The 121896-nt window shown below is 42.7% G+C and overlaps 5 protein-coding genes across 6 annotated transcripts in view; 2 read left to right on the top strand and 3 right to left on the bottom strand.

Annotated features, from left to right (window-relative positions):
* Positions 1-427: 427 nt before the first annotated feature.
* TMEM14A (transmembrane protein 14A) lies at positions 428-14396 on the top strand. Its single transcript, XM_087718978.1, has 5 exons — positions 428-551; positions 5036-5121; positions 9811-9912; positions 12023-12110; positions 13689-14396. The coding sequence occupies exons 2-5, from the start codon at positions 5046-5048 to the stop codon at positions 13726-13728; spliced, it is 306 nt and encodes a 101-aa protein (XP_087575104.1). The 5' UTR covers positions 428-551; positions 5036-5045; the 3' UTR covers positions 13729-14396.
* A 2058-nt stretch (positions 14397-16454) lies between these two features.
* On the bottom strand, positions 16455-35615 carry LOC106545397 (glutathione S-transferase). Of its 2 annotated transcripts, none has more exons than XM_087718977.1 (7): positions 35481-35615; positions 25461-25610; positions 23636-23687; positions 22938-23070; positions 20826-20967; positions 19219-19350; positions 16455-16967 (listed from the first exon to the last, which is right to left on the bottom strand). In XM_087718977.1, the coding sequence occupies exons 2-7, from the start codon at positions 25545-25547 to the stop codon at positions 16845-16847; spliced, it is 669 nt and encodes a 222-aa protein (XP_087575103.1). In that variant the 5' UTR covers positions 25548-25610; positions 35481-35615; the 3' UTR covers positions 16455-16844. The 2 variants fall into 2 exon arrangements, with proteins under 2 accessions (XP_087575103.1, XP_087575102.1); XM_087718976.1 differs by lacking the exon at positions 35481-35615 and adding an exon at positions 27840-27950.
* Positions 35616-40766: 5151 nt separating this feature from the next.
* LOC106545435 (glutathione S-transferase) lies at positions 40767-51998 on the bottom strand. The gene is made up of 7 exons (XM_087718975.1): positions 51843-51998; positions 50429-50554; positions 49474-49525; positions 48627-48759; positions 46391-46529; positions 43312-43446; positions 40767-41098 (listed from the first exon to the last, which is right to left on the bottom strand). Exons 2-7 carry the CDS (start codon positions 50513-50515, stop codon positions 40979-40981), a joined length of 666 nt encoding a protein of 221 aa, XP_087575101.1. The 5' UTR covers positions 50516-50554; positions 51843-51998; the 3' UTR covers positions 40767-40978.
* A 4811-nt stretch (positions 51999-56809) lies between these two features.
* LOC106545437 (glutathione S-transferase 3) lies at positions 56810-73900 on the bottom strand. The gene is made up of 6 exons (XM_087718973.1): positions 73795-73900; positions 72534-72585; positions 66490-66622; positions 60147-60288; positions 59180-59311; positions 56810-57005 (listed from the first exon to the last, which is right to left on the bottom strand). The coding sequence occupies exons 1-6, from the start codon at positions 73879-73881 to the stop codon at positions 56874-56876; spliced, it is 678 nt and encodes a 225-aa protein (XP_087575099.1). The 5' UTR covers positions 73882-73900; the 3' UTR covers positions 56810-56873.
* Positions 73901-103541: 29641 nt separating this feature from the next.
* Positions 103542-121896, top strand: part of LOC106550389 (1-acyl-sn-glycerol-3-phosphate acyltransferase epsilon) — a 20785-nt gene continuing 2430 nt past the window's right edge. The window contains exons 1-7 of the mRNA XM_087718974.1: positions 103542-103835; positions 109073-109142; positions 112185-112300; positions 114943-115032; positions 117862-117952; positions 118970-119131; positions 121187-121310. Of these exons, the coding sequence (XP_087575100.1) occupies positions 103617-103835; positions 109073-109142; positions 112185-112300; positions 114943-115032; positions 117862-117952; positions 118970-119131; positions 121187-121310 (872 nt within the window). The 5' untranslated portion in view covers positions 103542-103616. The remainder of the gene's footprint in view (positions 103836-109072; positions 109143-112184; positions 112301-114942; positions 115033-117861; positions 117953-118969; positions 119132-121186; positions 121311-121896) is intronic.

Genomic DNA, 121896 nt, shown 5'->3' with positions numbered 1-121896 from the left:
TCTCTCTCTCTCTCTCTATCCCAGTGGTCTCCAACTTTGGCAACTTTAAGACCTTGTGGACTCCAACTCCCAGAGTTCCTCAGCCAGTCTCCAACCTTGGCCACTTTAAGACCTGCGGACTTCAACTCCCAGAGTTCCTCAGCCAGTCTCCAACCTTGGCCACTTTAAGACCTGCGGACTTCAACTCCCAGAATTCCTCAGCCAGTCTCCAACCTTAGCACTTTAAGACCTGTGGACTCCAACTCCCAGAGTTCCTCAGCCAGTCTCCAACCTTAGCACTTTAAGACCTGTGGACTTCAACTCCCAGAGTTGAACTCTGGGAGTTGGAGTCCACAGGTCTTAAAGCGGCCAAGGTTGGAGACCACTGACGTCAGAAACTAAGCCAAAGGAGGAGAAAAGCGGAGCCGTCCACTCTGGGGAAAGGAAAACACCGCCTCCCGCTGGGCGGCAGGGGGCGCCCGCGAGACTCCCTCCCCGTGGATGGAAGGGAGCGAGAGTTTTTTTTAAAGCGGGAGGGGCTGCCTTGCCCTGCGCTCGTCCCGGAGCTCAAGGTAGGCGGAGGGGAGGGGGATGCAGTCCTTAAGCCCCTCTGGGTGGAGGGGGGGGGGAAATGCACCCTCGGGGTTCAGCCCAGGGAGGCGGCGGGGGCGGCGGCCGCTGCTGATCGCTTCCTTCCTTGCTGCATTAACGCCCAGCCTAGACTGACATGGGGGGGGGGAGAGACTGGGGGGTCCCCTTGCTCGGCGCTTTCTTTCCCGTTGCAAAAATGAAGCATGGGTTTTGTAGTCTTGGCTTGCTTGGAAGCCAGTGGGGGCTGGGAATCAATTGCACGCGTTTAGCCAAGATTGCAAGCCCGGAGTTTCTGCGTGGGAAGTAGGCGGCTATATACATTGTTCTATGCGTGTGTGTCTGTGATACATACGTATTTAATGTGTCTGCACATGCATGCCTAAGCACGGACTCAAAACGTTGAAGCCGCCAGTGGGGGGCGCTCTCTAAATTGGTTTTTATGTGTATATATATGTACATAAGGCGCGCCTATGCACCTACATAAAAACACAGGCATAAAACATTTTATGTGTTGGGTGGCTGTAAATTCTGCTTTATATGCGTCTTTTGTGGGTGCGCACACACAACCCTTGTTAACTTTACATCTGCTTAACTCTTTTATTATTTGGCCATGCATTGCATTGTGTACAATTGATCTTCCTGGTTCCTGTTGAGTTGGTTGGTAGATCATTGCTGATCTCCTGAAGCCACATTCCTGATCTTTGGGGATGTCATCAATAAGTAGCAATAGCAGTTGGACTTATATACCGCTTCATAGGGCTTTCAGCCCTCTCTAAGCGGTTTACAGAGTCAGCATATCGCCCCCAACAATCCGATAGATAGATAGATAGATGATAGATAGATAGATAGATAGATAGATAGATAGATAGATAGATAGATAGATAGATAGATAGATAGATAGATGATAGATAGATAGCAATAGCAGTTAGACTTATATACCGCTTCATAGGGCTTTCAGCCCTCTCTAAGCGGTTTACAGAGTCAGCATATCGCCCCCAACAATCCGATAGATAGATAGATAGATAGATAGATAGATAGATAGATAGATAGATAGATAGATAGATAGATGATAGATAGATAGATAGCAATAGCAGTTAGACTTATATACCGCTTCATAGGGCTTTCAGCCCTCTCTAAGCGGTTAGACTTATATACCGCTTCATAGGGCTTCCAGCCCTCTCTAAGCGGTTTACAGAGTCAGCATATTGCCCCCAACAACAATCTGGGTCCTCATTTTACCCACCTCGGAAGGATGGAAGGCTGAGTCAACCCTGATCTGGTGAGATTTGAACAGCCGAACTGCAGAACTGCAGTCAGCTGAAGTAGCCTGCAGTGCTGCATTTAACCACTGCACCACCTCGGCTCTAGATCATTGCTGATCTCCTGAAGCCACATTCCTGATCTTTGGGGATGTCATCAGTAAGTCTTGCCTGCGTATAAGGAGTTTGCAGGCTCCATAGCAGTGGTGGGTTTCAAAAATTGTTCGAACTTACTCTGTGGGTGTGGCCTCCTTTGTGGGAGTGGCTTGCCGCCCATGTGACTGAATGGGAGTGGCTTGCCGCCCATGTGACCGGATATGAAGATGCCGACGACACTTGTCAGAACCACCTTAAATTACCTCCCACACAGCACTGGCATGCATAAGAATAGGATGTCAACTTCTTTTTTAAAAGGCATCTTTGGTTTGCGTTAAAACAACTTCAACACACGCAATGTTCTGATTGCACCACAAACGCAGTAGTCATCCTTACCTTTCACAGAGTTTTATAAATAGGAGCATGATAGTGTAGAATAATCATATCCAAGGACCAGTGGTGGGTTTCAAAAAACTTTGGAACCTCTTCTGAAGGTGTGGCCTGCTTTCCGGGTCCACTGGTGGAACCTCTTCTAACCGGTTCGGTAGATTTGACGAACCGGTTCCACCGAATAGGTGCGAACCGGTAGGAACCCACCTCTGCTCCATAGAAACGATCCAACTGCATTTCTAAGGAAAGGATCCAGCCCTCATGAAAGAGGCCACCAAGTTTACACCAAGGATACTCCCCAAAGACAAAACCATACAATAGAGGAAGCGATCAGTACAAGTGTACATCAGTCTCATAGAGTTGCCTGAAATGTGAGCTGTCTAGTTTGTGCCCAGTACAGAAATGGCAAATATTCGGAAAGTAGGGTATTTGGGCCTAACTTGTAATTAGTAAGTCAAGATTCAACCATGGCTTATTAATAATTGACTGAGTCTGTACAGCCCAAATGATGAGTATCCATCAGCAGCACGGAAGCTATTGGGATTAGCCCTGCAGTAAATGCTGTGGGGAATAAAATAGGGCAGCCCAAACCTCATTTAACCTCCCTGGTTTATTGCAGTGTCACCTGTTCACTATACCTTAACAGGGAAGAACCTGTCACCTTTCAATGTTGGCATTGAAAGTTAATGTTCCTGGGACCTCCAAAAGGAGCTTGCCAATCCCACCTCTGAAGAGCACTCATTGATTTTGCCATAGGTAATGAAGGACGGAGGAATGCACTATGAAGAGCCGAGGTGGCGCAGTGGTTAGGGTTCAGTACTGCAGGCCACTTCAGCGGACTGTTACCTGCAGTTCAGCGGTTCAAATCTCACAGGCTCAGGGTTGACTCAGCCTTCCATCCTTCCGAGGTGGGTGAAATGAGGACCCAGACTGTGGGGGTGATATGCTGACTCTGTAAACCGCTTAGAGAGGCTGAAAGCCCTATGAAGCGGTATATAAGTCTAACTGCTATTGCTATTGCTACTATGGCCACTCCCATTATGTAACAGCGGAAACTTGCGAAAGTTTGTAAAAGACTACCCAGCACCCCTTATATTCCAAGGCTTGGAATCAGATACGCAAAAATCAAAGTGAAAAGGAAGTCAGTGAACAGATGCCAAAGGGAAAAGGTTTACTTAGCTTGAAGAAGGGATGCCATGTGTATTTAAATATCGATACCCTTATATCGTTCCTTAATTGTAGTGTACTACAATTACAGGTGCGTTTAACTTTATTCATAAAATTTATATGTTGCCCATTCGACTACCGAAGTGACTCAGGCATCTTACAAAATGATATGGAGAAATCCAAGGGATCTGGTTTTGTAGGTATTGCCTTGGTCCAAGAGAAGAAATAGGCCATAAGAAAGAACCTAGGGAATTAGAACCACTGGGAAGAAGATCAGCTTGATCCCAATACTGGATTCAATCCTTGTGCTGTCCCAACAGTATATAGCTAATATAGGAATTAAGAGCTGTCTCCTTTAAGAAAGAGGGAAATGGGAAATGTATCTACCTTATGGGAAATGTAGTCCCATAACATATGACCACATCTGTGCCCCCTGATTGGGCAGTGGGGTACTCTGCCTGGGAAATTGATTTATTACTGGGCACTCACTGAATCGCCATCGGCACTACCAGAAGCAGCTTTGCACCAGCAGCATGGGTTAGAGGAATTAATGTATTTTTACGCTACGTGATGGGAAAGATCATGGAAAGTCAGAAGAATCTTAACACTGAACTGTAAGCTTTGCTATGAAGGATGCCTGATAATAAACGTGATCTGAAAGATATTCCTAAGCGTGGAGTTAACTGGCTGCCCGAGCAGAACCTCATTGCAGAACAATCCTGCTAACAGCAGCTTTGTGACATGATCGCCTGGAATTTGGAATAAGTCCTAAGGAACTAAGGGAACAAGGAACAAAAGAAGTTTATGGAACTCTTGGGGCATCAAATAATAATTTTGCCTGGACCCAGGCTGAATGCACTCCCAAGCGCAGTAAGAATTTGCAGTGCCCTTTGGATATAAAGCAGGCATATCCAATTCATGCGACAGTAAAGGAAGTTTGTTAATTGTGAACTTTAACTATATTTTATATGCGGCCCAAGACAATTCCTCTTCACTCAGTGGGATCCAGGCAAGCCAAAAGCTTGGACGTTTCTGGTATAAATGAGCTTTGCACGTGAGCTGGCATTAAGCCAGGAAAGGATTGCCCCATCTTCCGTTGCAAAATTGGGCACAGGGTAAGGCTATCTATTTACAGTCCTCTAATCCTTACACAAACCGGCGACTTAATTAATACCTCCCACAACTCCGATCGGTTTTTTCTCAGAAGATCTGGTTTCATTTTTACTGCTGGATGATTGTTGGGGCATTCCTAAAAATCTTTCTCTGGTTTCCCTCCTGTTGAGTTGAATTCCTCCTAACTACATCGCCACAATTCACACTGTTTTGTTGGTGACGGTGTGAATTCCCATCACCTTTTTTCCTGCTGTTTAAAAAATAAATAATAATCCAGCTAGCCTTGGGAAACACTAAATGTATTCGTGCTGACCTTTCTGAGATCGCCGTGGTTAATTACAAGTTGCTGCTTTCTGTGACACAATCATCCTCTCCTCCCTCCCTCCCTCTTAAATATCGTTTTAGCATGTCCATTTTGCCATTCTGTTTTTGTTTTTCAGGCTATTCACCATGAGTGTGGATTGGATTGGATTTGGTTACGGGCTGGTCGTGGCTCTTGGCGGTATCGTAGGATATATTCGCAAAGGTAACCGCGGACCTGTATGATGGAGAAAATGATGTCATTGTTTTCTGCTGGTTTTTTTTTCCCTGCATTTTCTCAAATAGTTTCGTTAAGTCAGTGTTTTTCAACCTTGGCGACTTGAAGATGTCTGGCTGGCTGGGGAATTCTGGGAGTTGAAGTCCAGACATCTTCAAGTTGCCAAGGTTGAAAAACACTGCGTTAAGTTACGCTTTGCTTTTGCAATGTGTTAAGCTTAGAAGAGGAATATGTGTAAAAAGATTAAAATACCAAGATGGATCAAACTGAATCTATATACCGCTAAACCTCTTGGCCTAGTGGCTAATATAACTGCCTAATATGTAATGCAGCCCAGGTTCGAATCCCAGTAAGGGTATGGCTAGCTGATGAGAGCTAAATAGCTTGAAATAGATCTATACTAGTCTCCCTTTATTTATTTATCAGCACAAATGCAACACAAATGTAACAAAGGCAACAGTAAAAATAATGGCTTTCTGTTGTTGTGATGGTCTCTTGTGACGAGCCGATAGGCAGAGAAAGGAAGCAGTATGCTTCCTCCATGTTTGGGCATACTAGGGGTTGTGGCATGGTGCATCACTAAACCTCTTGTGTCTATTTGATACTCAAGAGCCAAGGTGGCGCAGTGGTTAAATGCAGCACTGCAGGCTACTGCTAGATCAGCAGGTCAGCGGTTCAAATCTCACCGGCTCAGGGTTGACTCAGCCTTCCATCCTTCCGAGGTGGGTAAAATGAGGACCCAGATTGTTGGGGGCAATATGCTGACTCTCTGTAAACCGCTTAGAGAGGCCTGAAAGGCCTATGAAGCGGTATATAAGTCTACTGCTATTGCTATTGCTATTTTTAACCTTCGTCACAGAGCAACAGTTTTTGAATCAATGTATCTCAAATGGGCTTATTTACAGAATGCGCCAAAAATTGGGAACCCATGCGTTGAAAGTTGCCAAAGTTGTGGCTGCTTCAATGGCACCATGCCATCCAACTACATTTCCCAGCAACCTGTAGGCTGTGTGACACAAGAGAACGGGTGCCCTCACTCTCTTTCCCGCCCCCCCCCTCTGGCCCCTGCTCCCAATTGGCTGGTAGCAAGGTCCGACAGGTGAGCAGCCATTGGCTACTTTGGTACCAATTGAAAGTAGAAATCTCTTAATGGTGGGTGACCAGTAAGGGGAGAACAAGGGAGTAACTTGGAAGCTTGCTGGCAAAGTAGGTTTGCTTGTGGCATATTGGCAGTTGATGAGTGAGCCATTCCCCCCCCTCCCCCCAAAAAAGAAAGGGACGAGGCCTTTGGGGAATAAAACTTTGACTTTAACTTTTAATAAATTTATATGGTTCCCCCACAAAACTGCGGTAGACTAAAGCGCGCTCGACAAAAGCGCATACCTGACGTCATCACAGCGCGACGAAAACATCACGCTGTGAGCGGTAAAGTTAAAATTAACGCGAAAACCTTACCCTAACCCCCCCAAACCTAACCCCAAACCTAACCCTAAACCTAACCCTAAACCTAACCCTTAACCTAACCCTAAACCTAACCCTAAACCTAACCCTTAACCTAACCCTAAACCTAACCCTTAACCTAACCCTAAACCTAACCCTAAACCTAACCCTTAACCTAACCCTAAACCTAACCCTAAACCTAACCCTTAACCTAACCCTAAACCTAACCCTAAACCTAACCCTTAACCTAACGCTAAACCTAACGCTAACCCTTAACCTAACCCTAACGCTTAATGTAACCCTAAACCTAACCCTAACCCTTAACCTAACCCTAAACCTAACCCTTACCTTTACGTGAATCGGCTTGCTTTAAAAGCGCTTTTTAAAGCGCCCTTTTTTCTCCGCGGTCGTATTTGTCGCGCTGCTGATGACGTCAGGTACGCGCTTTAATCGGGCGCGCTTTAGTGGACCGCGGTTTTGTCGTGCCACAAATTTATATGCCACCCAATCGCGTAGGACTCCGGGCGGCTTACAGAAACAGGTTAAAATAAGGAGTTAAAAATAAAAAGAAACAATTTAAAAGAAACAATTTAAAAAGCAACGCACCATACACTCGATCTGGGTGGGGCTGGACCTCATTCCTGAAGTCAACAGCCCCAGGCCTGCCGGAATAGCCAGATTTTAGTGGCTTTTCGGAAGGCCGAGAGAGTGGGAAGGGTCCGGAATCGGAGCAGCTACAGAGAAGGCCCTCCTCCGAGGAGCCGCCAGCCGGCATTGTCCGGTCGACAGCACCCGGAGAAGGCCCAGCCTGTGAGTTCTTATCGGCATTGTTTCAGAGATCTTTTTCTGGAATCTTAAAAGGCCAGGTGAGGAGAGGTAGATTCCTTTTTCTCTTTTTGTCTCTGCAAAACAGAAAAAAAATGTATTTAACTTTGATTTCTAAAACTTCCCCCTTTCCAAAAGATACAATTCATCATAGTTTAACATATTCTTAGCGCAACCGCGTTATTTTTTCCCGTTGAAAAGTAGTAGTATCTAATTCCTTCCTCTCACTGACAAGAGTGTCTCTATCAGCAGAATTGGAATAAATTTGGAAAGAATCAGAAATCACACGGTGGGAGAAACATGTGGCATGCAATATTAGATTACAGAAATGCCATCTACGTGTTAGATTGGCTGCATGAAACACATATGCTCTACCTCTGCTAAACACTTAATTCCCACAGCACTGTCTTGTATCTAAAGATATTTTCCCCATGTAGTAGAGCTCTATTACTGGTATCTTATGATTATATTACTTTGTTGTTTGTGCATACAGTGAGACAAATTCCTTGTGTGTCCAGTTACACTTGGCACTAAAGAATACTCCATTCTATTCTTTTGTAAACCTAAAAATATCCTGCTTGAATTCCCATGGAGCAGATATCAATAGTAGAACCTTGGAACAGAATGGGGGCTATCCCCACGGTTCCACCACAAAACCGCGTTCGACTAAAGCGCGCTCGATGAAACCGCGTAGCTGACGTCATCACAGCGCGACAACAGCGCGGAGAAAAAAGCACGCTGTAAACACTAAACCTAAAATTAACCCCTAAACCTAAACCTATCCCCCCTAAACCTAATCCTAAACCTAACCCTAAGCCTAACCCTAACCCTAACCCTTAACCTAACCCTAAACCTAACCCTTACCTTAACTTGAATCGGCTTGCTTTCAAAGCGCTATTTAAAGCGCCCTTCTTTCTCCGCGCTCGCTGTTGTCGCCCTGCTGATGACGTCAGCAACGCGGTTTAATCGGGCGCGCTTTAGTCGAGCGCGGTTTTGTCATGCCACGATCCCCACAGCCTTCTGATCAGATACTGTTCTGAAGAACCTTCAGAAATAAATTACTAGTTCATGATTTCCTAACTGCATTTGCACAATGCTCTCCGGGATCATTCCTCTCCTGTAGTGGAATAGTTACAGTGGTGGGATTCAGCCGGTTCGCATCTATTCGGGAGAACCGGTTCGTAACTTTCTAAGCAGTTCGGAGAACCGGTTGTTGGAAGAAATCTTATTTTATTTTTTTCCCCACTTTACAGGGCTAATCCTGTAAGGAAGGCAGGAAGGAAACATTCTGGTGTTGTTTCTAGCCTAATCTTTATTGCCCTGCTTACAGAAACTGCCTCTCCGGTTAACCCTTATTACCATTGTAACAGCTAAGGCAAGCGCCCATCGACGTGAGTTGGCCACAGCCACATTGTCACATGACCACCGAGCTATTCCTACCCAGATGGTCATTATGGCAGAGAACTGGTTGTTAAATTATTTGAAACCCACCACTGAATAGTTACTATACATAGAGTGGTTGCTATAATTGCAACTTATCTACCCCAGAGTTACTAATGGGTTCAGAACAGATCCTGAAAACCCCAGGAAACCCGAATACGCCATTTCTGCAGCGTCAGTAATAATTTAGATTAGTCTCTCCTGCTGAACCACCAGTGTGAACACAGGACTATCAAGTCACTCTCTTGTAACAAAAGAATGCAGAAAAGAAAAGGATTGGAATACAAGGGCACAGAAGCTTCCGAATGAATTTATCCCTTGTTCAGCTTCTGACTGCACACTTATGGGTTTCGTCCCTGGATAGATATAGATATATATCGTCCCTGGATAGATAGATAGATAGATAGATAGATAGATAGATAGATAGATAGATAGATAGATAGATAGATAGATAGATAGATAGATAGATAGATAGATATATATATATATATATATATATATATATATATATATATATATATATATATATATATATATATATATATATATATATATATATATTCCCCAATAAATTGGAGTATTGTTCAAAATAGTGCCAACTGGCAACAATTGACATAGCCAGAGATCTCAAGAGCCTAAGCCTGCCCCCCTCTCTCTCTCTCCCTGTCCCCCCTCTCCCGCCACCTCTATATATGCCATGTTATTCTTGCTTCCTAGCCATACATGTATAAGAAATAAAACTCTTGTTTCTGTGTAACTTTTTCAGAAAAAGAGTCTTTGTCAAATGGAGTCACTTGGCATCATTTGTTATCCCTTTTTTGTTCTTATTATCTGTCTTCAGAAGAACAGGGTTGAAATACGTCAAATAATCAAATACATTTTTCAGCTTCCAGAAATCAAAGACGCGTCTTTCAAAAACAGAAGTACATGTTCTTAAAAGAGTACAATGAGACATTTATTTATTTATTACAGGAAGTAAAATCTCATTGGTGGCTGGGCTTTTCTTTGGCCTGCTGGCTTGTTATGGAGCATATTGGGTAACCCACGATCCCAAAGATGTAAAGATATCATTGTGTGAGTATCCTACTTTGTGAAAAGAGAGGGCATGAAAGAGTTTTAAATGTACTTTCATTGGATTTGGATTGGATTTGGATTTATTTCATTTATATGCCGCCCTTTTCCCCGAAGGGGACTCAGGGCGGCTCACAATTCGGTCAGGGAGAGGGGTACAGATAAGGGGATAAAAAAGACGAACATAACAATACACAATTTAAAAACACACAACAACCATACCATTCGAGAAGTGGGGCAGAAGCTCTTTAGCCCCAGGCCTGTCGGAACAGCCAGGTTTTAAGGGCTTTGCGGAAGGCCTGGAGGGTGGTGAGGGTTCAAATCTCCACGGGGAGTTCGTTCCAGAGGGTCGGAGCAGCCACAGAGAAGGCTCTCCTCCGGGTAGTCGCCAGTCGGCACTGGCCGGCGGATGGAATTCAGAGGAGGCCTAATCTGTGGGATCTGATCGGTCTATTGGAGGTGATTGGCAGCAGGCGGTCTCTCAAGTACCCAGGTCCAATACCATGAAGGGCTTTATAAGTGACGACTAGCGCCTTGAAGTGTATCCGAAGACCAATAGGCAGCCAGTGCAGCTCGCGGAGGATAGGTGTTACATGGGTGAACCGAGGTGCACCCACGATCGCTCGCGTGGCTGCATTCTGGACAAGCTGAAGTCTCCAAATGCTCTTCAAGGGCTGCCCCATGTAGAGCACGTCATTATATACTGGAGTTATCAGAATAATCAGAAACTGAAAACTAGTTGCTATCATATGCACTATTTGTAAGCTCATAACATGCAGGGTAAAAGCTTATAGCTGTCTTTAAATAGCATTGGTGTTGCATGCAAACCTTGAGGGTTGAGGGCATTCCCTCTGCCTTGTTAACTTCTTGTCTTCTGAATTATTATTTTTTGGACTTTGATTTCCATTTTTAGCTTACGCATTTTAACAAGTCTCCTTAATTCTGTTTTTAACTCTGCTTTTAAGTCATGCGTTGATAACCAGAGTCCCTGGATAGGAAGCTATGGAAACTGAGCAAATAAATAAATCATTTTTTTACTTCGTTGTTGCAAACCGCCCAGCTTCACTCACATCTGGTGAGATGGGCAGTGTAAAAATTAAAACGAATGAATACATTTAGTTTCAAAGGGTAAGATTTGAGATGGAGTGGTTGATTCAGGTTCCTTAAGGATGAAGAAATAATAATTGGCTTAACTTGTGCAAGCCTGCATGTATTGGGACGTTGAGAATTTTTCCATCCCGTGGATGGAGCAAGCTTTTTAAAATATGGAATTACGTAAGCGCTTTATTGTTTTCACCAAGCCTTGTTATTGGCTAGATCAGTGTTTCTCAACCTTGGCAATTTGAAGATGTCCGGACTTCAACTCCCGGAATTCCCCAGCCAGCGAATGCTGGCTGGGGAACTCCGGGAGTTGAAGTCCGGACATCTTCAAGTTGCCAAGGTTGAGAAACACTGCTTTAGGAGCTTTTTGGAATCCATTAAAGTATTATCTGCTACAAATTGAAGTCCGGACATCTTCAAGTTGCCAAAGTTGAGAAACACTGGGCTAGATTATCTGGGATGATGGAATTTATAGATCCACATTTCTGAAGGCTCCCAGGTTGGAAACCAGGTTGGTGCACTTCATGGATTCACATTCGACACTGAGTTGCCATTTAATTGAAGTCCAAATTTGCACATGACTTGGCCAAAACGTGTCTGGACCACACAACAAGACGCTTTAATTTAAACAAAACATATTCTTTGAAAGGTACCCAAGCTTATTTCTTGTTTCATTCGTGAAATTTATAGTTGGGGAAAATAGTTATGGAAAAAGGACTCTGTTGCCGAGATGGAAAGATAAGAACAGTTCAGAACAGGCACAAAGACACCATTTTTGTATGGACCTCAGTAGAAAGAATTCTAATTATAAGTTGGTGAAGATGTAGAAAAAAAAACTTAGTTTTTGTTTTTGGAATATTATGGCATTTGAGTGATTTTTTTTTCTTTTGTTTTAATAGCTGTCTACTTAATTTGGAATAATTTTAATTTGTTGACATAAATAATTATGAGACTATAGTTAAAGCACAGCATAACATTTGCTAAAATAAACATCCTGTATTTTTGCCTGCAGTCACAGCCTTTATACTGACCACTATAATGGGGGTGAGATTTAAGAGGACGAAGAAACTCATGCCGGCTGGAATTATAGCAGGCCTCAGGTAAACCGTTTCTGCTTTATGACACAATCCAAAGTTTACTTATCTAGCCCCCAGTGACTACAGTGGGTCATTGTGCGATTGCACTTGTATGCTAGTACACAACGTGTGATTTTAAATGCTGTAAAAGAGTTCCTGGATGTAAATGGGACTGATTAACATAGAATCGGTTTATGGATGACTGGATACTTGTCATCCGGTTCTAATTATGCTATTTCTGAAATTTACATTCTAGAATATTCTATGATTTTACAGTCACACTAAAATAGGTCCGTGTGTGTTGTGTGTGTTTAGAGAGAAAGAGAGAAGAGATTAGATTAGATTTAGTTTATTTGTATGCCGCCCTTCTCCGGGAGGGACTCAGGGCGGCGAACAACTCGAAAGGGGGAAAAGGGGATACAAACACAATACACATAATTAAAATACACAAGGGTCATACAAGTCGAGAGGGGAGGGGAACTCATTAACCCCAGGCCTGCCGGCACAGCCAGGTTTTGACAGCTTTCTGGAAGGCCTGGAGAGAGGTGAGGGTCCGAGTCTTCGCGCGGAGTTCATTCCAAAGGGCCGGAGCTGCTACAGAGAAGGCCCTCCCCCGGGTAGTAGCCAGATGGCATTGGCTGGTAGACGGAACCCGGAGGAGGCCCACCCTGTGCGATCTAACGGGTCTGTGGGAGGTAATTGGCAGCAGGCGGTCTCTCAAGTACCCAGGTCCAATACCATGAAGGGCTTTATAAGTTACGACTAGCACTTTGAAGCGTATCCGGAGACCGATCGGTAGCCAGTGCAGCTCGCGGAGGATAGGTGTAACGTGGGTGTACCGAGGTGCGCCCACAATCGCTCGCGCGGCTGCATTCTGGACGAGTTGTAGTCTCCGAATACTCTTCAAAGGCTGCCCCATGTAGAGCGCATTGCAGAGGAAAGGTTGATTAGTTGATTGCGGAATCCATTCTCCTGATTTCCAAAGGAACTGTTTACGTAAGAACATTATTCTTAAGAGGTGAGGATTTGCTTCCCGGTATTCAAAATCAAAGACTTCAGATGCCGTCACTCCCACGAAGAGTCCACGCAACCTTAAATTATAGCGGTTGAGGCCCAACATACATGTGAACGGCACCAAATGGGGAAGCCTGTTTTAAGGCATATCTGCATATGCAACTTCCAACCGTTTTTGAGGTTGAAATTTCACACAGGTCCCCGTTCCTGTTGGAGCTCTCCATTCCGAGCTCCCTCTCCTCCTCTCCGTATACTACTCTGAATATAAAAAATGGAAATTGTTCATGTCTTAACTGATCGCTCATTATTGAGCCGAGGTGGCGGAGTGGGTAGAGTGCAGTACTGCAGGCCACTTCAGTTGACTGCTATCAGCAGTTCGGCGGTTCAAATCTCACCGGCTCAAGGTTGACTCAGCCTTCCATCCTTCCGAGGTTGGTAAAATGAGGACCCGGATTGTTGTTGGGGGCGATATGTTGACTCTGTAAACCGCTTAGAGAGGGCTGAAAGCCCTATGAAGCGGTACATAAGTCTAACTGCTATTGCTATATTGCTATTTCTTTATTATTATTATTATTATTTTTAATACAGCCTGGTGATGGTTGTGAGACTTGTCTTCCGGCTCATATGAGAAAAGAGGCACTTCCAGATTTCCACGCAATCAGACAAAGTACTCATTGAATTACGGATATCCCTTCCGAAAGATCAGCCATTTTTGTTGTGATTACGATGACATAAAGGCAGCGTTATTCCTCCTGGACTCAGAAATCCATTCATTCCTTGTGTACGCGGGGTCACATTCTTTAATGTTTTAAGTAACATTTTGTTGATTTATGTCTTATTCAGACCAATGACTAACTTGGCCTTCTAATTACTCTTTTAATTTGTGGGACGAAGATTCAATTTACGCTTTATTCTTCCTGGAATGAATAGAAGTCACAGGATTTTTAAAACTCAGGTTTTGTCATATATGGTGGCATCTAATAAAGTTTATACCCAGACCTCCTAAATGAAGATAGTTTCATAGATCAAGATACAAATAATACAAATTTATGTATGGATTATATTGGGTTTTTATCTTTGTAAGCCACCCAGAGTCACCGAGAGTGAGTTGGGCGGCCATATAGTTCCATAAAAAAATAAATATTGTCTTTCAGTTCCGTTAAAATATTAATGAATGCTGTATTAATTTCTTATAATGCTAAAAAAATCTATTCCAAAAGAGGTATGGCTTTATGTCTTGAAATGCAAACAAATAACATATTAAGAATAAAAACACTTTAATATTTTGAATACAAACTCTCTTGTAAGTTGTTGACTTTCAGTATTTCTTAAAGTGGTTTGAATGAGGTGATTGACTGAAAAAAAATATAGATTGGGTGGGACAGGGTATTTATATATATATATGGGAGGAAGATCACTACTTCCTCCGGCTCGTCACAAGAGACCATCCAGACAGAACCCAATATTTTTTGGGTTAACACATCTGCCTTAAAGGCAATACAGCACAGGCTCGATTCCCAGTAAGGGTATGGCTAGCTGATGAGAGCTAAATAGCTTGAAATAGATCTATACTAGTCTCCCTTTATTTATTTATCAGCACAAATATAACGTATATATATGTGTGTGTGTGTGTGTGTGTGTGTTTTATTTGTGCTGATAAATAAAGGGAGCATCAGCACAAATTATCAGCACAAATAAAACACAAATATAACAAAGGCAACAGTAAAAAAATATTGGGTTTCTGTCGTGATGGACTCTTGTGACGAGCCGATTGACAGAGAATGGAAGCAGTTAGCTTCCTCACATAATTGGGGCATACCAGGGGTTGTGATTTTATATATATATTATATTATATTATATTATATTATATTATATTATATTATATTATATTATATTATATTATATTATATTATATTATATTATATTATATTATATTATATTATATTATATTATATTATATACCGTATTTTTCGGAGTATAAGATACACCTTCCCCCCCCCCCCAAAGGGTGAACATCTGGGCGCATCTTATACCCTGAATACAGCTTTTTTGGCTTTCCGAAACCCCACCCACCTTTACAAAAATGGCTGTGCATATCCTTTAGGAGGCTTGTAAAGTGCTCCTGGGGGCTGGGGAGGGCAAAAACGAGCAAAAAATGGGCCGCTTTTTGCTCATCCCCCCCCCCAGCCCCTAAGAGCACTCTACAAGCCTCCTAAAGACTATGTGTGCCCCCTTTTTTTGGCAAAAGGGTCGTTTTTTGCTCCTTTTTGCCCCCGTCCGGATCACACTCCCTTGTCACCTCCCCACTGCTCCAATGCTCAGGCGCCCTGCTCAGAGTCGGAACCCTGTCCAGGGTCCTCCACATCCTCCAGAGCCGACTCATAGGGCCCCTCGCTGTCGGAGTCTGGTGGCAGCTCCAACGGCTCCTGCTGGGCCACAACAGGTAGCAGTCTGGGGCTTTGGGTGGTAACCGGAGAGGCGTGGAGGGAATGGAGACCTGGAAATGGAGATTTCTGGCATGCCTCATATGTATAGTAATAGTACTAAAACTTATATACCACTCCATAGTGCTTTACAGCACTATCTGAGCAGTATACAGAGCCAGCATGTTCCTCCCAACAACCTGGGTCCTCATTTTACAGAACTCAGAAGGATGAAAGATAGAGTCAACCCTTGAGTAAGTCAGGATCGAACTCTTGGCAGTGGGCAGAATCAGCCTGCAGTACTGCATTCTAAGCACTGCGCCATCGTGGCTCTTAATGTATGTGGCGCACTAAGAGCTGGCCCTTTCCTGTCTTCCCACCACTGCTGCCCAAGTCAGATTCTTCTTCCACAGCTCCATCCTAGAGGGTCCCAGGCAGGGGTGGGTTTCAACCGGTTCGTGGCGGTCCCTGCGAACCGGTTGGTCGGTGAATGCGGAAGTAAGTAACTTCCGGGAATGGCGAAGGGCCCGCCCGCCCGCCCGCGGTCCTTACCCAGTTTTGACGGGTTCTGCACTTCCACGCATGCGCAGGACGCATACAGTTCCTGCGTGATCCTCCAGGAGCAGCTGGAGCGTCGTGCAGACGCTAGTACGCATGCGTGCTAGCGGTTGGAACGGGGCGAGAAACCCACCCCTGGTCCCAGGGATCAGGAGGGGGATGGGTTTCCAGTGTACTATATGTGTTTTGCCACTTTCCAACTCTCAGCTGCGGACTAGTTTGTTCACATAAGCAAAAGTTTGCAATTTGAAGATTCATTAGTAGTCAAAGTAGATGTCTGTAGACTAGAATGCATTGCTATGATTAAAAAAAATAGAATGTATTGCTGTAAATTGAAAGGATTAAGGTCTGCATAGACTTGCGCAGAATTACATTTTACGTGGTAACAAAAGAGAAATTTATTGAGTTCTTTTTCTTAAGTTATTACTACATAATAACAACTATAGAGATGGTAGTTAATGACATTCCAAATAAGACATCACTGGGTTTCTTTTAAGGTATAAACAGCAATAACAATAAAATCATATGGGGAAAAAAAAGTATTATACGCAATAATTTTAGATACAAGTCCTTCAAAAATATTTTTCATCTAAATTACTGATTTTTTTTTCACTGTTTCCAAAGGCTTGTGATTATAAAACTAAAAGGAATTGCAATTTTACTTAGTTTATCTTTCTAATGATAGAGGCAGTTAAAAGCAGCAATATATTGGGCGGTGGGAGGTGGGGAGAAACATGTTAGTAGAAATATTTGGAAAGCCCCTTTAGAAATTGAATATTTTTTTAATTTGTGCCAGCATGTTGTCATCCAATGGAGGTTTCCTTTGACTTCCAGGCTGCAAGAATTTCTTTATTGTAGGTATATTGCTTATTCTTGTTTTGAAAGCCTAGGAAAGATAGAAAAAAAAATCCTCTTAAAAAACAATGAAAAATAAGATATGAGTTTACCGCCTGAAAATGCTATCTATTTCTAGATGCAAAATGAAAATGTGAGGCTAGTTCAAAATGTTGAAGTACTAAAAGTTTTAAATGCTAATATTATTAAAGTACTGCAAGTAAACACGACAACGGGTGAGGTCAGAAATCTTAATTTCAAAGCATTCTTCTGAAAAGTAAATTGGAGATTAGCAGAAAAACGCACACTCCATAGAAGCTTGAGGAACTGGCTGTCATCGCAGAACGATTGTGAGATTTCCTTTTCCTTCATCCTTCAAATTTATACAATAAAATTGTTAGGTTATTATTGGCATTCATATAATTCCTCTACAGCAGGGCGTGGCCTGGATGCGTCACACACTGGCCACGCCCGGTTTAGCTACGGGGGGGGGGAAGTCGTGATATGTCACGTGATGACGCTATGACAATGCAATTTTGACTCTCCTGCTCTACAGAAGCAAGATTCTTCAAATAAAGCTCAGCCCTCACTAATTAAGCGAGTGTATATTGACTAAGAATCATATTTGACAGATAATATGTAAGTTTGTGGTTCTCGATAGTAGCTTTGTAATTTGTGTTAGATGTTCTTGGTGGAAGACTCACAAATCCTTTCCAGTATTTAGACTGCTAAGAAATCATTGGGGGAAAAAACCTACAAAGGTATTTCTATCCTCCCCTCCTCTCTCCCTCCCTCCTCTAGTCTTCCCTCTACATTCCTTTTTGCCCAATAAATCACCTGATGGTTGAGCAATTATTGGAAACAGTGCTTAAATACGGAGCAATCCGTACAGGTTCAAACTGCAATCCGGTCAAAGCTGCAATGAAAGAATCTGGCAATGTATCAAAGACCTGTGAGGCTTCGTGGTGTGTGTGGTTTTTAAACTTTGCCTTCTCGGCTCTTTTTGATCTACACCCAAAAATCAACTTCAAAGGAACATCAACTAGAGATGGTATTGATGAAAAGTGCCACAAGATTCTTCTGCAGCTAAACCGGAGGAAATCTACCAGTGCGGAGTCTGGCGAATCAGGAAATACGCGCATTTAAGTAAGAAAAAAGAAAGCACACTTAAGTTCTGGGACCTCATGAAATTGAGATTCAAAATCCTGATTGCACTTGGAAGAGGTGGTGGGTTTTTTCCTAAGCATGTGCCATGTATCAGCATAGGCCCCATGATGGTGAACTTATGGCACACATGCCCGAAGTGGCAAGCGGAGCCATGTCTCCTGGCACATCTGGCATCGCCTGTTCCTCTTCCAGGTTTCTGGTGCAACAATAAGCTGGCCTTCGCGCGTGCAGGAGTGCCAGAAACCGGAAGAACTAGTCTTCCAGTTTCTGGCGTGTGCATGCCCGCTGGCCAGCTGATCATTGCATGCCCATGTGTGCCAGAAACTAGAATACCAGCTGTCATGCGTATGTGGTGAGTTTCAAAATTTTTTAGACCCTCTTCTGTAGGTGTGGCCTGCTTTGTGGGAGTGGCTTGCTGGCCATGTGACCAGGTGGGGGTGGCCAACTTGTAAAATGTGGTGAGACTTAATTAACAATGGTCTTGCTTAGCAACCAAAATGTTGGCTCAGAAACTCTGGCATTATAGGAGGCTTTATAGGAGCCTGGGGAGGGAGAAAAGAGCCTCCCGCCCTCCCCCAGCGGATTCATGAGCTTCCCTGAAGCCCCTGGAGCGCAAAAAAACGGCCCTATGGGCAAACCGGAAGTTCGGGAACGGACTCCCGGTTTGCTCGGAGGGTCGTTTTGAGCACTCCAGAGGCTTCAGGGACCTTCAGGAAGCTTCCCTGAAGTCTTCGGCGCTTAAAACGACCCTCCGAGCAAACTGGAAGTGACTTCTGGTTTGCTTGGAGGGTTGTTTTGATTCATCCGGAGGCTTCCCTGAAGCCTCCGGGGAGCCTCCAGGGGGGCACGGGAGGCTGTTTTCGCCCTCCCCAGGCTCCTATAAAGCCTCTGGAGCCTGGGGATGGTGAAAAAAGCATGCAAAAAATGGGGTCGCGCCTGTAGTGCGTGCATGCGCACTGGAGGGGTGTCGCGCATTGCATTATGGGTGCGGCACGCCCGGACACGACCCCTCCTGCACTCCCCCTACTTATGGCACGTGAAAAAGGTTCGCCATCACTGATCTAGTCTCTGTATTTGCCTTATATACTGCAGTCACATGGCTTGCCAATTCCCACATGTTTTAATAGTGTCCTTACCTGCAGGAGAGGAAATTTAGTGAGAGCATCAGACTTGAATTCTTCAACCATTAAGATAGCTTCCAAGAGCTGAACATCTGCCCAACTAAACTGGTTACCAACCAGAAAATTTTGCCCATGATCTTTCAAAACCTGTAACATGAAGAAACCCAAGATAAGATGAAGGCATCTGTCTGCTAAGATTGCAAAAGGCAAATATATTATTTTAGACAGATAAGCTTCCCTGGTGCATTTCTAACAGATGCAATATTTGCAACAGGAGCAAAATAATTGCTTTGGCTGCTGGTGCTATAAAATGGATGGTTCTATACTCTTCTTTTTTTACTTTTCTTGTTTGGAGAGTATTCTGATTGCAAGATATAGATTTAATAAATAAATGCATTCTGCCGCATCACATATTTACATCTTGGGAAACCTACACTGGGGGGGATATAGATTCTGAGTCAACCTTTCCAAGCTTGTAGGTTTCAGACAGACTTGACTGCAACCCCCATCATCCTCAGCCAGTACAACCACGGGAATTACAAACGCTTTAGTTGAAGGGTGACAAACTCAAGGCCCGCGGGCCGGATCCAGCCGGTGGGACGCTTAGATTTGAGCCATGGGGCTGGCCTGGAAATATCAAAGGACCGGTCTGTGGTGCCTTTGCTGGCCAAAATGACAGAGGCCCCCCTATTGCTATTGCTATTGCTACAGTTTAATGCCAGATTTTACATACTGCATGTCCATTTAATCTACAATCAACAATATATTTTGTATTCTATATTCTATTCTGTATCTATAATTGACAGGCATTTCTATTTACTCTCCTGGAAATTTACCTCCCCTGTTAGATCTTGCATTATCATGCTATTTAGCAATAGCAATAGCAGTTAGACTTATATACCGCTTCATAGGGCTTTCAGCCCTCTCTAAGCGGTTTACAGAGTCAGCATATCACCCCCACAGTCTGGGTCCTCATTTTACCCACCTCGGAAGGATGGAAGGCTGAGTCAACCTATTTATGCTATTGTATTTTTATTATAAGTTGAATAATAAATATACAATAGTATAAATAGTTTTTCTAACAGGAAAAGCAATTTACTATTAATCAATGGGGTATACATTTAGAAATAAAAGGTTTAGTGGAATATGAAGAATAAGGAACAAATGTTTGCCGGTAGTAGTTGGTAGAAGAGATAGGAAAATTGTTATAATAAAAAACTGTGGAAAGAAAGAAGAGAAATGAAAAAAATGCATATTGAACTTGTGTCAATTACCCACACGCATACACCCACACACCCACATACACAAACACGTCCCTCCAAAGTCAAACACATCCCTGATGCGGCTCTCAATGAAATCGAGTTTGACACCCTTGCTTTAATTCAACCCAACTAGAAGGAAATACATGGGGAACAGAGGTTGGTTTCTGTCAGTTCGCCCCGGATCGGGCAAACCTGTAATGGTGTCGGTAGGCTCCGCCCATCCACCCAGATGTTTCTGTGCATGCACAGAACTGCCGCACGAGTGAAATGCCGCATGAGTGAACCGGTAATAAAATAAATTGAAACCCACCACTGATGGGGAAGACGAGTTTTAAAGCCCCTGCCTCATTATCAACTTACCTTCTCGTAGACTGGAAAATATCTGGTTGCAGCTCTTTCAATAATTAAGTCGTTTTGCTTTTCTTTATTTTCCGCAGGCTGGAAAGGGAGCATCATTATCATTCCCATCAGATCCGTGGTTCCTTCCACATACATGTCAATCCTGAAAGACACGGTCAAAGGGGAGAGAGAAAATATTTTTAAAATTAGGTGCCCCTCAATTGGGCCCCAAGTGAGTGTAGAAACATGTATCCATTAGCTTGACCTGTATAAAAATTATTTAAAATTAGCAAGTTAGACTTTTTTGGCGGGGGAGGCCATTTAAGAAATTTAAACCTGATAGAAGTGTTGCAGCAGATTGAGGTTTGCAATCTACTTACGAAAGACCAGGACTCGAGACCACGAAGGTGCGAGAGAAACAGGTTTATTTGATGCATCGAGTTCAGCGTGTTCACACACCAAAATCTGAACTGCCTGGGCTCTGCCCAGGATGCTACTTTTATGCTGTGTTCCACACTGTGCATTCTCAAGGCGTTTCCATACACGAGACATTTCGAAAAGGAGAAGTTCATTTGGAATGTTAGCTGTTTCACCTCTGTTCTATCTCTCACCCACGCCTGGCTTCCTGTGCCCCTCCTTTACAGGGTCTTGCCACACTGTTCAACACCATTTTTAATACTTATGAGGAAGTCAGAAGTCAAAGTTGGAAGCTAAAAGTCAAAGTTAGAGAGAAAGTTCACTCAAGCTAAAGATCAAGCTAATATGAATTTATAAGGTCCATTCTATTAAGACCACCTAACCTGGCCAGCCACTGGTGGGTTTACCTGTGCACCCCCTCCTGCATCAGAAGCATTTCTACATCCTTCTTAGTTCACGTGTGCAACTTGAGGCCTGATTCCACTTTGCATAGCAATAGCAATAGCAGTTAGACTTATATACCGCTTCATAGGGCTTTCAGCCCTCTCTCAGCGGTTTACAGAGTCAGCATATCGCCCCCACAGTCCGGGTCCTCATTTCACCCACCTCGGAAGGATGGAAGGCTGAGTCAACCTTGAGCCGGTGAGATTTGAACCGCTGAACTGCAGATAACAGTCAGCTGAAGTGGCCTGCAGTACTGCACTCTAACCACTGCGCCACCTCAACTCTTACATGCATTAAATGCATTAAAGATTAGTCAGTTCAGTTAGTTAAAGATAGTCGGTTCCTTTCCATAGATTGCCATTTATTAATGCATATTAAAGGTGCGTTAATAATTGGCAATCTATGAAAGGGGAACTGACTGTTTTGGCAAAAAAAAGGGATTTAAAAACATCTTCCACAGCTGCTATCCTATAAAACATATTTTTCTAAGATCACTGTGCATGAGGAGAACTCCCAGTGCTGGCCTTCAAATGAAACACTTCAAGCAACATGGCCGATATTGAAAGAAGCTGAACCGAGGTGGCGCAGTGGTTAGAGTGCAGCACTGCAGGCTACTTCAGCTGACTGCAGTTCTGTAGTTCGGCTGTTCAAATCTCACCGGCTCAAGGTTAACTCAGCCTTCCATCCTTCCGAGGTGGGTGAAATGAGGACCCGGATTGTTGTTGGGGGCAATATGCTGACTCTGTAAACCTCTTAGAGAGGGCTGAAAGCCCTGTGAAGCGGTATATAAGTCTAACTGCTATTGCTATTGCTATTGAAAATTTAACTCATTAATCGCAGGAAGACCATAAGTTCCTCATTCCTGCTTCAGAGGAATGCTTTCAAAAAAATAAAGTTTTGCTACATACACTTTACAATCTTGCCGTTCAAATCATTGTTTTCCTACTCATTTCCGCATTGCTAAAAAGCTACTCGCCCCAATCATTTGAAGCCCAAATGAAAGATTTTACCAGGCAGGGAAAATAATAATACCGTATTACTGAATCTGTATTGCAAAAACTGGAGTGACCAGCAGATGGGAGAAAAGAGCTACAAAAAGATCCATCTCTTTGTCACCATCTAGTGGTTGTTTGCAACACTGCAGTCTATACTGTATTCTTGAATGCTAATATAAAGCTACACCTCAAAATACATCGGTATTGCATGTTATATTTCCGTTACAAGTTTGTAATAAATTCTAGATTTTAATCAAGATAGTCATAACCCCCGTACAGTGCTCTTTCTTTCAAATCCTTTCCATAGAGATTGTATTTTGCTGCAATATAGCAGAGAATGGCTCGTGTTTGCACCAGCTTCATCCCATCTATTTCCACCATGGGCACTTGCTGGAAAAGCAGGCATCCATCTGGTGAAAGACAAACAAGAAAAAAAAAATTCAGAAAATAGAAATTCAATTTAAATGAAAATAAAAAATGTTAATTGAATATTTCAAATTGATTCGATGTGCCTATTTAATATGCTTTACTATTTTTTAAAAAAAACATGTGCAAGGATTACAGACTTAGGCTAGATAGAGCAACATCCACATATAACCAGGATATTTAATTAATATGTATTAATTTCTGGGCTTCAACTCCCAGCAATTTTAGGAACAATTTTGCTGGTTGCGGAAATCAAATGAAGCTCATCATAGGAAGGGCTCTTTTCCGAGCGCCAAGTCATTCACATTGTGGGGACAATTCTACTCATGATCCAAATGTACAGATAAGATACATGGAGCTAAGTAGTATAAGGAATAATTAAAAAAAATTCCCTGTTTAGGATTGGCTCCAAAAACAAGCTATCAACAGCCCAAGCTCCCAATACATCTTTGCAATTGAGATGATGCCATTCAATTCACCTCAAACTCTCGCCCTGATCTCATGATAAAGTGGATAATAAGTTTTATTTAAAATTTGCACCCAACTCACCACTGCGCAACTTCTCCAGATCTTTATTCGTTTCCAAAAATTGTTCTTCAAACTGCAATGCAGAAATAAAATGAAATGCTTTCCCCTTGTTTTAGAAGATCGTTTTGGAGAAAAACCAGTAGCTCACGCTTGGCTTTTTTTGGGAGGGGGGGGGGGAAACAAGTTGTGTTTTTTAAAATAACCACTCCAATATAACAGAGGTTTCCTATTCACGAGTAAAGGCTGGTTCAGGTTTTTATGAAGAAGTAATAGCAATAGCAATAGCAGTTAGACTTATATACCGCTTCATAGGGCTTTCAGCCCTCTCTAAGCGGTTTACAGAGTCAGCATATCGCCCCCACAGTCTGGGTACTCATTTCACCCACCTCGGAAGGATGGAAGGCTGAGTCAACCTTGAGCCGGTGAGATTAGAACCGCTGAACTGCAGATAGCAGTCAGCTGAAGTGGCCTGCAGTACTGCACCCTAACCACTGCGCCACCTCGGCTCTTCAAGTAATAGGTGCCTTTGCAAAATGGCAGTGGAAAGAACCTGTTGCATTTGCAAAGAGGCTGCCATAACTACAGCACCAGTTTAAAAGGTCCCAAATCAAGGGTGGAATTCAGTAGGTTCTGACAGGTTCTGGAGAACCAGTAATGGAAATTTTGAGTAGTTTAGAGAACCGGCAAATACCACTTCTGGCTGGCCCCTGAGTGGGGAGGGAATGGAAATTTTGCCCTGCCAAGCCCACCACGCCATGCCCACAGAACCGGTAGTAAGCAAATTTGAATTTCACCACTGTCCCCAAATCCTTCAAGGTGGCCTGTAATTTCAGCCTCGCAGTTTTCATGCCCTTGTTCTGGAATATTTCCTTCAATTTCCTCACCTAGCACACGAACATTGCTAGTGCCCTTTGATCCAAATTCTAATCAAATTCGACTCTGCCCGAGCTTGTTACAATCAACCAAGGTCAGCTTTACAGAAAGCAAAAGGCTTTACAAGCGTATCGCCTAAAAAGGAAACCAGCTCCGCTGATTTTAATTGCATTGTAAAACATGGCTTTGATCTGGAACTCTCATCCCCTTTCCCGATTCTGATTTCATTGTCCAAACAGGTATATTAACCCTCCCCAAACTTGCATTGATTATCATCTCTCTCTCTCTTTTTTGTTTTTTTGCACCCCAGATGCTTTAAATTCACCGATCCAGAGCCTCTCTCTAAGATTTTGAAAAATCCGTTTCACAAGAGAAAAGAAAGGGGAGCCCAAGGCAGAAAATATCTTAGGAATGCTTTGATTCTTGCACCTGTGGATGTGTCAACCCATCCATTTGATGAAGAATCTGTTGCAAGGGTGAATCATTGGTTAGTCTCTGATGTTGAATGTTGAATGTTGATTTTATTTATATGCCGCCCTTTTCCCCCGAGGGGGACTCAGGGCGGCTCACAACTCAACCAGGGAAGGGGGATACAACCAGAAAATTAAAAACAACACAAAAACAATACATAATTTAAAACGCACAACAGTCATACCAATTCGAGACGGGGGCAATAGTTCTTCAGCCCCAGGCCTGTCTGAACAGCCAGGTTTTAAGGGCTTTGCGGAAGGCCTGGAGGGTGGTGAGGGTTCGAATCTCCATGGGGAGTTCGTTCCAGAGGGCTGGAGCAGCCACAGAGAAGGCTCTCCTCCGGGTAGTCGCCAGTTGACACTGGCCGGCGGATGGAATTCGGAGGAGGCCTAATCTGTGGGATCTAATCGGTCTAGTGTAGGTGATTGGCCTTTTGAGATGCCAGCCAAAGCACTGGCTGAATCCTGTGCCGTATGCCTGCAAAAAGCATGATAAAACAGACCTCAACTCCGGCTGCCGCGAGTAGCCAGCGGATAGATTCCATTTTCCCTCTTCCTCGAGTGTAGTGCAGTTTCGGTTTCCCTGCCATCTTTCTGGAAATTCTTCAGACTCTCAAACTCAGTTCAGTAGGAAGATGGGCTTTGTGGATGTCCTAAAAGAGAAGTGGAAGAGGAGCCATTATGAACCCAGAAGTCACTGCTTTTGCCACCAAAACTCATGAAATACAGTCCACGTAGCATACCCCCCCCTGAGATCCGGACCCTCCCCACTCTCTCGGCCTTCCGAAAGTCTATTAAGACCTGGCTGTTCCAGCAGGCCCGAGGCTGCTGATCCTTGATTGATCTCCAGCCCCACTAAGATTGAGTGCATGTTGTGTTTTTAATTTACTTTGTCTTGTATTTTAAATCCTTTTAATATTTTTTTAAATTGTTTTTATGTAAGCTGCCCGGAGTCCCTCGGGACTGGGCGGCATACAAATACATTAAAACCTAAACCTACCCTGAGCTGAACTTCTGGACTGATCTTCTAAAGAGCCAAGGTGGCGCAGTGGTTAAATGCAGCACTGCAGGCTACTGCTAGATCAGCAGGTCAGCGGTTCAAATCTCACCGGCTCAGGGTTGACTCAGCCTTCCATCCTTCCGAGGTGGGTAAAATGAGGACCCAGATTGTTGGGGGCAATATGCTGACTCTCTGTAAACCACTTAGAGAGGCCTGAAAGGCCTATGAAGCGGTATATAAGTCTACTGCTATTGCTATTCTTCAAGAAGACCAGGCTGCCACTTAATGGTTGGGTTCAGAGGTGGTATTCTACCGGTTTGGACCGGATCGCCCGAACCCGTAGCGGAAATCATGGGTGGCTTTGCCTACCCGCACCCAGCTCTATGGCATCCCACTTAGGCCCTTTTTTTGCCAAAAGCACATGCACGACCGCGAACAGGTAGGGAAGTTACGTGTAAACCACCCCTGGTTGGGTTCCCACCTTAAACAGAATTCAACAGATCTAATTTTCCTCAACGGCACCACCAGCAGTTGGAAAACCTGGCATTCTTAAATTTCTACTTGCCAGCCCTTCTTCAACAATGGAAAAGCCTTGCTAAAAACCCATTTGAGAAGTTGACTTTAGAAAATCTAAAACTACACTTTGAAGTATCAACATCTAGCTTGAAAGTTAAGAAACCTACAACGGAACAGAATAACCAAGTTGGAAGGGACCTTGTAGGTCATCTAGTTGAACCCCCCCCCCGCCCAAGCAGGAGACCCTACACCATCAAGAGCCGAGGTGGCGCAGTGGTTAAATGCAGCACTGCAGGCTACTTCAGCTGACTGCAGTTCAGCAGTTCGGCTGTTCAAATCCCACCAGGCTCAGGGTTGACTCAGCCTTCCATCCTTCCGAGGTGGGTGAAATGAGGACCCGGATTGTTGTTGGGGGCGATATGCTGACTCTGTAAACCGCTTAGAGAGGGCTGAAAGCCCTATGAAGCGGTATATAAGTCTAACTATTGCTAAGTCTAACTATTGCATTGCTGACAGATGGCAGTCCAGTCTCTTCTTGAAAGCTTTCAGGGATGAAGCTCCCACAATTTCTGAAGGCAACTTCTGTTCCATTGGTTGATTGCTCTCACTGTCAGAAAATTTTCTCCTTATTTCTAGGTTGAATCTCTCCTTGATCAGTTTCCATCCATTATTCCTTGTCTGGCCTTCAGGTGCTTTGGGAAAAAGGTTGGACCCCCCCCCCTTCTCTTTGTGACAGCCCCTCAAATATTGGACCACTGCTATCAGGTCTCCCCTGATCTAATTAAGGCTCCATTGTGGCTCAATTTTAAGCCAGCATATCTCTTCTGTCTCAAAGCAATTTGTTTCAGCTTAGATACATCTCCCCCAAATCTACCAACTCCAGACAGCTTCAAGTTACCTATGCAATCCCAGAAGTATCTAATATAATAATAATATACATTGCAGGGTCTGAATCAGGGGTGGGTTTCAACCGGTTCGCGGCAGTCCCTGCGAACTGGTTGGTCGCCGAACCCGGAAGTAAGTAACTTCCGGGAACAGCGAAGGGTGCGCCCGCCCGCCCGCGGTCCTTACCCGGTTTTGACGAGTTCTGCGCTTCCACGCATGCGCAGGACGCATACAGCGCCTGTGCAAACGTCCAGGAGCAGCTGGAGCGTCGCGCAGACGCTAGTACGCATGCGTGCACCGCGCGCGTGCACGAGGATGCCGCCGCCCCCGTTCCAACCGAACCGGTTGGAACAGGGTGAGAAACCCACCCCTGGTCTGAATGTATCTGTAATCTGAAATCTAGCATAAACGTCCGTGTAGATCACACTGCTTATCGTAGCAGGCACTGTAACTGCCAGAAGAAGCAATTAAAAGCACTCACCGGGTGTAACTTCTCTGCTGGGTAATTATTGTTGTGAGAAACGACTCCCGAATCAGCAAAGAGCCTGAAATTCTGCCCGCTTTTGTACAATAGCACCTTTGGGGAGGAGGGAATTGGACAGGGGGACATAACCCAGTTTTAAAAAAAAAAACGCTTAGTCATACCATATCTGCTTTCAAGGATGAAGGGGTTCGGATTAATTTGTGAGCTAAATTTTGCAACAATTAAAAAAAAAAAACCTTGACAGAGCAGATGATTAACTTGGGTTTAGAGCTGGTGAAGGAAGTTCACTTATCAGGGTCATTCGTCAGCTATGCAACAGAGAGACCATTCAGCAGGAATACTGTAGTTTCTTTCACACAAGGGGGGAAAAAATGTATCAGTTGAATTTCATGCTGTCATGCAGCTGATAGAGGGAGAGAAAAAAAATATATATTCACCAGCCTTTGGGGCCCAGTTTAGCTCCAGTCCTGACAAATTATATTCACACAGTTGTCTTGGTTACAAATTGGCTCTGCCAAATTGACTTGGGGCCCTTTCTGGAATAGCGAGTAGATTCGATAAAATCCTCCCTCGAGCCCCTTTATATGGACTGGGATCTTTTTGTCTAGTCGATTAATCATATTAATGTTTTAATGCTGAATGCTTTAACATTTATAACTTTTCATTGTCTTTATTGCGTGACCCGACAAAAGCGCGCACGACAAAACCGTGGCGCGAAAACCGTGACGTCATCAATGTGCCGACAACACCGCGCTGACAGAAGCGCGATTTAAGTTAAGGTTAGGGTTAGGGTTAGGGTTAGGGTAAGGTTTAGGTTTAGGGTAAGGGTTAGGGTTAGGGTTAGGGTTAGGGTTAGGGTTAGGGTTAGGGTAAGGGTTAGGGTTAGGGTTAGGGTTAGGGTTAGGGTTAGGGTTAGGGTTAGGGTTAGGGTTAGCTCTGGGCAGCTGATATAGTAGAGCCGAGGTGGCGCAGTGGTTAGAGTGCAGTACTGCAGGCTACTTCAGCTGACTGCAGTTCTGCAGTTCGGCTGTTCAAATCTCACCGGCTCACGGTTGACTCAGCCTTCCATCCTTCCGAGGTGGGTGAAATGAGGACCCGGATTGTTGTTGGGGGCGATATGCTGACTCTGTAAACCGCTTAGAGAGGGCTGAAAGACCTATGAAGCGGTATATAAATCTAACTGCTATTGCTATTGCTATTGCTAATGGGGCCTATTGAGACCAAAGCAAAATTATGAAGGGCTGACAGTTCATCGGGTTCTAAGAAAAACCGAGTTCCAAGTTATCCCTTGTGAATGTTTGGTCTTTAAATGTTTGATAATACATGGCGGAGTAAACATCTTCGAAGGAGTGGAGGCACGTGGTCAGTGACTGGATGTTGTTTTCTGACTGGCCAATCCAGATAATGGAGATTATCCAGAAAATCCACTTGCATTCTGGACAGCTGCTCACGAATGAGCAGCAGGAATTGAGGTTTCTGCAGTCAGATTGTGAATCGAACACCTCAGGGTTGAACAAATTCCAGGAAGCTCGAAACAGCAATGTAATCCTTATTAGGTACACTGCCAAAATTGGGTCTTAGCAGTTTTTCAGCTATTAAGAATCTTAAAATGTCTGATAACATACACTGGGTGACTTCACTGCAATTCTTAGCAGAAAATAAATGTTCTAAAGAGTTTAAGTAGGAAAAAAAGACAAAGAAACCCTCCCTCCTCTCTTTTTTTTAATAAACAGCAACTAAAATGTTGATTTTGGAAATTTAGAAACAGACTAATAGGATTTGAAATAATATTTTGAAATTAATTATAAATATCCTACCCCTGTAAAAATTCTGTTTGAATTCTTTTTTTAAAAAATAGCCGAGGTGGCGCAGTGGTTAGGGTGCAGTACTGCAGGCCGCTTCAGCTGACTGCTATCTGCAGTTCAGCGGTTCTAATCTCACCGGCTCAAGATTGACTCAGCCTTCCATCCTTCCGAGGTGGGTGAAATGAGGACCCAGACTGTGGGGGCGATATGCTGACTCTGTAAACCGCTTAGAGAGGGCTGAAAGCCCTATGAAGCGGTATATAAGTCTAACTGCTATTGCTATTTAAAAATATTAGTATGGGAATTCGAACACTGGACACTAGAGGGAACCAGAAGGAATGGAACATTACAATTAAAGTGGAAAAACACTTTTTGGCTCACTAATACAAAATGAAGCGAAATATTCTAATATTTGAAGAATGATATTTGAACAACGTAACAATGAAAGGACATTTTTGAAGAATGGACCCAAAAGTTAATTTTTAACTGCCCTTGTAGACAGACCGTGTTTAAAAGAAGTTTTGAAAGAGAGAACAAGTTTTACCTAACTGGACTGAGGCTGATTTGACTTTTATTCATATTGTAAAACTCTTGTGTCGTTTTGTATAAATAGTTTTTATTCACATTGTAAAACTTGAATAGGTTTGTATAGTTTTTATTCATATTGTAAAACTCTTGTAACAAAATCTAGTTTTGTGTACCTCTTCTTCTTATTTAAGTATTAAATGCATAAAATAAAATACCATATTTTTTGGAGTATAAGATGCACCTTTTTCCCTCAAAAAAGAGGGTGAAAATCTGGGTGCATCTTATACATGAATACAGAATTGTTTGCCTCCCGAAACCCCACCCCTTTGCCAAAATGGCCTTGCATAGCTTTTAGGAGCCTTGCAAAGTGATCCTGGGGGCTAGGGAGGGCAGAAATGAGCAAAAAATGGGCCTTTTTTTCTCAGTTTTGCCCCCCCCCCAACCGCCAGGAGCACTCTATAAGACTATGTGTGTCCCTTATTTGAGAAAAAACGGACCCGTTTTTGGAAGGTCTGCAGAGTGCAAAAACTTTTTTTTTAATTTTCCTCTTCAAAATCTTGGTGCATCTTATACTCTGGTGCATCTTATACTCCAAAAAATACAGTAACTTTTGGTATATCTTTTTTTATTCTTAAAACAGTAATTAGGGCAAAGAAATGATGTTGATTTGGCCCCACCCACCCAGTCATATGACCACATAGCCACACCCACCCAGTCAGATGACCACATAATCCACACCCACCCAGTCAGATGATGACCCAGCCACGCTGACCCAGTCACATGACTACCTAGCCACATCCTCCCAGTCACATGACCACCTAGTCATGCCCACCAAGTCACATGACACCCAGCCATGACCCCTCAGTCACATGACCACCTAGCCACACCCACAGAACCTATTGTTAAATTATTTCAACCCCACCACTGATTGTTTCCCTATTTGCAAAGTGAGGTGCTAAAAGGGAAAGTGTAACCAATATAATTTTTGGAAATTGTCCCCTCTGGAACTGACTTGGTTCAAAAAAACCCAAAGCTTTCAAAATCAGTCCTGAGAAAATGAAGGCCTAAAAGTGTGGCTTTAACACAGAGGTGTCAAACTCACATCATCACAGCGGCATCATGTGACATATGGTAACTTTTTTCCCCTTCGCTAAACTAGGTGCAGGCATGGCCAGCACATGATGCACCCAGCCCATGGGCTGCAAGTTTGACACATGAATTCAGCTGTTTTCTCATTTGGAAAAAAAAATCCTACTATCAAATCACCATTACTTTCCAGAATGCTTTCTCCCTCTGCATAAATTGAATACTGTCAATCTATCAACAAAAGAAAGGATTTCCCACACCCTGAATAGCTGAGGGACGTCTACAATGGGAGCTCTTTAAAGGAGCTTAAATGCCAGCAGAGTATTTCTTCATATTTTATTTATTTATTCATTACAAATTTATATGGCTGCCCATTTCAGATCTGGTGAGTAATCAAATTCTGCTGAATGAGTTTATGTAACTATGAAAAACCGATGTTTGGTGAAACTAATTACTGTAACTGTGACAAAAGTCAAAGCCAGTAGAATTTTTTTTAACTGAATTAAGACAGCACAAATACATGTGTCTCTTGTTTCAAACACAGCAGCAACAATAGCAATAGCAATAGCAGTTAGACTTATATACCGCTTCATAGGGCTTTCAGCCCTCTCTAAGCGGTTTACAGAGTCAGCATATTGCCCCCAACAACAATCCGGGTCCTCATTTCACCCACCTCGGAAGGATGGAAGGCTGAGTCAACCCTGAGCCGGTGAGATTTGAACAGCCGAACTGCAGAACTGCAGTCAGCTGAAGTAGCCTGCAGTAGCCTGCATTTAACCACTGCGCCACCTCGGCTCTTGACCATGAGTTCAAGTTCGGGTTTAGGCATAAATCCAGCTGGGTGACCATGGGCCAGTCAATTTCTCTCAGCACTACTGTGTTTTCCCCAAAATAAGACAGGGTCTTATTTTCTTTTGACGCCTGAAATAAGTGCTTGGCCTTATTTTAGGGGAGGTCTTATTATTTTTGACGTGCAGGAGGCGGCGAGCATGGTCACCTCATGGCTGCAGCTGTGTTGCAATATTTTTGGGGAGGGGTTATTTTTGGGGAGGGCTTATTTTAGCACATGCGCTCAAAAGCCCGATTGGGCTTATTATCCGGGGAGATTTTATTTTCGGGGAAACAGAGTAGGAAGGAGACAAGAGTAAGTAAGCCACTTCTGAAAATCTTGCCAAGGAAATTGCAAGGATTAATCCATGCAATTTTCATGAGTCAGCACTGACTCAAAGGCTCCAAACCAATGACCCCCCCCCCCCAAAATATACTGTAACACCACCGAAGTAATGGCTTGATAACCATTTACGCATTGATTTCAGAAAGTTGATTCCTGAAGAGGCCTGAAGTAGCTTCAGGGGAACAGAGGAAATCTAACCTTGGTCTCCGCAGTACTGCCAAGAAAAGTTCCACATGTGGTTAACAGTGTAAAAATTAGATTCATACATAACTGCCCTATGCAACTGGCCTGTGTGTGTGTGTGTGTGTGTGTGTGTGTGTGTGTGTGTGTTGTCTTTTACAGGTAGTCCACGACTTATAATAGTTCATTCAGCGACCATTCCATGCTACAACAGCACTGAAAGTGATTATGACCTTTTTTCATAAGCTGCAAAACCGTTGTAGAATCACCATAATCCTGTGGTCAAAATTAAGGTGCTTGGTTCCTTCAATTCATAATTATCTATCAAGTAACAATAAGTCTTTAAAGTATAATAATACCACCTATCTCCAAGGAGAAAAAGCCGAAATTGGATCAAAGAATTCCCATTAATTTGTAATTCATAAGGATTGTTACAAATGAAAGAATATTAATGGTAATTTGAACACATTATGCTCAACGACAGCAAAATATTCAGTTATGTTTAATGCAAAACCAGTGATGTTATTCTTAACCTTAAGAATCGATGCACAAAAACTTGTAACCAAACGACATGCTTCATGAAATGGAGGAAAGGTTTTTTTTCTTGCTCTTGTTTTGTATGTGTTGTTTTGATTTTTTTTTAAAGAAAAAGAATAAAAATATATAATAAAAAAAATTAAGGTGCTTGGCAACTCATATTTTTGATAGTTGCTGTGTCCTGGGGTCATATGATCACCTTTTGCGAGCTTTTGCCAAGCAAAAATCAATGGGGAAACCAGATTCACTTAACAATCTTATTACTAACTTCAGTGATTCGCTCAAGAAAAGATCGTAAAACGAGGCAAAACTCACTTAACAACCGTCTCACTTAACAACATAATGTTTGTGCTTTGTGATCATAAGTTGAGGGCTACCTATATAGGGCAGTTTAGGAGCATTAAGAAACCACTATTAATGGCTAATAAGAATGGAATCGATAAATAGAAAGGAAAGGTTTAAAAGATTTGTACGTCTGTCCTGCAGTTCCTTGGAGTGTCTTTTTTAAAAGAATGGAGGGAAAGAGATGAGCCAAGAGTTAAATTCTCTTGCTGGCTAAATGAGCACTACAAATGGAAATCCCTCCCAAGCCAATATTTAAAGTATTGCATTTGCAAATATTGGGTTTAATTTGCAAATATTGGGTTTAATTTGCAAATATTGGGTTTAACCTACAGCTTCCCACCCTCTTCCAAAGGACAATCCTGCTATTTCTGGTTGACGTTTTGCAATCAGTTAACCAATTAACCAGCCTGAAAACGCACCTTGAACAGTTCATTGCACACCCTACTGCAAACGGCAAGACTTGTCTTTAATATATCAGTATGAAGAAGGCCTGCCTTCTGCATATTGACTCAGAAGAACGCGGCTCCACGGTGTTTAAGGCCCTTCTCAGTTTGAAAAGAGTTTTCAACAGAGGTTAGCAGCCTGCCAGAACGGAGGCATCCAAAGCTTTCCCTTAGATCTGCCAGAGCTTCATCTGTTGAATTGATAGCTGCCACAAAATACAATTCAGCCACTCTTCCCGAAAATAAGAATCCAAACTTCTGCTCTTTTGATGCTTATTTAGTTGTTTCTAAAATCCACATGGCTGCTTACAGAGTCTGGGCAGCGAACAGCAATGGCCACAAATCAGTGGTGGGTTTCAAAAAATTTTGGAACCTCTTCTGTAGGTGTGGCCTGCTTTCCGGGTCCACTGGTGGAACCTCTTCTAAGCGGTTCGGTAGATTTGACGAACCGGTTCTACCGAATAGGTGCGAAACCACCTCTGGTATCGGAACCCACCTCTACCACAAATATAACTCAGGTAAATTTGTGTTGTGCCAGTAAGCTCCTTCGTCAGATAGGTGTTTTTTTGTTTTTTTTTTACAATTCTCAATGAATTAATATTTTGTGTCACTTCTCCTACAGCTTGTCTACCTCGTTTCCCTGAAAATAAGACCTCCCTGGATAATAAGCCCAATCGGTCTTTTGAGTGCATGCGCTAAAATAAGCCCGCCCTCGAAAATAAGCCCTCCCTGAAAATATTGCAACACAGCAGCAGCCATGAGGTGATCACGCTCGCTGCCTCCTGCACAGGGGTGGGTTTCAACCAGTTCGCAGCAGTCCCTGCGAACCGGTTGGTCGGCGAACCCGGAAGTAAGTAACTTCCGGGAACGGTGAAGGGCCCACCCGCCCGCCCGCGCTCCTTACCCAGTTTTGATGAATTCTGCGCTTCCACGCATGCGCAGGATGCATACAGCGCCTGCGCAATCCTCCAGGAGCAGCTGGAGCATCGCACAGACGCTAGTACGCATGCGTGCACCGCGCGCGTGCACGAGGACGCTGCTGGCCCCGTTCCAACCGAACCGGTTGGAATGGGGTGAGAAACCCACCCCTGCTCCTGCACCTCAAAAATAATAAGACTTCCCCGAAAATAAGGCCAAGTGCTTATTTTGGGGTCAAATGAAAGACAGTAGTAGAATTCTTTTATTTTAAAAAATCCCAAAATAGCTTGCCAAATGTATTTCACACAGCCATTTCCTCTTCCTCCTCCCAACCAATGTTCAGATACTGAGAAAATAAAGCGTTAATGCCTTTCAGATCTGTCCTTTGTCCCCTCCTCCCTCTCTCTCTCTCTCTCTCTCTTTTCTTTCCTGCTCTCTGAAATCCATGTCCCACTTTCTCTAACCAATATTGCCAACTTTATAAAATATAAAAAAATGAGGGTTTAAGCTGAGACTATAGCATTTGCCTTACTTCCACATGCAGTTTGGATTTTAAAATCAGGCAAAGTAAAGCGAAAGTGATAAACTAGCTTCTTAATTCAGCCTAGATTTCTTTACTAACCTCCAAATCTCGCGTCCAGCTGAAAATTCTTGGCTGAGAACTTTAGGACGGTGTCTGCCACGTTGTTCAGTGCATTTACACAATGCCTGCTCCTGAACAAGTCAGGCACTTTTGTCTCAGGGGCCCAGCAAAACTTGAAATCCAATCTCTCTCTCAATCTCTCTCTCTCTCTCTCTCTCTCTCTCTCTCTCTCTCTCTCTCTCTCTCTCTCTCTCTTCTCTCTCTCTCTCCCTCCCTCCCTCCCTCTCTCTCTCTCTCTCTCTCTCTCTCTCTCTCTCTCTCTCTCTCTCTCTCTCTCTCTCTCTACCCTCCTCATGCTCAGTTGGAGCCTTCTCAGATTTCAAGAGGATAATTCTTAGAAAATGAGCTTCATGGCTTCTTAAATGACATTCAGATTTATTCCCTGCAGGCATTTTTGTAGGGTGGATCTCAACGATGAGACGCATTTGCTTTTAATTCTCAGTAGCAGTGAGAGGAGAGAGAAAGAGGCTTATACGCTCACACATTGTACCTACTACATGTATATTTCACGAGCCTGTATCTCCATTTTTTGTACACCCATGTCCTTAGTCATGTGTAGATGGGTGTATGCAGATTTAATAAAGCCGGGCCAATATAATTCTCGTCTCCCTACGAAAAGACGTTAAAACCTTAGACTCGATGCTCAGCATAATCTGTTTCATAACCAGATTGACATATCAAGTTGAAGCAGACTAATCACGAATTATCTGCTTAATCCACCTTAAACTATTGTGATGCGAATAAAATAACACAAAGCTTGCTTCCTTGAAATGAAGGCCAGAATGATAGTCAACCGATAAATAAACGATGCTGTGCCCTCAGGTCTTTCTGAAGTTTAGGCATCTCCTGTATATTATACATTCCCTTATATATTAGGATCTAGTTCACGCTGTTTGTTCCAGAGGTGGGTTCCTACCAGTTCGCACCTATTCAGTAGAACCGGTTCATCAAATCTACCAAACCAGTTAGAAGAGGTTCCACCAGTGGACCCGGAAAGCAGGCCACACCTACAGAAGAGGCTCCAAAAATTTTTGAAACCCACCACTGGTCCTTGGATATGATTATTCTACACTATCATGCTCCTATTTATAAAACTCGGTGCCTCTGTGAAAGGTAAGGATGACTACTGCGTTTGTGGTGCAATCAGAACATTGCGTGTGTTGAAGTTGTTTTAACGCAAACCAAAGATGCCCTTTGAAAAACAAGTTTACATCATATTCTTATGCATGCCAGTGCTGGGTGTGAGGTAATTTAAGGTGGTTCTGACAAGTGTCGTCGGCATCTTCATATCCGGTCACATGGGCGACAAGCCACTCCCATACGGGCACATGGGCGGCAAGCCACTCCCACAAAGGAGGCCACACCCACAGAGTAGGTTCGAACAATTTTTGAAACCCACCACTGCCACAAAGCATGAGCTTTCTTCAGTGCCCCTTAAACCCCAGTTCACATTTCTCTTGAGGAAGCTCCGTCTTTTAAAAGGCTATTTTGCATCTGGGAGAAGCGCCCAGATATTACATAATGTGTTTCTTGACAATGATGCGGTGCATGAAAACAGACCTGCGTGCGTAAATATTGAAGTGATCGGGTGGCCTTAGAAATGGAATAAATAAATAAATCTATGCATGCCTGGGCATGTCTCCTTTAATACAGGATATGTGTATATGACATAATTTATTGTTTGTCAATCACAGTTATGACATGAGAAACGCTGGTGCTTTTCAGTGAGCGGCTCTTGAGTGTGTGGGATAATGTCCAAGTAACACAAATCATTTGGCAATGACTAACTGTCCAGATAAGGCATTCACAACCTCTGCAAGAGCCAGGTCCATGGAACAGCATGGGTCCCTTGCAGACAAATTAGTAAAGAATTGTGGTGCATTATAAAGAGGAAGATCTTTTCCACACTTCAGTCTTAAGTATAATGTCAGCCCTGAAGTGGTTCCTTTAAGAATCTTTGGCCTGCCACATTCTAGTTAAGGGACAGGGAAAATAGCAAGGGGTAGTTTATAGTTTATAGTTTATTTATTTGTATGCCGCCCTTTTCCCTGAGGGGACTCAGGGCGGCTCACAAGTTAGGGGAAGGGGAGGACAAAACAAGTTATGAACATAAAACAATACATTGTTAAAAGAGAACACAACAATCATACCATTCAGGTGGGGTTAGGGTCTTTAGCCCCAGGCCTGCTGGGACAGCCAGATTTTAAGGGCAGTGCGGAAGGTCTGGAGGGTGGTGAGGGTACGAATCTCCACGGGGAGTTCGTTCCAGAGGGTCGGAGCAGCCACCGAGAAGGCTCTCCTCCGGGTAGTTGCCAGATGACATTGGCTCGTTGATGGAATTCGGAGGAGGCCTAATCTGTGGGATCTGATCGGTCTAGTGGAGGTAATTGGCAGTAGGCGGTCTCTGAAGTAGAATGTGTTGTTTTCAAAATAAAAAATTCCTTTCCAAGGAGGGAAGGAAGGAAGTAGAGAATGGAGGGACGAAGGAAAGGAAAGGAGTGGAGGGTAGAAGAGAGAGGAAGAGAAGGAGAGAAAGTAGGAGAAGAAGTGTGGTGGAGAGGTAAGGGAAGAAGAAAGAGGTAAGGGAAGGTGGGTAGAGGGGAGAGAAAAAGAAGAGGAGGGAGGAAGAGAAAGAAAGAGAAGGAGAGAAGGTAGGAAGGAGAAGAAAAAGGGTAGGAGTAAGAGGTAAGGGAAGGAAGAAGGGGATGGAGATGAGGAAGGAAGGAAGTAGAGAAGGAAGGGAGGGAGAAAAGAAAAGAAAGAGAAAACAAGGTGGTGTCTTAGCAGGTGCGAAGGATGGTAAAAAAAGCATTCTAAATTATACCTTACAACCTTCCAAATGGAATAATAATAATATAAGAATGGCAAAGAAAAAGAATAATTATGTGAATGTATATCTATAATCTGTATGTAAGAGAACAAATGACAGTAAAAATATATAGCATAATATAGGTAAATAATATTTGGTCATAAGTAGCTAAGTTTAAATAAATAAAGAATTGTACATACAAATGGATAACGAATAAGGAGATTATGAATGAAAGATGGAAATGTATAGTAGGGAAAACACTAACTGCAAAGAAACCGATTCGGAACTGCTGTATGATATACGATGGAACTTATTGTTCCTATGTTGTTTTTAAGTTATGTGTTTGTTTTTGTTGATGTGCTTATGTGTTTAAAATAAAATAAAAATTATCATATAAAAAATTCCTTTCCAGAAGTTCAAGGTCATCTTTTGTCTCCGCACTTTTACACCTGACCGGAAGCAGCTGGGTGTGGATGTCAGCGTGGAAGAAAAAGATTGGACCGTGTGATGGATTGTGGGTGAGGGGACCAGATCATGAACTTTTAACTGGGTGGGTGTCAGCGTTCCAAGTATCATGTAGAATTAAATCAGAGTCCAAGGCAAAACGATCCTTAAAGTTCCAATTTAATAAATCAGACATCTTAGGCACATCTGTGAAAAATCCCAATTCTGGAAATGACATCAGAATCCCACCCAGTTGAAAGTTCATGATCTACACTGGAGTAAAGGCCCTCCAGGCAATATCCATGTGAGATTTCCAAGAGGACCTGAAAACTAGTGTGATCATCCCAAGCTTTGCTAAAAGTAAATAGTTACTGGAGTAAACACACAGTGCTCCTGGTGATGGGCAACGGGTTTAGGCAGTATGCTGTTTTCTGCCACGGCATGCCCTTGCCAAGGGCCCGGTTTGTAAAGTTTTATAACCGTTGTGCCGAGCAGGTGCAAAGCACATTGGGGTGAGAAACTGATCTACCGGTTGAGAAAAGCCTTTGTTATTCTGCATCTGCATTTCCAGCTGTAGCTTCTACTATGCGTCATACTAATTTTTATATTAAAAGTTCACGCAGTGGTTAAACCAGTGGTGGGATTCAGCCAGTTCGCACCTATTTGGGAGAACCGGTTGGTAACTTTCTAAGCAGTTCAGAGGACCGAATGTTGGAAGAAATCTCCTTTTGTTTTTTCCCCACTTTACAGGGCTAATCCTGTAAGGAAGGCAGGAAGGAAACATTCTGGTGTTGTTTCTAGCTTAATCTTTATTGGCCTACTTACAGAAACTGCCCCTCCGGTTAACCCTTAGTACATTGTAACAGCTAAGGCGAAGCGCCCATCGACCTGAGTGACCTTGAGTTGGCCAAGCCCACCCAGTCACATGACCACCAAGCCCCACCTACCCAGATGGTCATTAGGGCAGAGAACCAGTTGTTAAATTATTTGAATCCCACCACTGGGTTAAACATGGTATTAGCTTCAGGATACACAATGAAGGACGGTTCTGTCATCTTGTTCAGAAGCAATCTTTTAATGTGCTCTTAATGCTCTCTTCTTAAGAACTCGGGCACACGACTTTTATATTTAAGCTGTATGTAAATGTATGCAAAAAACGTATGGCAAATATATTGGTTGCTGTTGGGAGCCGAGGTGGCGCAGTGGTTAGAGTGCAGCACTGCAGGCTACTTCAGCTGACTGCTATCTGCAGTTCAGCGGTTCAAATCTCACCGGCTCAGGGTTGACTCAGCCTTCCATCCTTCCGAGGTGGGTAAAATGAGGACCCGGATTGTTGTTGGGGGCGATATGCTGACTCTGTAAACCGCTTAGAGAGGGCTGAAAGCCCTATGAAGCGGTATATAAGTCTAACTGCTATTGCTATATGTTCTTAAGGTGTTAATGGAAGATCAGACACATTGTTATTCGCTTGCTAAGCCATGTCTGACTCTTTGTGACCCCATAGCATGCCAGGACCCCACATCAGGAGTGAAATGCTACTGGTTTGGACCGGTTCACCTAAACAGGTAGTAAAAAATGCTACTGGTTCTGGTGACCCAGTATTTCCGACGATCAGCTGTGATGCACGATTTATATTAACTAGAATCGTTGGATTTCCGCTCTTTCTAGCTAATCTAAACCGCGTGGCGCAGGAGATTCTTCCCCTTCGTGTTCTTACCTTTGCAGGGGCGCTCGGTAGTAGGCTCCGCCCACCCTCCCATACATCATCGCGTCCCGTTTTTGATGCTCTGCGCATGCACGGAGGTGGCGCGTGCGTGCGAAGCCAACATGCATGCGTGCTCACATTTGCAAAACATTAAGCAAGGTAAGTTGATGTCACCCCTGCCCCATATCCTCCACTGTCTCCCAGAGTTTCCCAAATTCATGTTCAATGTGTCAAATGTGGCAATTCAGGTATGTCACTGACTGCGTAATTCGGAAGGGATGTGCCCACAATTAAATACTCAAATATGGAATGTTTTATTTCAGGTTAGTTTAATGGCAAAGTTTTATCTTTACACATCTTGATCTTTCTGCTGTAATTGATCGTTGATTCATCCTAAAGCAGAGGCCTGCCAAGTAAGTTACAGTCCCTTACAATCACTTGATGTACAGTTACCGCCCCATCTAAAGTCAGCATTTCTATCTACACCAGTTAATGACCCCCCAGATTCCCAGCCAAAATTTAGTGAAAAATTTTTATTGCTTCAGCTGCCGCCTTCTCGTTTAGTGGAGGTTTTCGTGCACTGCCAGGCTGCAAGAATTTCTTAATTGTGGGGATGCTACTTATCCTCTCTTTAAAAGCCTGAAAAAAGAATAAAAAAAGGAGAGAAAAAGTTTAGAAAGGGAAAAAAAGGAATTTTTAGGTTTTTTGTTTTTTTAATGACATTGCGGAGTATAAACATTTGTCATCTGAATAACCCAAATACTATATTTTGAAGGCTCGTTTAATTCTGCTATTTGATTCCAGTTGCAAATTGTACAAGTCAAGTGAAGTTTACCTGTCAACGCAGGCGTGCACAATAAAATTGGTTAAAAGATTTGCTCTGTCTGTATGTTTTTGAATAAGGGTTGATTCCTGGACAAATATATTTGCAGGAGGTTTTTTTGCCAGTGTTTTCAGAAATGGTTTTGCCTTGACCTGTTTCTTAGGGCCGAGGGACACTGATGGGCTCAAGGTTACCCAGCTGGTTTTGTACCTAAAGCAGAACAGAACGCATGATCTCCTGGTTTCTAGCCTGATGCTTTAACCACTGCACCCACCTGCCTCTCAAGATTTGCTTTACAGTCCAAAAGCTGTACTCAGTAAGTCAACATTGAAGGAAGATGAACATTATACTTCATAAGACCTAGAGAATCTAGGTACATTTGCCTAATAATAGCCTTTTGCATATAGTTTATCATACATGTTGCCTATGCCTATTAAGGTTGAAGATACGCATTAAAATATTAGTAAATAATATAAAGAAAAAGAATTCCATATACTGTATGCTGAAATGTAAGTATCCTGAGCAATTATGTACGTACATTAATGATTTTGTGTACATGCGATATTAGCAAATTTATTATTATTATTTACAGCCATATGCCACATTCTAAAGTTGATAGAAACAGACCAGAGATTAAAGTAAAGTTAAAGGTTCCCCTCGCATATATGTGCTAGTCATTCCCGACTCTAGGGGGCGGTGCTCATCTCCGTTTCAAAGCCGAAGAGCCAGTGCTGTCTGAAGACGTCTCTGTGGTCATGTGGCCAACATGACTAAATACTGAAGGCACACAGAACACTGTTATCTTCCCACCAAAGATGGTGCCTATTTTTCTACTTGCATTTTTACATGCTTTCGAACTGCTAGGTTGGCACAAGCTGGGACAAGTCACGGGAGCTCACGCAGTTACGCGGTGCTAGAGAGCCGAGGTGGCGCAGTGGTTAAATGCAGCACTGCAGGCTACTTCAGCTGACTGCAGTTCTGCAGTTCGGCTGTTCAAATCTTACCAGCTCAAGGTTGACTCAGCCTTCCATCCTTCCGAGGTGGGTAAAATGAGGACCCGGATTGTTGTTGGGGGCGATATGCTGACTCTGTAAACCGCTTAGAGAGGGCTGAAAGCCCTATGAAGCGGTATATAAAGTCTAACTGCTATTGCTAGGGAATCAAACCGCCGAACTGCTGACCTTTCTGATCGAGAAGCTCAGCGCCTTAGCCACTGAGCCACCAGAGATTACAATGGTTTTAATGAAAATGTAAATTTAGTTAACATGATTATATCTCGTATACTTAACCACCATTGTTTTCTGTCACAGACATATGAGTATGTTTATAGGGAAGGTTATCTAAAAGTTTTGTGGGTGCTTTAAACCTTGGTTTCCAGGCTGTATACTTATGATGTAAGTGAAGTAGTAGATACTTATGCATATTGCATACAAATGTTTCAGCTGAACCATTAGAAAGCAATTTACTAATTTGTTGTAGCTGCTGTAACTGGGGAAAAAGACCCAGATTCGAATTAAAGTCTAGTACCAGAATAACTGCATGTTATCTTTCATTATCAGCCTGAAGTGTGTGAATATACCAGGGGAATTAACTATGGGATATAATTATTACAGGCAGATTGATTTTGAATGGCAGCTGAAATGACCATCACCGAGCCGAGGTGGTGCAGTGGTTAAATGCAGCACTGCAGGCTACTTCAGCTGACTGCAGTTCTGCAGTTCGGCTGTTCAAATCTCATCGGCTCAGGGTTGACTCAGCCTTCCATCCTTCCGAGGTGGGTAAAATGAGGACCCGGATTGTTGTTGGGGGCAATATGCTGACTCTGTAAACCGCTTAGAGAGGGCTGAAAGCCCTATGAAGCGGTATATAAGTCTAACTGCTAACTGCTATCACTTATTATGCGTGGTACATGAAACTGCCTTGCACTTCTGTCATCACCATCTGGAGAACTTGGATCCAGGACCTGATGGGGTTTTGATTCAATGCTGTCCTGCATGCTTCTATGGCTTGCCCAAGAGAAGTTGCTTACCTTTAATAGAGGAAAGCCGGAGAGAATGTCTGCCTTCAACTCTTCCACCGTCAAAATGCTTTCAAGCAGTTGAACATCTGCTCTGCTGAGCTGTTTCCCCACAAGGAATTCTTTTCCATGATCCTTGAGCACCTTCAGAGCATAATACAGAGCATAATCAAGGTTCGTTATGTTCTAGATACATATTCAGTATTGGAAAGGACTGTTTGGAGGTCCTGGAAGTCAGCCAACTGGAGAAGCTTTCATCCTTTCACAGGGAATGGAATGTTTCCCCTTTAATGTTAACTGACAAAGCGAGCTTTAATTTGAAGAGACACATCAAAAGGGTTTCTTTAGGGGGAAAAAAAACTAAAATGCAACTCTATGCAAAGAGAAGGAACAGAATCGCCCTCACTAGCCCACTTTTCAATTTGGGAAAATATCCAGTGAGGCCCAGTTCTTCGTTTGTCCTTATCCTCTTAGCTTAGAGAGATTCCACTAGTCTTTATGGCTTCCAGGAACTCAAAAGCATTGTGTATTTAAAAAAAAAAGAAAAGGCAGACTGGAAGAAAAGCAAATCGTAACTTCCTTGTTCTATATCCATAAAATAAACTCTTTTTTACAACTTATAAAAGTTGTATAAAAGAGTTTGAAATTTTTCAGCTCTACATGGCATCGGACCTGGGTACCTGAGAGACCGCCTCCTGCCGATTATCTCCCAGAGACCGATTAGATCTCACAGGTTAGGTCTCCTCCGGATTCCATCTGCCAGCCAATGCCGGCTGGCAACCCCCCCCCCCGGGGGGGAGAGCCTTCTCTGTTGCAGCTCCAGCCCTCTGGAACGACCTCCCCGTGGAGATCCCCTGAAAATAAACCCTCCCCCCAAAATATTGCAACACAGCAGCAGTCATGAGGAGAGCATGCTCCCCGCTTCCTGCGCCTCAAAAATAATAAGACCTCCCCCAAAATAAGGCCAAGCACTTATTTTTTGGGGGGGGTTCAAAAGAAAATAAGACCCTGTCTTATTTTTGGGGAAACACAGTAGCACATGGAAGCGACATTGAGTAGTGGTGGCCTAGAGGTGGAGTTCTCGCTGTGAGATCGATCCTAGGTAGCGGCAGATACTTCTCTCCCTGGCCATGTTTGGTTTGGTTTTATTAGTTTTGTATGCCGCCCACTCTCGAAGGACTCCGGGCGGCTTACAATAAAACAGGGAAAGGGGATAAATAAGACGATACAACAAATTAAAAATACACAGCATTCACAATTGAAGCGGGGCTGGGTATTTCAACAGAATTTGTTGAGAATATATCTGTTGAATGTAACTCCGCATTGGTGACAGGAAGAGCATCCAGCCAGTAAACACTCCAGACTCCACAAGGGATTACGGGGTTGTTAAAAGGAGATGATAACATGGAAGTGATATGACACGGGCAATTGGACATATGACATTACAGTATTTCAATAGTGAACAAAATTATGCTTTGGAACAATGCAGGATTTTGTACTTCCTGCTCCAAACCCTTATTGTAAACCTTCCTGATCAGGAGAAAGATATCTTGCAATAGGTTGAATAGTATTCATTACTATTCTGATAGAACGTTTCACAAACGCCTCTTCTCCATCGACCAGGCAGTTAAACACATAGAATTGTAAAATAAAACCCAACACTGAGCACGGGGTGTCTCTCATAAAATTCAGCAGCTGTTGCTAAGAGAAGTGTCCTTTCTGCCTGATGGTCTGGTCAGATAAACTCCTATCCTGAATAGGCATTTCTGCCAGGCCTTCGGAGGAGAGTATTGAATGAAGATATGAAGTTGGCAGGTTGTACTCTCGCCAATTTCCAATTGGGCTACGCCGGGAGTGTTGTAGTTGATTTCATTGAGGGTCGCATCAGGGTTGTGTTCGACTCCAGGAGACCAGATTGGGCATGGACAGGGGCCGAGGTGGGTCACATGGGTGGCAAGCCACTCCCACAAAGGAGGCCACACCCACAGAGTAGGTTCCAACAATTTTTGAAACCCACCACTGCTATGGAGCCTCCAAACCCCTTATATGCAGGCATAAGAGCCGAGGTGGCGCAGTGGTTAGGGTGCAGTACTGCAGGCCACTTCAGCTGACTGTTATCTGCAGTTCAGCGGTTCTAATCTCACCGGCTCAAGGTTGACTCAGCCTTCCATCCTTCCGAGGTGGATGAAATGAGGACCCAGACTGTGGGGGCGATATGCTGACTCTCTAAACCCCTTAGAGAGGGCTGAAAGCCCTATGAAGCGGTATATAAGTCTAACTGCTATTGCTATTGCTAACTGCTATCATGTCCTCCTGCCAAGATCCATTTTTACTGGAAAAGAGTTGCAGGAGGCCATGGCAGCCAAAAATGGAGCTTGGGAGCCTGTTTTTGTTGGCAGAAGCACCATGAGGCCAGTCCTTCACTGTTTCCAGGGCAGCCCTATAGGCCAGATGTAAGTACCCCATGGGCCGCATCCAGCCCACGGGTCTTGAGTTTGACACCACTGGTCTACACCCGTGGCACGACAAAACCGCGCTCGACTAAGCCGCGCCCGATTAAACCGCGTCGCTGATGTTATCAACAGGGCGACAACAGCCAGCGCGGAGAAAGAAGGGCGCTTTAAATAGCGCTTTGAAAGCAAGCCGATTCAACTTAAGGTAAGGGTTAGGTTTAGGGTTAGGTTTAGGGTTAGGGTTAGGTTTAGGGTTAGGGTTAGGGTTAGGTTTAGGGTTAGGTTAAGGGTTAGGGTTAGGGTTAGGTTAAGGGTTAGGGTTAGGTTAAGAGTTAGGGTTAGGTTTAGGGTTAAGTTAAGAGTTAGGATTAGGGTTAGGTTTAGGATTAGGTTTAGGGGGGTTAGGTTTAGGTTTAGGTGTTAATTTTAGGTTTAGCGTTTACAGCGTGCTTCTGTCTCCGCGCTGTTGTCACCCTGTTGATGACGTCAGCTACGCGGTTTCGTCGAGCGCGCTTTAGTCGAACGCGGTTTTGTGGTGGAACCGCCTACACCAAGTTGAAAAAGAAATATTAGGGTTCTGCTGTTTGTTGTGCTCTGTTTATGGAATCACAACGTCCATCACTTTAGCTTCCCTACCTTTCAAAGACTGGGAAATATCTGGTGGAGGCTTTTTCCAGGATTGTCTGTGTCTCCTTCGCCCGGGTGTCGGCTGGCTTGAAAGGAAGCAGCATAATCCCCTCGTTGAGATCTACAGTAGCTTCACAGTACATGTCAATTCTGAAATTGAAAAAAAAAGTTCCCTGTGAGTTTAGAGAGCTGTGAATGTAGAGCTTCCCCCCACTCAATTCCAGATGCAGAGATGTTGGAATGACACGGTTCATTCTTCCAATACAAAATAGTTCTTTCTTTCAATCATGCAACCATCAATTAATAGCATCAATAGAACTTTGTATTTCGGTTTCAAGTAATCGTAACGCTCCACATGCATTGGATCTTCTGCATTATACTGACAATAAGCCTGTATGACATTCATTCATTCCTTAATAGGATGGATGTACTGTATTTTTTGCAGTATAAGATGCACCTTTTCCTCCCTAAAAAGAGTGTGAAAATCTGGGTGTGTCTTATACACTTAATATAGTATTTTTGGCCTCCTGAAACCATGCCCCCCCTTCCCAAAAATGGACGTGCAGAGGATTTGGGAGGCCTGCTAAGTGCTCCTGGGGGCTGGGGAGGGCAAAAATGAGCGAAAAACGGGCCATTTTTTGCTCGTTTTTGCCCCCCCCCCCAGTTCCCAGGAACAGTTTTCAGGCCTCACAAATTCTCTGCATGCCCCGTTTTTCACAAAAAATGAGACGTGCAGAGGGTTTGGGAGGTCTGCAGAGTGCAAAACCTTTTTTTTTTTAGTTTACCTCTTCAAAATCTTGGTGCGTCTTATACTCCGAAAAATACGGTAGCTTAAAATCAGTCATGGTAGTCCTCGATTTATTACGGCAATTGGCTAAAATTTATGTTGCTAAGCAAAACTATTGTTAAGTGAACTTTACTCCATTTTACTTTTCTTGCCACAGTTGTTAAGGGAATCATTGCAATTGTCAAGTTAGTGACAGGATGGCTCCCCCATTGATGTTGATGTTGCTTGTCAGAAGATCTCAAAAAATGATCCCATGACTGGGACGCTGCAACCATCATAAATACGGGCCCATTGTCAGGTGCTTGAATTTTGATCATGTGACCATGGGAATGCTGCACCAGTCATCAGTGTGAAAAAAGAGACATAAGTCACTTTTTTTTAGTGCCTTAACTTAACAAACTGTTGTAAGTCAAGGATTATCTGCATCTGAAGTATACTTGCAATGTGTTTCGCCTGAATTTTCCAGGTGAAACTTCCCTTCCTGTAAGTTTTGATGTTCCTTTAGGTAAAAGTAAAGGTTCCCCTTGCACATATGTGCTATTCATTCCCGACTCTAAGGGGCGGTGCTCATCTCCATTTCAAAGCTGAAGAGCCAGCACTGTCCGAAGACGTCTCCGTGGTCATGTGGCCGGCATGACTCAATGCCAAAGGCACACGGAATGCTGTTACCTTCCCACCAAAAGTGGCTTCTATTTTTCTACTTGCATTTTTATATGCTTTCGGACTTCTAGGTTGGCAGAAGCTGGGACAAGTAACGGGAGCTCACTCCGTTACGTGGCGCTCGGGATTCGAACCGCCAAACTGCCAACCTTTCTGATCAACAAGCTCAGCATCTTAGCAAGTGATTCCTTTCCAGACAAAGAAAGGAAAGAGGGGGGGGGGGCAGGGGCTAGGATATCCCTTTAACGCCATAGGAGTAGTTTACAACCATACTCCTTGACATAAAAAGATTGGCATGCTATTTAAAAGTCATATTTTCAGTGAAGAACAACTCAAGGGAGGGAGGGGGGAGAGAGGGAGAGAGGGAGAGAGAGAAAGAGGGAGAGAGGGAGAGAGAGATAGAGAGAGAGGGAGAGAGGGAGAGAGAGAGAGAGAGAGGGGGAGAGAGAGAGAGAGAGAGAGAGAGAGAGAGAGAGAGAGAGAGAGAGGAAAACAACTATTTTAAGGTGATATTAGAAGCAAATAAATACATTAAACATAAGAAGGGAGCACTGACCTAGTTTACCAGGCTTAAATAGTGCCAAGGAATGCCCTGACTCCTAATGATCTTGTTTAAATGAACTTCATTCTAACTTAAGAGGATATATTGCTTTTTGTAGAAGGTCTCTGTCCTACTTGGAAGTGAAATTTGCTGACTCATAGTATGTCAGCAGAACACATGCCAGCTCTGATCATTTGCCAGGAACTCCCTGTTCCTCCTCATACGATGTGTAGGAAACAGTTATAAAATGTTACATTACAATGCTTTCTCCTTCAAGTCCTTCCCGTAGAGGTTGTATTTTGCTGCGATGTAATTGAGAATGGCTCGCGACTGCACCAGCTTCATCCCATCAATTTCCACCATGGGCACCTGTTCAAAAAGCAGGTATCCATCTGGTAAAACGGAAAAAGGAGACATATTAATGGAAGGGTTCGTCACCCGTTTAGCATGGCAGATGATCTAGAGATGCATTTCATGTGTAATCTTCAGCAGAATCGTCTTAAAGAGTTTTGCCGAGGTGGCGCAGTGGTTAAATGCAGCACTGCAGGCCACTTCAGCTGACTGCAGTTCTGCAGTTCGGCTGTTCAAATCTCACTGGCTCAAGGGTTGACTCAGCCTTCCATCCTTCCGAGGTGGGTGAAATGAGGACCCAGATTGTTGTTGGGGGCGATATGCTGACTCTGTAAACCGCTTAGAGAGGGCTGAAAGCTCTATGAAGCGGTATATAAGTCTAACTGCTATTGCTATTGCTATTGATCTAAATATTAAGCCAGTGACACTCAGAAATATAGGGAAAATATTGAAATTCCGAGCACGCCTTATAAGAGAAGTGGAGAATGACAGCCCTTTTATAACTTTTGGGCTTCAAGTCCCAAAATTCCATGCTGGCTTGAAGTCCACAAGTAATAAAGAGCCCATCGTTCCCCACTTCTCTTATAAGGCATGCTCGCAATTTCAATATTTTCCCTATATCTCTGAATGTCACTGGCTTAATATTTAGATCAAAAGTCTTAAGACGATCCCGCTGAAGATTACACATAAAATGCATCTCTAGATCATCTGCTGAATGTTACACACAAACACACACAGAGTAATGTTTTGCTCACCTTTTTTTAACTTCTGTAGATCTTCTTTTGAGTCAATGAATTGCTCTTCAAACTAGTAAACGGAAAAGACAAAAAGATTTCCAAAATGATTTCTATGTCTCAAATTCATTCCCAGGTCCGTCATCCCTGGCAGAGATTTGGTAAAAAAAATAAAATAAAATAAAAAGTAAATCTACTCCAAGGAGAAATTGGAGAGCTGGATTCACTGAGTTGAGTTGTGACAATTGTGGCTAAAACCAGCCATGGCTAAGAGAAGCATAGGTTAACATGAGTTAGGAACCCAACAAATACGCCACAAACATAATGATGATAAACTAGTGGAAGTTAATCACTTAGTACATTTTAGGGGAGAAATATATGGGTTTCCATAATGCCTTTATCAGGATGTTTGTAGCTTATTTGCCCATTACAGATTTGTATCTAAAATAGTGAAATAGTATATGTCAGAATTAATCAGCTGTTGTATCTCCATCACATTAATTCATAATATTTAAGACTAGACAAGTTATTTTGACAATGAAGTTAAAAAAAAATCCCTCAAGTGGCTCTTCCTGAGAGTAAAAAATACAATTTGTTTTCCAAAGGTATTTAAAGTCTATTACCCTTGTTCCCCCATTTTCTTGGGGGGGGGGTGCATACAGTTCTCCGTTTGATCATCATAAATTCCTCCTAAACATTGACAGGCTCAGAGACCAAATCTGGACTCTTATCTTATTTTCCTCACATTAAATCATAAATCTGCTGACATCTAATTTGCCTAGGGCAGCTGTTTTAATAATAACAATAATAACTTAATGGCAGGGCAGCCCCTAATGTAGGGGGTCTTACAAGTGTAGATGTGTTGGTTGAAAACGGTAACATTCATCTTCAAAACTGAGAGAAACAGATTGTCCACATTGGCAGCAACAGATTCCAAAACAAACATTATTAAGTAAGAGATGCTTCGAGGACTCACCTCAATCCCAGCGGCAGCCAAAATCCACCTTATGGTTTCCATTCTCCCTCTTCCATTGAAGTAGTGAAGCTTGGGTTTCCCAGCCATGGTCTTACTAAACTGTTATCTTGTGTGGTGGAATGTGGTCTGGATTCCCAGGAGTGACGGAATGCATTCCCGAGGAATAAGAGACAATGAAGTTTAGATCGTTGGGCTATTGAAGTGTGAGTGTTAAGACGCCTCCTAGCGATTCTCAGAGGGTCCCGTTAATAGCAATAGCAGTTAGACTTATATACCGCTTCATAGGGCTTTCAGCCCTCTCTAAGCGGTTTACAGAGTCAACATATATTGCCCCCAACAACAATCCGGGTCCTCATTTTACCCACCTCGGAAGGATGGAAGGCTGAGTCAACCCTGAGCCGGTGAGATTTGAACAGCCGAACTGCAGAACTGCAGTCAGCTGAAGTAGCCTGCAGTGCTGCATTTAACCACTGCGCCACCCCGGCTCTTAATGATGCAAGTACTGTAGTTGCTTTAATTTAGCAACATTTCTGTCTACAGGTGAGGAACAATCAAGGAAATTGCGTTGGCAATAACTCTATTTGTCTTATTTGGTTTTGGGAACCTGGCACCTGCTACATTAAATATGTAAAGTAAATCTTTTGAGGATACAGATACCCTCAGGCAGAGGAATCTACATTTTGAAATGCTCCTTTATACATCGGTTTTAGCAGGAAACAATTTCATAGCAGCATCTTTTTTTAAAAAAAAAAATCTATATTATCCTGAGCAGGTGTATGTGCAACCTGCCCCTGTAGGAATAAAAAAATATAGTCATTCCTTCCACCTCCCTCCCAAAGTTGTAAAGCTTTGTCACCTGCAACAATTTAAGACCAATCCAGCGTAGCTACTTGAGAAGCATTTTCTTTCTAAAATTTCAAATCATGATTTATTCCCCCCCCCCTTCTTTTCCACTGGGAACAGCTGCTTATCTTTTGTAAATGTTAGCACTATAAAATATATGTTTGCTCCAAAAGAAATTCTATTGAATTCAAAGTCCCTACCTCATAGATAAGCAGGCATAGGATTGCAACATCGATTTAGTAGTGCAATTCTACTAAAAAGAATTAACAGAATAAGAGTTTGTTCACCTAATCTGAAGGACATGTGACTTTCAAAGACTCACAAACCCATGAGAGTTTTTATTTCTTACAAAACTTTTCTTCAGCTCCACATAATTCTTCTTTATCCCCCCCACCCCCCTCCCCAACACTTCTTTTGGACTTTCGGAGAAGAATCTTGCAATCGTTTTCCATCCTGATTTGTTAGTCACACTCAATAATGTTTTGCTGATAAGCAATAAGCAAGCAGAAGACAAACTTTTAAGGATCACAGGATTGCCCACTTTCTCAAGTTTCTACTTTTGAATACTGACCTGCTGAAAAGCCTCGGGAAGTGTAGGTTCTTCTTAACGCAAGTGATGTATTCCATGCACCCTCAATATATATATATATATATATAGCTCCACCTTCTGACAGAAGAGAAATTAGGAGCAGCCCAGATGGAGGAGGAACTTCACTGGTGGCCAACCAAAGAATTTCTGGGCTTTTTTCCCAGAACAAGAGCTGCCTTTCAAGTCAATCCATATGGGGGGAAATTGGCCCTCACACAAAGCAGGATGCAGCATTGGTTATGCAACTGTCTTTATTTAAGGCATGTAGCGTTTGGGATTATTATTTTTTGGGTATAATCTCCTTTAAACCTCCTTCAGTCAATAGGCAGGTAAATGGAGATACATAAAAGGATCCTTTTGCTGGCAGTCAGTTTGGTAAATAGTTTGCTTAACATGTTTGCCTAGCGTAGAAACCTTTGTTGTTTTATTGTTCAGTTGCTAAGTCATGTGCAGTTCTTCACAACCGCATGGACTACAGCACACCAGGGCTCCCCTGTCTTTTCCCCGGCTACAGTTTGCCTAAGTTCATGATCATTGCATCAACTACACTATCTAATCACCTAATCATCTCCATGCTCTTCTCTTTCCCCACCCACCTCGCCTCAATCTTTCCCAACATCAGGGTCTTTTCTAAGGAGTCTTAGCCCCTGAAAAGTGTTCGGAGACTACAATTAGTCCAGAATGCAGCCGCGCGAGCGATATTGGGTGTACCAAGGTACACCCATACTACACCTATCCTCCACGAACTGCACTGGCTTCCCATTGGTCTCCGAGCACGATTCAAGGTGCTGGTTATCACCTTTAAAGCCCCACATGGCCTAGGACCTGATACCTGCGAGACCGTCTTCTGCCAAATACCTCCCTTAGACCAATAAGATTGCACAGGATGAGCCTTCTCCGGGTGCCTTCAGCGGGACAATGCCGGCTGGCAACACCTAGGAGTAGGGCCTTCTCTGTGTCTGCTCCGGCCCTATGGAATGAGCTGCCCCCAGAGATCTGGGCCCTACCCACTCTCATGGCCTTCCACAAAGCTGTTAAAACCTGGCTTTTCCGGCAGTCCTGGGGCCGTTGACCTCTTGATTGAGGTCCGGCCCCTTTCTGATTGGGTGTATGTTGTGCTTTTTCTTAACTTTGTTGTGTCTCATTGTTTTAATTCTTTTAAAATAATTTTTCATTTCTGTAAGCTGCCCGGAGTCCTTCGGGATTGGGCGGCCTAGAAATTCAATAAATGAAATGAAAATGAAATGAGTCTTCTCTTCTCATTAGGTGGCCAAAGTATTTAAAAAAAAAAAAAAACAAGTAAAAGGTATAAAAAAGTAACCAGGAATGTTAAGGCTGGTTACTCCATTCCTCAAATGCCTGCTTGTTTCACCAGCCACAATAAAGCAATTTGACAGGACAGCCACCTCCTCACTCAACGAAAATGGCATGGGGTAGGTCCTAGGCTGGTTGGTCTTTGGCACGGATGGGAAGGCTCTCAAAATCCCGAAGATGCCCCTTTTCTTTTTACTTTGATTTTCAGTTTACCAATAAACTTATCAGGAGGGACAATGTCAAAGTATTAGAAGGAACCAGTGGTGGGATTCAACCAGTTCACAGCACTTCAGGAGAACCGGTTGTTAACTTTCTGTGCAGTTTGGTGAACTGGTTGTTGGAAGGAACATCTTTGGCACGGATGGACAGGCTCTCAAAATCCCGAAGATGCCCCTTTTCTTTTTACTTTGATTTTCAGTTTACCAATAAACTTATCAGGAGGGACAATGTCAAAGTATTAGAAGGAACCAGTGGTGGGATTCAACCAGTTCGCAGCACTTCAGGAGAACCGGTTGTTAACTTTCTGCGCAGTTTGGTGAACTGGTTGTTGGAAGGAACATCTTTGGCACGGATGGGCAGGCTCTCAAAATCCTGAAGATGCCCCTTTTCTTTTTACTTTGATTTTCAGTTTACCAATAAACGTATCAGGAGGGACAATGTCAAAGTATTAGAAGGAACCAGTGGTGGGATTCAACCAGTTCGCAGCACTTCAGGAGAACCGGTTGTTAACTTTCTGTGCAGTTTGGTGAACTGGTTGTTGGAAGGAATCATCGGGGCAGAAAACTGGTTGTTAAGATTATTTGAATCCCACCCCTGGAGGGAACCAATGAAAAAGCATCATACAAAACGCCTATCAATGGGAACCATGTGTCCTGAAAGACATGCCTATGAAAAAGAAAGCAATTGGTGCTTCCTTTCACAGAAATGGGGCAGAGAGGTGAAGAAGAGGAAACCAGCAATCAGGCAAATAATGTCCTCAGATTTTCACTACAGCAGAAGCAGAGAAGGGGGTTTAAATTGTGAACAGGGTTTCTTAAGCTGTCTTCATCCTTTATGCACAGGAGCAATTTAAAATTGCAGTGTGGAAAATTTCCCCATTGGACAACACGGGAAATTAAAATTGTGATGAACGTTGTCTGGATTCCAGGGAGGGCATTCTAGAGGTCTAAGAGACAGCGCAGTTTTTTAGATAGTTTGTGTGGGAAAAAGAGAGTGAAGACGGTTCCTCCCTAATAGTTCCCAGGGTATGTGTTTTATGGTGCAAGTCATCGGTTTAGCTGGGCAAGATTGTTATCTATAGGTGAGTAACAATAAAGGGAATTGTTTAAAAGAGTCTCAACATGTCTTCCTTGGATTTTGGAGATAGATATTTATCCAGCCCTTGAAGCCCTGCATAGAATATTGGAAGGCCTCCATGCAAATTTTTCCATGAAAATACCTGGCAGGTATCCAGGAATGCCTCCTGGTGATATCAATCTGCCATAGGCATCTAACAGCCTCCCAAATATTTGAAAGGATTAGTTACAAACAGGTTTGAATCACAATGTTAAACACAAATTAATTTTGTGGTCGATATTTGGTTTGGGAAACACTCATTTTTAAGCTAGTAATGGATGATAATCAATGTCCCTTAGACTTATCATATTTAAGATCAAGACGAACTTGCTCTAAGTTTGGGAGCAGCAGAAAGAGTAACTTTGAACAGACAAGATCTTTGCTTTAAGAGTCAAATTGGGATGAAACCTTTTCAAAGCGATGATGGATAACCCATGGCCCTTCATAGAGGAAGCAAAGCTCCCATTCAAGCCTAATTACTATTTATGTCAACTGGGCTGATGAGCTTTGGATTCAAATAACTTTTTGTTGTTTAGTATATTTTATTTTCATTTTCATTTTCATACACTCACATGTATACCCCATACAGTATTAAACAGTAATTGCATCAATTCCTCTTGTCGACAATGCCCCAGAAAATAAAAGCCCAATATACCTCTTCCATTCTCCATACACCTCTTTCTTCCACCACCACCCAACTTTCTATCTTCCCTCCATCATCCCCCTCTACCCTACTTCCCCTCGCCCACTACCACTCCTCTCTCCAGATCCACTCCCCCCCTTCCTTTTCGCCTTCCCCCCCACACCCTCTGTCCCATCCCTCTCTACCCATCTTTCTTCTTTCCTACCCCTCCTCCCCTCGGTGTATTTCCCCTATATGTTAATGTATTTGGCTTATCCTATTTTTAAAGAAAAATTAGAGAAAAACAGTATACATGTGAAGTCACATTGCACTGAGATCTAACACATCGATGCAAATAACTTTATACACACCCACACCCACATTTATCTTCAGGAAGAAGATTCTAGTTGAAGGGCCAAAAAAAAAGTTTCTAAAAATAATCATTCCCTCTTTTCTAGGTATGTCTATGCAGAGATCCCGTAGCAGAGGTGGGTTCCTACCAGTTCGCACCTATTCGGTAGAACCGGTTCGTCAAATCTACCGAACCGGTTAGAAGAGGTTCCACCAGTGGACCCGGAAAGCAGGCCACTCCTACAGAAGAGGTTCCAAAAGTTTATGAAACCCACCACTGCTCCTTGGATATGATTATTCTACACTATCAAGCTCATATTTATAAAACTCAGTGCCTCTGTGAAAGGTAAGGATGACTCCTGCGTTTGTGGTGCAATCAGAACATTGCGTGTGTTGAAGTTGTTTTAACGCAAACCAAAGATGCCTTTTAAAAAACAAGTTGACATCATATTCTTATGCATGCCAGTGCTGTGTGCGAGGTAATTTAAGGTGGTTCTGACAAGTGTTGTCGGCATCTTCATATCCAGTCACATGGGCGGCAAGCCACTCCCATCCGGTCACATGGGTGGCAAGCCACTCCCACAAAGGAGGCCACACCCACAGAGTAGGTTCAAACAATTTTTGAAACCCACCACTGTCCCGTAGCCATCTGTCAAGAAAGTGTGAACTCCAGAATCCACCGGAGTTGGGTGATGGATGAATTTAAACAAACAATTTGTATTATAGTACTGAACATAATTGGTTCTTCCAGTCCTATGAATCTATGTCTGTAAGCAACATGAATGAATGAATGAATGAATGAATGATCATTTTCCAGGTGAAAGAAAACATTTATGTCAAATTGTCTGACTGCAAGAACTTAATACACTTTAACTATGTGCACCAAAGAGTAAGTCATTTATTATTTTTGATCCCAGCAGATAATCTTTTGCTTTTAGGTAACAAAAAGAAGAGCTAGGCAAGCTCCATGATTTTAGCACATCTGGCAGCACTGTGCCATGATAAACAACTGCGGGGATGCTCGGTGGGAGATGCACCATTATCTGAGGTTAAGTAATAAAAGGAACCCTTTGGGGATTGGGGTGCATCCCTTGTAGCAATAGCAGTAGACTTATATACCGCTTCATAGGCCTATCAGGCCTCTCTAAGCGGTTTACAGAGAGTCAGCATATTGCCCCCAACAATCTGGGTCCTCATTTTACCCACCTCGGAAGGATGGAAGGCTGAGTCAACCCTGAGCCGGTGAGATTTGAACCGCTGACCTGCTGATCTAGCAGTAGCCTGCAGTGCTGCTCTTTAACCACTGCGCCACCTTGGCTCATAGCCAGATGGAATTCTTGTTGGCTTGTGCTGGGTCTGATTATCTGATGCTCTGGCAAGCAGATATGATGTTATGAGAACGTCAACTGGAGAACCTTCAGCACAGTAGCCACATAAGCATCATCAGCGATGGGTTTCCTTTGACTTCCAGGTTCTAGGAATTTCTTAATGGTGGGGAAAGCGCTTATCCTTGCTTTGAAAGCCTAAAGCAATAAATAAACAATGTTTACCATATTGAATTTATAACCCACACATCCGCTAGCCAAGACAGCTCATGGTGGTTGACAATATAAATCAAACGCATTGATAAAACCCACCCATCATAAAACACAGTCAAACTTGAGAACGCAATAGAAATCTGTAAATAAAATTAATGTCCAAAAACATGTACAAATATAAATATATCACCTCTGTTTACACCTAGGAAATGCAAATTCCATGACCCGTCAAAACCGCAGAGGACAATATCGCGCTCGACGAAAGCGCGCATGTGACGTCATCACAGCGCGACGAAAAAAAATTAAAAATTGAAATAAAATTAAAATTAAAGCAAGCGGATTCACATAAAGGTAAGGGTTAGGTTTAGGGTTAGGGTTAGGTTAAGGGTTAGGGTTAGGTTTAAAGCGTTAGGGTTAGGTTTAGCGTTAGGTTAAGCGTTAGCGTTAGGTTTAGCGTTACGTTAACGGTTAGGTTTAGGGTTAGATTTAGGGTTAGGTTTAGGGTTAGGTTTGGGGGGGTTAGGGTAAGGTTTTCGCTTTATTTTTACATTTTTCGATCACAGCGTGATGTTTTCGTTGCGCTGTGATGATGTCAAATGCGCGCTTTCGTCGAGCGCGATTTTGTCCTCCGCGGTTTTGTGGTGGAACCGCAAATTCCTGGGACAAAAAGGCTTGAGCCTTTTCTTTGAACAAACTAGGGAAAGAACATCCTCGATTTACAATATTTCATTTAGTAACTGCTCAAAGTTACGACAGCACTGAAAAAAGTGACTTACGAGTCTACTGTTTTTCACACTTACGACCATTGCAGCATCCCTATGATCACATGATCAAACTTTGGATGCTTAGCAACGGGCATTTAATTATGATGGTTCCTGGGGTCATGTGATCAACTTTTGCAGCCTTCTGACGTGGAAAGTCAATGAGGAAGCCAGATGAGATTTACAGCCATGTAAATTTCTAACTTAACAAACTGCAGTGGGATGCATTTAACAACTCTGCCGAGAGAGCCCTAAATGGGGCAAAACTCATTTAGCAACTGACTTGCTGTCTTGACACAAATCATGGGTTCAATTGTGGTCGTAAATCAAGGACTACCTGTACAGCTGATGTCACCACTAAGCGATTCCAACCCAGCTTCCTCTCTTTGGGATTGGTAATGATTTTTTTTCAATGGAGGTAGAATTGCCTCCATCAAAGATGGTGCCATGCTTTGGTTGAGAAACGCATTAAAGAAGCATAATTTATTGCCTTCAAAAAATCTCTTCCAGACTTGACTTGACTTGACTTGACGCCTCTTCACCCATCGTGGGTATAGGTGACTTCCATGGAGATTTGACGCCACTGCCTTCGGTCCTGGGCTAGGGTTGTCAGGTGGTGCAGCCAGTCGCTATCATATGATTTTCGGCTAAGATTGAATGGGCGCATGACCACATCTTCGGCTTTCCGTTTGAAGTGACGCAAAGTGGTTAGACGAACACCTCCTTTTGGCCGTTTCCAGGTCGGACCAGGCTGTTTGGAATGGATACGGCGATCCATGGTAGCTGTTTCGGCTGGATATACACAAGGGGATGCCAGTCCCAAGGGTCGACAGAGCCCGATTGGTGGGAACGGGGGGCACCACGTGAAGGCCGGGTTGTCGTTTGATAGCTGAGAGGCTTTGCAATAAGCGTTGCAATGTATATTGCGCATCAACTATCCTTGCCCACCCTAGACACTATTACCAATAATCACAAGAGAACTGTATCTAAAAGTCATGTGATGATCCAAGCTTACTTAAACACCTTGTTCCCATCTTCAAGGTGCACGGGAGAAAACCAAGGAAGATGAGATACATTAAGCCCTTCCCTTCTATCTTCCTAAACAATCCTGTGAATCCACTGGGTGATATGAAGAATTTTAGGGGGAAAAAATCATAAATCCTTCAATCAATCACAGATGGTTCAAGTAGGCCTTCCAGAGCCTTCTGGCACAAGTTCTTGAACCATCCGGAAAGTTCCTTCCGGTGGGCAAAATGGAGACCAAAAAAAATTCCCCATTGCTGAACTTCAGTACCTATGATCTCCCTTTTGTGGCTTAAGTGGCAGCATAAGTCAGAACCAGCATGTTCATTTATATTATGCGAGTAAAAGCTGGAGTGATAATCACTACTAGGTTACCTTTAGTTGAGGGAACGGTGTAAGAATATCAGCTTTTCTCTCTTCCAACATTAAAATTGCTTCAAGCAATTGTATATCTGCCAGGCTGAGGTGATTACCAACTAGGAATTCTTGGTTATGATGTTTCAGAGCCTATAAAATATTTTTTTTAAAAAACTTACAGTTGATAATAAATAAATAAATAAATAAATAAATAAATAAATAAATAAATAAATAAATTAGCAAGCATTATTTTATATATACTGTCTGTTTCTTATACTCTTCCACTTCAAGGAGGAATCCAAGAAACTATAGGTCAGCTTATTTAACAAGTAAAACCTTAGAACGTTTTTTCCTTACTCAAGGTCAGAAGGTCAGAAGCCTGTCCCGTAAATTAGGCAACTACTTGGTGGCTAAATCCATTTCTCAAATTACTTAATACGGTAGCTGAATGGTAAAAGCCCCAACCACTTTTCATCAGTTAATGTAGTATTTCCAAGCACTGTGTTTGTAAAAACAAACAACTAATCCTAGTCTATTTGGACATTCTTGTTTAATTTCCCAGTCCTGAAGTGTATTGTTGTGCACACCAAAATATTTGGAGTTTATCACCGGTTGCTACACGAACCGTTTCGGGTGGTGACAAGGACAGGATCATAGCGAGCACTGATTGGAGGGTTTTGTCCAGTTACGGCATCAGGAGAGAACTTCATCCTGTCGTAATTTAGGCTGGGTTCACAAAATACATGGTTGAACAATCTATTTGGCTGCTTCAAATAACAGCTAAATCTAAATCTAAGGAAATACCAAGGATACTGTGTGAACGTGGCTTAGATTTCAAAGGGAGAAAGATAAAAACAGTCTGATATTTTAAAGACAAATGCCGGAAAAATCTGCCTTCTGTGCATGCATGAATGCCCCGAATCCAATGCCATTTGCCCCTAAATGAAAGGGTAACTGCTAGAAGAAATGTTAAGTATGGGCCCACCTTTTCATAGACTGGGAGGTACCTGGTCTCGGACTTTTCGATAAATGCAGCAAGTTGCTTCTCCTTTTCCTCGGGTGAAGAAAAAGGGTAGTACAAAATAAGTCCCATCAGGTCCATGGTCCCTTCCGCGTACATGTCAATTCTGTGAAGATAGACAGGAGAAATGTTACGTCACACTTCAAGAAGCATTAAATTTTACTTAGCTTACTGTTCTGGCCAAAGATACTTCAAGGATTTATTAACACACACACTAGAACTTGGCAGCAATCCAGCACAGACTAGACTTTGGCAGCAATCCAGCACAGACTAAACTTGGCAGCAATCCAGCCTGCCAAGCTAGCCACGATAGCTTCTCCAGCTCTAGTGAATACGTTGATTCCTGCAACGAGCGTGTGAACAATCATTCCTTTTATAGTCTTGAGAGGAGCCTAATTACCACCAGCTGAGTTCAATTATCTCCTGTAACTGCGTAACTGTTCTTTACGCCTATTAGCCCTCCGTTGCCGGGCATCCAGGACCAACTCCCTTGTCACCTCCCCTCTGCTCCAATGCATGACATCAGGATCACACTCCCTTGTCTCCTCCCCACTGCTCCAAGGCTCAGGCGCCTCCTGGTGGCCAACCAGCCTCTCTGCGCCCTGTTCGGAGTCGGAACCCTATCCAGGGTCCTCCACATCCTCCAGAGCCGACTCATAGGGCCCCTCACTGTCAGAGTCTGGTGGCAGCTCCACCAGCTCCTGCTGGGCACAACAGCTTATTATTGTTTACATACTTGTGTCAGAAATTGGGACTCTGAAATACCTGATGGGAAGATTTGTGTCACAATGTCACCGGCAATATTGTTCTGATGTCATCTTGGCTTGCTGCAGAGATCTTGCCTTGGCTATAGCAGTTGATCCAGTGGTGGGATTCAAACTTTTTTCCTACCGGTTCTGTGGGTGTGGCTTGGTGGGCGTGGCAGGGGAAGGATACTGTAAAATCCCCATTTCCTCCCAATCAGCTGGGACTCGGGAGGCAGAGAATAGATGTTGGCGGGGCCAGTCAGAGGTGGTATTTACCGGTTCTCCGAACTACTCAAAATTTCCGCTACCGGTTCTCCAGAACTGGTCAGAACCTGCCGAATACCACCCTCTGAGCTGATTCCCCAGCTTCAATAGTCACATGTGAAATGCCTATTTTCCTGAGAAGGGTCATTGTCTAGGGCCATTTCCTGTACTACAGTTGCCAAATGCTCTATTTGATGGCTTTCTTAAATATGCCATAGTTCTTTTTCTCCTCTGAGGCTGGAAAAAACAGAGACACTGTCCTCTGACTAAAGCTAATTCAGGGCAAGATGGTAGGCCCTGCACGGAGTGAAACCTTAGTCTTTGTGAAGATGGGCTCAAATGTGCGTTAAAAAGGGACTTCTTCTTTTGCCCTTGCTTACATATTTCACTGTGGAAGAGCTTAGAGATGAAGGCCAAACTCCACTGGCAGCAGAGACTGTAGGAGAAATTTTAGAAGACAATTGCCCAGGAAAAGCAATTCTATCAAGGACAGGGTCTATAAAATAGAACCACTCTCTGCAAGTAGAGAGCCGAGGTGGCGCAGTGGTTAAATGCAGCACCGCAGGCTACTTCAGCTGACTGCAGTTCTGCAGTTCGGCTGTTCTAATCTCACCGGCTCAAGGTTGACTCAGCCTTCCATCCTTCCGAGGTGGGTGAAATGAGGACCCAGATTGTTGGGGACAATATGCTGACTCTGTAAACCGCTTAGAGAGGGCTTTCAGCTGTGAAGCGGTATATAAGTCTATCTGCTATTGCTATTGCTAAGTACCCGATTCCTTCAAAAGGTGTTGGCTTGGAATGATGGGCATTATGAGCCACTTAACTTGGAAACTGAGTATAGCACTATTGGCCTGCATACACATTTGCTTCCCTTATTCTCCTTGGTTCCCATGGAGTAACATAAAAACAGTGAATTACTGTATGGCTATTAGATAAAAGGGGGGAAAGATGGCTAGCACAAATTTTTTTGCACAAGTTGTGGGTTCCCAGCCTTTTAAAATTGCAGAATGGGGTTTTATGGGGAGAGAGGGCTGACTGAAGACAACTTCACAGGCAGAGCTGACAACTACAACTTTGTATAAGGAATCCAAAGCAGATCAGCAACCTTTGATCTCTGGATCAAAGAGAATGATGTGAGATTGCCCAAGCTGTTCCTCTTATGGCCATTCCTTTTCTTTACAAGGAGACCTCATGACAGCAAGCTTGTGGGGGGGGGAGGGGAAACCAAGAGATAGGGTAATTTATTATTTTGCTCCAGTTACAAATTGGAGACTTTAAAGAATACTTAGATTCGTCCACTTTCCTTGCTAATTACTTTTAGGAAACTGCCCATTAATGGATTTAAAAGGTTAATCATCTTCAGAATGACGTAAGAGAATGGATAGTCTTAATCCTCAATTTGAGAATATGAAGGTTTACTTTTATAATTTTCAATAACTTAAAATAAACAGCCAAGAGAAAGCTTAGGTTTTGGCTACAGAATGTTCTGAGGATTCAAATACTTTAAATATTTGGACTTTAAATATCAAAATTTTGAAATTATTTTTCTAAAAAAAATCAAGCGTATGTTTGTAAAAAAGAAAAATTGCTTTTGCGTTTGGAATTAAAAGGCAAGCAATTTATAATAGCAGTTAGAGAATACCAGAATACCAAAGTTGGAAGGGACCTTTGAGGTCTTCTAGTCCAACCCCCAGCTCAGGTAGGAAACCTTATACCGTTTAATAAAAATGGTGGTCCAATCTCCTCTTAAAAACCTCCAATGGTGGAGGCCTCACAACTTTGGGAGACAAGTCGTTCCACTGATTAATTGTTCTAACTGTCGGGAAATTCCTCCTCAGTTCTAGGCTGATTTTTCTCCTTGATTAGTTTCGATCCATTGATTCTTCTATCTTCAGATGCTTTGGAGAACAGGCTGGCCCCCTCTTCTTTCTGTCAGCCCTTTAGATATTGGACCACTGCTAACATGTCACCGCTAGTCCTTCTTTGCATTAAACTAGGAACAAAGGAATTAATGAGCCGAGGTGGCGCAGTGGGTAGAGTGCAGTACTGCAGGCCACTTCAGCTGACTGTTATCTGCAGTTCAAATCTCACCGGCTCAAGGTTGACTCAGCCTTCCATCCTTCCGAGGTGGGTGAAATGAGGACCTAGACTGTGGGGGCCGATATGCTGACTCTGTAAACCGCTTAGAGAGGGCTGAAAGCCCTATGAAGCGGTATATAAGTCTAACTGCTATTGCTATTGCTAACTGTGAATTCTGTCTCCTTCAGCAACTATTTCATTTCTTAGTAGAAAATCTGCAAAGCGAGACCGTTTTAGTTCCACTTTGACTCAGTTACTTTTCTGGCTGTGTGCAGAGCTGGTATCTTTACCTTTGGTTCCATTTCTACACAAAAAAACCTGAGTCATGGATTGTCAGCAGGATTGACGGGGGCAGGACGAGACATGCAAAACCAATATTGATATTGGCAATCAGACTAAAACGAGGACTTCAGAACAAGGCTTGAGTGTGATTATGGAACTTGTTCGTACCAAGGAAAGAGGGGGAAATGCATTATGTTTTGCAAGGAAGGATAGAAGGGCTGTATTGCAGATAAAATTACAGGTGATCTGAAATTGATTTTTATCTTTCTTTTGTTAAGTCAGTCGGGCCACTGGATTGCAGTCCAGAATAGTAAATTGCTCTTCCACCATGGAAGCTAATTGGCTCAGACGCTCTCTTTTGAAAAGCTGAGCTCCTCTGTGAGGGGTCAAAGGTAAGGGCCTTTTCCTGCAAAGAGCTTTTTTTTTTTTTTTCAAGTCATTGGCTCCAATCATGGATAGGAGACAGCCAAATTATGCAAGAAGTCAAATGTGACATTTTAAAAAAAAATCACGCTGTACAAATGGTTTTAGGTGGAAAGCCAAATTACACATAATGTTAAACTTTGCATTTAACCTACTAGTTTTTCAAAATGCACCTTTTTATGGAGAGGGAGGGCGGGAGGGAGGGGGGGAAGGGGAGGTGTCCATGAAACGTGAGGCAGGATTTAACACTTGTCTTGGATTCATTGGCTGGTACGTCAGTTATAGCCCCACCCTGAATCTCCACAAATTTGCAATCGCAGCTCATTATTTTCCAACTAGACTATTGCAATTCATTGCATGTGAGGTAGCTCTGAAAAAACACCCATCAACTGTAGTTTGTACAAAAGGCCATAGTCCAATTATTGGCCAACATTATTCACCAAGAGCTGATTATACCTGTGGTTTGGTATCATTAGATTTCCACATGCAATTCAAAATCCTGTTTTAACTCATGATACCCTGTATAATTCAGATAGATAGATAGATAGATAGATAGATAGATAGATAGATAGATAGATAGATAGATAGATAGATGGATGGATGGATGGATGGATGGATGGATGGATGGATGGATGGATGGATGGATGGATGGATGATAGATGGATGGATAGATAGATAGATGATAGATAGATAGATAGATAGATAGATAGATAGATAGATAGATAGATAGATGGTAGATAGGTAGGTAGGTAGGTAGGTAGGTAGGTAGGTGGATGGATGGATGGATGGATGGATGGATGATAGATGGATGGATGGATAGATAGATGATAGATAGATAGATAGATAGATAGATAGATAGATACTGTAAGATAGATAGATAGATAGATAGATAGATAGATAGATAGATACTGTAGATAGATAGAGATAGATAGATAGATAGATAGATAGATAGATAGATAGATAGATAGAGATAGATAGATAGATAGATAGATAGAGATAGATAGATAGATAGATAGATAGAGATAGATAGAGATAGATAGAGATAGATGATAGATAGATAGATAGATAGTTACATAGATAGATAGATGATAGATGATAGATGATAGATAGATAGATATAGATATAGATATAGATATAGATATAGATATAGATATAGATATAGAGATAGAGATAGAGATATAGATAGATAGATAGATAGATAGATAGATAGATAGAGATAGAGAGAGAGAGAGAGAGAGAGAGAGAGAGAGATGATAGATAGATAGATAGATAGATGATAGATAGATAGATAGATAGATAGATAGATAGATAGATAGATAGATAGATAGATAGATAGATGATAGATAGATAGATAGATAGATATTGATCCATCTGTCACATTCTTCCCAGGAAAGACTTCTGCTAATACCAGGCAGTGCTGTTTTTCAGCTATTGCTCTGGCTATTTATGTCTTGCATTTTGGCTGTATGATTAGTTATTATTATGATTCTATATTGTTTACCATTCGGATTTAAATGGTGTTTACTATGAACACTTAATCGGCTGTATAATTCATGAAGTTCTTTTTTTTTTTTTTTTGCTAGTAAAACGAATAAATACTAAAAAGCATGCTGGTAGAATAAATAAAATCATAGATACCAAAAGGTATATAATTAATTTGAAATAAATAAATAAATAAATCTAATGGGACGCCCTTAAGGGATAGGTGTGGGAATAACTCAAATTATTTCCCTGGAAACGACTGCCATTTATAAAAAGTCTAATAGGGTCCAAAGTGCAAAGATGTAGGTTGAGGCGACGGAGTGGAAATTGGACAATTATTACAAAGATACTATAACCTTTCAGTGCTCTCTCTCAACAAGGCCAATAACGCTGCTTCATTTAACTTCTCACAACTAGATGCAAAAATCAGGAGAACACGCCAGTAGAACATTAATGGGTGACGTGGGACTGGCAAAACATTTACCAGAGGCTCCAGGACTATTTTATAAAGGTAAAGGTTCCCCTCACACATATGTGCTAGTTGTTCCTGAATCTAGAGGGCAGTGCTCATCTCTGTTTCAAAGCCGAAGAGCCAGCGCTATCCGAAGACGTCTCCGTGGTCACGTGGCTGGCATGACTAAATGCCGAAGGCGCACGGAACGCTGTTACCTTCCCATCAAAGGTGGTTCCTATTTTTCTACTTGCATTTTTACATGCTTTCGAACTGCTAAGTTGGCAGAAGCTGGGACAAGTAACGGGAGCTCACTCCGTTACGTGGCGCTAGGGATTCCAACCGGCAAACTGCTGACCTTTCTGATCGACAAGCCCAGCGTTTTAGCCAATGTGCCACTGCGTCATCACTATTTTATATACCACGCCAGAAATAAATGGTCTAAAACCCTTTTTCTTCTTGGCATGCGAGAATTGTTTCTCATTCATAGCCAATGCGCATTGGTGAGCATGGGGGAAGGTGGTAATATTAGTGGGGAGATTTTAGATCAGGTCTAAGATGATGAATTGCAATACTGTACTGTGCTCGTTCTTTCGGATCCTTCCCAAGCAGATTATATTTCCTTGCAATGTATCTGAGAATAGCCTTGGTCTGGACCAGCTTCAGCCCATCCATCTCCACCAGCGGGACTTGATCAAACAGCAGATATCCATCTGGAGGAAGAGGGGAGAAAAGGAAAGGAAGGAAAACACAGCATCACTGACTAGGTCTAGGATAGTGGTTCCCAAACTTGGCAACTTTAAGACTTGTGGACTTCAACTCCCAGAATTCTCCAGCCAGCAGAGCCGTTTCAAAGCCGAAGAGCCAGCGCTGTCCGAAGACGTCTCCGGGGTCATGTGGCCGGCATGACTCAACACCGAAGGCGCATGGAATGCTGTTCCCTTCCCACCAAAGGTGGTCCCTATTTTTCCACTTGCATTTTTACATGCTTTCGAACTGCCAGGTTGGCAGAAGCTGGGACAGGTAACGGGAGCTCACTCCATTATGCAGCACTAGGGATTCGAACTGCCGAACTGCCAACCTTTCTGATCAACAAGGTCAGCGTTCCAGCCACTGAGCCACCGTGTCCCTGAGATTAGACAGAGATAAATAGATGAATGGATGGATGGATGGGCATGTGGAGATACGTATAGGTATAGATATAGATATATAGATATAGATAATATAATGGTCAGCCCTGTGCTCCACCCCTTACAACAGACCTTTTGCTCACCTATTTCTCAAATTTCACTCATATTCAAATTTCTGCAGGTAAAACATGTTCGACCTATTTACCAGTAAGGTGCCATGCCCATGTTCCCCACTTATCCTTGTTTATTGTAAAGAAACCCTGAACTGATGAATGCTTGCCCTTTATCACCGATTCACATTTCTTTCTGAACAACTGGATGGAAAAAGAGGGAAGCTTTTACAATTTGTTATAAAAGGAGGATGTAGTACAGTGGTGAGATTCAGCCAGTTCGCACCTATTCGGGAGAACCGGTTCATAACTTTCTAAGCGGTTGGGAGAATCGGTTGTTGGAAGAAATCTCATTTTGTTTTTTTCCACTTTACAGGGCTAATCCTGTAAGTAAGTAAGTAAGTAAGTAAGTAAGTAAGTAAGTAAGTAAGGAAGGAAGGAAGGAAGGAAGGAAGGAAGGAAGGAAGGAAGGAAGGAAGGAAGGAAACATTCTGGTGTTGTTTCTAGCCTAATCTTTATTGCCCTGCTTACAGAAACTGCCCCTACGGTTAACCCTTATGACATTGTGACAGCTAAGGCGAAACTCCCATCGACATGAGTGATGTTGAGTTGGCCATGCCTATCCAGTCACATGACCACTGAGTCACGCCTACCCAGCTGGTCATTAGGGCAGAGAACCGGTTGTTAAATTATTTGTATCCCACACACTGATGCAGTGCCCACAAAACCATTATCTGGCAGGATGGAGTGGAGTTCTCAGAGAGCCCCAAGAATTCCACATCTCAACCCTGAGCCACAAATATTATCTTCTGCTGCATGATCTGATGTTTGGACATGATGAGACAACTTCCTTGTTGGTTTTAGCAGCTGAGTGAAACGAAAGCTCCCCCCTGCTTCACATGCATAGCAAATTGCACTCCTGGCACAGATTTCTCTGCTACATGCCATGGCTAGCGGCTACCTTTGAAAGTCAACACTTTTTCCACCAATCCTTGTCTGCCAGTTCCCAAGACCTGCTTCCCTGGGGCAACTTCATTGCTCTGCTTCAGGATGGGGCTCAACAAAGCCAACCAGAGCAGAATTGCAGGTTGCGGCAGGCCGCACATTATACAACCTGTGAATTCCAATGTGCTACCTCCTCTCACACATGCTGGCAAAACACGGACACTAACCTCACCCATCGCTACAAAAGCTATGGGTGGCACATGATAGTCATGGAAAGATGCATGCTTGGCATCACAGGACAAGTTAGAAAGGATCTGCACATGGATTAGAGAAGAGAGAGAGAGAGAGAGAGAGAGAGAGAGAGAGAGAGAGAGAGAGAGAGAGAGAGAGAGAGAGAGAGAGAGAGAGAGAGAGAGAGAGAGAGAGAGAGAGAGAGAGATTTAGTGTCACAACCCCTGGTATGCCCCAATTATGGGAGGAAGCTAACAACTTCCATTATCTGTCAATCGGCTCGTCACAAGAGACCATCCAGACAGAAACCCAATATTTTTACTGTTGCCTTTGTTATATTTGTGTTATATTTGTGCTGATAAATAAATAAATGGAGACTAGTATAGATCTATTTCAAGCTATTTAGCTCTCATCAGTAAGGGTATGGCTAGCTGATGAGAGCTAAATAGCTTGAAATAGATCTATACTAGTCTCCCTTTATTTATTTATCAGCACAAATATAACACACACACACACACACACACACACACACACACGACGTATGTACGTATGTACGTATGTACGTATGTACGTATGTACGTATGTACGTATGTACGTATGTACGTATGTACGTATGTACGTATGTACGTATGTACGTATGTACGTATGTACGTATGTATGTATTTAGTGTCACAACCCCTGGTATGCCCCAATTATGGGAGGAAGCTAACTGCTTCCATTCTCTGTCCATCGGCTCGTCACAAGAGACCATCCAGACAGAAACCCAATATTTTTACTGTTGCCTTTGTTACATTTGTGTTGTATTTGTGCTGATAAATAAATAAAGGGAGACTAGTATAGATCTATTTCAAGCTATTTAGCTCTCATCAGCTAGCCATACCCTTACTGGGATTCGAACCTGTGCTGTATATGTATCAAAAGAATAAAAGAATTGAAATGGAAATGGGCTGGTCACATAGCAAGACGAACTGATGGCGGGTGGGCCAAGGCAGTCATAGAATGGATCCCACCTGATTAAAAAGCCTCCACGAAAGAGAGCTAACGCAAGATGAATCAACAGCATCGGCAAGTTTTATTGGCGCAATTCGCAAAAGAAAACTCAGAACATATTGGTTGGAAAGATGCGGACGAGACCTTCATCCTGCAATAGATAGATGATGGCTAAGATGAGGAGGAGGAGGATGACGATGATGAGGAAGAACGCAAGTGACTTCTCTTTTCATGTAGACCACAGATGATTCCCTGAACAAACACTACATTCTCTTGGGCCTGTTGGAGGTGGATCTTCTCATGGGAGGACTGAGAGAGGAGAGCAGCAATGATTTCCTGAATCATTTTTACACCGGCACTGAAAAATGTGACTCATCGCCGTTTTTCACAGCCACAACCTTTCCAGCATCCCCGTGATCAGATGCTTGAACAGCTGGTTCAAATGGATGGCTGCTGCTGTGTCACACAATCACCTTCGCAAACTCCTGACAAGCAAAAGTCAATGGGGGAGGCAGATTCCCTGAACAACCGGGTCACTCACTCATCGGCTGCAGTGAATCGCTTAACAACTGTGTCAAGAAAGCTTGTAAAATGGGGAAAAAAACTCACGTAATAAATGTCATTCATTTTTTCATTTTTTTCATTTAATGAATTTATAGGCCGCCCAATCCCGAAGGACTCCGGGCGGCTTACAACAAATACATTTAAAAAATAGAAAGTTAAAAACAGAAACATAGATTTAAAAAGCCACAACATACACCCAGTCTAATCGGGGCTGGACCTCAGTCATGAGGTCAACAGCCCGGGGCCTGCCAGAATAGCCAGGTCTTAATAGCCTTTCGGAAGGCCATGAGAGTGGGTAGGGTCCTGATCTCTGGGGGCAGTTTATTCCAGAGGGTCGGAGCGGCTACAGAGAAGGCCCTCCCCCGGGTAGTTGCCAGCTGACATTGTCTGGGTGATGGCACCTGGAGAAGGCCCTCCCTGTGCAATCTTATCGGTCGTTGGGAGGTATGTGGCAGAAGACGGTCTCGCAGATATCCGGGTCCTAGGCCATGTAGGGCTTTAAAGGTAATGACCAGCACCTTGAAATGTCTCGCTTAACAACAGAAATTTTGGGCTCCATTGTGATCATAAGTCGAAGTCTACCTGTGGCTCCACATAGAAAGCAGCAAAGGGGAAGACAAGTACAGGAAATCCTCCAGAAAATGATGCAGAGCACATGTAATGCACCATCAGTCTAGACCCATGATGGAAAACCTATGGCACGTGTGCCACAGGTGGCACACAGAGCCCTGTATGTGGGCACACAAGCCATCGCCCCATCTCAGCTCTATCACGCATGCGGGTGTGCCTCCCATCGGCCAGCTGATTTTCAGGTCTCTGCTGCGCACGTAGAACATGTGTATGCATGTGGGCACTCATTCCCACGGCCCGGTTTTGGTCCCAGGAAGTTTCAGGGAGGCCTGCTAGGCTCAAAACGGGCATGGTGTGTGTGTATCAGCACACATCCACAATGGCACGGGGGGATCACACATGCATGTGCAGGGGGCGGGGCACACAGGGGTTATGCATGGATTGCATTGTGGATGTGGGCTTACGTACACATGCTGTCATGCGCGTGCGCACACACACTTTCGGCATGTGAGGACAAAAGGGTTAGCTATCACTGGTCTACACCAAGGGTCAGCAAACTGCGGCTCTGGAGCCGCATGTGGCTCTTTCCTCCCTCTACTACAGTTCCGTCACCGGTCGACACCACAATTTTGAAAGGAGCTTCCGCTGTGTGGGGGGAAGCACAGTGCGCCAGGATAAGACTCTATGGCAAGGAGAGGGTTTTCCAATTGTCTCCACAATTGATAGGGCTTCCGATTATGACAGGTAGAGGAAAAAGTATGCCGCGCTAGGAGGAGACTCTATGGTGGGGGAACCGGACTTCCGGTCAGCTCCAGAATTGAACAGGGGTCTTCCGGTTAGGACCTTTGTGGCTCCTGGTGTTTTCTTTTCTGTGGGAAACGGGTCCAAATGGCTCTTTGAGTGTTTAAGTTTTCCGACCCCTGGTCGGAAAGACAGATTTTATGTATTGCTAACAACTCCAGCATCAGATTCTCATATTTCTCATATTTCTCTAGAAGAAGTTTAACTTAAGTGATCAGGTTCTTAAGGCTACCTTATAAATCTCCTTTTCAAAATCATGCCCAAACAAGATAATTGTTGAAAGATATGGTGATACATTTCAGTGGTGCAATCTACACGTCAATCAACCCCCCCCCCAAAAGGCTTGGAGAAGATTGAATAACTGCACGCTAGAAATTGGCACCAAGTCTTTGTTGCCTTTAATGTGTGTATGTTTTAATCTGTTTAGTTTTATAGTTTCAATATAACTTCATAAGTTGTTTTAACTTTTGACTGGGAGCCTCCCATAATTTGTTCTGACCCCCCTCGTCCCACACCAACACACACTCCGAGCCAAAGATAAGTTACGGCATTTAATTAACAGACAGACAGGTCCTTGGCAGCAAACTGGCACAGACAAGCTTGGGCAGCAATCCAGCACAGATAAGCCGTGGCAGCAATCCAGCCTGCCAAGCTCACAATAATGTTCTCTGACATTAGTTCCTGCATTGACTTCTGCAAAAGGGGCTTGTGCACAAGCAGTCCTTTTTATAGTCTGGAGAGGAGCCTAATGACCACCAGCTGAGTGCAATTACCTCCTGTAATTGCGTAATTGTTCTTTACGTCTAATAGCTCTCCGGTGCAGGGCATCTAGGAACAACTCCCTTGGCTCCTCCCCACTGCTGATGTCCAGATCATACTCCCTTGTCTCCTCCCCACTGGTCCAAGGCTCAGGCGCCCCCTGGTGGCCAATTAGCCTCTCTGCGCCCTGCTCAGAGTCGGAACCCTGTCCAGGGTCCTCCACATCCTCCAGAGCCGACTCAGAGGGCCCCTCGCTGTCGGAGTCTGGTGGCAGCTCCAACGGCTCCTGCTAGGCCACAACAGGCAACTATTTAAATGTTTTGAATGAGTGGATGGATGGATGATGCTCCCCCACTCTACAAAGCATGTAAAATATAAGTACAGCTTAAATTGGGTAGCTTTCATCTTGAACATTTTTGTCCCACCCAGTTCCATCCGCCCCGTCACCCAGATCTCATTCAAGTGTAAGTCACTTACCAAATTTATTTCAATGATAGTAGCTAAAGAATAATTGCTGCATTTACCTTTGACTAATTTCAAATATTGTTCTCTTGTTTCCAAAAATACTTCTTCAAACTGGAAAAAGAGAGAAAAAAAACTGCTTTAACTTTGTATTACATAGTACAGAATTTTCTAAACCAGGTTTAAAATACCTTTGAGCCAGAGGTGGTTTCCTACCAGTTCGCACCAGTTCGGGAGAACCGGTTTGTCAAATCTACCGGACCGGTTAGAAGAGGTTCCACCAGTGGACCCGGAAAGCAGGCCACACCTACAGAAGAGGTTCCAAAAATTTTTGAAACCCACCACTCACACACACACACACACACACACACACACACACACACACACAGAGAGAAAGAGAAAGAGAAAGAGAAAGAGAAAGAGAAAGAGAAAGAGAAAGAGAAAGAGAAAGAAAGGAAAAAGAAAGAAAGAAAAAAAGAAAGAAAAAGTGAGAGAGATGAAAGAAAAAAGGAAAAAGGGACAGAGAGACAAAACAAAGGAAGGAGAGAGAGAGAGAGAGAGAGAGAGAGAGAGAGAGAGAGAGAGAACACATGGCCAGCAAGCCACTCCCAGCAGGTCACATGGCCGGCAAGCCACTCCCACAAAGGAGGCCACACCCACAGAGTAGGTTCGGAAAAAAATTTGAAACCCACCACTGCTTTGAGGCCTCATTATTCCCCAAATGAGGAAAATTAGTTCAATGGGAGAAAGTTAAATCTCTCATTTCATTTCTTAACTCCTTCCAAAGCTCCACTCCCTGACCCAAATCAGGGGAAAGATTTGGCCTCTGCCTACCCTTGAGTAGGGCTACTAAACCTAAGCTGCAAAACTCAAGGGCAGCAAAAGGATAAAGGAAACCTTTTACTCCCACCTAGAGTCAGCCATAAACTCCGCTGAGTTTATGAGACTTGCAAAATTCAATTACTATGCCTATTTGCAATGGGGTGTACTTCGGATTACTAGTAGAGAAGAGGTGGGTTCCACACGAACAAGCAACAACTCCGTTCAGACAGCTTGTGCGAGAGAAAGAGGGTTAACCTGGCTCCCTTCCAATAGTTGCAGGAATAAATGCTTTAGGGGGGGATGTTGTCGTGCTTTAGCTTGGCAAGAATCTGTCTATGGGTGAGAAACAATAAAGAGATCTTCTTGGAGGAATCGCAATGTGTCCTTCTTGGTTTTTGAACCCTGGCACTGTTAGAATGAATGAAGTAATCTTGATCTGTGTGGTTTTGCTTCCTTTGACTGGTCTACCTTACAGGGCTGACAAAAATAGAAGGAACAAACCTCAACTCCAGCTGCTGCCAAGAGCCAGCGTACAGATTCCATTAGTCCTCTGCCATTGAAATAGGTCAGTTTGGGTTTCCCAGACATATTCTGCAAGTTCTGGATCTCCTGATGAATTGCAAGATAGGAAATGAATTTAACATAATCCATTATTTCTAATAAAACGTATGCAACCTTGCAGAAAAATCAAACCCTAAGTCTGGTGAGAATTCAGCTGCAGGTACAGTTAGTCTGCCTAGGGAAATGTTAAGATATGGGTGTGGTCTGCTTACAGATTGACAATGCAATTCATTTAAAGCGTATGTGAGAACTGTGTCTCTTCTTCACAATGAAAGAACGCCATTACTTACATTCTCCATAGCGGTGGAAAGCTAACACGTAAATGCAAAGATTACAAGAGAAATGGTTTGTTTAATGAGCCTGGGAGTTTGATACAATTCCGATTGAAATGGTTTCAGGCAGGAATGGGCTTCAAAAATTTTAGCAAGGGTTTCTCTGCCCGGTTGCTGGGTGGGCGTGGCCTAGTCAGCCTCCCGCACCATGGTGGGGTGCAGAGGTGGGTTCCTACCAGTTCGCACCTATTCGGTAGAACCGGTTCGTCAAATCTACCGAACCGGTTAGAAGAGGTTCCACCAGTGGACCCGGAAAGCAGGCCACACCCACAGAAGAGGTTCCAAAAATTTTTGAAACCCACCACTGGTCCTTGGATATGATTATTCTACACTATCATGCTCCTATTTATAAACCTCAGTGCCTCTGTGAAAGGTAAGGATGACTACTGCGTTTGTGGTGCAATCAGAACATTGCGTGTGTTGAAGTTGTTTTAACGCAAACCAAAGATGAAATCATCATCTTTTTACACCCCGTGATGGGATAGATTATGGAAAGTCAGAAGTATCTTAACACTGAACTGTACATTTTGCTATTAAGAATGTAAACTTGATATAGCAATAGCAATAGCAATAGCAGTAGACTTATATACCGCTTCATGGGCCTTTCAGGCCTCTCTAAGCGGTTTACAGAGAGTCAGCATATTGCCCCCAACAATCTGGGTCCTCATTTTACCCACCTTGGAAGGATGGAAGGCTGAGTCAACCCTGAGCCGGTGAGATTTGAACCGCTGACCTGCTGATCTAGCAGTAGCCTGCAGTGCTGCATTTAACCACTGCGCCACCTTGGCTCTTATAATATGAATGAGATTCCTAAGCGTGGAGTTAACTTCATGCCCTGAGCAAGCCTACAATGCTTGAGGAAGAACAATGACCTTTGCAGACAAGAGGATGACTGCAGATAGGATGAATGGCATGTAAAAGATATGTCATCCCACAAAAGGGGGGAATTGAATGGGAAACATCTCAAAAAGGGTCCTTCCCAGTTGTCCAGAGTATAAAAAGAAAGGAAGGGGCGAAATATTAACAGTCTTGCGAGATTCTGTTAATATAACTTTACAATAAAGATAGCGCTGGTGCTCCTGGCTGTTCTTCCTGTCTAGACTACCTCATGGCTTAACAGGAAAGCTTTCCTTTCTTCTTATACTCTGGGAAATTAGGAAGGATTCCTTTGGAGAAGTTTTCTTTGTGGGCTGAGACATGTTTTACGTGCTGGTTGTCCTATCTGCAGCCACCTTCCCTGTCTCCAAAGGTCGTTCGCACATAAAATATGGTATTGTCATCGGGCTTGGGGAATCTCATGGAAGTGTTAAAGGACTGCCCTGTGTGTAAGCTCAGAATGTATTATTTGTATTTATTAGTTTGTCAAACATGTACAAGATAGCAGGTATAAATATAAACATAGATATGAACGAAAGAAATGAATACAAATAAATGGGGACAGTAGGATAGGGATGGAAGGGACACTGGTACGCATATGCACGCCCCCGTTACAGACCTCTTAGGAATGGAGTGAGGTCCACGGTGGACAGTTTAAGGTTGAAGCTATGAGGGTTTGAGGATGTAACAACGGAGTCAGGTAGAGCATTCCAGGTGTTGACCACTCTGCTGCTGAAGTCATATTTCCTGCAATCGAGTTTGGAGCGGTTTACCTTGAGTTTGTATCAAATTTTGGGCTTGGACAAAGCCCGTGTATTATCGAGGTTGAAGCTGAAGAACAGGTAAGACATTGACAGGTAAGATGTTGCATCAGACAATTTTGTGTACTATGCTTAGATCATACTGCAGGCGGCACAGTTCCAGATTGTCCAAGCCCAAAATTTTAAGTCTGGTGGCATAGGGAATACTATTACGAGTAGAGGAGTGGAGTACTCTTCTCGTGAAGTACCTCTGGACCTACTCAATTGTATTAATATCCGATATACAGTGTGGATTCTAGGCAGATGAGCTGTATTCAAGAATTGGTCTGACAAAGGTTTAATACGCCCTAGTTAGCAATACAATGTTACCGAGAAGAAGCTTCGCAAAATTAGGTTAACCACTCTTAATGCCTTTCTGGCAATGCTGTTACAGTGGGCTCTGGGGCTTAGATCTTTTGAGATGAGTACTTCTAGGTCCTTGACAGAGTGGGGGGGGGTCATCTATGAGGTCGTTTCCACCCAACTTGTATTTGGTGCTCTGATTTTTATTGCCAATGTGTAGGACAGAGCATTTATTAGTCAAGATTTGGCGTTGCCAATTGCGCAACCATTCAGACACATGGTCAAGGTGGCTTTGTAGTGGCATTGTCAGTGGTGTTGAATAATTTCACATCGTCAACAAAGAGGATGCAATTGCTTTTGATATGATTGCATAATCATTAATGTAAAGCGGAAAGAGCGTGGGTCCTAGAACGCTGCCTCGGAGGGGACACCGTTGTTAACAGGTGCCAAATTTGAAAGGGCCCTCCCTATTTATGACTACTTGTTGCCTGTTTGACAGGGAATGCGGCTATCCGTTTGTGTAGGGATCCAGAAATGCCATAAGAACTTAGTTTTAGCAGTAGTTTGTCATGCACCAGTGAATCAAAGGCCTTGCAGAAGTCTATGTGAATTGCGTCTATTGCTTTTCCCTGGTCAAGATGTGTGGTCCAAATGTTTCTGCAGTGTAGGAGTTGCAAATTACAGGACAGTTTTTTTTCTGAAACCAAACTGCTTGTTAGAGAGCAGGTTGTTTGTCTCCGTGACCCGACAAATGCGCGCACGACAAAAGTGTGGTGCTAAAACTGCGACGTCATCAACGCGACGTCATCAACGCGGCGACAACAGCGAGGCGACAGAAGCGTGATTTAAATTAAGGTAAGGGTTAGGTTTAGGGTTAGGTTTAGGGTTAGGTTTAGGGTTAGGTTTAGGGTTAGGGTTAGGGTTAGGATTAGGTTTAGGGTTAGGTTTAGGGTTAGGTTTAGGGTTAGGTTTAGGGTTAGGTTTAGGGTTAGGGTTAGGTTTAGGTTTAGGGTTAGGTTTAGGGTTAGGGTTAGGTTTAGGGTTAGGTTTAGGGTTAGGTTTAGGGTTAGGTTTAGGGTTAGGTTTAGGGTTAGGGTTAGGGTTAGGATTAGGTTTAGGTTTAGGGTTAGGTTTAGGGTTATGGTTATGGTTAGGGTTAGGGTTAGGATTAGGTTTAGGGTTAGGTTTAGGGTTAGGGTTAGGGTTAGGGTTAGGGTTAGGTTTAGGGTTATGGTTAGGGTTAGGGTTAGGGTTAGGGTTAGGTTTAGGGTTAGGTTTAGGGTTAGGGTTAGGGTTAGGGTTAGGGTTAGGTTTAGGGTTAGGGTTAGGGTTAGGGTTAGGTTTAGGGTTAGGTTTACATCGCGCTTCTGTCGCCGCGTTTCAGCGCTCATTCGTCGGCGCGCTTTAGAACTCACGGTTTTGTCACCGCGGTTTAGTCGGGCGCGCTTTTGTCGTTCGCCCTTTTGCCGGTGAACCGTTTGTCTCTAGGTAGAGGGTGATGGATTGATTTATAATTGATTCCATGACTTTACAGATGACACAGCACAAGGAGATTGATCTGTAATTTTCTACTAGACTAGAGTCTCCCTTTTTAAACATTTTTAAAGTGCTCTCCTGCATTTTTAAAAACCTTTTAAAATGTCCTCCTGCATTTGTTGCTGATGTTATTGGAGTTTCTATTGTTTTGATCGCATTTTAATGCTTTTGTTTTTTTAATTACATAGATTGTTTCGGGAGTGTTTGTTTTTTTGTTGTTCTTTCTGTGCCGCCCGGAGTCACAACCTATATTAGGAACTGAAGCTAGATGAATATTAAAAATGGACACTAGAGGGAACCAAAGGCAGAAAAGAGTTAAAAACTGGCTATAAAACCTTTTCTTAATTTAAAGAGAGAGGTTATTGTTGTTTTTAAAGTGAACTGGAATATTAATTAACCAAAACTTCGGAAAGCATACAGATTTCAATGGATAAATTTGAAAGACCCCTCTTAAAAGCCAAAGATTTGCAAAAGATTAAATACTGAGAGGCCGTTAGAATGATTTTAAAGGTCAATTTTTTTCCCCTATGTTTTTCGATGTTTCTAAGATTAAGAAAAGGAAAGAAAGAATGTATATAAAGTTGCAATATTTGATCAGGAACAAATTTTATATTCCCAGCAATTCCTAATGCAGTTTTTGCTGAAACAGGACTGAAAATAGGTCAATTTCTGGAGGTAGATAAAAGTTAGACCGGGGAGAATATTTTTATTTGTAACTTTTAAAAAGAGTGCTTTATCCTCAACCTGATGAAGGTAGGAAGTTACTTATTTCTTACTTGCTCTGTTATTTCTTTTTTTCTCTCTACTTTTTTTTCCCTTTTCTGTTTTTTTTCCCCTACTGAGCTTTTTCTTTTTTTCTTCTAGTTTAGTTTGCATTAGCTTTTACTATGAAAATTTCAATAAAAGTGTTGTGGGAAGTTATCATCCAGCCCTCTCCCAGAAAAATGAAATATCCTAGGAAATATTGAAAAGGCAGAATATTTCTCTGGATGTGAAAAGAAAGAAACGTGTTTTAAAAGACAGAATAGTTGCCTGTAGCTTCCTGCCCATCCCCAGTTAATGGGCCATTGAGATGGCCAGGCTAGCCCACTTTACATAATAAAGACTTCACCAGCAGCTACAGAAGGGCATGATAATATACTCAACTGACCACAAGGCACCTGAGAACTCATCACAGCCTAGAGAGTAGCCCCCTGCATGGCACCATGGGAGTCTGACAACCAATCAGAATGCATTTCTTACACAGGAACAGGAAACAGAGAGGTGGGACTAAACAGGGTATAAAAAGCCTAGCAAGCCCCTCCCTCAGCCCTTCTCTTCTTCTCCACCAACATTGAAGCATGTGATCACCTTTTCTGTTCAGGGCTCAAGCCATGTGATCCTGTCCACCAATAAACCATCTTTCCAAGCAGCCTCCATGGCTCCAGTGTCTTTTTCCCCACTTTGGAGCAGAACCCAGAAGGACATTTCTTTCAACAGTGTTAAAAAAAGAAAATGAACAAACACCGGATTAGGGCATTGCCAAATGGACTGCTTGCTTGCCCCCATTTCTGAAATATTTTCAAGTACTTTATTCCACAGACAGTTTTCTTCTGTATAATAGAAACTCAACTTTAATGAAGTTTTCTTTTCTCTACAAAAAATACTGCACTGAGCACAGGGCAGAAAAACCTGCCTCCTTTCTTTTCACTTGTGCTCCAACTGGGGGGGGGGGGGGAAATCCTGTTGCTGCTGCAGTTCAAAACAAAGAAGAGTTTTAATCCATGCCTAATAAGCACTGCTTGTAACTAACGCAACTTCATCCTCTTCTTCGTTTTTGTTCCTTCATTCATTCTCCTTTATCCTATCTAATCTACTGCTTGAATAGCTTATTCTGTAATTTCTCTTTCTCCCATTGAAGATCTGCAAATAGCACAACACATAATGCCCCCAGCAGCTCCTATACAATATCTGGGAGGTTGTGAAGGTAATTCCATATCAAAATGTCAATACTAACCTGAAAAGCCTGCTCTTATTTGTACCTCCACCAAGAAATCATTCGAAGAAAATGAAGCTCTGTCTGCTCGACATACAGCCTGCTTCTTTTGCGAGAAGGAGGCGTTCCCACTGAACTGCCGGTCTACGTTTATCATAAAACAAATTGAACCTAGGAGCAAAATACTTTGGATTAGTCCCAATTACAAAATGAGAGGGCTGGTTCCTTCATTGTGATCACTGCCTAGAATTGTCTACTGTTATTGAGGCTACAGTATTACACTGTTCGGGCAAAACAGTCTTTAAAATCTTTAAATAAACTGGAAGGAATAGAACGGAGCAAATTAAATACACTAGACCACTAGAATATTAATGGGGTTTTTTTAAAAAAAAAGACACTTAAAACTAATTATAAAACTATTTTGTAGAATATTAGAACATTCAATTGCTAAATTATTAAATAAACAAATAACTCCAGGCAGCTAACGACATGAATAAGGATGACATTCTTTTGTGGCATTCTGTCCCTCTGAGAGGTGGGTCACGCGAAATATAATATACAAGCCAGGTAATCCTCAACTTACAACAGGTTGCTAAGTGACTGTTTGAACTTCCTTTTCCTTTTCTATTATTTTGTGTGCTGGTTTCATCCCAATGCAGTGCATGCAATGAAAGAGTTCATTTCTCTGTCTCTTCTTTATGCAGGCCATTCATTGGAGTCTGTGATACTGAAGACTGGCAAGAACAGTCATCTTCCTTCTGTAAGTAGCTCTTTTATTGTTTTTGTACTTATTTTAATCTTATTGTAGTTCATCCATTGGGGCAAAGAATTCAGTGACATCGTCTTGGCCACTCCCACCTGGTCACATGGCCGGCAAGCCACTCCCACCAGGTCACATGGTCAGCAAGCCACTCCCATCAGGTCACATGGCCTGCAAGCCACTCCCACCAGGTCACATGGTTGGCAAGCCACTCCCATCAGGTCACATGGCTGGCAAGCCACTCCCACAAAGGAAGCCACACCCACAGAGTAGGTTCCAAAAACTTTTGAAACCCACCACTGGTTCGAAGGTACAGTGGCACTGAAAAAAAGCGACATGACCACTTTTCGCACTTATGGCTATTGTGGCATCCCCATAGTCACATGATCAAAATTTGGATGTTTGGCAACTGACTCATATTTGTGATGATTGCAGTGTCCCAAGGTCACGTGATCCAAAATTGGGATTCAAATAATTTAACAACGGTTCTCTGCCCTATTGACAGGCTGGGTGGTCATGTGACTGGGTGGGCGTGGCCAACTAGATGTCAGTCATGTCGAGGGGCGCCTCACCTCGCCCAGCCCCATTTCTTCCCTCCCCTAACAGCCACTCCTTGTCATGCCTGGCCTCTCCTTGACTTACGGCCACAGTTGAGTCCAAATTTTATGTTGCTAAGTGAGAGATTTATTAAGTGAATTTTGCCCCGTTTCATGACTTTTTTTTCCACATCTGTTAAGTGAATCACGGTAGTTGTTAAGTTAGTAACACTAACATTGGAGTTCGTGATATTGAAGACTGGAAAGAACAGTCATATTCCCTCTGTAAGTAGCTCTTTTATTGTTTTTGTACTTATTTTAATCTTATTGTAGTTCATCCATTGGGGCAAAGAATTCAGTGACATCGTCTTGGCCACTCCCACCCGGTCACATGGCCGGCAAGCCACTCCCACCAGGTCACATGGTCAGCAAACCACTCCCACCAGGTCAGTAACACTAAAGTTCAGTGAATCTGGCCTTCCCATTGACTTTGCTTTTCAGAAGGTTGCAAAAGGGGAGACTACAACTGTCATAAATGTCAGACAGTTGTCGAGCATCTGAATTTTGATCACGTAATGTGGGAAAAACAAAAGGCTGTTGGAAGGAAATTTCTTCCAACAGCCAGTTCGCTGAACCGCTCAGAAAGATAGCTACCGGTTCACCTGAATCTGTGCAAACTGCCTGCATCCCACCACTGATAGGATCCGAGAGCCGAGATGGCGCAGTGGGAGCCGAGGTGGTGCAGTGGTTAGGGTGCAGTACTGCAGGCCACTTCAGCTGACTGTTATCTGCAGTTCAGCGGTTCTAATCTCACCGGCTCAAGGTTGACTCAGCCTTCCATCCTTCCGAGGTGGGTGAAATGAGGACCCAGACTGTGGAGGCGATATGCTGACTCTGTAAACTGCTTAGAGAGGGCTGAAAGCCCTATGAAGCGGTATATAAGTCTAACTGCTATTGCTATTGCTAACCCCTTTTGCAACCTTCCGACTAGCAATGTCAACGGAGAAGCCAGGTTATCTTAACAACCCTGTTACTAATTTAACAACTGCAATGAATCACTTAGCAACTGTGGCAAGAAAGGTCATAAAATGGGACACAATTCACGTACGAAATGTGTCACTTAGCAACAGAGGTTTAGAGCTGAATTGTGGTTATAGGTTGAGGATTACCTGTAAAATTGGGAACTTTCATCCACAAACTGTTAACTTCCGTAGCAGGCAACCATCTTTTCTTATTTGCATAAAACAATGATACTGACTCAGAAAAATGTTTTAAGAATTTTGTTTTAGGGAAAGAGCAAAATCCAAAGGCATGCAATGGCTGCTTTCTCTGTATCCAACTTAAAGCTACCTGTTTAGATTTTACAGTTCTCAACACAGGGTTGCAGTATCTGAGCTACAAAAAATCCAGAGGACAAAATGACAGCTAAGCTCTGCAGAAATCTGAATTTTTCCTGCTATCATCTACATTTTTGCAGCATGTGCCCCACAAATATCATGCTACTTACTATGTAATAAGAGGAAGGCTTTAATGAAATTTTTCATTTTAAATAGTAGTTCATATCTCTATAAAAAAGAAATTAATTTGACAAAAGGGGAAGATATTAAAATCCAGGTGTGGGAAGTCATCATCCAGCCCTCTCCCAGAAAAAATGAAATATCCTAGGAAATATTGAAAAGGCAGAATGTTTCTCTGGATGTGAAAAGAAGCATGTTTTAAAAGACAGAATAGTTGCCTGTAGCTTCCTGCCTACCCCCACTTTGTCAATAGGCCCATTAAGACTAGCCAGGCTAGCCCACTTTACATAATAAAGACTTCAGCAGCAGCTACAGAAAGGCATGATAATATTGGCCTTTTACTCAGGTCTCCACATGGCATCTGAGAACTCATACCTGGATTCAAAACAGCCTAGAGCAGTGTTTCCCAACCTTGGCAACTTGAAGATGTCAGGACTTCAACTCCCAGAATTCCCCAGCCAGCATTCGCTGGCTGGGGAATTCTGGGAGTTGAAGTCCAGACATCTTCAAGTAGCCAAGGTTGGGAAACACTGGCCTAGAGAGTAGCCACCTGCATGGCCCCATGGGAGTCTGACAACCAATCAGAATACATTTCTTACACAGGAACAGGAAACAGAGAGGTGGGACTGAACAGGGTATAAAAAGCCTAGCAAGCCCCTCCCTCAACCCTTCTCTTCTTCTCCACCAACGTTGAAGCATGTGATCACCTTTTCTGTTCAGGGCTCAAGCCATGGGGCCCTGTCCACCAATAAACCATCTTTCCAAGCAGCCTCCATGTCTCCAGTGTCTTTTCCCCCACTTGGAGCAGAACCCAGGAGGACATTTCTTTCAACACAGGAAAAGCGACAAGTGTATATTGCAGAATTGCAACAAAATAAACAAAGACAGTTTAATTATATTGCACAAAGCTAGCAGGATCTCTGTTTTGAGAAGAAGTGAAACATTAATGGCACCACAGCTTTCTACCCTGGTCAATAGTCTTCAGAGCTATTTTATCTTTGGGAGCTGACCTTGAACGAATTTAACAGTGACTGAGCTGATACAATTTATGTGCAGACGGTGGGGTTTTTTTGGTGCTCTTTGTGCTTTTAGAAACCAGCGAATTACACTTTCGGTGTTACGTATTATGATCTGGTGGAATCCCTAAACAATTAACCCTCTGTGTGTGCAAAGATTTAATTATAAAATAGATCCCAACGAGCACTAATAATGTAGAAACGTTTTTATCTGTTCATTGGACTTTCCCTATTTGCAGTGTTTTCTTGGGTCATATTTCGCACGAGATCATCTTTTGTGGGGGAAAAAGAAAAAAACCTCAGCTACGTCAATTTGCAACTTTCCCCCCAAACTCCATTTCTTGTGCTCTCCTCTTAACAAGCAAATATAATCTTGCTGTGTTACTAAGTTACTAGAATACCAAGACAGAGATTTATTTTCGAAGTATTTTCATATCATCACAGCTTCCGTTTTGCAATCCCACAAAAGCAGCTTGAAGATGGTTCATAGCAAACTTCTCTTTTGATAACTCTGAAGCATGGAGAACAAGAAGAGGGGGGGAAAAAGTCATTTGATTACTGTCCCACCCTTTGAAGGATTTACAGGTCTTAGAATTACACAAAGGCTCATTCTTTTTTTTAAACTCAAGTTATAGTGGCTCAGTGGCATTGAGTTTGTCGATCAGAAAGGTCGACAGTTCGGCGGTTCGAATCCCTAGCGCCACGTAACGGAGTGAACTCCCGTTACTTGTCCCAGCTTCTGCCAACCTAGCAGTTTCAAAGCATGTAAAAATGCAAGTAGAAAAACAGAGGGCCCCTTTGGTGGGAAGGTAACTGTGTTCCATGCGTCTTCGGCGTTTAATCATGCTGGCTACATGACTACGGAGACATCTCCGGACAGCGCTGGCTCTTCGGCTTTTGAAATGGAGATGAGCACCGCCCCCTAGAGTCGAGAACACACTATCACCATTTGTGATTTTTCCTACTGTCTTAGTACTTAATATTAGTGACATAAGACTTAAGGTTCTCAGAAATAGGCAAAAAGTAAAAATTATCCATGTTTGTACGTATTTGTTTATCTCAGTGGTAGTCAACCTGGTCCCTACCGCCCGCTAGTGGGCGTTCCAGCTTTCATGGTGGGCTGTAGGGGTTTGCTGTAACTCTGCTTTATAAATTTTATAAAGTAAAGTTACTTCCCTACTTTATAAATCACCATTCCTGTGGAACCGGTGGGCGGTTAGAAAATTTTACTACTAACAGAGATACAAAAGTGGGCGGTAAGGTATAAAAAGGTTGACTACCTCTGATTTATCTATCACATTGCTATACCTACACATTGCTATTCTGGGCAGGACGAACTGGTCCTGTTGCCTTCCATCTCCAGAACATGTCTTGTCAGAATTTACCTTGGCTTCTCCATCCACAAGGGCAGGAGAGTCTCTTGAAAAAAGCTATGAAGGTACCATTTATCTAGGAAGTATCTCTTCCATCTAACACTACAATAATCCGCTAGTAATAGCAATAGCAATAGCAGTTAGACTTATATACTGCTTCATAGGGCTTTCAGCCCTCTCTAAGCGGTTTACAGAGCCAGCATATCGCCCCCCACAATCTGGGTCCTCATTTTACCCACCTCGGAAGGATGGAAGGCTGAGTCAACCCTGAGCCGGTGAGATTTGAACCGCTGAGCTGCAGAACTAGGAGTCAGCTGAAGTGGTTGCAGTACTGCACCCTAACCACTGCACCACCTCGGCTCGGTAATAGGGAGCTTAGTCCTATGGAGAAAAAAATAATCTTCAGCCAATTCGCGAAGATTAGCCAGATCTTCAACTGCATATTTATTTATTTATTTATTTATTTATTTATTTATTTATTTATTTATTTATTTATTTATTTATTTATTTATTTATTTGACATAAATTGAGTCAGCAACTTGCCCCCATAGTCTGGGTCCTCATTTCACCCACCTCGGAAGGATGGAAGGCTGAGTCGACCTTGAGCCGGTGAGATTGGAACCGCTGAGCTGCAGATCACAGTCAGCTGAAGTGGCCTGCAGTACTGCACCCTAACCACTGCCCCACCTCGGCTCTTCAATCTTAATTGAACTCCTTTAACAGTGGGAAGTTAACATTAGATATGCTCGCTGGTCTACCTGGGGGGATATTTATTAACAGTTTGCATTGCATAATTTACAATCTCCTGCTGGTTTTCCCATTAACTCTGCTTGTCAGAAACTGGCAAAGGAGATTACAAATTATGATCATGTGACTGCAAGACATTGCAACATCATAACTGCAAGCCCAGGGATAAACACCTGGATCGGAAGCGCATGACCATAAAATATGTGGACTTCTACTCCTAAAATTCCCTCCCAGGGTGTTGGCTGGGGAATTCTAAGAAGTTCACGCATCTTACAATTGCTAAGTTTGATCTAGATTTGTTCCTCTTATTTTTCAGATAATTTGTATTGTATTTGTATTTATTTGTCTTGTATGCCGCCCACTCCCGAAGGACTCCGGGCGGCTCATAATAGACAAGGGAAGGGGGAAAACTAGACAAAGACAACACTTTAAAAACAAAACCGCAACATTCACAATTTCTGCGGGGCTGGATGTTTCACAGCCCCCCCCCCCCGGCCTGCTGGAGCAGCCAGGACTTGGTGGCTTTGCGGAAGGCCGGGAGGGTAGTAAGGGTCCGGATCTCGATAGGGAGATCATTCCAGAGGGCTGGAGCTGCAACAGAGAAGGCTCTCCCCCGGGGGGTCGCCAGCCGACATTGGCTGGCGGATGGAATCCAGAGGAGACCTAACCTGTGAGATCTGATCGGTCTCTGGGAGGTAAGATGGACTAGGTCAGTGATGACAAAGTGCCGAAAAGGGAGCGTGCACGCTCATCAGGACGCAACCCGGAAGAGGAGCTGCCCAGGGGGCATGTGGATGCTGGGAAATGAACTTCCGGTTTTCAGTGCATGCACTTCCGGTTTTCAGTGTGCCAGTTTCCTGCGGGCATGTGCACGCACAATGATCACTGGGCCAATGCACAAGCGAGAAAATGGAAGACCAGCTCTTCAACTTCCAGCACTGCGCACACACAAAGACCAGCTGATTGTCACACACGCATGCACACCAGAAACCTGGAAGTACAGGTGAGGCTGTGTGTGCCAGGCAACATGGCTCTGCGTGCCACTTCGGGCATGCGTGCCATAGGTTTACTATCACGGGGACTAGGTGTTACCACTTAGTTAAGCCATGGTTTTGCATCTCCATATTAATTCAAGGACTTAACCATCGCATGGAATTGTCATGATAGAAAAATTGTCAATCAAAGGCAGTTAGTCTTTTCACAAATTGAGGGAGGGAGGACTCGTTGTTTCTAAAACTTTGCAATACCTGCACAATCACATGCCACATTCACCAAAAATCTAATAAGACCCCTCTATAAAATCAGACGACTATTAGAACTTAATAAGTTTGTTCCCAGGTTGGGCTACAATAAAAGGAAGACAGGAAATTGTTTATTGCAGTAGAAGCAGGCACAGATGGGTTATGATCAACTCTGGCCATCCCCCGCCACTCTCTTATAAATTTCCATAGACTTCCGGGGAGTGGCCTGTCGCCGGTCGGCAGCTTAACAGAGCTGCCCCCAGAATTCAGGTTCGTTATCTGCTCAATATCAACAAGATAACTCTTTTTTCAGACAAGAAAAAAGCAGTGAGGAATCTCAGCTGGTAAGAATCTTCTTTGAAGTTCACAGTTTGTTTTTTTTGTGAGCTGTGGACGGAGGGGGAGGATCAACCCAAAGCTGAGTCATTCAACTCCGACCTGAACTTCGCAGCTGTTATTCACAGCATTAGACAGGACCCCTCCCCCTTAGGACAATCTTTAGAAAAGAGACTATTAAAAATCAATACGAGCAAAGACCAACTTGTGAACTTTAAAACTTTTCTCTATCTGAAATACCAGCTTCAATGTTATAAAAACCTCTTTTGTTTAATTGTTTTCAAAATGGCGTTTACAGCTTCTGCATTTGTTATCTCCGGCTTCCTGCTACAGAATCAAATAAATAATTTCTTATAATTCAATTAGAGCTACTCCCTTAAAGTTTTCAAGACGCTTTGTTGTTGATAAAGAGACATTCCAAACATTCCAAACGGACTTTCTCTTTTGAAATCCTCCGTAAAACCCCTTGAAAAAAAAAAAAAGAAGAAGGAAAAAAAGGGGGGGGAGGAATTTCTTTTTCTCCACATAGCACAGTGGATTAGTAATTTAGAACAAATAATTAAAACCAAAATATAATGGCATCCAAATCAACCTCTGTCAAATTACCTCCGAAAACGTCTCCCATACCTGGTACAAAGTTGCAGCCCCCACCATCTATGCCCCCTAGTGGAGATGTACTAACAAAAGAATTTTTTCTGGAAATGTTCAAAGAATCCAGAGAACAGAACTTAGAAATGTTTAAAGAATTCAGAGAACAGAATCAAGAAATGATTAAAGATTTCAAAGATGAAATAAGGAGTGAGATGGAAGTTCTATATGACAAATTCGATACCAGGGTCACTAAAATGAATGATAATATGATGGGAATTGTAAATGTGATAACAGAATATATTTCTGGAATGGAAGATAATTTAGAAACTCTCAATGAAGCTAAAACTAACCTGATATCCAAAACTGAAATGGTGGAACAAAAAATTGACAATGCTGAAAAACAAATTATTATGATACAGTATAAGCAGATGGAGCTTGCATTAAGAGTGAGGGGGCTGCGTGAAGAAAAGCAGGAGAACTTAAAGCAAATGTTTTCTGAAGCTTTTGACCGTCTGGTGGGAAAACCGGGATCCAATTTTGATTGGCAGATTGACAGGATTTTTCGTGTTAACTCATGGGCGGCAAAACAAAGGCAACTTCCCCGAGACGTGGTAATATACTTTGTTACAAGAGAATCTAGAAATATAATACTACAAGAGTCTTACAATACTAAGCTTCAAATTGGTGGACAGGACCTGATTGTTTTGAAAGAAATACCACCTCAGATGCTAAGAGCCAGAAGAGATTATGCTTTTCTGGTGGAAGAGCTCAGAAAGCGTCAGATACAGTACAGATGGGATGCCCCATTCGGTATTACAGTTACAATGGACAAACAAAGATATCGTCTCAGCTCTGTATGGAAAGCTCGTGATTTCTATCATAGGATTCTGAAGATGGGATACCCTGAACCTTCGGGATATGGTGAAAAACCACGAGACGAACAAGATAAACAGCAAACCACACAACCATCAGATAAAATGTATCATCTCCCTCTTCCGGAAGGGCAAGGAGTCAAGGAAAAAAGATCCAACCGTAAGACCACCAGACAAACGGATAAACAAGCTACTATGCAACAATCTCAACAATCGTTGGCCATTGATCAAGGAGCTACTGCAACAAGCTCAGAAGCTGTGGGAGGAGCCAAACCAAAGGTGAGACAGGCCTTGTGGGAGGCTCTAAAAAAGCTTCAGGCAACCAAAAATGACAACTAAGATTTTGACATGGAATGTTAACGGACTGAACTCTCCACAGAAAAGAAAGAAAATATTTCATTATCTCAAACAGTTTAAGAATGACATAATTTGCTTGCAAGAAACTCATATCAAATCAACCGATCAAAAATATTTGTTTAACCCCAAACTGGGCCAACATTTTGCGACCTCAGCCATGGAAAAGAAAAATGGCATAGTAGTATATTTAAGAAAAGACATTAAAGCTGAGCTAATTGAAGCAGATCCCTTTGGAAGATATATTGCATTAGATTTAATCTTAGAAGGGAAAAAGACGTTACTTTTGGGAATTTATGCTCCTAATCAACAACAAGATGGATTTTATAGAAATCTTCACGCTAAATTAGTACAGTGGGACTTTGAGTCTGGTATATTGTTGGGTGACTGGAATGGCGTGATCGACACCAAAAGAGATAAGAAGACAGCTCGCCCGAACACCAAATTTCGAGCTAAGTTACCCAAAGCCTTTTTTGACATGCTGGACGACTTTGAATTGCGAGACGCTTGGCGCGAGAGGCATGCAGAAGAACATGACTTTACCTTTTTTTCCAATAGACATCAATCTCTTTCAAGGATTGATTTTATACTAATTACAAATGATTTACTTTGTAGGGTGAAGAAGACAAAGATTATGGCGAGAGTTCTTTCAGACCATAATCCAGTCTGGATGGAATTGGGAAGGGTAGACCAGCCAAGAAGGTCCTGGAGGTTGAATGAAAACTTATTTAGATATGAAAAGTATGTTAATGATTGTAAAAAATTGCTATCGGAATATTTTGTTCTCAATATGAACAAGGGTACATCTTTGGAATATGTATGGGATGCAAGCAAAGCGTATATGAGAGGAGTATTAATGAATATAAACAAAATACATAGACACAAACAAGGGCAAAAACGAAAAGAATTGGAAGAGGAAATTAAAGGGAAAGAGTCAGAATTAACATTGAATCCAGGAGATACAAAGATTAGGGAAACAATTGCTATATTAAAATCTCAGTTTGATATGCTGATCTCTGACCAGGTAGCTACTAGTTTATTATATGCTAAACATAATACTTTCTGCAATGCAAATAAACCCGGTAGGTGGTTGGCTTATCAGATTAGAAAAAAAAGGAAAGCTCGAAATGTATCCAAATTGTGTTACAGAGGGAAGGAAGTGTTTCAACAGGAAGAGATTCAAAAGGTATTTCGGGAATTTTTTACAGAGTTGTATAAAGGGGATAAAATTAAGGACGGAGATATAGACAAATACCTAGATAAAGAGAAAATCCCCCTAGTTAGAGAAGAACATAGGCATAAGCTGAATCAACCTATAACCTCTGGGGAAATTTTGCAGGCAATTAAACAATTAAAGTTAGGGAAAGCACCAGGCACAGATGGTTTAACAGCTGTTTATTATAAAAATCTACAGTTAGAAATGGTAGAACCCCTCAGAGAACTATTCAATAAAATTCAATCGGGAGGGAAAGTGCCTCCTTCGTGGAAGACTGCGTTCATATCGTTGATACCCAAAGAAGACCAAGACCTTACCCAACCAAAAAATTACAGACCTATTTCATTACTCAATGTAGATTATAAAATTTTTACTAAAATATTAGCAAATAGGCTAATGGGGGTAATTCAGCAACTGATACATACCGATCAAACTGGTTTTATACAGGGCCGACAGATGAAGGACAACGTTAGATTAATCATCAACGCTTTAGAATACCTGGGAAAGAACAATCAAATCCCGGCCGCATTCATATTTTTGGATGCGGAGAAAGCCTTTGATCGAGTTAATTGGCAATTCCTGCTGAAGACATTGCAAAAAATGCAGATAGGAGATGGCTTTTTACGGTCAATTGGTGCAATATATCAGCAGCAAACAGCCCAGATCATTGTCAATGGAAGTCTGACAGACTCCTTTCAAATAGAAAAAGGTACAAGACAGGGCTGTCCTCTGTCCCCATTATTGTTTATTATAACTTTGGAAATACTGTTGAATAAGATACGGGGCCTGGGCGGTCTAAAAGGGATTAAAATTAGACAGCAAGAATATAGAGTCCGTGCATTTGCGGATGATCTGGTTATAATATTGGAACAACCGCAGGAAACTAGTAGGGTATTATTGAATACGATCAATCAATATGGTCAAGTCTCGGGATTTAAAATAAATCTAGGAAAAACCAAAATAATAGCTATAAATATGACTATCAAACAGAAGGAAGAACTGGGGGCGATGCTAAGATGTGAGGTAGTTAAAAAAGTTAAATATCTTGGAGTTAATATTTTAATCTCAAATGGGAAATTATACAAGTATAATTATGAATCACTTTGGCATAATACACAGTTGGAGTTGAAAAGGTGGGAAAAACTGCATTTGTCCTTGCTGGGTAGAATAGCGGCAGTAAAAATGAACATTTTACCAAAATTTTTATTTCTTTTTCAAATGTTACCAATACTTAAAAGAGATGCGAATCTTTTAGAATGGCAGAAGGGTATCAACAAATTTGTGTGGGCAGGAAAGAAGCCGAGGGTAAAGATGAAAATAATGCAAGATGCACGTGAAAGAGGAGGATTGAAATTACCTAACTTAAAATTATACTATGACGCAGTGGCATTATCTGCAATTAGTGATTGGATTCATCTAACTAATGACAGAATTTTGAATATCGAGGGATATGATTTGTTATATGGTTGGCATGCTTACCTGTTATTTAACAAAAAAACGGATAAGAAATTTAAAAATCACATCTTAAGAAATGCTTTATTGCGGGTTTGGAAAAAATATCAACATAAATTAAATGATAAAGTGCCCATGTGGGCAATTCCTAGACATGCAATTGAAAATATGAATGTAGAACAAAAACACGATAGAACCACCTATAGACAACTTCTTATCTCAGAAAGAGGGGTGATGGAACTAAAATCTTTAGAGGTACTTAAAGAAGAGAAGGTAGTTCAAACGTGGTTTCAGTATGGTCAACTACAGGCTAGGTGGAAAACAGATCAAAAAATTGGCTTTGTAAAAGTTGAGGATAATTTGTTTAAACAAATAAGAGATCAAAGCTCAATGCATATAAAGAGGATATATAATGTATTAGTACAGATGGATTCTGAAACGGAACTGATTAAGGATTGTATGATAAAATGGGCTCAGAATATCGAGGAACCAATAATGCTTGAAACATGGGAAAGAATCTGGGTAAGAAATGTGAAATTTACACAAGCACAAAACTTGAGAGAAAATTTTTATAAGATGTTTTATAGATGGCACCTAGATCCTAAAAAGCTTGCCTCTATGTATCCAAATGTTCAACCTAAATGTTGGAGATGTGGTTCTTGTGATGCTACATATTTTCATATATGGTGGACATGTCGTAATGTCAAGGCATTTTGGATAAAAATATGGTGGATCCTGCAAAACATCTTTAAAAGAAGGATAAAATTTACCCCCCAGTTGTTTTTACTGGGTATATGTATTGATTTTGCAGCAGCAGAGACTAATTTGGTTCTGTATTTAATAACGGCAGCAAGACTCTTGGTGGCGCAGTATTGGAAGAAGAAAGATTTACCAACAATTCAAGAATGGACTTTGAAAGTTATGAACTTAGCCGAAATGGCCAAAATCTCAGCATATCTTAAAGAACATTCAAACGAGAGATATAAACGAGACTGGAAAAAATGGATTGATTACATAAAAAGTAAATATGGGACTAGGAAACTCCAGATAGCTTATGCTTAGTATCGGTAATAATTTAAATTGTTTAAAATTTGGGTAACAGTAAGAAGCTGAGTTCAATGTAGAGATATTTTAGACTGTGATTGTTCAAAAGTTATACCACGTATGGTCTTTGGGAAGTCGGGGAGAGGGAAGGGAGGTGGGGATTTAGGGGGAGGGGGGAGGGGGGAAATACAATATGTGTTAAATTCCATGATTGTATTTGTATACTGTGGCTTTTCAATGTTAGTGCGAAAATAGTACAAACCGAATATACTGGAAGGTAATAGATACCGAAGGAAAGAGTCGAGTGAAAGAAGAAGGAGGGTGGAGAGGGTGAGAGAGAGGAGGAGGAGAAGGGAGGGAGGGAATGGAGAGGGAGTGATAGGGTCAGAAAGAAGGGGAGGGGAAGTAGGCGTAGAGGGGTGTGTGAGAAGGAAGAATGAAAGTTGGAGGGGGTTGAAAGAGGGTGTATGGTAGGCCAAGGTGGTATACTGGGTTTGTATTGTAGAGGGCATTTTCTATATAAGTGAGGGCCGTGTTTATTATTCAATGTTATATGCCCTGATTAAGCACAGTGAATATGTGATTGTATAGAATGAAAACATAATAAAATATATAAAGATGAAAAAAAAAAAATTTCCATAGAAAAATTTTTATTTTCCATTTTCATAGCATATAATCACATGTATCCTATTACATAGTCAATATCATGTTATACTATTAAGTAATTACATCAATTCATCTTACCATCAACTACCAAAGGGGAAAAAAAAACCAGTTATTGGCTCTTCTGCTCTCCATACACCATATTTATACCTTATCCGACACTTTCTTCCCCCTCTCTCCTCCCCCTTTCTACATCCTTTCTTCCCTCCATCATTTTCTACTCTACTTCCCCTTCCTTTCTCCTTCTCCTCTCTCCCCTTACCACTCCTCCTTATACACCTCATCTTCCCCCTCTCTCCTATCCCTCTCTTCCTATCTTTCTTCTCTCCTCTGCTTCCCACTCTTCTACATCCTGTCTTCCCTCCATCATTTACTACTCTACTTCCCCTTCCTTTCTCCTTCTCCTCTCTCCCCTTACCACTCCTCCTTGTACACCTCATCTTCCCCCCCTCACCCTCTCTCCTATCCCTCTCTTCCTATCTTTCTTCTCTCCTCTGCTTCCCACTCTTCCTCCAATTCACTTGGTGTATTTCAGCTTCTGAGCAAACTCCCTTTTGTGTTGATGGTAACTTATAAATTTATAATTCAAAACGTTAATCTAATTATTAACAATGCAGGCATAAGGCATTGGGGTTTTCCATATTCTCTTCATCTGTTTATGCCTTCTGAGCATGGATATCTTGTGCTCAGTTCCCTTCCCTTATCTCTGGTAAGCCTCAAAGGCTTCAGAGGCAGCCTACACAAAACCATAATGCCTAAGTCTTTAATCTCCCCTAAACACACAAGTCGTGATGTGCTCACTTACCCATGACAGAACTAGCCCTCCCTTGCCAAAGGCATTGCTTTTCTTCATGACATTAATACCTCCTAGCTTGTCCCCAAGGCTTATGCCACTTTATTGTATAATTTGTATAAGTTTATTTGTATATTTGTATAAGTTTATTTATAGGCCGCCCTTTTCCCTGAGGGGACTCAGGACGGCTTACAACTTATGTAGGAAGGGGAAACATACAATGACATATAGGACAATACATAATTAAAAGAATAGAGCAACATTCATCATTCGGGTGGGGACGGATTACGATCTTTATCCCCAGGCCTGATGGGCTAGCCAGGTCTTGAGGGCTGTGCGGAAGGTCTGGACGGTGGTGAGGGTACGAATCTCCACGGGGAGATCGTTCCAAAGGGTCGGAGCTGCTACTGAAAAGGCTCTCCTCCTTTAGATATTTTTATTCTCCTTTAGATAATACTTTAGATATTACTGTAAACAAATAAGATATTTCAACATTGTTTTCCAATACTTCTTTTAAAATTAAAAGTTACACAAGTAAAACCTATACAACTACAAAAGTAGAAAAAACACATTTTAAAAACTTAAAATTAAAAAAAGGGAGCGGAAAAAGAAAAAGAGATAGAAAAACAGACCCCCCACTTTCAGCCGCACTGAGTATAACCTACATTAACAACTTTATCACTATTTCTTAAAATATAAGCAAATATCTCTCCATTCCTTATATCACCCCAATTTCTTTATAACCGTCACTAGTAGAACCTCATCTCTCCCTATTAAAGAAACAGAAGTCCAGTGATACACAAAATAATAATAAACATCACAAATTATATCTATTACACCAAATCCTTCTTTTCCCTTTCAACAAATCTCTCCATTTCCCCACTTCACACAATTAAAACCCGGTCCCACTCAAAAAACAATTAAACATTACCAGTAATAATCAACATCATCCACTTCTAATTGAGAAGCTGTTAGCCATCCCTCAAATAATAACCCATTATTTTAACCTTGATGGAATAAATCAATGCTGCATTCTTTCTTCTTCCTGTACTTCTGGCATCTGCCTTCTCATAGTCTTTTCTCTCAAAATTATTTTCTTCATCTTTGTCAAGCCCCATTTATACTTCCAGCATAGCAACTTCAGCAAATCCCTCTCCTAAATCTAGCATAAATAATCCAAATTTCCCATATGATTTGTTACATTTTTCAATGTTTAAGTTATCATCTTTCGTTTGTAAATCCATTATTCCCATCCTCTTCTTGTAAGCTGTAATTTTTAATTCCAACCTGTAAATCAGATTTAAGTTTATTCTCTGCAATTACACCCACAAATGCTAGTAAAGAGTTAAATAGTTCAAAAACCTCTTTTGGTCATAGATCAAACATTTTTAAAAGGTAGCCACTTGGTGCCCTCTGGTGTCTAATCTTCAAAGTTGTGTTATCTGCTTCAGATGCAATCAATGCATCGATAAAATCCAATGCATTATCCAATCATTGCAACATTAAGGCAACAACAAGGATCTGATATTGAGCAATACATGAAAATGAATGTGTTTAAAAGCTAACAGAGTCAAATATATAACATGACTCTTCAGAAAGTCAGTCTCAGAGGTCATAATCAAGACCTTCCAAGACTGAATTCAGAACTGTCACAGATGCTGGCCATTCAGCAAATAAACCAGTCCCAAATCTGCAAACTAACTAATTTATATGACTTTGTATGACTGCATTAAGACAGCAGTAAGCAGAACACCACATTTGAAAGAGGACCTTGACATAAACGTATTTCTTACGGACTGATTAAAAGTAATTAATTATCTTCCCAGAAAGGGCCCTCCACATGATAAATCAACTATTGAAGGAGACTCTAGTTTCGTATATGTCAGTTTAATAAATCTTGATGCCAGTTTTAGGATTATTGAGGGTGTCTTAAGACCAAGTGCCAGGATCTGGCAAGTAGCAGTACAAACAGATGCAAGCAGTCCCCCAAATAAATTGGTGCCAAATCATTTTGGTGTTTCAAAATAATTACCAGGATTTGTTCATTCAAATCCAGATAGCTTATGCTTAGCATCAGTAAGAACTCAAACTGTTTAAAATTTGGGTAACAGTAAGAAGCTGAGATCAATGTAGAGATATTCTAGACTGTGATTGTCAAAAAGTTATACCATGTATGGGCTCTGGGAAGTCGGGGGGGAGGGAAGGGAGGTGGGGATCTAGGGGGAGGGGGGGAGGGGGGAAACATAATATGTGTTAAACTTTAAGGTACATGATTCCACTTGTATACTCTGGCTTTTTAATGTTAGTGTTAAAACAGAACAAACCGAATATATTGGAAGGTAATAGAAGTATACCGAAGGGAGGAGCTGAGTGAAAGAAGAAGGAGGGTGGAGAGAGTGAGAGAGAGGAGGAAGAGAAGGAAGGGAGGGAATGGATTAAGAGAGGGAGTGATAGGGTTAGGGTTAGATAGAGGGGGAGGGGAAGTAGGTGTAGAGGGGTATGTGAGAAGGAAGAATGAAAGTTGGAGGGGGTTGAAAGAGGGTGTATGGTGGGTCAAGGGGGTATATTGGGTTTGTATTGTAGGGGGCATTTTCTATATAAGTGAGGGTTGTGTTTATTACTCAATGTTATATGCCCCGGTTATGCACAGTAAACATGTGATTGTATAGAATGAAACAGAAATAAAAATATTATGCAGAAATAATAATAATAATAATAATTACCAGGATTTGAAACGGGACCAAGAAAATGCAACATGTTCCAGCCTCCCACAGCTATACTCTTTGCTAAGTCGTGTTTCCAAATCGTTTCACCTAAAAGAAATTGGATTACTTTGCAGAGTATTGTTAGAGCATATGAGCTGCAGTCATAGCTTCAAATACATCAACCTTTGCTTATCTTCAACGTTTTTCTTGAAAGTTGATTTATCTGTACAATTTTTATCATTCAGATGCTTGAGCAGCTTCAAAGGTACCAGTAATTTTAGCTTCTTTAGAGGATTCTGCACTTGAACAAACACCAACAATTCAATTTTGTAAGGGATTAAAGAATGAAAATTAACATTTGATCTGTAGGAGGAAGGGATTCGGACCCTCACCTCTCTCCAGGCCTTCCGAAAAGCCGTCAAAACCTGGCTTTGCCGGCAGGCCTGGGGGTGATGAGTTCCCTCCCCTCTCGACATGTATGGTTGTGCGACTGTTGTTTCCTTTTATTATTTGTATTTTGTCTTTTTATGTTCCCCTTTTTTCCCCCTTGAATTGTTCGCCGCCCTGAGTCCTCCCGGAGAAGGGCGGCATACAAATAATAAAATACAAATACAAATATTGAATATCCAATTATGAAAAATCAGTTTAAATCCAGACATTCTGTATGGGTTCAGATTATAAACTCAACAATTAATCCATATCTATATGAATTAATTCCATGTAGATATTTATATGTGCTAAAGGATGCTTTCTTTTTTTATTAATTGGGGCTTGGGGGTGTGTGTAAATTTAGTTCATATAAGCACTATCGTATTTTTGGGAGTATAAGATGCACCGGAGTATAAGATGCACCTTAGTTTTGAGGGAGGAAAATAGGGCGGGGGGGGGGGGTTCTGTATTCACCTGGCGTTGTTAGTCTGGTCAGCTTCAGCAGATAAGCTTGCTGGTTTTGAGTCTGTGTGCGTGTGCGTTTTTTATCCCGTTTGGGGATTAAAAAAACAGCTTCTAAAGCCAAGCTAATTGTAGGGGGGAGCAGCAATGAGAAAAGCAGGCAGCACATAGAAGATGCTTCTATGCCGAGGTGGCGCAGTGGTTAGGGTGCAGCACTGCAGGCCACTTCAGCTGACTGTTATCTGCAGTTCAGCGGTTCTAATCTCACCGGCTCAGGGTTGACTCAGCCTTCCATCCTTCCGAGGTGGGTGAAATGAGGACCCGGATTGTTGTTGGGGGCGATATGCTGACTCTGTAAACCGCTTAGAGAGGGCTGAAAGCCCTATGAAGCGGTATATAAGTCTAACTGCTATTGCTATTGCTATTGCTATAGATACTTAGAGACAAACAACCTACTCTCTAATAAGCAATTTGGTTTCAGGAAAAAAAATTGTCCTGTAATCTGCAACCCATACACTGCAAAAACATTTGGATCTCTCAACTCGACCAGGGTAAAGCAATAGATGCAATCTACATAGACTTTTGCAAAGCCTCTGATTCAGTGGTACGTGACAAACTTCTGTTAAAACTAAGATCTTACGGCATTTCTGGATCTTTGCACAAGTGGATAGCTGCATCCCTATCAAATAGGCAACAAGTAGTCAAAATTGGAAACGCGATATCTAACTCTGCGTCAGTTAACAGTGGGGTTCCCCAAGGCAGCGTTCTAGGACCAACTTTACTTACTTTACATAAACAACATTTGTGATCGTATTATAAGCAGCTGTGTCCTCTTTGCCGATAATACAAAACTATTTAACACCACTGAAAATTCTACTACTCTACAAAACGACTTAGATTTTGTATTTGTATTTGTATTTGGTTTATTTGTATGCCACCCTTCTCCAGGGCAGCGAACAACTCAGGGGGGAAAGGGAACATAAACACAATACACATAATTAAAATACACGAAAATCACACAGCCATACCAGTCGAGAGGGGAGGGGAACTCATCAACCCCAGGCCTGCCGGCACAGCCAGGTTTTGACGGCTTTCCGGAAGGCCTGGAGAGAGGTGAGGGTCCGGATCTCCGCGGGGAGTTCATTCCAAAGGGCCGGAGCTGCTACAGAGAAGGCCCTCCCCCGGGTAGTAGCCAGATGGCATTGGCTGGTGGACGGAACCCGGAGGAGGCCGACCCTGTGAGATCTAACGGGTCTTTGGGAGGTAATTGGCTGCAGGCGGTCTCTCAAGTACCCAGGTCCAATACCATGAAGGGCTTTATAAGTTACGACTAGCACTTTGAAGCGTATCCGGAGATCGATCGGTAGCCAGTGCAGCTCGCGGAGGATAGGTGTAACGTGGGTGTACCAAAAGTGCACCCACAATCGCTCGTGCGGCTGCATTCTGGACGAGTTGAAGTCTCCGAATACTCTTCAAAGGCTGCCCCATGTATCTGAATGGTCAAACAATTGGCAACTCCATATCTCTGCTAACACTCAGTCCTACACATTGGCAATAAAAACCAGAACATCAAATACAAGCTGGGTGGAAACAATCTAAAATATGAGCCACACTCTGTCAAAGACCTAGGAGTACTCATTTTGAAAGACCTAAGCCCCAGAGCTCATTGTAACAACATAGCCAAAAAGGCATTCAGAATTATCAACCTTATTTTAGGTACCCTATTTTTTGGAGTATAAGATGCACCTTTTCCCCTCAAAAAAGAGGCTGAAAATCTGGGTGCGTCTTATACACTGAATGCAACATTTTTGGCCCCGCAAAACCCCACCCCTTTGCAAAAATGGCTGTGCATAGCCTTTAGGAGGCTTCCAGAGTCCCTCAGCTCTTGGGGGCTGGGGAGGGCAAAAATGAGCAAAAACGGTCCATTTTGCTCGTTTTTGCTCCCCCCCCAGGCCCCAGAAGCACTCTATAAGCCTCCTAAAGGCTATGCATGCTCCTTTTTTTGACAAAAAAGGGCCCGTTTGGCAAAAAATGGGCCGTTTTTGGGAGGTTTGCAGAGTGCAAAACCTTTTTTTATTTTTTTTATTTGCCTCTTCAAAATCTTGGTGCGTCTTATACTCCAAAAAATACAGTAGTTTTCTCTCTGGTAATGCTATGCTGCTATCTGGGGCGTACAAAACCTTTGCCAGACCTATACTTGAATACTGCTCACCTGCCTGGAACCCACACTGTATTTCGGACATTAAAACATTAGAGAAGGTCCAGAGGTATTTTACAAGAAGAGTACCCAACTCCTCTGCTCGTAATGAAATTCCTTATGCCACCAGGCTTGAAATTTTAGGCCCGGATAACTTTGAACTACGCCGTCTACATTCCGACCTGAGATCAGTGCACAAGATAAACATCCTACCTGTTAATGACTACTTTCGCTTCAACTGTAATAACACAAGGGCTATCAATACATACGAACTAAATGTAATCCGTTCTGATCTTGATTGCAGGAAAAACGATTCCAGCAGTATAGTAGTAAATGTTTGGAACACTCTACCTGTTGTTAGTTCCTCTAACCCACAAATCTTTTACCTTAAGCTGTCTACTGTGGAACTTACATGTTTCTTAAGAGGTCCCTAAGGGGGCGTACATAAGCGCACCAGCGTGCCTACCATCCCTGTCCCACTGTCCCATTTATATGTACTCATTTTATGTGTTTATGGCTAAGTTTTCCTCATTTATATCCATTTATTTGTACCATTTTTGTCATGTGTTTTCAAACTTAGATTTAGATTTGTTTTATTTATATGCCGCCCTTTTCTGGGAGGGACTCAGGGCGGCGAACAACTCAAAGGGGGGAAAGGGGAACATAGAACACAATACAAGTAGTTAAAATAGCCAAGAATCACACAGCCACACAGGTCGAGAGGGGAGGGGAACTCATCAACCCCAGGCCTGCCGGCACAGCCAGGTTTTGACAGCTTTCTGGAAGGCCTGGAGAGAGGTGAGGGTCCGAATCTCTGTGGGGAGTTCATTCCAAAGGGCCGGAGCTGCCACAGAGAAGGCCCTCCCCCGGGTCGTAGCCAGATGGCATTGGCTGGTAGACGGAACCCGGAGGAGGCCAACCCTGTGTGATCTAATGGGTCTTTGGGAGGTAATTGGCAGCAGGTCTCTCTTGTTTCCTTGTACCTTTTGACAAATAAATAAATAAATAAATAAATAAGATCGCTTCAAAACAGCTTCTAAAGCACAGCTGATCTTCAGAGAAGGCAAAGCGCTTCACTCGTTAGAGCCGCATTAGGGCTGAAAAAAAAATGAGAAAAAGCTACATTCGGAGTATAAGACGCACCCAAATTTTCAGCCTCTTTTAAGGGGCGGGGGGGGGGACTATGCCTTTTTTACTCTTTATTTCTTTGCCCTATTATCACTATTTAAACTTTACTTCACTACTTCAATAATTTGAAGTGGCTCTCTGTGCCCTCATCCAGTTGGAGGCCTCCTTTGTGCCTCCTCTGTCACCCTGAACAGCCGATAGCGCAGGGATGTCGCTGTATTTATTAGGCGATAAAAAAAGCAACTCACTCACGAGGCTCAAAACCACAAGTCTTGAGCCTGAAGCAAAACTCCTTGGACCACAAGCGTTCCAGGTTTTAAGCATGGGAAAATGTTGTGCTTACAACGTTTTGCCTACGTTTATCTTGGGTTACAGTTGCTCTCAATGAGCAAAAAGGAGGCTGCCTTAGTATTAAAGTTATAAAATCACTGCTTAGAATAGATGAATTCTAAGTAGCGGGACTAGATGTAAAACTTGAATATCTGTGTACTCAGTTTGCAACAATGCATACAGTTGCAAGAAAAAGTATGTGAACCCCTTGGGATTACGTGGAGTTTTGCATGAATTGGTCATAAAATGTGCTCTGAACTTCATCTAAGTCACAACAATAGAAAAACACAGTCTGCTGAAAATAATCCTACACAAACATTAGATGTTGCCATGGTTTCCCTTGTTTATTGTAAGCCGCCCGGAGTCCTTCGGGAGTGGACGGCATACAAGACCAATAAACTCAACTCACACAAGACAAGGCTGATTGTATACTCTCTCCTTATTTATTCAGACCATACACTGAATATATGTTGAGGGAAGCAGGTTGGAAAAAGATGAGTCGGGTTTTAAAACTGGAGGAAGAATCAACATGCACTGTGCTGATGACACTACTCTTGAGGGCTGAAAATGCACATACTCTGCAAGCTCTGGTAATAAAAGCCAAGGAGTAAACTGAAAAAAGAGACTTAAGATTAAATATAAGTAAGACCAAATTAATTGCCACAAGCACAGCAATCAGTCTTGAATTGAAAATAAAGATAAAGTCGTTCGCCCTTTTGTCGGTGAACCCAGTTAACCCTTATTACCATTGTAGCAACTAAGGCGAAGCGCCCATTGACTTGAGTGACCTTGAGTTGGCCAAGCCCACCCAGTCACATGACCACTGAGCCCCGCCTACCCAGATGGTCATTAGGGCAGAGAACCGGTTGTTAAATTATTTGAATCCCACTGATTTGTACCCCTTCGTTCATACTCATGTTTATTCTTATACCTATTATCTTGTCATTTGTCATTTATTTGGGATTTATAGGCCGCCCTTTTCCCTGAGGGGACTCAGGGCGGCTTACATTCATAGGAAAAAGGGGGGTGCAATACAAAGACATAAACAATATGTGAATAAAATAAACAGTAAAAACACAACTTTCATTCAACACTCAACACTCGGGTGGGGCGAATTAGAAACGTATCCCCAGGCCTGACGGGATAGCCAGGTCTTCAGGGCTGTGCGGAAGGTCTGGACGGTGACGAGGGTGCGAATCTCGACGGGGAGGTCGTTCCACAGGGTCGGAGCTGCTACTGAAAAGGCTCTCCTCCGCGTAGTCGCCAGTCGGCATTGACTGGCGGATGGAATTCGGAGGAGGCCCAATCTGTGCGATCTAATTGGTTGGAGGGAGGTAATCGGCAGGAGGCGATCTCTCAAGTACATGATGTAAACGATTGACAAATCAAATCAATACAATACAATAAATGACCCAGCTGGCTCAGAAGGGCCTAGAACTAAAAAAAAATACCCCCGATTCTATCCTGGTGCCTTAACTACCACCCCAAACCGATTCTCTTCCTTCTCTTTGCCAAGCCCTCAAAAGTTTGCTAGATCTCCTGTTTCATTTCCATTTCTCCAAACGAGGAGAGCAAGTTTGGAAAAGCGGAGCGGAGAGAGAGCAGAGCTCAAGGCTGGATGAAGCCCTGCGACCCTTCAGCCTCCCACCCCTCGTCCTCCAGCTTCTGCTTTCACTTTCACTTTCACCTCTTCCCTTTGCCTTAAGCAGCCGTCGCTACTCAATGAGCTAGTGCGGCTCACTCCGGATCGCCTTCCATCCCTCCTTGCGGCTCAACCGGCCGCCGCTTCTTCCCTTCCCCGCCGGTTATTCGCGCTGAGCCGAGGCAGGAGAAAGGCCCGGGAGAGACTTCCCTCGTTCCCGACGCCCTAGGCGGGAGTTGGCTGGTGGCTGGCGCCGCTTCCCCCCCCCATCGCCCTCCCGGTTGAGCTGATTGAGGGCGAGGGCTTTGCGGGAGCTCCGCCCGGCTGACTCTCCCCCCCGTGCCCGCCCATGCTGCTTCCGCCTGGGTCTGCGGAGGGCCATGCGGCCGGGAGCTCAGCCCGTCCTCTTCCTTTCCCTCCTCCTCCTCCTCCTCTCCCTGGGCAGCAGCCGGAGCCGGAGCCGGCGGTGAGCAGGACCCTTTAAGGGAGCCGCAGAAGCCGAAGCGCGCCCCGCGGAGCAGGAGGAGGAGGAGAAGATGCTGCTGTCGGCGCTGCTCCACGTTTACTCCCTGCGCTACGTGCTGCCCGCCGCCGTCATGCTGGGCACCGCGCCCACCTACATCCTGGCCTGGGGGGCCTGGCGGCTGCTCTCGGCCCTGCTGCCCGCCCGCTTCTACCCCCGGGTGGACGACCGGCTCTACACCCTCTACCAGAGCATGGTGCTCTTCTTCTTCGAGAACTACACCGGCGTGCAGGTGAGCAGGGAGGGCGGCTCGCCCGGGCTGCGAGACTCAAAGGGGGCAAATGGGGGATAGACGCCCCTGCAGGCTTCCCAGCCCCCCCCCCAGCAAAGGAGCCCCCCAGGAGAAGGCTTTGAGGGTGGGGGTCTAGTTGAAGGTCTGTAGGGAGAGGCAGAGTCCCCTTACCTTAGCGGCTGCGAGAATCAAAGGGGGCAAATGGGGGATAGACGCCCCTGCAGGCTTCCCAGCCCCCCCCCCAGCAATGGAGCCCCCCAGGCTTTGAGGGGGGTTCTAGTTGAAGGTCTGTAGGGAGAGGCAGAGTCCCCTTACCTTAGCGGCTGCGAGACTCAAAGGGGGCAAATGGGGGATAGACGCCCCTGCAGGCTTCCCAGCCCCCCCCCAGCAAAGGAGCCCCCCCAGGCGAGGCTTTGAGGGGGGGGGTCTAGTTGAAGGTCTGTAGGGAGAGGCAGAGTCCCCTTACCTTAGCGGCTGCGAGACTCAAAGGGGGCAAATGGGGGATAGACGCCCCTGCAGGCTTCCCAGCCCCCCCAGCAATGGAGCCCCCCCCCCACGCTTTGAGGGGGGGGGTCTAGTTGAAGGTCTGTAGGGAGAGGCAAGAGTCCCCCTACCTTGCTCAGTTCAAAGTCAGCAGCATTGCAAACATTGACCACTAGGAAGAAAGCCAGCATTGGCCTCCCTGGTCCAGGGTCTTCTGGCCCCAGCGGGGAGTGAACTATTTTTAAATGGTGACTTGGTGGCCAAATGATATATTTTTTTTCAGACTGGTGCCAAATGAGACAGGAAGATCATTTTTATTACAATTTATCAGACGGTTCATTCTACCTTTAGCTTGCCTCCCCTTTTATCGTTAACCCAACCAAAGGCATCTGCACGCGACCTATTAGATCTCATCGATTAGGCCTCCTCCGAGTTCCATCTGCCAGTCAATGCTGACAGGCAACTACACGGAGGAGAGCCTTCTCGGTGGTAGCTCCGACCCTATGGAACGATCTCCCCGTGGAGATTCGTGCCCTCACCACCCTCCAGACCTTCCGCACAGCCCTCAGATTCTGGCTATCCCGTCAGGCCTGGGGCTAAGACTGTAACCCGTCCGAATGGTATGAATGTTGTGTTTTTAATTATGTATTGTCTTGTATGTTAAAAGTTTGTCTCCCCCTCCCCTTTGGGTTGTGAGCCGCCCTGAGTCCCCCCAGGGAAAAGGGCGGCATATAAATAAACTTCTACAATCTACAATCTGGAAGAGGGAAGTTTGATCAGACAGGAGGAGTAGCATACACGTTTATTAAAATGAGGCCTGAAGCAGTGGTGGGTTTTCACATATTTTTTTTATCGCTAGCACACGGACCCGCTAGTGTGCGCACAATAGCAATAGCAATAGCAGTTAGACTTATATACCGCTTCATAGGGCTTTCAGCCCTCTCTAAGCAGTTTACAGAGTCAGCATATTGCCCCCAACAACAATCCGGGTCCTCATTTTACCCACCTCGGAAGGATGGAAGGCTGAGTCAACCTTGAGCCGGTGAGATTAGAACCGCCGAACTGCAGATAACAGTCAGCTGAAGTGGCCTGCAGTAGTGCACCCTAACCACTGCGCCACCTCGGCAGCGAAGGAGAAAGTTGGTTTAGGGTTCACAAAAGAGATTAAGCCAGACCCCCCCAATTTGTACTAACAAACTTTCCAGGAGCTAGCCTCCAACTTGTTCATCATCCGTTTAGGAATGTTAAAAGCTAACAAATCTTGAACGTCACTTTGAAAGGAAGAATATAAATGAGATTTAAAATACAAGGTAACCATGTTAGTTAACAAATTACAAAACCCATGTGGTTTACCCCTCGGGCTGCTGCAACGGACACAGTTCTCCCTCTCTCAGTTCCCAAAAGATAAGAGAGGGAGGAAGATAAGCATTATAGTAGCGGCTACTTCCTGCCCATTTTTTCCTGTGTAGCGTAAAACTAAGGTCCAAATATCATTGATGCACCACAGAGATAGGACAGACTTCCCTTTCGGTCTCAATGTTGTCACTATTGTCATTTCCCAGGAAAGAGACGACAGATCAGAAGTGAGGGACTGCAAGAATGTTGATATACATAAGTTGCCATGTTTGCTGCCCAGAATCACTTGTCGAGATGGGTGGCTAGAGAAATCAAATAATAAATAATCTTGATTCTGGCTGACCACGACTGAGCTGGCTGGCTGGCTGGCAAAAAGATAAGTGAGCAAATGCAGAGACACGGTGCTAAGTATCCGAGTTCCTTATTTCTGCCCAGAATGGGAACTCTTGTTTTTCTGTTGAAAATCAGTATTTTACCAAGGGGCAGATCCAGCTGTAAAACCTGCATGGAGTCAAGCTTTATTCCCACTAAACCACGACGGTCTCGTTTGCTTTCTCTGAATGACCTAGTTACAGCTGCCCAGTAGGTGGTGTGCCTGTAGATTTGGAGGTTGAACGTTAGAATCTATCTATATTTGTTAGATGTATATGTCACATTTCATATAGTAAACTCAACACTTGTTCACCCAGCTTTTCTGACAAAAGTACGATTGAGCTGATGCCTGAATTACCAGAGGTTCATTCTGAAAAATGCTACTTCACTCAAATTACTATTCTTTCTGCTTGCATTTTGATATAACTGTAGTAGAACTGCCCCCCAAAATAGTATTTTGGGGGACTGGGACTTTCTTTAATGAACAAGGGATTTTTCCCCCTTAAAAATGATTTTAAAAGTTTCTCCCCATTTTTTCAGAGTTAATATATGTGCTTAATCACCTGAATTAAACTGCATTAAATATATGTGTGTGTGTGTATATGTGTGTGTGTGTGTGTGTTGCATTTGTGCTGATAAATAAAGGGAGACTAGTATAGATCTATTTCAAGCCGTTTAGCTCTCATCAGCTAGCCATACCCTTATTGGGAATTGAACCCAGTAAGGGTATGGCTAGCTGATGAGAGCTAAATAGCTTGAAATAGATCTATACTAGTCTCCCTTTATTTGTTTATCAGCACAAATGCAACACAAATGTAACAAGGCAACATTAAAAAAAATGGCTTTTTGCCTGGATGGCTCCCAGAGTGAGCCGATAGACAGAAAAGGGAAGCAGTATGCTCCCTCCCATATTTGGGCATACCAGGGGTTGTGATATTGTGTGTATGTGTGTATTAATTACATATAATTATATCACATATATAATATATATGTGATATTATATTATATATGGTCTCTAGTTATTCGGGTTTTCTCCTGCGTAGAATTGGAGATGTCTTGGCAATGTTTCGACGAAGTCTCATTTGTCATCTTCAGGCTACTTCAGGCTTGGTGTTTCCAGGAGTAATGTGAGATCTTGGCTGTTTCTTCCCTTTAATTATTCCTGGAAACATTATTCCTGGAAACACCAAGCCTGAAGTAGCCTGAAGATGACGAATGAGACTTCGTCGAAACGTCGCCAAGACATCTCCAATTCTACGCGGGAGAAAACCCGAATAACTAGAGACCTACATACTAACACCCGCGAAAACCTCAGAAAACAAATATAGATAGAGAGAGAGAGAGAGAGAGAGAGAGAGAGAGAGAGAGAGAGAGAGAGAGAGAGAGAGAGAGAGAGAGAGAGAGATGATAGATAGATAGATTGATAGATATTTAAAGTCACAACCCCTGGTATGCCCAAATATGGGAGGAAGATCACACTTCCATTCTCTGTCCTTCGGCTCGTCACAAGAGACCATCCAAAACCCAATATTTTTTACTGTTGCCTTTTTGTTACATTTGTTATATTTATTTTTATTGTTTTATTGTTACTTTATTTATTTATCAGCACAAATATATATATACATACATACATACATACATACATACATACATACATACATACATACATATATATATATATATATATATATATATATATATATATATATAAAAATTACACAATATCAGCAACAGGTTTAACTTGCTTTTAATTGCCCAAGTTTCTTGTCTGCACAACTGTTGCAAACAGCTGCTGAAGAAGAGCTACAACTTTTGATTACAATATACTTTCCATTCTTCCATTCCCACAGACTCCACAGTTTTAATGAATAATATTAATTTCATCAAATTACAATTCTCAGTTGTCAACGAATTTCGATTATTTACATTGCAGAGATGTAGTGTAAGCGGCTTAAAGCTACACACCCAAGCGATGCTGATTCGTGATAGTTTGTTAATGTGCTTCGATTGCAAGGATTTCAAATTTCAAGTGGGGAATTATATGACTGAAATTACTCTTGTTTATCCAAAAGCAAAATATAAGTAATCCTTTGGGCACAACTTGCACGCCAGTAAGAACTATAGGAAAGTGTTTCTGTTTTTTTTATATTTTTCCCCATACATTTAGAAGCCTTGTTTCTTGATTATGATGTAGCCACATTTAAATTAAGAGTTGTTTTTATTAGGGCCAAATTTCACCCACGTGTGGCTGCTGCATTAATTTTGCATTGATTTTGGTTAGGTTCGGGTCAGGAACAAATTCGGTTGCAACCAAAGTTGTGGAACGAATTATGGTCTTGACCAGAGGTTCTACTGTAGTATGAATTGCTTATCTCTAAAAACAGCTTGCATGCTCTGTTGGTGCAAGTGGTACTTATTTAAATGAATTTAATTAACTGTCATGGTCATGAAATGGTACCTCGGTTGCTACATATGTTAGAATCTTCCTGGATTTGCATAATATACTGAGATGCAAAGTACAGCATATTATATGAACATGCTCACATATGCTACTGTGAGAACAATTTCACTGGAAACCCAAAAAAAGAGCCTATCCTTAAGGTGTTTTTTGGGGTGGGTGGGAAGGATTTGGAATATATGATAGTCAAAAAGCCAGTTACTTTGGCCTAGTTAGAGTCTTGTGTTTAAATATAGAAGTGGAATAAGTGAAATGCGATAAAATTGAAACAGTACACCAGAGGTCTCCAAACTTGGCAACTTTAAGACTTGTGGACTTCAGCTCCCAGAATATCTTAGCAGGTCATGCTTACTGGGGAATAGTGGGAGTTGAAGTTCACAAGTCTTAAAGTTTCCAGGTTTGGAGAAGACCCTTGCAGTAAACCAATGCTGCATTGAGGTGGAAAAGGGAATCTTAAGAATAATTTAACATTATTCATCTTTAAAAAAAAGAAATGAAATTTGAGATTTGATTTTAAATTTATTTTTATATACTGAGGCTAAACTAAGTACTTTTTCTCCCTTCCTAGATAATTCTGTATGGTGATTTGCCAAAAAATAAAGAGAATGTGGTATGTATATCAAATCATCAAAGTACAGGTTTGTATATTGCTGGTTTCTCTATAAGGCATTTTTTTTTGTAATGTTAACAATTAACAATGAAGTAGAAGTACAGAAGTCTTCCCTTAAAAATTGTAATTTCTTTTTGACTTGAGTTTTGCCTGTTGAGATGAGATGCCCCTGTGACTGCTTCATTGACAACCACAATTGGATCTGGGTACTTGAGAGACCGCCTGCTGCCAATTACCTCCCACAGACCCATTAGATCTCACAGGGTTGGCCTCCTCCGGGTGCCATCTACCAGCCAATGCCATCTGGCTACTACCCGGGGGAGGGCCTTCTCTGTGGCAGCTCCGGCCCTCTGGAACGAACTCCCCGCAGGGATTCGGACCCTCACCTCTCTCCAGGCCTTCCGAAAAGCCGTCAAAACCTGGCTTTGCCGGCAGGCCTGGGGGTGATGAGTTCCCTCCCCTCTCGACATGTATGGTTGTGTGACTCTTGCTTATTTTAATTATCTGTATTCGTTTTATGTTCCCCTTTTTCCCCTTTTGACTTGTTTGCCGCCCTGAGTCCTCCCGGAGAAGGGCGGCATATAAATAATAAAATTCAATTCAATTCACAACCCCACCATTCCCTATTGCAGGCATTAAACAATCTCACAGGTTGTTAAGGGATTGAAGTCCCTCTCTATGCTTGCGGAGGGGTTTTGGCTTCGTGTTGGCTGCTGAGGTTCAAGCAGATATTTCAATTTCAATTTAATTTCAATTTAATAAAATTTGTATGCCGTCCACTCCCTTGGGACTCTGGGCGGCTTACAGACAAGATAAAAGAAGCATTTAAAAATTTAAAGGTAAAAATACAATTGTTAAAATTACACACCATTCTGTCTTAAGTGGGGCTGGACATTGATCAACAGCCCAAGGCGTGCCGGAACAGCCAGGTCTTAGTGGCTTTACGGAAGGCCGGGAGAGTGGTAAGGGTCTGGATCTCTACGGGTAGATCGTTCCACAGGGCCGGTGCAGCTACAGAGAAGGCCCTCCCCCGGGCGGCCGCCAGCCAGCATTGTCCGGTCGACGGCACCCGGAGGAGGCCCAACCTGTGAGATCTTGTTGGTCGTTGGGAGGTATGTGGCAGGAGGCGGTCTCTCAGGTAGCCAGGTCCTAAACCATGTAGGGCTTTAAAAGTAACGATATGAAGGTGGCCATTCTCCTTTCCTGCCCCTGCAGAGCCAAGGAGGCATAAAACAGCACAATCAGCCCTCAGAGATGAGAGCCTGCCAGATGCAACCTTCTTGCCAGCTTCCCCATTGATTTATTGTGGAGGCCAACAGGAAAGATTGCAAGGCAACGACTTTTCACATGATCGCAGGGTTCTTGACAATCAGTCATAAGGGCGAACAGGTTGCCAAGAAACCAGATTGTGATCACACGACCAACTTTTCGGAGGCGTTTGTAATTTCAAACAGTCATTAAGCGAGGACTATCTGTATGTAAAACTAACATTTAGATTAAAATGTCTATAATTGAATATTTGGGTTACTGACTAACTTACTCCATGTGTAAGAGTTGGTAGAAGCTTGATTGTTTTGTACGATATGGTAGGAGCTTGATTTAAATTTAAAAGATGTCTACATGCAGAGAAGCTTTTCAAATTCTTCTTGGCAAATTCAGGCTCATACCTTTCCTTTGGCGCCTCCTGCAAGATGAGATATCTAATTTTCTCCCGTTCCTCTCCGCTCTTTACGATTCCCTGCCTATATTGAGAAATCACTTTAAAAAATGGGGACTTGGTTAGGGTAGCGTGTAAAATGGTTCAAACAGATGCGGGAGTCAGATAAGAGGGATGAGTTTGGTTGCCATCTTCCGGGAATAGAATCACTTCCTGCCACTGTAAAACTACTGCTAGATTTTTTTTGCACAAAAGTTTACTATTTGTTATTAGCTTCATTGATAAACCACTTTATACCTCACAAGTTTTCTTTTTTTCTAATTCAGCTTTTAAGAGTACATCTTGTAAAATGACAGTCTACATCAGTGGTAGTCAACCTGGTCCCTACCGCCTACTAGTGGGCGTTCAACCTTTCATGGTGGGCGGTAGGGGTTTGCTGTAACTCTGCTTTATAAATTTTATAAAGTAAAGTTATTTCCCTACTTTATAAATCACCATTACTGTGGAACCGGTGGGCGCTTAGAAAATTTTACTACTAATAGATAGATAGATAGATAGATAGATAGATAGATAGATAGATAGATAGATAGATAGATAGATAGATAGATAGATAGATAGAGAGATAGATATAGAGATAGATATAGAGATAGATAGATAGATAGATAGATAGATAGATAGATAGATAGATAGATAGATAGATAGATAGATAGATAGATAGATAGAAGTTTATTTATATGCCGCCCTTTTCCCTGGGGGGACTCAGGGCGGCTCACAACCAAAGGGGAGGGGGGAGACAAACTTTTAACATATAAGACAATACATAATTAAAAAACACAACATTCATACCATTCGGGCGGGTTACAGTCTTAGCCCCAGGCCTGATGGGATAGCCAGATTCTGAGGGCTGTGCGGAAGGTCTGGAGGGTGGTGAGGGTACGAATCTCCACGGGGAGATCGTTCCATAGGGTCGGAGCTACCACCGAGAAGGCTCTCCTCCGCGTAGTTGCCAGTCGGCATTGACCGGCAGATGGAACTCGGAGGAGGCCTAATCGATGAGATCTAATAGGTCGCGTGGAGGTAATTGGCATACAAAAGTGGGCGGTGGGTAATAGAGATACAAAAGTGGACGGTGGGTATAAAAAGTTTGACTACCCCTGGTCTATATCGACCTGGTTATTATACTAAAATGAGTTGGGAGTCCTAGTGAAGGGAATTAAATAGCATCATATTCATTTAAAACTTTTCTATTGAAAATGAAGAAATAAATGGAGAATAGAAAGTTTAAAATCTAAAAAGAAAAGGTTATACCATTGTGGAAAGATCTCAGTTCATAATCATTAGCAGAAGGAGAATTGGCATCGGGTATGCCAAGGATTTATTATATTTATAAATATTTGTCTTCTGTGTTTGCAGTTGATTGGATTGTAGCTGATATGTTGGCCATCAGGCAAAATGCTCTTGGACATATTCGATATGTTTTGAAAGATGGATTAAAATGGCTTCCTTTGTACGGATGGTATTTTTCTCAGGTAAACCTTATTTTTGTTCCTGTATTTTCATTTGTTCGTTTATCATATTTATATAGCTACCCATCTCCCAGAAAAGTGACTGAAGGTGGCTTACAACAAAAACATTTATTAATAGCAAGATAGCTGAGAAAAAATATTAAAAACAATGCAGTTCTTTATCATATAGCCACCCATCTCCCAGAAAAGCTTGTAGTAATGTAAAGTAGCTAGAAGTTACTGCTTATTTTTTGATACAATTAATTCTGCAAATATTTGGAAGTAAATTCCATTGGTTTCAGTAAAAGATCATCCCCAGTAAAGGATTTCTCACATTCTTTCTTATTGAAGCATAGAGCATAAGAATTATTATTATTATTATTGTTGTTGTTGTTGTTGTTGTTGTTGTTGTACAATTGTATCACAGCGGCCAGTTGTTTCGCCGGATTTGGCATTGGTTACTAGTCGGGCCCCACCCAGGGGCCTAGGACGTCGTAACGTATTTTCGTAATATGCGTGCAGATCCAAGCAGTGCGGCTTTTTGCATTTGACTGATGGTGATTTTGCCAATTTTTAACTGTTTTAAATGTAATTCCAGTGCTTTTGGAATAGCACCCAGTGTGCCAATTACCACTGGAATTACCACTGCTGGTTTGTGCCATAGTCGTTGAATTTCGATTTTTAAGTCCTGGTATCTTGCGATTTTTTCATGTTCCTTCTCGGCGACCCTGCTATCACCTGGTATTGCAATATCTATGATTGTGACCTTATTTTTCTCAACCAGTGTGATGTCTGGTGTATTATGCGCCAGTATTTTGTCCGTTTGTATACGGAAATCCCACAAGATCTTGACCATCTGATTTTCGGTGACTTTTTCAGGCTGATGTTCCCACCAGTTTGTTGCTGTTGTAATATTATAATTTTTGCACAAATTCCAATGGATCATTTGTGCTACTGAATTGTGCCACAATTTATAATCAGTCTGCGCGATTTTTTTACAGCAGCTGAGTATGTGATCAACAGTTTCATCAGCTTCTTTGCAAAGTCTGCATTTGGCAACATCAGAGGATTTTTCGATTTTCGCCTTGATGGCATTTGTGCGGATAGCTTGTTCTTGCGCAGCCAGGATTAGTGACTCTGTTTCTTTCTTTAATGTACCTGTTGTTAACCTTAACCAAGTTTGTTCACTGTCCACTTTATCTTTTATAATATTAATATTATTAATTAGTTTTGTATGCCACCCACTCTCGGAAGACTCCGGGCGGCTTACAATAAAAAGGGAGGGGGGATATAAAAACAATAAATAAACAGTTTAAAATTGCAACAACATCCACAACTTGGAATGGGGCTGGACAATTCAACAGCCCCAGGCCTGCCGGAACAGCCAGATCTTCGTTGCTTTACGGAAGGCCGGAAGGGTAGTAAGGGTTGGGATCTCAACGGGGGGAACTATAAATAAATCATATAGTAATTCTATCTTAACAATGAATTACCGTTGCATATTTTGAAGGAAAAGCAATAGAAGACAATAGCAATAGCAATAGCAATAGCAGTTAGACTTATATACTGCTTCATAGGGCTTTCAGCCCTCTCTAAGCGGTTTACAGAGTCAGCATATTGCCCCCAACAATCTGGGTCCTCATTTTACCCACCTCGGAAGGATGGAAGGCTGAGTCAACCCTGAGCCGGTGAGATTTGAACCGCTGAACTGCTAATCTAGCAGTAGCCTGCAGTGCTGCATTTAACCACTGCGCCACCTTGGCTCTTGGCTCTGTAAGTGACCATTTCACTTACAGAGTTAATTGATTTTGTTTCCATGCTACAAAAGGAATGTATTTCAATCTGATTCAGGCTATTCCCAGTCAAGCAGCGTTTGCTCCCCTACTAATCCATCTTCCCCTGTTATTTGAAACTCTGAATATTTTTGCCGTAATAAATGGCTAAAGTTGTTACAGTACTTTCATTGTGCTGCAAGAGAATATCTTGGCTAATGCCCTGAAAAGTGCGAAATATTTCAATCCTAATTAGATTTACTTTGATTTAGCAGTAAACCACATTACATTCATTACAGTAAGGCAAGTTGGCACCATTTACAGCCTTAAGTCGCCACTGAATCAAACACAATTAGGATTCCCATTTAAGAAATCTGTCTAAATGTTAGCATTTATGTCATTAAAATCCATGTCTGTCACAGGTAATGCCTTGTCACTACCCTCCATTGTATTATCTAGATAGGCATTTAAAATTTGGCTGGAGTCTCACTATTGAGGCAAAAGAAATAGGACCTCTATGAATTTTTCACTGCTTAATATAATAGCCCTAATACTTTGGAGCTTTGGAGCATAATAATAATCATAGCTCAGATTCCTAGACTTAAAAAAACCTTTTTTTAAATCCAGCATCCACATAGAATCAACTCTTATAGAAAAAATACCCTGTATTTTTTCTGTTTCCTATTTTTTTGAATAGAAAAATATTATAAAATAACAGCAAAATATTTGCATGTTCCTATCATAGCAAAAGTAAATTCATGGGCCATAGAAAGCTGTTTACCCTTCAGCAAGGAAAATTCTCCTGCATTATTATTATTTTTATTCCAGAGTATTAAACTACTGTTTCATGAATAATTAAGAGTTACAAACATATTCAATTTGTTTATATACTAGCATGGTGGAGTGTATGTGAAACGAAATGCCGTGTTTAATGAAAAGGAGATGAGGAACAAGTTGTATGGCCAGATGGAAACAAATACTCCAGTAAGTTTCTCTATTTCCACTTTGTACAGTATACAAGCTAGTGCTCTCCCTCCCTCCCCCCCTCCATGTTTGTGTGTGCATGCCAGGGGTGGGTTTCTCGCCCCGTTCCAACCGGTTCGGTTGGAACGGGGCAGGCGGCGTCCTCGTGCACGCGCACGGTGCACGCATGCATACTAGCGTCTGCGCGACGCTCCAGCTGCTCCTGGAGGATCGCGCAGGTGCTGTATGCGTCCTGCGCATGCGTAGAAGCGCAGAACTTGTCAAAACCGGGTAAGGACCGCGGGCGGGCAGGTGCGCCCTTTGCCGTTCCCGGAAGATACTTACTTCCGGGTTCGCCGACCAACCGGTTCGCAGGGACCGCCGCGAACCGGTTGAAACCCACCCCTGGTGCATGCATATGTTTGTGATATGAGGTGACACAAAAGTAAATTTCAGGAGTAAATTCATTTTTCTGCAATCAAATGCTGGTTTATACCTTACTTCTAAGAAGCGAGGGAGCTGTGTTAAGCAATTCTCTTCTTTTGGTTACTGGAACCTTCCAGGAAAAGTCCTGGAAAACTCCTGGCATTAGGATGTAAAACAGTTTACATAGAAAAATTAGGCTGAAGAAACATATTTTTTTCTTCTGATATATAAATTTTTATTTTAAACACATAAGCACATCAACAGAAACGAACACATGACTTAAAAACAACGTAGGAACAAGAAGTTCCATCGTATATCATACCGCAGTTCCGAATCGGTTTCTTTGCAGTTAGTGTTTTCCCTACTATACATTTCTATCTTGCATTCATAATCTCCTTGTTTGTTATCCATTTTTATGTACAATTGTTTATTTATTTATACTTAGCTACTTATGACCAAATATTATTTACCTATATTATGCTTTATATTTTTACTGTCATTTATTCTCTTACATAGTTATAGGTACACATTCACATAGTTATTCTTTTTCTTTGCCATTCTTATATTATTATTATTCCATTTAAAAGGTTGTAAGGTATAGTTTGAAATGCTTTGTTTACCATCCTTCGCACCTGCTATGACACCACCTTATTTTCTCTTTCTTTTCTTTTCTCCCTCCCTTCCTTCTCTACTTCCTTCCTTCCTCCTCTCCTTCCCCTTCTTCCTTCCCTTACCTCTCCCTTACTCCTACCCTCTTTCTTCTCCTTCCTACCCTCTCTCCTTCTCTTTCTCTCTCTTCCTCCCTCCTCTCCGTCCCCTTCTTCCTTCCCTTACCTCTTCCCTACTCCTCTTTTCCTTCTCCTTCCTACCCTCTCTCCTTCTCTTTCTCTCTCTTCCTCCCTCTTCTCCTTCTCTTTCTCTCCCTTCCACCCACCTCTCCTTGCCTCTTTCTTCTTCCCCTACCTCTCCTCCACTCTTCTTCTTCCTGAAGAAACATATTTTTTAAAGCAGCCTGTTAATTCTGCTGAGGGGTCATTTGTACAGTATCTGTTTTAAACAACCTTAAGCAACAGGATAGGTAGTCCTTGACTTATAACAACCACAGTTGAGACCAAAGTTTTGGCTGCTAAATGTTGCAGTCTTCAAGGAAGTCGTCACGAGATTAGACCCAATTTTATGACCATTTTACTGCTATTAAGTGAATCACATGGCCTTTACATCAATCAGATGGTTTGTTAAGCAAATCCCACTTCCCCAGTTGCCACACACCGCAAGATGTTGCAAGTCAGTTGCCAGGTGCCCAGATTGTGATCATGTGACTGTGAGGTCGGTATGCTGACTTTAAGGATGGTCTGTAACAGTGGTGGGTTTCAAAAATTGTTTGAACCTACTCTGTGGGTGGGGCCTCCTTTGTGGGAGTGGCTTGCCGCCCATGTGACCGGATGGGAGTGGCTTGCCGCCCATGTGACCGGATGGGAGTGGCTTGCCGCCCATGTGACCGAATATGAAGATGCCGACGACACTTGTCAGAACCACCTTAAATCACCTCACACACAGCACTGGCATGCATAAGAATATGATGTAAACTTGTTTTTTAAAAGGCATCTTTGGTTTGCGTTAAAACAACTTCAACACACGCAATGTTCTGATTGCACCACAAACGCAGTAGTCATCCTTACCTTTCACAGAGGCACTGAGTTTTATAAATAGGAGCATGATAGTGTAGGATAATCATATCCAAGGACCAGTGGTGGGTTTCAAAAGAGTTTGGAACCTCTTCTGTAGGTGTGGCCTGCTTTCCGGGTCCACTGGTGGAACCTCTTCTAACCGGTTCGGTAGATTTGATGAACCGGTTCTACCGAACCGGTGCGAACTGGTAGGAACCCACCTCTGGTCTGTAAGTTATTTTTCCTGAGGAGTTGTAACTTTGAACCATCACTAAACAAACAGTTGTAAGTCAAGGGCTATCTATAGTGGCAAAGTATTAATGTAAGTTTATATTCATAAAAAAATTACAACTAATGCATAGTTGCATTAGTGTATTTTTGTTATTAAACAGCAAAGAGAATAAGAAAGACATTAAAGAAACAAAAAGAAAACAGATTCAATTTAGACATTATCCAAATAATTCATTATGGGATGCTAATGTTAAATGAATCGAGTTTTGCTTTAGCGCAGCAAGTCTGAGTGAGTTCTGCATTCTTTCAGAAATTACATTTGTGTGAACCGATAAAAGCACAAAATAATTGTGTTGCGAGGCTGGAAGAAAAACGAGACTTTTGACTGGAGCAACCTCGCTGAGGCTCAGTCTTACAACTTGCTTGTATAATTCATTTCTCAGTCTTGAGGCCGAACTGTTTAACTTAATAAAACTGCTTGTACGGACGCCCACAAACACGCATTTATCTATATTTAATTCCACAGATGTACCTTGTGATTTATCCAGAAGGAACACGTTACGATCCAGGGCAGCAAAAAGTCATTGCAAATAGTCAGTCATATGCTGCTAAGGAAGGTAAGAGAAACAAAGTGGATTTGAGATGAAAAGACGAGCATGACAGACTTCCATTTATTTAAACTAGTTTTCTCCCACTTTTCTACTATAAAGCAGCATCCGAAGATAAAGTGAAATGAACAGAGTACAAATGCTTTTCTGGAAATCCACCAGGGGTGGGTTCCTGCCAGTTCTAACCTCTGCTATAGAAGAGGTTTGAGTTTGAGTTTATTTCATTTGTATGCCGCCCTTTTCCCTAAGGGGACTCAGGGCGGCTCACAGCTCAAGCGAAGGGGGATACAGACAGCTTAGTAACAACACAAAACAATACATAATTAAAAGCACAACAGTCATACCATTCGAAATAGGGGCAGCGAATCTTTAGCCCCAGGCCTGTCGGAACAGCCAGGTTTTAAGGGCTATGCGGAAGGCCTGGAGGGTGGTGAGGGTACGAATCTCCACGGGGAGTTCGTTCCAAAGGGTCGGAGCAGCCACAGAGAAGGCTCTCCTCCGAGTAGTCGCCAGTCGACACTGGCCGGCGGATGGAATTCGGAGGAGGCCTAGTCTGTGGGATCTAATTGGTCTAATGGAGGTAATTGGAGGTAATTGGCAGTAGGCGGTCTCTCAAGTACCCAGGTCCAATACCATGAAGGGCTTTATAAGTGACGACTAGCACCTTGATTTGTAGGTTCCACAAATCTACATGATGATATCTGGGTGGGTGGGTGGAACCTCCTGCCGCCACCACTGCTGTTTGGCCTGAACCGGATAGAACCGGCCGAATAGCACCACTTGACTTACATGCATTTTAGAATAAGCCCTATGAGTCGCTGAATTGATCCGTGATGCTGGGTAGACATGTAATCGTTCTCCTCAAAGATAAGAACGAAAAATAAAAAAAACACTCGCTTGGGTCTAGAGAAGATCAGAATCAATGGCTGGTCCTTGAATGGTCATTGAATCCATCACCTGCAGGATCTTGAGATGTTACCATTTTCTTGGGCAAATCTTTTTCACTCTGCCTTTCCTCTTGGTTAGGTCTTGCAGTACTGAAGCACGTCATAACTCCACGGGTGAAGGCCACTTACATTGCTCTTGATACAATGAGGAGCTACTTAGATGCCGTTTATGATATCACAGTAGCCTTCGAAGATAATATAGACCCTAAAGGACAAAGGAAAGTGGCACCAACCATGATCGGTGAGTAGGTGTTATTGAATTACTTTTAAAAGTCTTCTCTTACCTGATTCAAACTGGGAGAATCCACATCCTTCATGGAATTTCTAGAACATTCAACGTGAACTTTTTCTGTGCACCAAATGATAGATAGTTGGGCTCATGTTTTTGTTTGACTTCTAAATTTCCAATTAATGGGTTATTTCCATTTTAGGCTCTCTTTCTACTAGCCAGCAAATGCATCTGTTTACATAAGCTAGCATTTAACTTGATTTGTTGCTGCACCGGATTTTAAACTGGGGAGGAGAGAGTTCTTTGTTCTTTCTTTTTTATACATAGTTGTGGTTATATTTTGTTAGTATATAGTTACATTAAGAACGGCAGTTTACTTTTGAGTGTTTATAAAGGTAAAGGTAAAGGTTCCCCTTGCACATATGTGCTAGTCGTTCCCGACTCTAGGGGGCGGTGCTCATCTCCATTTCAAAGCCGAAGAGCCAGTTGTTATCTTATAAAATAAAAGAAAGAAACAACTAAAGGAAGAAGAAGGAGAAAATAAAAAAGGGAAAAGGATATAGTGAAATACTATAAGAAAGGTGAAGAAGAAGAAGGCAGGAAAAGGAATTTTGTTTGGATGGTGACACTTAATAAAAATTGGCACCTAATTGTTTTTGGTGTTTGTAATGAAAGAGAAAAGAGGAGGGGAAAAAGGCACTGTGTGGAGTGCAGATCAAAGCGTAAGAGTAAAAGGAGTTGTTAAATTGTGAAACAAATTTAGAACCCATGTCTGAAAAAAAAGAAATATGCTCATGTTCCGCACTTGCGCAAAAACTGGTGGGCGGTAAGGAAATTTTTCCCTCAAGAAAGATCCATTAGTGGGCGGTAGGTAGAAAAAGGTTGACTACCACTGATCTGAACTAAATTAAACCAACAATATGTTTTGTCATTTCCAATTTAAAGAGGCCCCTGTGAGCATTTGCAATATTGTAAAGAGTCACGTAGGAATCAAAGGTGGAATTCAGATGGTTCTCTCCGGTTCGGGTGAACCGGTAGCGGCAGATGTGGGAGGCAATGTCATATGTGAGCACTGCGCATGCACAGATGCGACATGTGCTAGCGAAGCGCTCTCTCACACACACATTTGCGAACCGGTAGGGAAGGTAAGTGAATTCCACCACTGATGGGAATGTGAGAAATTATTTTTCCTGTATACTTTCAATGTTTAATATAAAATGTTAGCAATTGACGTTGTGGCCCAGCAGGAACCGTTGGAGCTGCCACCAGACTCCGACAGCGAGGGGCCCTATGAGTCAACTCTGGAGGATGTGGAGGACCATGGACAGGGTTCCGACTCCGAGCAGGGCGCAGAGAGGCAGGTTGGCCACCAGGAGGCGCCTGAGCCTTGGACCAGTGGGGAGGAGACAAGGGAGTGTGATCTGGATATCAGCAGTGGGGAGGAGACAAGGGAGTTGTTCCTAGATGCCCGACACTGGAGAGCTGATAGGCGTAAAGAACAGTTGCACAGTTACAGGAGGTAATTGCACTCAGCTTGGTGGTAATGAGGCTCCTCTCAAGACTATAAAAGGACTGCTTGTGCACACGCCCCTTTTGCAGGAATAAAAGCATTTACGAAAGTTGGAGAACTGTGATGTCAGCTTGGCAGGCTGGATTGCTGCCAAGGCTTGTCTGTGCTGGTTTGCTGCCAAGGCTTGTGTGTGCTGGTTTGCTGCCAAGGACCTGTCTGTCTGTTAATAAATTGTGTAAAATATCTTTGGCTTGGCGTGCTTTGGTGTGGGATAAGGGGGCTCAGAACAAATTGATATATCTAAACATATTCTAAAAATTCATAGATCTTTTTATGCAATTTTTTAAAATTTATTTTGAAAGAAATACATGGCAGCCTTTTAGAATAAAAGATGTGCTTTATAAAGCAGCTTAAAATCGTGAGTCTAAAAATCCAGATTCGAAACTTGGATCAGTTTTAAAGATTGTTAAATAAATACGCTAGCCTCTAATTTTACAAATAACTGAAATTAAATCATGTTACAACAAAAGCATTTATAATGTTCTTCTGGATTTTAGAGTTTCTTTGTAAGGAGTGTCCAAGAATTCATATCTATATTGAACGAATTGAACTAAAGGACATTCCAGAAGATCAAACGTTAATGAGACGATGGCTTCATGATCGTTTTGCATTGAAGGACAAGTAAGTGGTAAAAGGCCTGGCTCTGTATCTATAGCATTTGATTTTTTAAAAAACATATAAAGAGGAACTATATTTATTACTGGTATTAATAATAAATGTTGCCAGTATAATGTTTTATAGAATTGTGGTGTATGGTGTATATTGCACATGGGAAAATTTGAATGTGGATAGTAGAGTAAAGTAATACAAGATCAATGACTATGGGAATGGGAAATATCACTCAAACAGTTGTGGTGTTGTGATTGTAACTATGAATCAATATTGATGTGAATATCCTTTACTTACAGGCCCCCCCAAAAAACACCTGGCCCAATTTGAATCAGTATATCAACATCTGTAAAACAATTTTTTTAATACTGTGTTTCCCCGAAAATAAGACAGGGTCTTATTTTCTTTTTACCAACAAAATATGGCTTGGGCCTTATTATGAGGGGAGGGTGTTTTTTGGGGGGGTTGCCGAGCAGCTGCTCTCTTGCGAGCGGGCTCCCAAAGAGCCAGGCACAGCCTCATGGGCAAATGGCTGCGTTGCGGTGTTGCAGCAGCGCAACACAGCAGCCATGAAGTGACCACGCTCACGAGCAGCCAC

Source organism: Thamnophis sirtalis, unplaced genomic scaffold (genome assembly GCF_051295495.1).
Source record: "Thamnophis sirtalis isolate CommonGarterSnake01/CBP01778 unplaced genomic scaffold, rThaSir2_p1.2 scaffold_6, whole genome shotgun sequence".
Classification (NCBI taxonomy): domain Eukaryota; kingdom Metazoa; phylum Chordata; class Lepidosauria; order Squamata; family Natricidae; genus Thamnophis; species Thamnophis sirtalis.
Note: the sequence above shows the minus strand (reverse complement) of the source record. Positions and strands in the feature narration are given on the sequence as shown.

Bases quoted from the DNA above. Each gene is read 5' to 3' on its own strand.
- TMEM14A (XM_087718978.1), top strand. From the start codon at position 5,046: ATGAGTGTGGATTGGATTGGATTTGGTTACGGGCTGGTCGTGGCTCTT. The intron at 5,122-9,810 runs GTAACCGCGGAC...TATTTATTACAG, and splicing joins CGTAGGATATATTCGCAAAG to GAAGTAAAATCTCATTGGTG. The intron at 12,111-13,688 runs GTAAACCGTTTC...TTTTTAATACAG, and splicing joins GGAATTATAGCAGGCCTCAG to CCTGGTGATGGTTGTGAGAC.
- LOC106545397 (XM_087718977.1), bottom strand. From the start codon at position 25,547: ATGGCAGGGAAACCGAAACTGCACTACACTCGAGGAAGAGGGAAAATG. The intron at 23,688-25,460 runs GTCTGTTTTATC...TCTGCATTGCAG, and splicing joins TCGCGGCAGCCGGAGTTGAG to TTTGAAGAACAATTTTTGGA. The intron at 20,968-22,937 runs GTACGGGGGTTA...CGTGTCTTTCAG, and splicing joins GATTTGAAAGAAAGAGCACT to GATTGACATGTATGTGGAAG.
- LOC106545435 (XM_087718975.1), bottom strand. From the start codon at position 50,515: ATGGCTGGGAAACCCAAGCTTCACTACTTCAATGGAAGAGGGAGAATG. The intron at 49,526-50,428 runs GTGAGTCCTCGA...TCCGTTTACTAG, and splicing joins TGGCTGCCGCTGGGATTGAG to TTTGAAGAGCAATTCATTGA. The intron at 46,530-48,626 runs GTAATGTAACAT...TTTCAATTTCAG, and splicing joins GACTTGAAGGAGAAAGCATT to AATTGACATGTACTGTGAAG.
- LOC106545437 (XM_087718973.1), bottom strand. From the start codon at position 73,881: ATGTCTGGGAAACCCAAACTGACCTATTTCAATGGCAGAGGACTAATG. The intron at 59,312-60,146 runs GTGGGCCCATAC...AATATTTTATAG, and splicing joins ACCTCCCAGTCTATGAAAAG to GCTCTGAAACATCATAACCA. The intron at 57,006-59,179 runs GTAACCTAGTAG...TTATTGCTTTAG, and splicing joins CACCGTTCCCTCAACTAAAG to GCTTTCAAAGCAAGGATAAG.